Source organism: Epinephelus lanceolatus, chromosome 2 (genome assembly GCF_041903045.1).
Source record: "Epinephelus lanceolatus isolate andai-2023 chromosome 2, ASM4190304v1, whole genome shotgun sequence".
NCBI lineage: Eukaryota > Metazoa > Chordata > Actinopteri > Perciformes > Serranidae > Epinephelus > Epinephelus lanceolatus.
This window is the reverse complement of record NC_135735.1, coordinates 23,198,223-23,310,957: the sequence shown is the minus strand read 5'-3', so window position 1 is coordinate 23,310,957 and position 112,735 is coordinate 23,198,223. Positions and strand designations below refer to the sequence as shown.

Below are 112,735 nucleotides of genomic sequence, written 5' to 3'. Positions count from 1 at the left end.
CATCATTGCATACCTGTATATGACAAAAATATCAAAGGAAATAAGAAATTATTTATTCAATTGAATAGTTACATATACATAAAAAAGGCTGCACCTGGGGTCCTGTCTGGTGTGATAGACGCCTGCTTCTATTGATCTTGTACTAAGTGCTTGTTCCTGTGCTGTTATGATTAGTGCTTCTATGCTGTCTTTCAGTCCAGCCTTTTCCAGCCACTGGTAGCACTTCTTGATGTACAGGGGCTCGTCCTTCCATCATGGTTCATCCTCCTCTTCTGCGTTCATTGGGTTTCTGCTGCCTGGGGTATTCACTTAGCAGCTTATCTTTGGGGGCCATCTTCCTGATGTCTTCCTGGATCTTGGTTCTTTCAACCTGGACAGTGTCTCTGATCCTCACCAGTCCTCCATCGCCCTCATTCCACTTAGTGGAACAGGGTGCTGGACTTGAGATGAAACCCTCCATGCATTGAAAGAAGCTTCCTTGTCTTGATATCAGTGGCCTCTATCTCCTCCTTTGGCCAGGTTATTACACCAGGGGTATCTGATGACTGGCTGGGCGTATGTGTTGATGGCTCGGACCTTGTTCTTTCTGTTCAGGTGACTTTTCAGGACCTGTCTTACTCTGTGTAGGTATTTGTCTGTGGATGACTTCTTTGCAGCCTCATAATGGTTCCCCAAGGTATTTGTAGCTGTCCTGAACATCTGCAGTGCTGCCTTCTGGTAGCTCAACCCCCTTAGTTCTGATTGTCCTCCGTCCCTTGGATGCCATCCGACCACACTTAAATGGTCCGAATGACATTCTGATGTCATTGCTGTAGATCCTGGTGAGGCGGATCAGCGAGTTGATGTCTCGCTCATTCCTGGCATACAGCTCAATGTCATCCATGTAGAGGAGGTGATTGATGGTTGCTCCACTTCGGGACCGGTATCCGTAGCCACTCTTTGTGATGATCCGGCTGAGGGGGACCAGGCCTATGCAGAACAGTAGCAGGGACAGTGCATCCCCTTGGTATATGCCGCACTTGATGGTTACTTGTGCAGTTGCCCCCAGAGTCATTTTCCACAGACCCACTGAGTTCCTGATGAAGGTTTTCATTGTCCTATTAATGTTGTACATTTCTAAGCATTCCAGTATCCATGTGTGGCACTGAGTCGTAGGCTTTCTTGTAGTCAATCCAGGCAGTGCACAGGTTGCTCTGCCTGGTCTTGTAGTTTTGGGTTACTGCTCAATCAACCAGTAGCTGGTGCTTGGCTTCCCTGATATTACTACCAGTGCAACTGTCTCTACTTACGCCCCTGGTAAGTAGTATATTTGTGGTCCTATGCATAGGTAGGTTTTAGTAAGAATATGGTTATTAAAGTGACTTAGGTTAAACTACATTTTGCCAACAGGTAAGTGCAAGTATAAGATAAAAAGACAGTAATAGGTTCATTGGTAGGTTAAAGATTTGTAACATCAGAAATGTGGACTTTCACACCAAAGAGCTTGACTCATTTAACAAAAAAGAAATTGAAATCTACTGTTCCAGACACAGCATGACTCCATATAAAAAAGTATGAGGTATTAAAGACAGTGAGGTGAATACTTTCTGCCGACACGACAGCTCACCAAAATAGAAAACCATTACAAAAACATAGGGTGCAAAGCTCAGGTCTTAGGTTATGGAGTGTAGCTGTGTGACTGTAATAATTATGGGTAATATCTAGCCCAAATCTAAAGAGGCCTCGCAATGCTCACAGTAGCCTGGCTGTGAAAGTGCTGCCAGATAGCCGACTGTTTATTTTCGCAGTTGAAGCTCTGACCTCAAAGCCACCTCTCAGCCTTTATCTAACCCCCCAGAGAGACGGATTTCACAGATATTGTAAATGTATGACCGGGGTTGTGACCCTTTAATCTGGCATATTCCCAGAAATGTCCCCTCACTCATAAATTATAAACAGGAGGGTGAGTGGAATATGTAACTCCCTGCCAACACTAATCTATCTCCATCTCATTATCACAGTCACAGTAAAACATGCAGATGGCTTCCAGAGTACCTTTGAAATCACTGCAACATATCAGCCGAGGTTAAAAGAAACCGTGTCCCTGCCAACGGTCTGCCGTCTTCATGATGTCATTGTCAATTTAGAGGTACTGACAGAGCAAATTCCTATCAGTTTCACGCTGTGCAAGATATCACACGAGGCATCTGAGGAATTCTAATTAGAGCCTGGAGCTGTGAAGCCGGACACAGCAGGAGCTCCAGACTGGAGTCCCTTCACTTTGGGACACGACCACCTCTGAGTGGCAATCCTCAAGAGAACACTTACTGAACATCTACCATCATGCCACTTGTGTGGTCCTCAAACAGTTTTCATCCAAACTTCTCCCTTCAAACTGTTACTTCTATATGTTTATGTATGTATGTCTATATAGGGAGTGAGCAAAACATATGGAGCTAGAAAATTTAAAGTAAGTTTTGGAATAATTTCTATTATTTATTTGTTTTTATTTTATTTTATTTTCATATTTTCATATTTTATTTTTAATATTTTTATATCTTAAGTACTATTGTTAAACACTGAAGCACGATGCACATTCTATTTTTTATTTAATGTACATTTTCATTTCAGTTTTATTGCTTTATATTTACGTACTTCAGTTTCATACTCTTGTTCTTACTTATTATAATTCTGTGTTCTTTATATTGGAGTGACAGCAACAAATCACAATATCCCCTCGGGAATCAGTTAAGTGATTCTGATTCTGAAAAAATAAAATCTGGCATTGAAAAGGAAACACTGGTACTGAATCCACTAAAAAATACATTTTTATTACCTAAATTATAGTTTTATTTTTTGTATCATTCAATCCCCAGATGTTTTCATTCAATTTTAACAGGTTAACATGATGTATATTCACAACAGGTACCATTATTTTTTGCATTCGGATGTGTTTTTAAGCAGCAATCTCATTTTTTCTTCGTGTCACTCTTTCATCAGTGTCAGGTTTTTTTTCATGCTGACAGTTTTATCACACCCTTTTTTCAGTTTCAACTTCCTGTCACTGTTTTTGGCGTGGAGGGGTGGGGGCAAGGACAGCGTGATGTACACAGAATCTGCATAGTCATTTTTAGACTTCTGTGCAAGGGAAGGTGTGATAAATAAAAAAGTTTGGTATCTGTATAAAATTCTGTTTATTGCCAGCAAGAACAAAGAACTGGTACAAATCTGAGTCTCCAAGCCTTAAACACTGGATGGACATAATCAAGGAGATCTTTATAATGGAAAAGATGACTTTTTCTCTGAGTTCTTGAGCAGAAATATTCCTCAGAAACGGGAGACATGAACTGTCTTTATTTCAGATAAAACTGGATGCAGCTTCACAGTGGACAGTAAAGCGACATTTAGCACTTTGACTCATGAATACTTGGCTGTTGTGCCCCTACACAGTGCTCTCTATGGTGTTCATGTTTTGTCTAAACATCTAAAAAATAAAATAAATGAAATAATAAGAATGTTTAATGCCAGTTTTATTTTTCAGTGGAACCTATTCAGTGCTAATGTTTCCTTTTTTAAATGCCAAATGTTATTTTCGATGCCAAAACTTACTGTCACTGCTCTAGCCGGCAAAAAGTCTTATTTACTTCATCTCCAGTTCCCTTATTAAAAGTGTTGGTCTTATTAGATGTTTTAAAATGTCTGTTGTTAATTGATGTTCTAGTTACTTCATCAAAATTTCATGTCACGCCACACATGAATCAATTAAAAGCTTTAACAGGAAGTTAGGTAGAAAGTACAGGAAGTGAATAATAGATTTTAACAAGCCCTGGCCCAAAGTCAGTGTAGAATTACATCTAATCTAACAATATTGTTAGAAAACAAATAAATCATTGGGGTGACACATTTGTATTGTCTTTATTTTAAAAATAATGATGTGACTTAGTGTCCAAAGTGTGTCCAAAACTAAACTATAGGATAATAAATGATGAATAAAGCATGGAGCAAAGTTCTCTCAATACATATGTTTATTGAAAATTAAACAGGACAAGGAAAGAACATTACTTAGATGTAGTTTTCAGACAGAGGTGATGTAAAAAAAAAGAAAGAAAGAAAGAAAGAAAGAAAGAAAAAAAACGGCACAGAAGCAACTGACCATATAGAGTTCTTAATCTGCTATGATGTAAAGACTGCAAAATGGATGATAAAAGAGAACAGCAGGTGACTTTTACAAAGTCAGAAGGATCAGCCAGAGTTGTCTCAGACATTTGACTTTTTCTGGGAGAGATTGATCTTGTCGCCGAGACTCAAGGCCATCCCCTGTGAAATGAAGAGGGAGGATTTATTGTAACAGATTTTAAACATACAGATCAGAGCATAAAGCATTTAGTGCAAGATCACATGTAATGGTTTATGTCATATATTCCTTTCCAAGATTATCCTTCCAAGAAATTAATTTCCTGCGCTGCACAAGTTATGAGAAAATAAATTCAGCCAAGCCATAACTTTCCAGATGCACGGGGACTCATGGTGAAGCAGCTGTGACTCACCTGACTTTTGGCTCTAATGCGTATGTGTCCGTTGACAGGGGCGTCAGGCCCCAGGTGGATGGGCTTTTCGATGCTGACATTAGCCAGGGCATCTTCTCCAAAGATAGAACGAGCGTAAAGGTTGGCGGCCATGAAACCACAGAAGCCAGACAGTGCCTGGATTTCAAAGACAAAAGAGAGAGAGTTGAGAATATTGCATAACAACAACATATTCATCTGATATGATGGGTTTGGTGATACATTAGTGACATTTATAATCAGACCACTACAAAGGCCACTTAAGCCCCGTTGCCACCAAACATTTTTGGTATGGTACCTTTGGAACCAAGAGTAACCCTTCAGACATGGTACCTAGACCCTGGCGTTTCCACCGCAAACAGTTCTCTTAAATGTGGGTGGGGTTGTTGTCACTCACTGCTCTGTCCAGCACTCACTGTATTTACCGGTGACAGAGAGAAGTCTGTGCCTCCTTTATCGTCCACAGAACGACACTTCACGATGACATTTTCAGAACAAAATAGAACAAACTGCAGTGAGAGTCTCTCTCCATGAGGTATTAAAAAATAGCAGGTTTGTGCATTAAGTCCTTCTCAGGCAATCTCAGGAGTTTAGTTTTGCCGTAGCCCACAGGAACGACGCTCCACGGCGCTTTATTTTTTTTCTCCAAATGAGGATTAGAATATATGCAGTTCACATAATCCAGTCGAAATAAATATATATAAACAACTGAAGATCCACTCATTACTTAAAGTGTATGTCATATAAAAACTAGAGTGACGGTCAAAGTTGTCACATCACAAATTTAAGATGTGTTGATGGATTCACCTTGTCAGCCAATGCATTGATTACAAGTAAACGTTCCACCTAAAAAGTTGCCGGCAGTCGGCCCAGTGAATTAAGTTATTTTTCTCTCCGACTCCAGCCACTGCAAGAGGCAGCAAACCATGCTTTCATTTTATAGCTTCAGTCTACTAATGAAACCCTCCACAATGTGAACATTGGTTACATAAGTCTCAAAACCAGCCACAACCCTGAGCAGAGTGACCGTCCTCTACTGACCAATCAACAGACTGCAGTGTTCACAGCTCCACCTTTTAGTACCAGATCTGTGAGCTAGGTACCCCAACAGAGGGGGGGGGACCAAAAATGGGGACCGTATCTAACGGTTTCATTGGTACCATCAACAACTTTTCACAGTGGAAACGGGGGAGGAAAAAAGTGCACCAAACTGAAATGAACCGTACTGCTCAATGGAAACGGGGCTTTAGAATTCTTCTCATTATGCACCAAAAGTGGCACCTATTTCATTTGTTTTTGCTCTTTCTCTTTGCTCCGCTGCATTTGTCTCATACCAACCTTTTCTGGGGTCAGACACTTCATGTTGGTGGACTTGAGGATATGTTGAAGGTATTCGTTGAGATCAGTAATGTTGGTGTTCACTGTCACCTACGACAAAGAAAGGCTGCTTAGGGAACATCTTCAATATTAACACTTTTTAATTTTCCTAAATATTGTAATTGGCCTGTTGAATGTAAAGCAATGTTTTCCCTTAAAAAAAGGACGTACAAAAAAATACACAACAACAAACCTTATAAACATGTCAGACTCATGATAAGTAATTTCTGTGAAGCCAGTTCGTTTGAACGCAAAGCTTACCTTGTTTTCCCACTCAAACTCTGCCCACATCTGTCTGAACTCTGCATCGGTGCAGGAAGCTGGCTGGATGTAGTCCATGATGTCGATGTGGATGTCGCTGAGGACGACGCAGTTTCTGTCGCTGGCAGCTCCCGACACATCATAGACTGGAATACAAGAATCAAACATCCCCACAAATAAGAAAACACTCTCTGGCTACAGAAAGAGACAAAGCATGATGCTGAATCATGACGCACAGACACAACATGCTTACCAATGTTGCCAAATATGATGCCATTCTCAGTAGAAGCCACCTTCACATTGGCCTTGATGTTAGCAAAATCGTGAGGAGCCAGAGTTAGAGGTGAAGGCTTCTCAACCAACTTGAGATCACCTGTGGGATGGATACATTTAGTGAGCTGCATACATAACACAACACAGCAACAAACCTGCACATCTGTCCAGTGAGGTGGGAAATAAACAAGACTAACCTAAAGTGGCCAGTTCAAGGGTGCAGTTCTGGAGGGTATCACTGGTTTGGTTGACCACCAGCACGTCCAACACAATGTCATACTGGTTGACATGAACATAGGCTTCCGCATATACTGGGTCTGAGAAGCCTGTCAGCTGGGTCACCTAGAGTGGACAAAAATCAATTACATTTAAAAATCAATTATTATACAAATAAAAACAAATACTTCCTCACAGTTAGCAATTAAGACTTTTTGTTTTCATTAAATTTTTAACAAGGTTTTTACAGCAGAGCATGTGCACGACAAGGACTTCAGCAGCAGTGGGATGAAAAAGAAAATAATGACTCGCAGCTATGTCCTTGCATGATAAACAGCCAAATAAAATCTAATTTAAATAAAATAATGCTACAACTAAACAGCAGACTATTTGTAAAATCAAAACACAAACAGGAACAACTGATCTCTTTCCTGCTGTGCAACCGAAAACAGCATCTCCCTCTGAGGCAAATGTCACACTGATGTCTTCAAACGTTTATGCATCATAAGTGCAACAATAATTGGGCAAGTTTTCAAAACAGAAGAATCAATCTAATCTCCAAGCACAGATGACACAGCCGAAATTAATCATCTCCCGCAGAAGTGTTCCAGTTGTGTTGTGTGATAAGATTTCCGCAGGGCTTGTGATGTACCTTGTTGAGTTTTGAAGCGAGAGGATCAGCGGCCTCCTTCCTCTGAGTGTTGCCCATAGCAGCCAGCAGACTGAGCTGGAACTGGTCCTCCTTAGAAGTCATTTCGTTTTTGGCTGTCAGCTGCATGAAGGAGATGGGGTCGTCTGCCTGCACTGTTACGTTACGTTTCTCGGACTCTTTCTGTGGTCAGAATAGGAAACACATATGGTTACGACAGAAGCAACACATCATAAATACCTACAACAGTAAGTCAAGATGTAAAACAAATGGGTAACAGAGATAGCAAATAAACTCAAGTCACAAAACTGCAGTGACGAAGCCCCTGTCCCACATTTATTAATGTTGCATAGAAGGCCATATGTTCTTAAAAACAACACCTTATTTGCTTATAAACATAATCACATTCCACAAACATTAATGCGCTGTTTCAATACTGTGCTGGGTTGAAAAATATCTAATTAGCACAAAACATGTGTTCACTTCCTGCACCCGTGCTGATGCTTCAGCTGTGCCCATCTGTCAGGAGGTTAAATATTGAGTTCAGCCCTGTGAGACAACGATCATTACCTTCTGTGACAGCTTCTCTTCTTCCAGCCTGACAGTCAGCATATGTGACAGGGATCTGCGGCACTCCTTGTTGAAAATGTCATTCATAAGTGGCGAGCACTCTGACAGGACCTTGAGGCACAGCGAGATGCGGTCCACATCATCGTCTGTAATTGGCTTCTTGGGCAGAGAGGACTTGCCCAGGTGCAGCACAGTGACCATGATCAGCATGGCCTCTGCAACAAAGGACTGAGGGGACAGGAAGGCGGCGGGGATTAGAGGAACACGCGTTCTGATGATTTAATGACTTAATGATTTTTTACAAAGGTGTTGTCTGTCGGGGGAAGTGAAGCGAGGACGACTTACATTTTGTTTCTTTTTGTCTTGAACAATAGCAACATAGCGCAAGGCCACTTTGGTCAATGTGGTGGCCAGGGAAGCTGCCACATAGAAGTCTCCGTCCATCAGGAAGCCTCTGAGTGGAGGTCTAGAACAACAAAGCCGGTGTTTATTGTGTAAGCTGGGTTGAACAAACTCCGTAAAATCAATGGAATATTACAGGCAATTAACCATATCCCCACACAATGTGTAATTTTACCTGTCCTCTTCTTTCTTCGAAGGCCTGGAGGAGCTGAGGGCGCTCTGTGTCACGTAGGTGCCCATCTCTGTCACCAGCTTCTGCGCTGGAGCTGCACTCACTTCATCCTCTGGTTTCACCTCTCCCGTCTCTTTCTTTATCTCATTTTCTACAATCGGGATCTGTCCATGCAAGAGGCAGATGTCAGACATTCATGACGATTTCAAGTAAGTTGGGACTGTCTGGTAAACTTGTGTTACATTAAATTCAGAAACTAATGAACAAACATACCTCTCCCAGGGACCTGCGCACTTCTGTCATCACACTCTGGATGTCTTCCTTGGTGCTGCAGTATTCTCCCAAGATCCACAGTGCTCCTCTGTAGATCCTGAAATGAGGTGAGAAAGGTCATGAGCATTCACAGTGTTACATACTCGTGTATTAATATACAACCCAGTCCTCATGATGACAAACAGTTGACAAATGTCACTGGAGAGAAAAATCTGGACATGACTATCAGACCAGAATGACCAAAATCACACCATTTTCATTCCTCATGTAAGGTAGGAGTGTTTTAAATCAAAACATATTCACTGCATAATGACGTACAGATGTTACATATCCCTGGTTTGCAGACATGTACAATGCCAACATTTACTCTAGCAATTAATGATATACTTCTATAATAATGATTCATTTTACTTTCTTTTTAGGACCATTAAGGGAGAGACAAAAACCAAGACAATGTACAATCTTCCTCTCAGTATGCTTATTAAGCCTTACTTGACAGTTTTGATGGCGTGAAAGACTTCCAGCATCTTCTCGATGATGAGGGGTCTCAAGTTGTCAAACCTCTGAATTGCCTCCCGAACAAACTCCAGCACATCAGCAGCAGCTGCCTCATTAGTGTCACTTAGGAATTCCATCAGCTGTATATCACATCAACACAAAGAAAAGTCTTACTGCACCATTATCACATATATAACAGTATAACCCAGTGGTGGCTATATAAACCACCACTATAAAATATAACAAATTTCCAGAGCATGTTTTTTATTTCGATGGGAAACTCACCACAGGTATGACATTGGCCGCCATGTCAGGGAAGCGCACGCTGCACGAGTGGAGAGTGCGCACCAACAGCTGCCTGTACTTATCGGTGTCTTCATGTTCCGTTACGTTGTTTGTCTTGATCACTTCTTTCTTCAAAACAATCACCAACTGGAAAACAAACAGACGTCACTATATCTGCAGTACATTCCCTTTTTTCTCTGTGTCCATGCTTGGACATAAAAACCACAATAACATGGAAATAATGTGCACACCACTGACCTCTTCTACATTGCGAGATGAAACAAGGTCCAGAGCCAGCTGCAAGGTCTTCTTTCTGACTTCCAGGTCAGGAGTGCTGAGAACACGCAGGATGTCCATCACAAGGTCCTGGATAAGAAAAAAAAATCATTGGTGACAACTGAACTAAGTCTAATAAAGATGAAGCACTGTAGTGCAGCAAACTGGTGGTGTCTCACAATAAAACTATATTTGCCAGAAGGGTGAAACCTTTTAAATTTTAGTAAATGTTCTCTTTAACAAGACTCTTTTGAGATAAAGGACTCTGGTCTTTGCGATTAAGTGCAGAAAAATCTGTCATAATTCAGCGTACCTGGAGCACACGCTCATGAGTGGGATGCTCCTTCAGTTCAATCAGACGATCAAGAACAATCAGCTTCACATTGTTGTCGCTCTCCTTGATTATCAAATCAATGTAGCACTGGGCAGCAGCCTGAAGTCCAACAGAGCACAGAACACATAAGAAACCGTACAAAACCAAAGACATTACTGCTACTGGGTCACATGTAGTGCACCATCAGTATCGTATATACAATATGTAACATAGACAAGACCACTGAGAACACCTTAGTGATGTACCTTAATGGCTGTGGGAGCACTGGACAGGGTTACGAGGGTGCCAGCAGCCTCATACTTCACAGCTGGACTGGAGGACTGGAGCAGGTTGTAGATGCAACGGATGAACCGGGCGCGCTCAGAGGGGTTAGCATGGCAAACCTAACAGACAGGAAACAAAAACAGCAAGAGTTCAGACATTAATGCAGCTCTTCTTGTGGCATACTATTGTGCAACTACGCATAAATTAGACTAATAAAGGCCTTGACTCACTTTGTAAATCAGCTCCACAATGACCAGCTGAAGAATGTCTCCAAATGTGTGAACTTGGTCAATACATGTGCTGAGATAATCCAGAGCTCGATCCTGTGAGATGTGAATATATAAGTTAGGCCTGGCAGATAGATATGGTAGGTCTGATAACACACAACAGTAGAAACAGTAAGAAAAGCACAAAATGCGACTGACCTGATCGGCATGGATCAGCATCATGAAAGCATTTCTCTTACAGCTGGCATCTTTCTCATTGACAAGAAAATCATGGATCAGCTCTGGAGCATCTGGGATGAGATGTTCAAAGTTCCTAAAAAGAATAAATATCATCAGCTGCTGTTCACAAATAAACTGAGTACAGAATATCTATATGTGGAAAAATATTCAGCAGTTTGTACCTATAGATGGTGTAAATGGCCAGGACAGCATTGCGGCGCACATAACTGTGGCGGTGCTCCAGGCAGGCCCGGATTGCTGGCATGAGAGGCTCAAGCAGCTCAGACTCCTTCAGCTTGCACAGGAAGCGCAGAGTGGAGCCACGGATGAACTCGTTGGGATGCTGCAGGTCCTGAAATTGAAAAAGGATGTCACATGATTTTTAAAAATATCAAAAAACAAAGCATACAACATATTCTAGCCACGTTACTATTTCAATAGTCATACTAAGCTGTCCACATGTTTTCAGATCACCCAAGATGCACGTTTATACCAGGTGAAAAGGGTTCATAGATAAAGTAAGTACAGGTGGAGACGATGTGGATTCGGATTCAGATGTTTAAGATCTCATATGCCCAACTCATTTTGTTTTCACACAGTTACCGTTATGAACATTATTTTCCCTGCTGTTACACTGATCTATACTGATACATACACACAGATCGTGCCGATGAATCTTACCTTCCTGTAGGCGTCACAGACCAGGATCATCTCCTGAAGCAGCTTGCCATCTGGGGTTGTTTTGGGAACAATCTCCCAGAATACCAGCAGCAGCTTTTTGATGGTGTGGTCTTGAAGTGGCAGCACAAAGCGGATTATGGTCATCAGCAGTCCTGGCAACTTCTCGCCATTCAGGATCATGATAATGACCTTCTTCAGGGCTTCAGTCTTTGCCTTGATCTCCCCCTTTTCTGTAGAAAAATCATTATTATTATTATTACTAACACGAATGTGATTAGCATGGCGTCAAGCTTTGTGATTTTTACAGATCTTCACCCTTAACCTCTCTGAAAGAACTGGTCAAATTGTTTGTTTTTACTGAGGATATTAAATGATTTTTGATGAGCAATTGTTCTTCTCAGTCATTCGTCAAGTAAAACCAACACTGGTTAAAGCTTTTCTGGACAGCTCACACACATTATTGTCAACTGTTTTCACAGGAACAATTTTTCTACTGAAGAAATAAGCCCTATAAAACTGCTTACAGTGAGGTGTGTGGATTATCCAGAATAACCAGAACATTGTTTCAGAAATGAAATGTTTTGCTTTTCATTCTCTAAAGTATTTTTTTCAGTGCTGTGAGTACCACAAATCAAATTCCAATCACCTGCCTTGTATTGAGGTGGAGACAGAAATGTTAGAAATGAATATCTCCCCTCCGCATGTTTTATTAAAGTTTAGTAATAGAGCTTTGCAAATAAACATGAAGAATAGTTACCCAGATCAGTTTTAAGGCTGACTTCCGAGGGGGGCTCTGAGTCAGATGAGACATTGATGAGAGTGTAACAAACATTCTCTGCAGCCGTCATTTTGCTGCTGGGCTTGTGTCCTTTTAGAAGAAACCTAATGAATGTCGCTCACTGGATCACACCTGCGAGAAACAGAAGAGCAACGTATTTAGTAAATGGTGGGGAAGACATTTACACAGACGCATAAGTATAAATGCAGCAAATGTGGGATATAACTATGAAGATATGAAGACGTCCATAGACTGGACATAATCTGTATAAACAAAAGACACAAACAAGATAAATCTACTGTACAGCAACACTGCAGAGTTGTATTTCTTTTAATTTGCAGCAGGTGCAGCATGGCAAACTGTCATAAAATGGGACCAGACAATTCCTCTTATGAGCATTTTAAACCAAGAAGTCTTACTTTGACTGTCAAAAATACAACTAATTGAGTTTAAAGACCCTGGCTTACCAAATTCCTCACTTCTTATTTACTGGAACTAAACTGCAGGTTAACAGCACATTAGCTCATTGTTTATTTAGTACTGTCGCCTCACAGAATAGAGGCCCTTCTGGTGTCTCTCTACAGACATGAATAACAGATGAATTGGAAACTCTAAGTAGTTGTGAATGTATTATGTTGGTGTTGGCCCTGCCACAGACTTGCGACCTGTTATGGGTGATTCTCTGCCTCTGACAGAAGACATGCTGGGATGTGCTTTAGCTCCTACATAACGTTGGCCAGGAAAAGTAGATCAAGGAACCTGATAGACAGGAGCTACAAAATGTTGTGAGTCATTATTGTTGCCTATAAAGTGATTACTGAAAGTGATGAGGCTTTGTTTGAGAGGTGACTATGTACATCCCTGTAAGACTCTTTCAGAAAAACATCAGTAACAGGTGACCCCCATCATCCAATATAAAGCCTAAAACACAATGGCTTATCTCAGGCCTGATAAGAGATGGTCCTTGGAGTCCACCTCCCATCACAAACATTAAGAAGAATTTGAGAAACTTTTCATTAAGAAACCAAATGTTACTATGTGAGAAATGCTGGCATGTCCTCAAAACATAATACGTATCCATAGTATAGTATAGTATATTTAAGAAAATGTGACAGTGCTATAGAGTAACTTGTTCTTTGAATAAAAGAATACATGATGACTACAACACAACAGTACGTGTTGTTTGTGTTTTAACACATTTTTTGCACTAAATAGCAGCATCTGATCATAAAACTTAATTTAAATGTGATAAAAATGTCGAGTTTAAAATAAATTTTATCATTTAATTAGTTCATAGACTCACATTTTTTTTCTAAAATAGTCTTCAAACAATAGTCAGGTGTCCATATACATTGAAACAGGTTTTGTCTGCTGTAATAATTCCTGCTTTTCACACTGGCCAATACATGATGAATACATGATTATTAACGGGGGCAAAAAATCTATATAAATAAAATATAACTACATAACATTTATATGAGGCTTCAGCAGTTTGCATTAGTCAAATCAAGTGCATACTTCAAAGTTACAGTCTCTACAGAACAGTATTTCCTCTTTCTTGTGCCCAGATAGTGTTCCCAAGTTGATCTGTGGTGAAGAAAATGTAATCTGTAACTGTGGAAGGTACTCTAGATTTGCCAAACTCAGACTGCTCAGATTCACTTAACTTTTGCACTGAACTGGGACAGTGAACTTTGTCCCAGCATCACACTGGAAGTGCAGTCAGAAGGAGCCTCTTATTAGCCAGTATGACCAGGAGGAATGATTACTAGGGGTGTAAATCACCAGCTTCATCACGATACGATATTATATCGATTTGTTTGGATGACGATACGATGTTTGCCGATATCACAAAGTCTGTCACGATATGATTTTGATTCGATTCGATTCGATTCAGGAGCCCGCAATCGATATGACGCGATATCATATGCTCATCTAACACAATCGTTTACATCAGCTCACAAAAACAACTAGAATATGATTTGACCATTTTATTTCTGAGCTCTGTTTGTTGTTTGAGCGGAGGCGCGCTTGCCCAGAAATGGTGACACAGACGTGCTATGTAAATTTCAAAATAAATGTGTATCTTTAAGATGACGATATAGATCGATGTTTTCATTTTGCATCGATATAATCGGATCGTTAATCAATGAATCGATGTATCGTTACACCCCTAATGACTACACCAAGAAAATACTGTTACAATGTACATATGGGCACCTGATTGTTGTCTTAAACAGAGCTGAACATTTGGGAACCTATCCTGTAAACTTAAGTTTTCTTTACACTGCATATTAATATACTGCTTTAATACCACAGTTAAACCTTTTTTAAAAAAAAAAAAAAAAAAAAGTATTTAGTAGTATGAACACTTATTAATGCAAAAATCTATTAATATATCATTTTACGCCTTTGCTCATGAATGCTATATGTTGCATTGCACAATTGGATCATATCTGCATTTGTGTTGCATCAATAAAGCCTTGTTATTAGATAAAACTTAAAGCTGTCTGCCTTAAAGCGTTAGTATGAATGACTTCTCAAATGTAATCTGGCAAGTAAGCATGTTATCTGTCTTATTTTGGTAGCAGTCACCACCATACCATCAAATGACTGAAAATACCAGCAGAACAGTAGATTATCTGAATGCTGCATTTTCCTGTGCGGCCAAACAATACAGACAAGTCTGTGTGATGCTCTTGGAAGTATTAAAACAATCTCAGTTGGATATGGTAAAATAAAAAATACCCAAATATAAAGTTGTGAGGAGAAATATGGTACATGGGCACTTGCTTTTCTTGACTGAGATGTCATAGCGTTTCACGGCTTTAATTATAAGAACAAAATGGGGAGCATCATTACTGCAGAGCTGCCTTTAAATAGATATATTTAAGGTAATAGGTCGGTACTTATAAGTAGGTCGTGTTTACAAGGTTGAGATAACTTTTTAACATCTTCTGCTGCATTTTTCTGTAAAAACTGTACTGCTGCAATCACAAAAACACAAACAAGAGCTGTCATTGTGACAAGAAAGTATCTCAAGGTACAATGTTAGGATAGCTTATTAGAGCTCAAGTCCAGTAAGTGTGACACGCAGCGTTAACCCCCTCATACAACACTGCAGCTACAGTTGAACCGCTAATGGCGTTACCTGTGTCAACACCAACAGCTGTGTAGCAAAACCTCAATAAAACACACATATTAGTTAGTTAGTCGACTATTCAGTTGGTTATACTAGGTTAATATGAATATGGTTACTACTAACTAGCGAACGTTAGCTAGCGCCAGCTTAGCTTCTGCTCAGGCTAGCAATGAAATGGAGGACAGTAACGTTAGCTAGCTGTGTTAACAGTTACTACGGGTCAGGAAATAGAGCGTCACTCGTGTTGGTTAAAACTAATTCACATTACCTACCGAACTGCACGACTATTATCCTCCGAAATGGCCGTCTATATCCAGTTTTGGATTATTACATCTGTAAAAATCCTCAGGAACTCCCTTCGGCGAGCTGTCTCTAGCTCTCCACTACTTCCTAGTGACGTGGAAGATCATTTTCTGAGCCACATCACTGCTACCGTGCGCCGGAAGGTCCAAACGCGAGAGCATAAATCCCAAGCAAGAGATGACAGGCAAGCTTTCAATTCAAAAAGAGACACGAGAAACTATTATTACGGCTATTATTGTTATATTGGGTACTTTAAATTTGTATTTTGTTGTAAGAGGCAAATGTGAAGCTCGTATGCCATTTGAGGATCTCAGTCAAATTTATGAGATTCAGTTCTCTGGATTCTGAGTCCCCAAAAGATAAAGTGGAAAAGAAAGAAAGAACATCTGGGCAGCTGTGTTAGAAGATAGATGGTTTCAAAGACTTTTTTTCAATAAAGCTGATTAAAACTAAGTAAACATTGCAGTGATCTGAGCACTTAACAGCTTTTACTTCACAGCCATTTAATTTTTAGAAAATCAATGAAAAATGATCATTGCAGCAGTTATGTAGGATATTTATTTATTTATTTAACAGTTCAAGAAAGGGCAAAAGATGTGTTAAAAAGACTGTGTAGCTAATAAATACAATGTTAGACATAATCATGTATTGTCAAGTATTCAGTCTCAGTTTTAAGTTTTCCTCAGCTTTCATTTCTAAGTTTAGTGCATTGGTGTAAATGTAGACACTGCAGACAGTGCGGTTGCACGGGGGCCCGTGAGGTGGGGCACCTATAGAGAAAGAGTGGGCCCTCTAACAGTGTGTTGAATGGAGGACGGGCCCTAATGGTTGACAGTCACCTTGAAAAAATACATGTGTTCAAAGAAGAATTCTCATTAAATTAAAAACAGTGCCATTTGCTATATATGCCTTTGAAAAAGGCTAAACCATCTTCATTATGTTTATTTTTTCTTTACTTTTGTAAAATAGTCAATCGCATCTACAACAACATAATATGCTTGTTCTATTACTATAAATCAATTATTCTATAAAACAACTGTTCTATAACTATAAATGAACAATTCAAATTGTTAAATTAATAATTTCTTATTTTCCTTGGTATTTTAGTTATGTACAGACATACAAAGATGATTGCTGGGTAATATGTATGTTGATGTTATTCAATGTCAAGTCTCTGACCATGTGACAACACAATATGTGCATAAAAGCATGCACAGGGATCCATCATAACTGCCTTGCGCCACTGGTTTGGTGTATTGGTTTATTAGGCTTGTCTGGTACAGTCTTCTTGAGACATGACCATTTTATCACACACAAATAATTTAAAATGTAATAATCCTGTCTTTTTTAAATAAATAAATAAATAATAAATACACATTGCTGGACAAAAATTGAATTACTTTAGTGCTTCAACAAAATAGTTCAGCAGATTTTAATGGTAAACAGCACCCTCCAGTGGAAGCTTAGACTTCGTGTCACAGTGGACACAGACTTAAATGAACTGTAGTCTGAAAGTCAGTGTCTTAAAATTTTTCATCCAGTCACTATCTTCCACTCTTTACTTACCAATAAACAGTCATACAACAACCCATAGCCAAAGGCCCCAAAGCAAACAGCATCAATATAAATGAAATATTTCATTTCCAGAATTTCAAGTTTCCAAACTGCACAGAAACAATGTTTTGATGATTATATTTTTCATGTAAAATCTCAATAAGTTCATAAGTCATTAATCTGGCAAAAATCAATTTATCACATTACTAAGTATTGTCTGTGCAAGAAGAAACAACACTGGCCATGTTCTTAATAATGAAATGATATGTTCTGTATTATGTTGGTGAAAATTCCCAGTCATCTAGGTCATGGTAATCCTAAATGCTATATCGTAGGCAACTGGACTTGCTTGAGTTTCTTGAAGATGTTTCATCTCTCATCCAAGACGCTTCTTCAGTTCATGAACTGAAGGCAGGTCATTGGAGAACCATTGAGTTATATGTCTGTCGCTACACAAACAATATTCATTGGCAGATTAAATTAATAATTAGGTTTGGTGTCTTCAAGAAAATTGTTCAGTTGTATACATTATACAAACCAACTAAATGCTTGCACAGTATTGTGCGGCTGCAGACACCACAATGGAGTACAATCACTCTCACACTGATTAACACCCATTTCCATCTGAGTGTTTACACAGGCAAACATATTTAAATGGAAGTTTTCATGATAAGAAGGGTTTATGGTTCCAGTCAAGAGCAAAGTACTTGTTTATATTACAGAGCCTTGTCGGCCAAAGAACAATGGTTACACATGTGCTTCTACCTACTCTATTGAAAATGTTTATTACAGGATTCTGATTTAACTTAGTTAAAAGATCCTGTTCTGTGCGCGTGGTTTTTTTCAGAACAGGAAGATCATATTGTACCACATCGTTCAGATTAGCTGAACATAAAGACATAAATAAATAAAATGGCATTGATGGACAAAGTCATAGAATGATAGCCAATTAAAAGTTGCCATGGTAACATGCAGGATTTAAACATTGGTTTTTGGCCAATATGTCTCCAAACATTAACATTACTGTCATAATCTACTGGTCATGGAACTTAAGTAGAAGAAAAAGACACTCATAGTTACACATGTTTATTTAGTGTTTAACGGCAGCATTGTTCGCCCCACTGACAAACAGAACTGAACTAAGAGTAAACACTGACTGGGAGTATTAACATTTCAAACGATAATGACATTAAATGTTTGCTTTTCAGAGACATGTCAGGTGACATCGCTTCATACAGCCTACAGTCTATGTGACACACATATAGTGACGTGGACTCATTTCAGTCTTATCTTAGACACATCTAAGCTAGCTTTTAATGAATTCAAATAGGCCTACCATCTGTCAGAGGATGTGCAATCCATGTGGTACACTCACAGTGTTATTTATGACCCGAGACAAGCCCAAGTTCAGCAAAGTGAAAGACTTGTCTGTCTTGTCTGTCTATGTCTGTGTTGTGGTGTGTTTCTGTGGAATGGATGCAGGATTTGCTGTTTTCTTGTGGGGGAGGTTGTTGTCATTTGATGTTATATGCATTCACAAGGTTTACCATAAATGCAATGCGCTGTATTAATAAGCCTGCCTTGCGTTTCCATAGACCTTTTTCACGGCAGACATTTTGACCTGTCATGGCAGCAGAGACACATGTAAGTTATTACATAAACGATAGTTCTATTCTCCTGTAGGTCAGCATGCACAATGCAAGGGCTCTGGAATGGGCAAAACTAAATGCTGTGCAGTCATTGTTAGTATGTCCTGCTGTGACAGGTCAAAATTTGTTCTGTTAAAAAGGTCTGTGGCAGCTCTAAGATCAGTCTGTAATGACCTCACTCAGTTTCTTTTCTGCTTATGTATCTTGTTGAAGTTGATATGACTGGACAATAAAAATAACATTACGTAAATTAAGGAGGGGCTTTTCATTTTAGGGCAAGAACTTGTTAAATTTGGCAGCTCTCACAGATCAATAGGGGATGTCAGGTAATTGGGACATTAGGTAGAATGTGACAATAAGGGTTTTACATCTTGGGCTCTTTAAATATAAGCAGCCAGTCACCCTATATGTATTTGCATTGTTAATACAAATGTGCTAGCAAAGAGTCAAAAATCCACTGGTCCCAGAACTTCTAATGTAAGCCATGTGGCATGTCCAGGGTATAATACAAAAAATGGTTCTAGGATGTTGCATTTTATTAAATGAGTGACTTATGATCAAAATATTTTCACAATAGTGAAATTAGTTGTATTTAGCTATGGGAAAGGGTTTTGAGTGACTAGTGAAATCATCGGGGTAAAATGAGACAAAAAAATTAAGCTCACATGAGACATTTTTCTGAAGTGAAACTAGCATATTTTTAGGCTACCAGGTGCAACAAACCAAGGATTATGTGATTGTGTGCCATCCTGCAATATTACAGATATTCATATTTGTGTCACTTAAAAAATATTGAAGATGATGCAGTGAGTCCATGTTAGCCACAATAGTCCTGAATTCACCATCATTAATACACAAATGCAAACACACATAGACGGCCATTGTAGACAATGTGGCACCAAGGAAAGAGGCAACTAAAAAACAGGAAAAGAAAGCAAGGCAAAAAGTTAGATAAACGTTTTTAACGAATATCCACAGGTTACATGAATGATATAATAAATCAATGACTGAACTGATAAATAGATTTAGCCATTTAAAAAACCAAACATGACTGTTCCATTTTACCTGAACATGTCAATGGAGTGAGGTTTTTGATGTGTTTAAAGTTCAAAAGTTTCTAAAATATTTTTACTTAGCAACATATTTTCTTTGTAGAAATATAGCCTAGCAGAGCTATAACAAGTTCTAAAAGTAACATTTAAGGTAGTATTCAGAGTTTTAGATGATTGTCTTGCTACCAAAAAGTGTCTCAAATCACCCACATTTATCTTCATTCATATCCAACATTTTATCTTCAATCAAGTCTGTCATACTGACAGTACTATGTTTAGGATGTAAACAAGCTAACATTAGCTTTAGTTTGTGGACAGCCTTCATGTATTTAGCTAGCTACAGCATCCAGTGAGGCTTTTTTATGTCAGTCAAGAACAGTAGCTTTGACTGTGTATCACTTATCTCGCAAAAGATGTTAGACGACATATATTTATGGATATAAGCCGGCATTTGAAGCCGGTGTTGTTGTGTTATTCTGATCAGTTTAATCGTCAATCGTCCTATCAGGCTGAAGGCAGGCGAAGCAAACGATCCCAGAGCAACATGATGCAGCGACACACAGTGGCGCAGCAAGGCCTTGCCACATAAATAAAATAAAATAAAATAAAATAAAATAAAATAAAATAAAATAAAATAAAATAAAATAAAATTAAATTAAATTAAATTAAATTAAATAATAAAAACACGGAAAATATTACTTTAATAATTTAAATTAATTTGTGGTGGAAGAAGTATTTAAATACCTTACTTAGTAAAATACTAATACCACAGTGAAAATACTCCACTACAAGTACAAGTCCTGCATTCAAAACCTTACTTAAATAAAAGCATGTAATCATAACAAGCATGTCCTTAAGGTGGCCTTTTAAAGGGAAAGGTACTCATTCTACTCTTAAATGTTTCCTATCAGCGTTTTATAATACAAAGTTTTAGGATTAATACTGCTACATTAGTGTGTATGTTACATTTAACAGGTGTGCCCCGACCTATATGTTTAACCTTGTGCTAATTTTACTCCTTTATATACTGTAGTACTGCATCTACAGCAATATGAGTTAGTGTACTGTCCTGTGAGAACCACACAACAGGTCAACTTTTCATGAGCTTAGAAAAACAGCCCTGTTTTCAGCTTTTTGATGTTACATTTTCCAGTTAATAAAAGGTTTGTAATATAAAGGTTTATAAATAATTTATTTGTCTAACAATTCTACAATTTTCTCCACTCATTTCCATTTAGTTGAGGAAAAAAAATGCAAATGAAAAATCACCAAATTTTAGAGATGTATGGTTTTTACTGGACAGCAGGGGTTTACAAGTTGTATTCTGGAAAGGACAAAAGCTGTCAGCTGTCAAAAGCTGTAATGTTTACATGTTTGTAGTGGAGTAGAATTGTTAAAAACATTTACATTTGTACTTAAGTAAAGTACTTGAGTAAATTATTTACCATAAAACTTTAATTAAAAGCCTATAGTCCCAATTAAATGCCCAGCCCTTTTACCCGCCTGGTGTAGCTACACATTTTGACAAATAAACACCTGTCTCAATTAGACACCTGCTCTGGATGCCAAGCAGTTCATTTGTTTTATAGACGTTCTTTGGATGTAAACAAACGACTTGATTGTATTTCCCATCTTTGCTGATTAATAGTTTTGTGTGAAAGGAATTAAAGGCCTGTCCCATATAGACACCTATCCCAAATATAGGCATGTTGATTTCAGTGGTTTAAACAAATAATAGCCCGGGCTACTAATTGAAGTTTTACGGTAGTTAAATTCCACCATTGCCGATAATTCAACTATGGCCAAGCCTAACTATCAGCCCTGTGCTTCATAGGTGAGAAACTGAGTCATGGGAAGTATTCATAACTAATTGCACCCTTGTTAGCTATTTGCACATTTTTTACAACATCTGCCTCATTTCTCACTGTGTTGTGTATAATTGCTCTTCTTCTTTTTTCCTTTTTGTACCACTTATTTTTGTATTATTATTATTTTTATTTTTTATTATTATTGTTTTATTGTTTTATATCATTATATTATCTATCATTTTCTATCTATCTATCTGTCTATCTATCTATCTATCTATCTATCTATCTATCTAATTCTACTTGTGGGAAGTAAGAGAGATAAGTAAGTAAGTAAGAGATAAGATAAGATACACCTTTATTGATCCCACAACTGAGAAATTCCAGTGTTACAGCAGTCAAGGGTAAAGAGTCAAATTAAAGATTTCAATATTTAAAAAACTTAAAAACAAACAAACTAGGCATGCAGAAAAAAGTACAAAAAATACAAGAAACAGCAATAAATAATAATAATAATAATAATAATAACAATGAGCAGTGGATCAAAAGTGAGCAATGGATTAAAGTGAACATATTTAGTGCAAGTGAATATTGAATGTGCAAATAAACAACAACATGGGGGACAACAATGCTTATTGTGTAGACATGTGATATGCTGCATATCTTGCATTTTCTGCCACAGTGGACATGGGAATAATGAAATAAACAAGATTTAAATATTGTGCATTAAATGTTTGCTTCACCAAATCTTTATTTCGTGAATTCACAGCACGGTGGGGATGGGCTGTAATAAGACAAGAACAAATGATGTTGAAATAAAGTCTGGATCACTTGGTTAAATTAACTCATTTATTTATCTAGACAAAGTGATATTGAAAGTTTTCCACATGAAATCAGGTCTAAATACACATGATATATTTCAAATTAATAATAAAGACTGCTCTGCAAATAAGGAATGCACCTCTAACTATTACATTTGGGCCTACACGGTGGGAAGGTAAAACTGTTATGGGGATGTAAAGTAACCTTCAGTTTCAGTGATGTTTTTTTTTTTTTTTTTAAATGGGAGTTTTATTTAAAGTTTGGTTATTAGCTGTAACCTCAGAGTATATCGATCATGTTGTATCAATGATGCAGCCCAGCAGGATTGGCTCAGCGCTCCCCATCACAGAGCCCTGCGGTGTGAGTTGTGTCCTGTAGGCGGCGACAGAGAGCCCCTTTTCTGTAAAAACAACATCTCACCTTCTTTCTTTAGTCCAAGTGCTGGAGCACGTTTGAGTGACCATGGAGTGCATTTGCTGTCATGTAGTTCAGCGTTAATACGGCGTGAATATCAGAAGAGGGGGGACTTTCGCGTGGATACGAGGGCGCCACAGTCGAGCCATGGCTGCACGCGAGGAAGGAGAGGTTCTGCACAGTAAAATAAGGCACCACGACGGAGCTGGAAGTGTAAACAGCTCAGAGGGCTTCAGGAACGGCTATGTGAAGAGCTGCGTCACCCCTCTCAAACAGGACCATCAGAGGGGATTTTTGTTTAACGTGTGCAGGTTTTGCAACGAAGACATTCTCAATTCAAAGTTGCTGAAGGTGTCTGCCCTCTACGTCGGCGCGTTTGTGATCTTCGCGGTTTCTTTCCTCATTTCTAGGAGCTTGCAAAGTGACTCGCTGTGGGATTTGCGGACTTTTTTGTCGGGCTTCTCCCAGTCCATCAGTCCTTTATTCAGCATAGGATGTGCTTTCTTCTTTCTAACGTTTTACCTGCGGAGGAAAAAGAAGGAGAGCAGCAAATGTTGGCTCGTGTCACTGCCAGCATCGTGTTACCTCGGGGATTTTTTGGTTTTGCGGTTTTTGCAATGGGGAGAGGACCAGCACCAGATGCAAATGGTGGGCAGGTTGTTATTCGTGCTGGGATGTGTGGGTCTGCTCACCCTGATCCCCACTCTCAAACTCAAACACAGTGTTCTCATACTGGTTTTCGCCAGCGTTGTGTGGCTGGTGTCTTTCACAAGTTTGAGCGGTGTGCCTGCTCTGCTCAGACCGCTCCTCGCCTGCCTCGCCGGGGTGTCGGGCTCCCTGTTGGGGCTCTGCTTTGACCGTTACTACCCGTCGAGGGAAGCGCCGAATGGGATTTCCACCGCGGAGGAAAAGGTCCCCGTGATCAGACCTAGGAGACGGTCCAGTTGTGTTTCACTGGGGGAGACGTCGACCAGCTATTATGGCAGTTGTAAAATGCCTCGCAGACCGTCGTTACCTTGTATATCCAGAGAGCAGGTAGGTGTGTGGGCCCCCCCCCTTGCAGGACCACGGTCTGTTGTTATTGTTCAAAAGTAGGCCCACTGATCATCCACAGCTGCACATGTGCATCACAGGAGGCGAAAGCACACAAAACAAACTACAAACCATCAGAAAAATCCCTCATAGTGCAAAAAAAAGCAGTTAAATTGTCACTATAAATGATTAATATGCAATAAATACATGCACACGTTAATAAAGAAAACATTGTGATGTGAATGACTGATCCAGGCTATTGCACACCACATTATATATTGCAGTGTTATTATGCAGGCCTGCATGTGTTGCACTTGCACACATCAAGGAAAAGCTTTGCCCCAATTTGCATTCAATTATAATCATAGCATTTCAGCCACTTATATAAAAAAGTGTGTTTATAGCCTTTAACAATAGAATAAAAGTCCTTTATTCTCATTGTACCACTGCAATTCAATTATTTGAAGCTACATCTGTACACAGTGCAAGATAAAAGGTACAAACAGGTGACAACCCTGACAAATATCTTAATAAATTTGAATAAAATAAATAATAGTATTCAGATCCCTTACTAAAGTAAAATGTTGTCAAGAATACTCCACTACAAGCATTCAAAACCTTACTTAACTAAAAGTATGTGATTATAGTAAGCAAAATGCTGTTAAAGTAGCATATCAAAAGGACAAGTGCTCATTCTGCACTTAAATGGTCCCTATCAGTAATGTTTTTGGATTAATATTGCTGCATTAGTGTGTATGTTGCATTTTACAGCTGTAGCTTTATGTTTGAGGTTGTGCTAATTTTACACCTTTGTACACTGTTGGGTGGTTTCATCTTTGTGCTTCTCACATGATACTACACTAACATTAGCAATAAATAAGAATGCAATAAATACTAATCAATAATAAGAGGCATATGTTAATGTTTGTAATGTCAGCAAGACTGGGAATGAAAAGTAGGACAGCTTTGAAGGTGTTGGAGTTGTGATGGCTCCTGTACCATTTACTTGATAAATAAATATCAACATCAGCATGCTATTGTGCCTAAAACACTTTCCATCCATGTTTATCTACAGTTTATAGTGAATAAATCCATTTAAAAGTTAAAACGGCAGATGATAAATGCCATTTGTGTGTCCATCTGCATCATGCTGTAACAACAACAACATAACCAGCTGCACAGCCAGTGATGTGGTCCACAGTCCCATCTGACTGTAGCAGTCAAAAAAACAAAATGACTGTGAGCGCAGGCAGGAATTATTCAGTGTGTACAGTCCACATTAAGCGTGTGTTTCGTCTTCTTTTTTGTTTGCTTGTATACACAAGCCTGCACAAGCTGCATAAAACCAGTCTATTTACATACAGTAGCGAACAGGTCCACTGCACAAAGTGATGCTCCTTCTCTGCTTTGCATTAGTTTTGGAAAACAATGCACCCACAGTGTATGGACTCGGAGTGGTATCCATTCTATATGAAGACTATCATGTTGCAGACAGTATGTTGTGGACAAAACAGCTGACGCAAGCTGACGCCTTAACTCGTGTGTGGACAAATGCTAGCGTTATTGTCAGTACTTAAAAACAAAACATGCGGTTCTTACATGGATGCCAAGCCGTCAGCTCACACACATTGTTTTTGTGTCCTTCAAGCTTTGTCAGAAATGATAAGAGAACTAAAAATGTATGTCCAGTTTGTCTCAGTTGTGCTATTTCCAGCAGTTGTTTTTCCACTTCATTGTGTTTTAGGCTATTAGCAGATTAGCAGTCACATTGAGTTAGGCCTTAAACAGCGCATGAAAACTAAAACAGAAAAACAGGTTGGATCATTCGAGACCTTGTATAAACACCACGCACCATCTCACCTTTTGCTTTAACCTATGACACACAGAAACATTAGATCTCTGAATGCACTTAATTTTTACTGATAAATAAAAAGGCGCAAATCTATATATACATTTGTTTTTGTTTAAGTTAGGTTGTGATGGGGGTCAGCTCCTACTAGTTTTGTCATGATACTGGAATTTCTAACTTTGATAAAATACCTTGAAAAATATCAGTATTCACTGCCATTTTTGACACCACAGGGAAAATTTACCTTCAGGGCATAAAATAGATTTGGTTTTTTTTTAAATTAAAAGGTTAATATGACAAGGCTGGCGCGTGGCAATAACTGTAGTAAACATTATCAATAAGAGGTAGAGCGAAAAAGCGCAGTGTGTTGATAATGTGGAAAATGAGAGTTGAAACTTTTTCAAATATTCCGAATAAATATGTATTGATAAATCGATATTTTTGACACTAGCTTCAACATTTGCCAACCTTTTCATTTGGACGAGAAAGATACTGATTTTAACATAAAAGTAGGTGCTTTTGAAACTCTAAAATATGTTGCTTTAACATTATTTGCAGAAAATGTGATTTTTGTGATTTAAATACATTATATAAATATATAAAAGGATATATGACAAAAGATATAAGCATAAATTGAAAAAAAATATAAGGTACGTGGAAATATATACTAGTAAAATTCTTAATCAGAGTATTCCCATTTCACATCTATATTTTGAACTTATATAGTTATAGGTGTTATATTTGACTCCATTGACATCCATTGTATTATTTCAGTGTTGACATATTCAGGGACTGGATTTCCAAAATTTGAAACTGACTGATGTCTTGAGTAAAACTGAGCAGCAGGTGTTACACGTGAAGCACTACACCTTATCATTTATTAGTTAGAAAGTTAAAACAGGACGTTATTTTTGTTTCTTATTGAACAAACCATTTATTTTTACTTGGTAGTCATTTTTTAAATTGCGCCATTAATCGTCTGATTCAGTCAACCTGTCGTTTTTCCTCCCCCACATCCCCAAACTAATCTTAAACCTCTTTTTTATAGTGTAAAAACTGCATATATAAATTGTAGACAGAAATTTGGAAAATGTCTGAAAACAAAAACTTGGATTTGGCATCCTCTCTGCCAGAAAACTTTATGTCAAAGTTGTGAATATTGGGCGAGTGTGTCTGTCTGTAGGTGTTAGCCCTTTGATGCAGCTTACTGGCAACCTGTCTGAGGTGTTGTGCCCACTGTGTGATGACCTACAATATTATCTGCACCAAGATTTTACTTTCCTGGATTTGATCACTAGGAAATATAATCAGTGAAGAAGAAGTTTAAACTGAGCTTTAGAAATAATCTTTTGTGATACAGGGTAATGTCTCTGTATCAATAAGACAGTTTCTGCGTCAGAGGCACGGAGGCAGACCTCGAAAGGAGTCACTCAGGGTTCACTGGTGATGTCACACATGTTCTCCATCTTCACACATATTTTGTACACCAGTCACACCCCCTTCCCCCCCTCTGTTGTCTGAGAGCTGTATAGGTTTTGTTTTGGTGTTTGCTATAACACGTGGTTTTATATACACCATCTTATCATCACCTTGGAAAAATGTTTGTGTCGAGTTTTGACGTCATGTTGGTGAACGTGTGAATAATTGAATGAATTGAAACTAAGTAAACTATTAAGAAAAAGTCGCTTTTATAGCAAAACTTGAAATCACTGTCACAATGATCGGATCATCCTCCGCTTTTTGGTAATTATCATGTTATTATCACCGTGGCTGTGGAACATGTCAGGTGCCAGTTCGACACACACCAAACAAATTTACTGTCAACAGTTTAACCTGTGTGCCTGATTCGTAAAACTGGGCTGTCTATGCTGTCAAGAAACAAATACTTTTGAAATTAGTACTACATGACCAGAGAAAACAGGGAAACAGGGCTGTGGTTGCTTTTGTTTAAGAGATAGAAGACCTACAACTACCAGCATGCACTGCTCCACACTGAAACACTCCTGTTGTTCGATGACGTAAAGCAGGGTTGGCTGTTTTTCCACAGGAAACAATATGGCCACTGGCTGGTAATAAACAATCTTGAATTACAGTTAAACGTTGAGCTAAAATATGTCTCTGAAATGTTGAAATAGGCCACACAGTAACAGAATCTTTGTCCATATTTGATCAGCACTGCTGATTGGCGACGCAGATGGTGAGGTGGAAGCCTGATTGTAGAAACTGTTGAATATTTTTGTTCGTATGTCCATTTTTAGTATGGATCATATGCACTGTTTTATAAATGAGACCCCAGGGCTCTGGTAAGATACTACCTTCACTGTTATAATACAAAGCCTGATTAAAAATCGGCAAAATATCCCTTTAACGTCCCAGTGAAACGGAAGTTAGAGCGTCTTTAGCCCCTGTACTGTGAGATATTTCCCAGTAAAACAGAGTATTTGAGCAGTGAACAGTTACAAGAGGTATTTAAATCAAGTCCTTCACATTTGGTCGGGATCCTCAAAAGTGGGCAGGCTTAGTGCAGTACAGCAGAGCAAACTGAAGGCTCCATACACACCTCTCTTACCGTTAGATCAGGAGACGCCTGAGGGAGAGATGAATGAATTAGACCTCCGCTTCATTATTTCAAAAATGAAAACAAAGTTTTTGCCCACTGATGTCCATACACACATAGCTTCATGTCTCTCGATACTGCTCTGTTAGCGACTACAACCCACAAACAGTAAGATGCAGTTTTATGTGACCGGCGTGGCTAGCTAGTCGCCTAAAGTCTCATTTCATTGGATGAACTTTGTGTAAACACCCCTGTGTGCAGGATGAGTCATCAAACGTGAAAGTGTTTCAACTGGTTTTACAGACAGAGTGAAGACAGGGATGTAAAAATACTCTGATACTGATTTCTTAACACATATGTGGCATATGACGAGATAAATGATCAATTAACAGGGCCAGTATTTTTCATTTAATGTGGACTGTAAATCATATAGATTATGTATTACACTGCAGTTAACCACAGCAGAGTTGTTCCTGGCTCAAAATGAGGCGCAGGTGGTACCATCCTGATCATGTTCACACGTGCATGTGTGCCTTCAACTGGCCCTAAGCAAACTCTTTTTTACAAGCAGCGCGTTTGAGGGAGTTCTGATAATTGTATGATTGAAGAAAATGACAAAGCATAACACTAAAGCATACTTTATTTTTAGAAAATTCTTGTGATAGTGCTGCATCTCATCAGTAACATGAATTATTACTTTTTAACTGCCTGTAATAATCAGATAATGTCCGCATTGTTTCACCTGCCCTGATGATTCTCCTCCTCCTCGCAAACTCGCCTTGTAAAGTAACCGCTGTTTCTACGAGTCATATCTGCGAAGATGAAAACATTATACTGATGGGATGTAATGTTAATTTACTGAACCTTTTTAAGAGACTAGACCTGCTTGGATGCAAAAAAAACAGAACAATACTCACCTGTTTGAACAGCCACAAAATACCAGACACACTCCTGCTGTAGGGAAACCAGACTAGGTTGAAACCTGGTATGTGGCTTGACTAAGCAGTCAATCTGCTAAACTTTCAGAATATTAAATGTTCATCTGCAATTATAATGGTCCCAGTAATATTTGTTCCTGAAGTGTACTCAAGTAGCACAGGCCTGTAACATGACATGGTCGACAAGAGACTGAAAACATAACGACAAATACTGATACGCTGAATGTCTTGGAAAACATTTTGGGTCTGCTGGCAAAATAATGTTACACAAATCACAAATATTTTGAGATTTAGCTTCAAATTTTTGTAATTTTTTACTCAATTTTTTTAGTGCACTAGTTGAAAATGTGTATGAAACCTAATACGAATTCACGCTTGTTTTCCTTTGGTGGAAAGGACGTTATCAGAGGGATCACTGTGGTACGAACTCATTTTGAAAGTGCGATGGCCACTGGGGAAACACCAATACTCAACCAGCCAGCCAATGGTGTAATTTCATCACTTAATCAGTCAGTCAGTGACAGACTTTCATGTTTACCACGCTTGTCCCCACTTTGCTGTGGGCCAGCCAGAAACAGACAGCTCTTTTACTCCGTCTTTGGCAGTTTTGGCAGCACAGTGCTGTTCATGATACAGCATTGCTACATTGGCAGAATGTCGCAAACGCAGTTGCAAGTGACAGAAATCCACTAAGTACATACTTGAGTGCATACTGTTTTCCAGGAAGACTTCCATAAGAGTTTTGTCAAGAGCTGGAAGCGGCACAATGATGGAGGTGGCCATCTTGTAATTCTTTATGCAGAAAAATCCCCATGCGCCTCTCCTTTCCTACTGTGGTAAATGACCATGGCAGTACACTGAGGTGTCCTGATATGAAACATAATTGAAATGCCAGTTGACACTTTACATTGTAAAGTTCTTTGCCACAACTTTACCTAACAATTTTTAGGGCTGTACCCAGCCCAGCTTTGTGTTTTTGTTTTCCATATAAAGTTTTAAAGTTTGAATTGGGCTCAGCATGAGGTTCAGTGTGACAGCGGGATACATGTAGTATAGTAAACAAGCTAACTGTGCTAGTGATGGATCGGAAATGTGCCACAAGATTTTTTGCTGACACTAGATATCAAACAAAAGCCAGAGACTATGTCGTATTAAGTATCTGTGAGCTGTAGATGCACCACTTCCAAGCAGAAGAGAGAAGATAATGTTATCTCGGAGCCTTACGGCGCAAAGTTTCTCCTCCTCTGTGCTGCTGCTTCACATCTGCAGCTGTCTGTACAAAAGAGTAGTGCGAAAGTCAAGAGTGCTCACTCCGCAGCAAAATCTTGGGACCAAAACGTTCCCAGAGGGACACTGCACAGCAACCTGACTAGCAAAAAAAAATTAAAAAAATGACTCGACTTGAAGCAGTCTCTGACTGATGATTCCAATCTCCCACTTTGAAGGGACAGCCCCTTTAATTTTATATATTATGACCACTGTTAATGCAAGTTCCTGAAAATTAGGATTTATTTAGTTACAACTACTAGTTACTTCTCTCAAAAGTAATTGGATTACTTTACAAATTACTGCAAGTTAACAGTTTCTAGGGAAAATAATGTGTTATTTTTAAAAATCTGCTTCAGGTCTCTTATAAAGGAAAACATGGTGTTTTAGTGCTGCTGTGGCACAGTGTAAGACAAGTCAGATGTTATCTATGATTGCATGCATTATCACTATGATGAAAAGGAAGTAGTTGGAAGATAAAACAAAAATAGATATGATTTAATCGGTGTATTTATTGTAGCCCTGACAGGCCTTCAAATCGAGCAACACAAGTTAGTTTTTGATAGTGTTTTGGGTAAAATGAAATTGCAATCGTTTCTTGGACATTTCACAGAAAATTTTTATCACAAAAGGCCTAATGAAATAAATGCTAAAAGTTATTTACAAAAACACAAATGTACGAACAGTAATTCAAATCCTGCATATAGACTACAACTCATGACTATAGGCCTAATTTGTCCTTGATCGCAACACAGGAGAAATAATGTCCATATTTCCAGGAAAGCAAGCTCCGATTACCTGAACTATCAGCCATTGTGTTCAGTGACAGTCTAATGCTGATTGATTAATTGATTGATTGATTGATGCCATTTATTGCGCCGTTGTAAGGTCGGGTGACAGTCCATTGATGCGCTGGTCGACCGATGGGCCCTGTGGTGTTCTGAATAATGTTATTAATAACTTACAGAAACACTGCATGCAATAGTCCACCTAAGAGCTTGTTTTGCGCCACCCAAACACACACACACACACACACACACACACACACACAAGATGAAGAGACTGAACTGGTATTAACTACAGCAGAAGTTAGATCAACTAGGAAAAAAATCTGCGGAATAGGCTGCGTTTGTTGGCTCATCAAGACAAATATAGTAACAAGCCCATTTAAATTTCAGTAATTGTACTTGAGTTATTTATTCAAAGTAATTAGTTACACGTCTAGTTACCACCACAAGTAGTGGAGTTACAGTATGCATTAATCCCAACACTGATTATGATAGTTCTTTAACACTTACACAACGGAAGACATTTGCAGTAATGACGATTTCATACTACTCTATGGTAAAATTTTTTTTAAATCATTGACAAAAGCAAAATTGTGTTGAGTTTGTTGACTCTATCAAATGTTTGAACTGTGTGATGTGTTCTTCACAAACACTCTGTTAACGTAGGTGCACACTTTTTGCAAATCACCATCATGAATATTCAAATTCATAGTGCTGCTTTGGACTATGTGCCCCGTGACCTGAGAGACAGCAGGGCGAGAGCTGTGCCACCAGACACCTGAGGTTGTATATGCCGAGCTTGTCGTTTGTCATGTACATGAGGGAATTAAAGAGCTGCCACAGTGCTTGTAAGAAGCTGCAATAGCTGAGATACTTGCACCTAAAAATACAAAAATCTCAATAGTTTGTAGCCTGTCCTTTTTTTTCTGTTTAGTAAATCCATTTTGTGAGTTCAAATTGGGGACACAGGTTTGATTTTATTTTTTATTTTATTTATTTATTTTTTTAGATATTCAAGGTCTCTGTTGTTTTGTCACAAATATTTCTTCACCAACTTGAAGTAACTGCTCACAGAAAGCTTTTAAAGGGCCACCTAAAGGTAGTATCTGGTATTACAACACCAGAAATTAATTATTAGTTGTTAATTGTGTATTACTACAGGGTTCACTGCGTGGACAGAGCGATAAAGTAAAACACAGCATAGGGCTCAGCATCTCTCCTATGTTTCAACAAAGACTGCTGCTGTTGGTGTAGTTCAAGGTAAACCAAGGATTTTTTTGGCCACTAGTGGCACTGTAGAGCAACACTGTGATGAGCAAGTTTTTGTATTGTTTCCTCTGTGTTCTAACCACAGTCTATGTAATAAAGATGGATGACATGACAGCTCCCCAAAAGTGAAGTCAAAACATCTTGATCGCCCCCTCAGCGGATGGGATATTAGTCAAAGTAAAAAATCAAATTATATGTCAAATAATTTTTTCCTAAAGGTGTTTTCTGTCATTTTAGGTAGTTCTAGTACAGATGTATGTTCAAGCGTTCATTTTTCTTCTAAGTTTTGTTTGACTTAGTTATTTGATGCTAACAAAAAGGGACGGCTACACGTCATGATCAACAACTGTGTGTGCTTGTCAGTGTGCTTGCAATCTATGGTACTGCTTGCAGTTGGTTGGATGGGTGTATGAGCAGGAACATTACCAGTGCAAGATGGCAGCGGCCGTGTCCGGGATATTTTGGCTTCATTTTTGTACAGTGGGAGGAAGTGGAAAAGCTTTGTCCATCTTTATATACAGTCATTTGCTCTAACCTCATGCTCCTGAGGCTGCAATTGCATGCCAAAAATATCTGTTGAACCAGTGAGTCCCACTGGTGGGTCCTGGTCCTGGTCCAAAAGTGGGGTGGCGGGTCCATCCTGAATGGGCCGCAAGTGACTCTCAAACGTGCCAAGTTTGTAAAAAACACACTTTATGTCTAAGTACAATGAATTTCCGGCATACAGCTTTTATTTTGAAGTGCTGTTTCCTGCCGTAGAGTGAATAAATAACAGACAGCTACTTGAGAGAGACAGCAAACTAGCTCGAAGACATGTCTGCTGACTGTATTAAACAGTGTGGACCTTGAACAGATGAGTGGCCGGATCAGTTGGGGACCACTGTGCTAAACAAATTTAGCCCCTTCTTTGAATGTTTTTAGAACATTTGTGTTGCTAGCTTGGCTCGAGAAGAAGATCTTAAAGTTCTAAAACTAAACATCCTCCTTAAACTAAATGACAGAAAAACATACAGAGTTTAATATGTAATGGTACTGACAAGCACATATTTGGATCTACCAGGAATTTTTTCCTCCGGCCCATTAAAGCTTCCATAGCCAGTTTTCTTTTTCAGCAGGTTACTACAGTTTTTGATTACCTGTATAATGCCAAGAGCTCATGTTTACAAATGAGTGTTGCATGTTAAATGAGTACCAACACACTGTACAGAAACATTGATCACCGCATTGAAATTCAGCCATCTGATGGCACAGATTTCCCCAGATACTAGTCTGTAAACAGTTTCAACACATTGATACCAGTCATCCTTTAAATATTTAACACCAAGATGATGTCACTATGACACTGTTAGAGTCGCATATACAACTTGAGCAAATATTTCTTATTACTTACAGTTATCTTTTTTTAAAGGTCCAGTGTGAAGGATTTAGTGGCCTCTAGTGGTGATGTTGAATATTATACAGTAGTTATCCCTAAATCCTGCATTCTGAACCTCTAAATAATGTATTAATGGGGACAAGCTTATAGAATTATTTGTGGCGTGACCACTGTGGCATGGTCAAACAGTAGGTCATAAAATATTTTCTTTGACGCCCTGTCAACTTGGCTTTAATTTGACTTTTTTTTTTATTTTACAACACCAAACTTTGGGCCAAATTCACAAAAGGATTGCGTGGCTTTTGTGGCTGCTAAACCGGTAAAAATGGAGCAAACAGAAACCGTCTAATTCACAAAGCACGCGCAGAGGGTGAAATGCTCCACTAACTGCGCTGCCAAGCAGATTGCGTCTCGGTGCTCCGGTGTTATTTGCACGTATTTAAATGAGGTAATATGCATATATTTGGCTGAAAAATTGTCCCTTTCTATGCAAATGAGCCTCATTGATAATAACGTCTAATTCACTAACACCAGCGCTAATAGCCACACGCAGTTTGAGTGAAGTAAATAATGTCTTTAGAAAGCTGGTGCAAACTGGGCGCTTCTCTATGGAAGCCTCTCGCCTAGACTTTCCAGTGATCGTGGCAGCAGTGATCGTCTCTTAAATCAGTCTGTAAATAATATTTTGACATTATTATTATAATCATTATTACTTTAATGGCATCCGAAGATATTGATGTGTTGTACAGGTGACAGTCTGTGGTCGTTCTCAAAACGCACTTCTGTCACGCGCTTCAAAAGCAACTTTCAATAATTTATTTTACGAAACAGGGAAAACAAACGTGAACAAAAACGGTTCCATAATTCATATTAAATTCAAAAGATAATGAAAAAACAGCTACAAGTGAGAGGGAATAGTGATAAAGTGGTCAAACTTGGTCAAATCCACAGCCTCAGCCCATCCGACTCTGTTAGACTGACTCACCAGCAGACATCACTTCATGAGGGTATACAGTATTCAGTACTTTGCCAAACACTTACCATGTCATGCCATGTGGCTAATTGTAGTCAGGGGCAAATCAGGGGCAAACGGCACTTAGCTGCCAAACTTTGTGGGCGTGTTTGCGCTGGTATATCATTAGCGCAATATCCTTTGTGAATAGGACGTTAAGACGGAGCAAACTGCGGGTGCAAGTGAAGTGCAATTCAAGGTGCTATCAGCGGCCGCAGTTCATTCTTTATGAATTCGGCCCTTTGTTGTTTGCTTACTGTAACGAGAATTATACTGTTAGCACATGAACAATGAGGCAACAACCAAACAAAAATGAGAATGAGTGCTGATTTACAGACACACTCATTTTTATGTCATGTTATGGTCACATTATGAGTCAAAACATTGCTCAAGTTTTCTTAAAGGTCAACTTCTCAGTTCACGCATGCAGTGTTGTGTTAGAGTTCGGCGACGTTCTCTGTGACTGAGCACATCTTTTCATTGGAGGTGCGATCCTTAAATGTGTCAGACTGACAAGGAATGAAAACCCTTCATAGTTGCTTCCATCTTAGAGTCTTCTCTGTTATGCACACAGTGTTTAGACTGCTCACTGGAAATCATGGAACAGGACAAAGGTTTCTGTCTGTGTGAAGTTGCAAACATGACAATCATGGACACCATAAACACCGTAAATCTTTTATGCAGTGTTGAAGATTGTCTTATTTAGCCTGTTGCAGCTTCAGTTGATATTCAATTATGCTCCGATAATTTCAAGTCTTTGTGTTTTGGCACAGCAACTTAAAACCTCTTGCACAACCAAAACTTTATGGGTTGACTGCATGTGCCAGGGGTTAAGCTCACTGAATCCTGGATTTACTGCATTAACAGTGTCCCTCTGTTGTGCTTGAATCTTCTACAAAAGGAGACCTAAATACGTCAGTGAATCCTGTAATTGTGTCTTGCACTTTGAGACTGTGTCGTTGTCACAGCGGTCACACGCTGAGACCCAGAATTTGCGAGTGAGGAATAATCTCTGCTGCATATTTGGGTGTGGGTCCTATTTCAAATCCAAAATCCAAAACAAAATGATTTTATCATCCAACCTGAATGGCAGCCTGTTCTCTCCCAAATTTATGTCAGCATGTGTCCCTTAGACCTCGTAGGGTTTTTTTTAGATGAAGTAGATAAAGTGGAGATAATATTTTTTAAGTAGGATTATTGTATTTGGGCTTTCATGGCAGAAATCTAAAAGCTCTACTTCATGAGTAAGACCTTAGAAGCAGTGCTGGCAGCGCAATGTACAATTCAGCGTGAAGGCCCCTTTTTTGTGTGGTTACCACTCCACGGGGGCAGGCAGGGGTAAATAATACACTTAACTAACCCCCCATCCAGACAAGAACAGAGAAGCAGGCTGCAGAGAGAAAAGGTTGCGAGGGAGAGCAGTGAAAACGCAGAGCAGCTCTCAGCTGTCACGTTCGCTTGCTGTAAAGCCATGTGGAATGATATAACATTGACGTCACAACCCAGTGACGTACCACAGGGTGATTGCAAAGAAGAAAAAAAAAATGCCAAGTCTTATTAATCGCCCTGTAGAATATAGTGTCTGTCTCCAGCAGTGATGAGAAAGGGAGAAATTGTGCGTCTTCAGACGGTGTGCAATAGAAAGAGTCTTTAGGAGGACGAAGTTGCCACGGAGAAACCACTCAGCTCATTCATGCAGAAATCCCTACAAAGCTGGAGGCTTTTTAAATATTTCAAAATAACATGTATTTTCCTGTTTTGTAATTTTGTTGCTGAATGTGTGCAGCAGTTTAAGGCTGACACTATTAGCACAGCGGTGTAAGCGTATTAAACTAGTTATGTAATGTTTACTTGATTGAACAAATCCCCCTTCATCACTATTAGAGAAATACTAAGTAATTGCTGTCAAATCTAATAGTAGATTTGTGGTTTGAAAAAATAATAATAGAGTTATTTTTTTATCAGTGGCCTTATAAGGAAAAAAATCCAAATTATATTATGCCCAACATTTGCATCCTCAGCCTCTTTATGTGTAGTGTCAGTGGAGATTAAAGGCTCTGTGCATTTAGTAAAAACCATCTCCTTTACCTTTTGGTTTACTGTTATCAAAACTAAATCACTGTCTGAACAAGGTGTGTTAAAATTCAAGGTGTGTGCTGAAATAAACGGTTTTATTTCCACTATATAGTAAATCCTTCACATGCTGGTTATGGCATATACAAATATCTTGCTTTAAACAATTAAACATATAAAGGATAATCAAATTAAAGCTTGCTGGGCCACCCTGGACCTCTTACATGCTCAGAATGTGTCATCCACATTTAGTGAACACTACAAATTTTGCATTGTTGCTCAGATTCTTTATGCACTTATTTAAAAATATACACATGATTAATTAAGCGCGACATAATTTTTAGTGTGTACATTTTATATAACGTTAGTTGGAATAGAGAAAATGTGCATTACCTTTTAAAAAAGGCCATTAAATGTTATCTGCAATTAAAGGTTATGCTTGTGTATGGGTTTGTAAGGAAACTTAAATCTTGATACTATCAGTGTTGTGAACAATTTCTCTCAGCCCAAATAAAACAGCTTGAAAGCATTAAGTCTTATGTGGCACATGCAGTTTAATCCATGATACAGGTTGTATACAAGTTTGAAAATATGGTTATCTGTGAATACTATTTGAGCTAATTATTATAAATGAATTGCATTTGATGAAATGTGAAGCCGAGCTGTTGTTTGACTGAAGGAGAGTGACGTGTCAAGTTAGCCTCTGCGTTTAGGAGCTTGTGTAACGGTTGCGATATCAAGACCAAGATGTCCTAATTCATTGCTTAGCAACTCTCCATTGATGCCACAGGTAGCTTTGATAGTAGGTAAACATTTTCTGAATGTCAAATCAAGGGCTGAATCAGCATTTATGAATCTTGCCTAAATGTGTAATGGAGCTTTACAGGTGTTTGAAATGTATATAATTGTATTGTTGCTGGAAATTGTGCTGATTTTAGTTGATTTAGTTTGTTGTTGTTTGATCTGAATTGGCTGCTGTGGAATATATATATTTATTTTTTATCCTCCTTTCTCTAACGTCAGGACTAGTTTGCATAGCTGCTTTTAATTTCTCATCGGCAGCAGCGGGACCGGCAGAAAGGGTTAAGTCGAGCGAGGTACTGTGTGTTTGGCTGACTGCAGAGTGAAACAGGATGCAGCGGCTGCATTGTCAGCCTGCTGGTGTGAGTGCAAACAGATGAGGAAATGCTGGAGCGGGTACTCCAAAACTCGGGTTACCCTGGAAACGGTTTGCGTCATGATCACCAGCAATTAGCTTGCAGCTCTTTAGTTTTCATGATAGGTCTACCAGAGCTTAGCCTAATGACTCTGGTGTCTGAAGAGTCACCATCAAAAGAGGGCTGACAGAATATTCACGGACTGTTTGATTTTTGGGTCTTTCCTTTAACGTTATTGTTATTATTTGAGGACACAGTTAGGGTTACGGCTTGTTTGATGCTCTGTTTTGTGCTGCGTAAAGAGCTGTGCAGCGTGTCCCCTCTTTCTTATTTTTCTCTAATGAGCCTTGATGTGATGTCCTGACCTCGTCTATCTGCTTGTATTATTGTCTGCACAAAGCTTATCCGTGGCTGAGTTTGCGTATTGTTTAGGCCCAGAATGCTGGACTGGAGAGGGGGGGTTGCTGACGACTGCCATCAACCAAGTTTGGGCTAATTAAACCTACAACTATTGTTTGCACTACATGAAAATACAGATAAATAATGACAAAATGTTCCCCCATGCTGCTGGCTTCATTTGCAATCAAGCTTTTTAGTGTTTTTTTTTTTCTGCACAGCTCGTCTCAAAGGATTTCTGATTACACCACAAGGTTCCCAACAATGCAAACATTTCAGGTGGCTGAGCTTTTAAGTTCAGGATGAGGTTGTTGAACCTTGCATGTGTTGACTGTTTGTTCAGTCCAGTCAGTGACGGGGTAGAGTAGAGGCGAGGAGAGCTCGGATAGGTCTGGTTAAATTAGACTGTTGTGACATAGATGGTGCGAGCCCATGCGTAAATTGTTGCTGTGGGAATTTAAGCACGAGGTGAGGGATGTTGTAAATGTGCATTTTATTTAGGCGAGTACATACCATAGGTTTTACTGACTGTTAATCGCCTCCAGATGACTTTATTGATATAACATCATATTTTCCTTCAATATTCTTAAAGCTTTACGTGATGATTTGAAGAGATGGTCAGAAAATAGCCTTTTGTGGCACTGGAAATGTTCACAATTCTCATTTTTGCATTGCATTCTCTTTTAAACATTACACAGCATTATCACCAAAACTGAGCTCACTTTCTCCCGCTACTTTTCTCCCCCCTCATTTTTATTCTCTCTCTACGTCTGTCTCTCATTCTCTCTGAATTTCTTTCTGTCTTTCTCTGTGCGCCTCTTTTGAAAACGGTGTCAGCACTGCTGCTTTTACACCAAAAGGCTGTTGCTAAGTGACGGTTGACGTCAGCCGCAGCTACAGAGGAGGGCTTGTGTGTGTGTTTAGCAGCTGAGGGCAGATCCCACTGAAAAGGGCAAAACTGAGAAGCACTATTAGTCACTGCAATGAAAAACCCGAACTTCAACCAACAGGATCGCCATTTCCAATAACTGTGCACAATTTATTTGGGGTGACTTATGGTAAAAGTAAATCTTTCAAAGTGGAATGGTGAGGTTTAGGCAAAAAAAAAAAAAAAAAAATTGGAGAAACTGCTCCCGGCCAATCCCCACCCCCTTTTCTTCACTTTTTCTTTAGTCTGTCGCTGTCTCCTTTTCTTTCTCACTTTAACCCCCGTCCGCCCCTCCCCCAACACGCAAGCACACACACACACACACAGGCTCAAATGCCAGACCCCCCCTCCCCTTCCCCTCACATAATGTAAGTGAGATTTTGTAGATAGATTTTGTGTCTGACGAAAGTCTCTGACTCTGAGCTTCAGTGTGATATCTCCCCCATCCGGCCAAGGTTGCTCTTGATCTGCTCGCCATTGTTCAGTGTAATCAATTCCCAGGGACCAGTATCATCCCCCCCTCCCCCAATGCCTCTCTCTCTCTCCGATGACAGCACACGAAATGTGACCTGTTAGAGTGGACCAAACAAAAAGCTTGTCTACATTTCACTTTGAAATAACAGCACGCTTCCTCTGCTCAGTTAAATTGTTTTAACTCATCACTTTGCAAGAATTCAGCATCTTTCTTTTGTGATAACTGTTTCGTCTGTAAAGCAACAACACCGCTCGACACACACACAGCAGATAGTGTCCTTGTTTTCTATGTGAGAGAAGTTAAAGAGCGATGACGCAGTAATTTGCCAGGCTATATACAGTAGAAGACGTCGGCTGTATCTGTGCTCTGAAGAGTGTGATGTAAGTTATTATGGCCGATGCAGGCTGCTGCTGGAGATAAACCATCGCTGGCAGAGACTGGGAGGGTCTATGGGCAGAGATAGGTGGTCGCAGCAGTCATATGGAGCCCACTGATGGCAGAGGGAGCGAGCGGAGGGCACGGGGTTTTAATCGCACACCCCCTCTGCAGCTGATGCACACTGTGCCGTTCAGATACAGTCCGAGCTGTGGCCCGCCCCAAACTGTTGTTGCTCCCTGGTAAGGCCTTGACATGATGGGCTCATGAGAATATTTAAAGAGTGATGTTAAGGGATGGAGGCCTGATGGGCAGCAGGTTAGTGGCCAAAGAGACTTCCCTTCAAATAGGAGACGAGGTCATGCCAGTGTAACGCTGTACTGATTAATTCATAGCTTTGTTTATTTTGTAAGTATATTCATTATGTTTGGACCTTATTTATATATACTCAGCTCTAGACAAAGCCTACACTAATATTATTAATATTGTACTATTTGTAGAATTTATTGAAGCAAGAAGGATGCAGTCATTCCCAAAATTCACAACATACTTTTATCTGATGAAATATTCTGCTTCAGCCCATATTTGTTGGCATTTAGCCTTTCAAAAATAACATTTTCATTGTGATAACAATAACAGTCTGCTCTCTAGCTTGCCGCACGTGCAGGGAGGCACACACCTGTATTGACGGGGCCATCCAGCAGTGATCTAACAGCGCCAAAAATAACAAATATATACTCACAATAATTAAAATTAATTTAGGCTCTTGCATTATTATAGCAATTTTTGAAGTTGCGATTATTTTAAAAATTTAGTTTGATTTTTTATTTAATTTTCAAATATGATGACAGAAATTTTAATCTTTATTCGATAGTCTCAATAGAAGCTTCAAATGTTAAAAAAAAAATATTTTTTTTGTTACAGCCCTGCACTAATGAAACTTTTAAAAGTGTTATTTATCAAGACGCTGAATCCTAATCAACTTCCTGGCACACCTGGTGCTATGGAGTGACACAAGATTACACTGTGTTCATGTATTCATACACTATAAAAGCTTTCAAAAGTTGTCTCTTCCTTTTCCTTATTTATTCTGCAATGCGCCAGAATGGCTGCTGTAGTTTGACCCTCCTTTGTCCTTATGTGTCCCGACCCTGCATCAAAGGATCAACTGGATCAACAGTGGACCTGATGCCACATATCAACAGCAGGCACCCTGGCATAGAACCACAGACACGGGGCATTAGGCACCGGGTGCTCGGCTGCACTCAGCAGTAGTTGGCGGGGGGGGGGGGGTAGGCATGGATTAAAGATGCAGCATTTGCGTCATAAGGTGAGCTCTACCGGCCATAGTGGTCATATAGAAAGGTTTGTGTTACTGTTGCTAAGTGATTAAAAAAAACGCGCATGCTTTCGGTTTGGCTGGACAAGTGGCAGAAACAGGGTTAAAGCAAATTAAAAATAAAAGATGCATTTGACATTTTTGTAAGCTAGCTGGTTGGTTTCCTTCACAAAAAAAGACTAATACAAATGTTACTAAGACTAGCTAAATCACCAACTTTATGCCAAATATTTACGTAATTTATGCCATTTTTTCACTCTTCTGTCAAACAAAATAAGTGGTTGTATGCAGTTATAGTTGTATTGCAAGTATTTGAGCTGAAAGAAGTACAAATGCACAAATGTAAAGGAATACTGATACAGTAAAGCCAGACTCAGAGGCAGTAATGACACCAAATAGCACGCAACAGATAGAAATAATTTATGGTCATGTGCAGTTATGGCTGCACAATATTTAAAAAAGAAATTAAACAAATGAATAAATAATTTTGCAGCTATTTGGACTGATTGCGATATGAGTCGCAATTTTAGTGGGAATGTAAATTTTTGCATTGTGATTATTTTCTGACATCTGTGCCAAACAAGCATGTTCCCTTGCATCTGAAATATGATTTGTAGTCCGGCGCATCTCTGTTGCACCACAGTGCTTTATTTATAAGATGTTGTGATGCATTTTGCCTTCACCAAAAAATTCCATCTCCTCGATTTAGATATTGAACTCAGCCATATTGCTATTTCGATTAACTGTGCAGCCCTATATGCAGTTAAAAATGCTTTGCCTGCTGACACAGCCACGTTAGGGAACAGAGACCAAATAATCTGCAGTGTGCTTAAAAGAACACTGACAATCATCATATATTTCACCTGTTAATAAGAAGTGCTCCATCAAATGCACCAGGCACGGGGTAAAGCATCAGTATCGTAACTATTCTGCTTAAATTCCTTGTCAAAGAAAAGATTGCTGAAGCTACAACACTAACTGTGCAACCCTACCTAAGGGTTAAAAGTATCATAGAGGTAGTCTGTTCAGCTATGTATACAGTGGAGATCATTGATCATGTTTTGGACACATTAATAGGTGGTTCATGCAGATAGTGCAGTAAGTTAACTGTTTGCATGTCATGGAGCGAAACAAGCTAAAGGTCACATTTGGGCAACGCTGCTCTCCAAAACAAACTGCAGTGAAATGTTTTGTTGATAGTATAAATCATGATACTGTCCAGTGTGTCCGATGCATCATGACAGTAACTTATATGATGTAAATACCCACATGCAGATTGTTATCTCACAAAGTGGAATGAGATCTGAGACAAATATATTGTGTTACATGTCTCTTGAGGATCTGTCATAATGGAATTTACATTTTCTAGCTCTCCTTTTACTTTATTCTTCCACTTGACCATCACCATTTTGCTCTGTGGCCAATATTCTGACAGAAGTCTTGCCCTTTTTGAATGGGAGTGCTCTTTTTCAGTAATGCCGCACCCTCTTTATACCTAGAAATTTAAAGTTCTGTCCAAAAAAATAATGATTGTATACTACACAAACCTCGGTTAAGTGGGTACATGTAGGCCTCACCTTTGCTCTCTTTAACTCTGTTTAGTAAACTTACCTCAGGGTTTGTTTGTGTGACTCTGACTCATCTGACAGTCGGCCAGTGTTCCAGTATTTATGCCATGTGGCATCTGTCTCAGGTGATGTAGGCAGAGCTTGCCGAGCTCTGAGTTTATACTTACAGATGTAAAATGCTGATCTCTGGTGGTTCCAGCATTATGTTCTGACCCGCACTCTGTCAGCGCTGCCTGCTGAGTCTGCTCCTTCGTAAGATGGGATATCGAGGGAAAGAGTAACTGAAGACCCCCTGTCACTGTGAGAGCAGCCTCTCCTGCCTGAAGTGTAGATTTGTCACTTAAAAAGAATGCACTTACATATTAGTCAACTTTATTATATTTCTCCCTGCCTTTGTTTGTTAGATTAGTTTTTAGCAGTCGTTTAGGATGCATTTTGTTCACTTAGTTTTAATGGGCAGTGCTGGCTCAGGGATTTCTGTTTGTTGAAGGCATAAATAGCAGAAGATAAGGATCTACAAATGAATAAGATATCCTGTGCTCAGTTGTTGAAATTGGAGTCATGTGACGGTTGCATCCTGGGATGAAGGTCACCCCCAACCAGCCTCCCTGGGATGCCTCTGTGCTAATTGGCAGAAATATCTATTCAATTCAAATAGTGATGATGAAATTATTTTTAAATCAGAAAGGAAAGTGTGTTTCTTTGTGTCTCTATTTTCTGTGATTTTATGTTATAGAGTGTCTGTACTTCTTAAAATCTTCTGGTCTTCCTTACTTTGCTCCTTTGATTCATAAAAATTGGTGACAGTCTCACTTAATTATTTGAGCGCTACACGTCAGGGAAACACCAAACCATCCACCTCTTTACCAAGCCAGGCTGGATTATTCTTGTGAAACATCAATGTATTGCTCTCAGATGTTACAACAAAAGACAGGGATAATGTCCCTGATGAGTTACAGTGTTGCAAACTATGGGGTTGCTGTGTGCCCACACATTGTAGTAGAGAGTATTCAGTTGTCCGTTGTCTGACCATACCAAGGGAAGTGCCTTGTTGCACACCTGTGGGTAATTGCCTCACGCTGAAGATGAGCGCTTTGCCTGAAACATCTGTGTCGTATAGAATGACAGTACTGGAGTATGGCCATTGACATTCAATCATTCAGAAATACTCAGAATATCCAGAAATGTATGAAAAATTAATTTTCAGAATTATTTGAATAGAGATCTATGAGAAAACAAACAAACATAGCATGAAAAGGCAGACCCAGTGGTTTTAAGGGTGCTTTCAGACCTAGAGTTGTCTTGCTTTGGTCCGAATCAGGGACTGATTTCGTTACAAAGTTGCATAATTGCCGAGAGTTGGTTCGTGTTCTCACGGCAGCATTTACAAGCAGACCAGATCAAATGCCTTGCCCAAGAAAGCTGCTCTTGATTGGTCAGAATTTCCATGCGGGAAAAATCCAGGAAGTAAACAAAAGGTTGAAGAAGAGTACACTTGCAAGATAAAGGCAACACGTTCTAATGTCACAATGGAGGGACAACTACATGGGTATGAAAATGGTGCAGCTCCAACTAGAAAACAATGTTTTGATGCATTGGATGTGCTGAATGTGCATATTAAGGCAGTACAGGAGGAGGTGCACATTCATAATCCTCCAGGACTGTAACATGCTCATGTTTAACCCAAACAATGCGTAATGCGACTGCAGTTGATTGGACTGAGGTCAGAACAGGTTCTTACCACAAATGAACCGCACCAGAGTTCATGTGTAACCAGACTGAGACCACCTCTTCAAGAAGGTCTCGGTCCGGTTGTTTTGGTGCACACCTGAGTGCAATTTCTGTGTTCACACCTGCCTAGACTCACAAGTCAGTCTTTAGACGCTTTGCTTAACTAAAGAGTGATGTCTTTCTCCCTGATTTTGTGTTTAGATGGGTGGATACAATTTCAGAGTTTAAAAAAACTCCCTACGTTGCAGAACCAATAGTAAATCCGCAGGGTGGTCCTTCGGTGGCTCGCTGAACTCTTGTGCTCATAAACATAGTCCGACTGCGTTAAAAGTTTTAAACAAAGTCGCTGTAAGTCCTTTATTCCCACAATCTTGTGGACTGAGCACATGTTTGATACAACGGAGTTAAATCTCTCGGCATCCATTTTCAAGCTCTCTGTGTGTTTGTTTCCTTGCGGACGAGAAAAGGGGGAGCGCACATTTCAGGGAGGGCGTGTCCTTTTAAAAAATGCAAGAGGCGTTGCTTTGTTGCCGGCCGTTTTCTCCGGTGTGTTAAACACACTTTAGAAAGGAGTGTCCCCAGACTATCAGAAGGCGGAGATCTCTCATTGTCTGGTGGCGAGACTAACACCTGCCCAAACGAACCACACTTAAGGGGCAAACAAACTTGAGTTTGATTGAACTGCACCAAACAGGGCAGGTGTTAAAGCACCCTTAAAGACAGACTTTAAAGCTGCATTCTTGGCTTTCTGGCCACTAAAGGACAGAAAATATCCAACACCAGCTTACAGACACACACAGCTTCAAAATAATATGGTCTCATAATGGTTAATATATTGACAAATAGTTGCCTACTTACACACCCAGCAGATTAAGAGCAACATCATCATCTTATTTGGGTCATGTTTCTGCCATCTGATGAGTGTCAGTCCGAAATTCACTTTCCTTTTATCTTTGATTTGGTCTCCACCAACTCCTGAGTAGAATGTTTGTTTATTCAGGTCACCACTTGTTTTACTTTCTTCAACAGCTAGTCGCTTACTTTGCCTGTCTGCTGGTGGGCAGGTAACGTTCAGCAGTTTTAGTCACAGCTTTTTGGCTGTAAAAAGTTTTCTGCTGCTGCCAGAAATGGGGAATTGATGAGATCGGTGAACTGTACGGGCCGAACCGCACAGTAAATACGCAGTTGTCCGGGCCCTGAAACACCAAGGCAGCAGTCAACCTATGGCCAATTTTGGGCAGTTGATGAGCCTCTGTCGCCCTAGTTTTTGCAGTGTGTCATGCACCATTGGCACTAGCTGGCTTGTTTTTCGCCATTTGTTTGCAGAGCAAAGTCAAGAGGGCAAGAGATTGAAACAAACTTCTTATGTTTGATGAGATGTTTTTAGCCATTGAGCTCTTTAGCACAAACCGTTTCTATTTTTTTTTTGTGTTATTGTTCGCTAGCGCACAGTAAATATACTTTGTACTTTCGACATTGGGTGTTGTTAATATAAGTGGCAAACTAGCATCTTGAATCCGTCCTGTCGGTCTTCTGGTTTCTCCTTTTAAATAATCAATACAAACTACTGTCGCCTTCTGCTATGGGAAGTTATTTTCTCTTATGCAGGTGCAGAACATACGTGCTAGCTGGCTGTTGACTATTGTCTTCACGGTGTGCTCAGTGCAACTTTATAGCCGAGACACAGACAATGATTTGTTGTGTCTGGGCTTTAACACCACCACATTGTCCTAAAAAAGGTTATGAGGCTCCATAGAGTTGCAGAGCTTAGTAATAATTCTCTCTAGGCTTGTGTGTTAGTATATTGATTTACAGCTACGTATTTTATGGTCTTATATCACTCAGCAAAGTTTCTGTAGGCAATTGCACCTTGTAAAAACAACATCCAGCCACAATTACCGGACAACAAAACCCTTTGTAGCTGTGAGGCATTTTGAAAAGTACATGCAGGACCCCTGTATGATGCTGACCTTTACCTCTGTGATCCAACCCAGGCCTTCACACCACCATCAGGAGAGCAGGAAAGGACAGGCTGCAACATGCCCTTTGTTGCTATGGAGCTCACAAACACACTCTCACTATGAATTTGCCTAGAAGAGTGTAATGAATTTGGTAAAATGACCCTCACACTGAATAACCATAAGTTGTTTGAGTGTGTTCTCAAATAACTTTAACAACAAGTAGACTGACAGATGTTGAGGCGATCCAGAGTGGCCTGTTCCGTATTGATTTTGACCTTTAACTTGACAAGTGTACAACTATAAGCTTCTTAGGCTTTTTGCTTTTTTTTTTTTTTTTAAATTCACCCCCCTGTCACCTCAGCCCTAACAGCAGCTTTGAGAATGTGATCCGAAAAGTGGAAATAAGAAGCCGCCTACAGCCAGCATCGGCCACTTGCTTGTAAATGATTTACTTAACACATAATTTCTGTTGTGGCGTCTCTTCTCGCTGTTCTTCTTGTCTGTCTCGCTCTCCCTACTTCCCTGTTAACTCCTCCCGCTGCTCGGCTCTGATGGATGGCGTTTGTGTTCACATGCTTGTTATTGGCCAGAGCTCCAGGGCTCAGGCGTTAGGTTGTGTTTATGAGAGGAGCCTGCACTGATTCCATGATAAAACCAGATGTTCCCTTACAAGGCTTCGAGCCTCCCTCATCTAGCTCTCATGTCCATATCAGGTATAACCTTCCTGTTGTACTCAGGCCTCTCAGCCTCCAAACTATAGCTGGGTCTTGGACTCCACAGTGGTCAAAAAAGGTTGCGTGTGAAGGACATACATGACATGTTTGCACTTTGATAGCGAGAAACAGAGTTGGAATATACTGAGAATATTTGTTTTCACCCAGCAGAAAAGAAACATTACAATGAATTACTAACTAAAGACGGCAAAAAAAAAAAAAACAGCACAGTTTGTGTGTTTTTCTGTGACTTAGCGATTTATTAATTTACACTGATACTTAAACAAGGAAAGTATAGCTTAGTCTCACAGTTGAAATCAGAGCCACAGAGTGTGGGGCGTTTTTGCTTGATAAATGACTTAACCAATCAGTCAATTTTCAGAATTGTTGCCCATTAATTTACTCTTAATCCACTAATCACATCAGCACTGATTCATATAGGAATGAATAGCTTCATGTGTAGCCTGTCTGCATGTTCAAAATGTCCCTGCCTGTCTTTTACAATGAAGGCTCAGTACAACTTGTGGTGCAGCTGCCATGACCGGTTAGCACACTAAAACTTTCCAAACCGGGACGTGATGTGTTGCTGTGTTATCAGATCTGAGCCATGTTAACCTACGAAAGGCCTATCAGATGCCAAAACACCAGACGTGAGGTTGATAATACCATGAGAAAGAATTTTACAACTCCAGAAGTTATCACAATGGCATCATTTAATCTCATGTCAGGTTCTGACAATTGTGACGTACGTGCTCGAACTATGCTGCTCACATCACAAAGTAATCTACCTGGAATGCGCACTTGCACTTATTTGATTTGCCAGTTAAGTGTGTTGCTGTATGACGCTGTTTTACATTGTTGTAAGAGTTGAGCCAGGTTCAACGTCTTTTACCGGGCTACGCTGTGTGTCTGTGCCAGAACCCAGAACCGCCTCATTGAAATTAATGAGGAGGTTGGTGTTTCAGACGCCGCGCTATTGTTGCTCTGAACAAGGTTTTAGAGGTTTAAGCATTTGGGGAGAAAACAAATGTCGATCAGATCAACACAACATCCCATGTGCCTCCAATTTATTGAGTACTTGAGTGCTAATTTCTTTTCTCCACAGCTTTAGTGGGCATTAAAATCTGTGTTTCATACCTCTGAACAGAAACATATTTAAAACGTGTAAAAAACAAACAAATATTTTAACACCTCCATGTGTGCAGGATGTCGGAGACAGTAAAGCCGTCTGGTCCAGAGCTGCCTGGGCACTGTTTTAACAGAAAACACTGGCACTGACATCTCCTTTGTCTCTCATTTTTGGATAATTCTATCTTCAAACAGCTTGTTAGAAACCCAAATTTGTAGAGGGAAATACAGGTGTAAGTAAAGGGAAACAAAACAGAGAGGCTGGTCAGAGATGGTTACTCTTTGCACCCTCATAAACAGCTGGTTTAATGTTTTTTGATGATATTTGAAGCCCTCATCAGGCTCCGACTGTACGCTCTGTGCGTGACAAGGTCAATGGTCCTTTTAATAATTACATGTGTTAACACTGGGTGAACCTGATATATTTATATGAACCTGCAGATCAGCAAATCAATGTCAGCAGAAAGGACTTTGAGAAGTACTATTCAGAGTATTTACACTCGGGCTCTCTGCCACCACTCTCCAAAGGTCATACATGCCTATATTCTTGCCAATCTCTTGTGATAGCGATGAATTGCTGTGTTCCAGGTCAACAGAAAACTTAAGCTCAGATAAAATGTAACCTGCATACACAGCCTGCACTGCGGACTGCGTGCGACTATTTATAGGGGCATGATTTACTGAATGGTTTCCAGTAAATGTGGGGCTCAAGTCATGCATAGATTAAGTCTCTTTATGTGGAGTATGTTTTGTTGTGTAAAACGGATTTGAAGTTCAGTTTCAGGCCGGTCTGTTTGCAGTCACTAGCTTGAGTTAAACAGGTGTAATTTATTGCTTGAATCACTTTTAACAAGCTGGATTCTGTTAATGAATACATATTTGTGTGCAGTGTAGAGTGTATTGGGTCTTAACTGACCACCTGCAGTATATCTGACCAGCAGATGAGCTGTGAATGAGCGTCACAGTTCAAAAACTACGTCCAAACAAATCCTCAGTAACTGCAGCCTATCATCTGACAGATTATAACATTATATGTTTTAGATTTTTTTGTCATTTTTTATTTACTACCGTAGATGGCACACACTGGGGTTAGACGAAAAAGAAAAGATGCATGTTGTCAGTAAGATCCAAACACAGCTTCATCTGTTTTTCTTTTTATGGTTTTGGAGGTCTTAAAAACTCTACACATGGTGTGCAGACTTTATTTTGCCAGCACTGGTAGCTGCTTACTGAGTTTGGGTGTTGAGTACAATCAAAAAGTTACGGGTCGTTTGATCATAAAACACACCATTGTGGGAAAAAGTTCATCACTGATGTACTAGGAGTTGACTTTATTCACATTGTGGCGTTGGCATTGACTCACACTTTGTCTGTGTGAGTCAATGCTGACAGTTAAACATAAGAGATTTTTGTCTTTTGTGAAAATACAAATTTCTTGTCTCTACAAGACACCGTGTCATTCACCTCATTATCTAAAGTTCTCTGAAATCACGAGGGTGTAACAGCAGACTCAACACATTATTGTCCTTTTATCAATCAGTATGACAATAACTTTACATATTTAAAGTAAAAATACTCTGCTGTGGTTAATATTATGTTTAGTATGTTTTCCCGCATAACAAAAAAACTCTGAAAAGGGGCTGGAGTTAGATCTACTCTTTCTCATTGAGAAATTCTGAATCTGACCTTTGGTCAGTCCAAAACTGCTGCTTGTGGTAGGTTTTGCTTTCTGTGTTCTCCAGCATTGGCACAGTGCTAAAACCAAGTGTGGAAATCAGGCCCCCAGGCTTTTAATTTTTGTAGTGGCCAAACAGTTGAATTACAACTTCTGGGTCTGTCCCATGATGCCATTAGGCCCAGAAAGATTTTTTTCCCATGGACTTGCATTGTGAAAGAGACGTCTGTAAATCAGTGGATTAAGTATTTTTAAGAATCACAACCCCCACAATATGCTTCGTTTCAATATCGGGATTTGATCCATTCGGTCCAGTAACCCTCACCTGTGGTCATGAGCTCTGGGTAGTGGTCGAAAGAATGAGATTGCGGCCACAAGCGGCTGAAATGAGTTTCCTCCATGGGGTGGCTGGGCTCAGCCTTAGAGATAGGGTAAGGAGCTTGGACAAATCCAGAGGGAGCTTGGAGTAGAGCCGCTGCTCCTTCGCGTCGAAAGGGGTCAGTTGAGGTGGTTCAGGCATTTGATCAGGATGCCCCTCCCGTTGGAGGAATTACATATCTCATCTAGCCTGGGAACGCCTTGAGGTCCCCCAGAAGGAGCTGGAAGGCATTGCTGGGGAGAGGGATGTCTAGGGTGCTTTGCTTGGCCTGCTGCCCCTGCGACCCAGCCCTGGATAAGGGGATGAAAATGGATGGATGGCTGGTCCAGTAATATTTTGGAAACTTAGAGGAGCAGCATGATTAAATCATTTTACGTCCACTCAAGTTAGTGAAGTGCTAAACTGAAAGTTAGCTGCTTGGGCGACAGAAGTTCGCCACTTGGTCTGTGAAAGTCTGTAGTGCACCTGCTCTATACGCCCAACAATGTGGAAGACTAGTGCTTGGTTGACTGGTGAAAGAGTAGCATGCATCAAGATTGAGTGTTAGCATTAGAGGAAATGTCAGAGTGGTTCAGCCGTACATGTTTGAGCCTTAGTCAGACCCAGACTCAACTAGGAGGCTGTTGTGCAAAATAGATGACTAGCAGATGTCACATTGGTAAGTGTAGTTAGCATCTTGTATTTGTTCATGTGTTGTATAGCATCTTGTATTTGTGCAGTGGTTGTAAAACATACAGTAATATCTGCTATGATGTTCCAGTGTGTTCACTTTGTTGCATATATATCAGTGGTCTAATCAAAGGTTGCAGAAAAATACATTCTGTCTGGCTGAGGTTTTTGTATTACATGTAATAAGTACCTCGGCCCTGGAATTTTCAGGTTTCTTTTCTGGTATTTGCATATTAGGCAGCGACTGGCTTTCATATTTGGGACATACCCTTCTGTAGCTTGCCTGATTTGAATCTCAGATTTTAGGGAAGTGCAGAGCCGTTGCCCTCCCTCAGTAGAGGGATGTGAAAACACCTCTCTAGTGACAAACTTTGGACATTTTTATTATTATTATTATTATTATTATTATTATTGCTGTATAATTCTGTCAGTAACATTCTTACAATCCTGATATATTTTTTCCTTAAAACAAATAATGTCAGGAGTTAAAGAAAATGTTTAGAAACAAACAGGACGACTTATAATGAATATTAAACATGTTTACCATCAGTAAGTTTAAGAATTGATTAGATTTCTCACACATTTCTCACATTGTGTGTTTTTTAATTAAATATAATTAAATTAGAATAAATTAGAAAAAAATTAGAATAGATAATGTCCTAATAAAAATGAACATGTCTGTGCAGCATGTTTGTCAGTGCAGACTTATTTGCACCTGACTGATTTTATCTGCCATTTTTGTGGCTTCTTTTCGACATGAAGCTCGGCAGACACCAAGCAGCTGCTGCCCCATTTCCTTAAAAAAGGCTCCATCATGACCTCTTTGGCTTTCCTCCCACCGGTGTACATGTATGAGGCTCTGCGCTCTCTGTTGTAACTTTTTTTGGGGACTGTGACTGATTCCATTTCTGTTTTCAGTTTTTACTTTACAGTTGAGACTTAGTGTGAAGCAGTGCAAATCTGAAACCTGGCATTGACAAAGCTGGCAGGGCGTTGTGACCCAGCTGTCAAAAAACGTAACGTTTTTCTTCTTCTCTGAACAATGAATTGATTTTTTATCAAAATAAATTAAGATTGTAAGCTCTGATAAAATGGTTTGATAATACAGCCAAGTGGCATTTACTTAATAGTGCTATATGGTTGCACACATAGAATTAACTAACTGACTCAGTAATGTTGGTTACACACCATTATCTACCTAAACTTTGCTGACATTTGCTGACATTTGCATTGAGGGGTGTCACTGGTTAACTGATAACTGGTTATCCACTGAGAATATTTTTGACAGGGTATGCATGTCGGTCTATAGGTTAATATTATTACTCTTCAGTTTAGTAGTAGTACTTGCACTCTACTGTATCACGACTAAAGCTAATAAAGTATTCACGCTACAGTGGTTAGCTAGCCTTGGCCGCTCTGCACTGCAAACCACCCATGTTGGATGGGATCTAGCTAGCTACCGCTTGTTTGGCTGTAACTGCTGGTAAAACGGTAATCCTGCCACCATGGCTTGGGAATGCCGTTATCAGCTCCTCTGGTGGAATAAGCAACACTACTAGCTCGCTAACCAGTGAAGACTGGAGGGTGGCCAGTGGGCATCATGTTTCTGCATGCTAACGCGGCTAGCCACCTGTCTGTCAACAAAGCCAACAAGGCAAGACAGTTACAACCCCGAACGTTAAGGTTTAACCAGCTTTAAATGGATAGTGCTTTGAAATGTGGCGCTAACAAAGCTAATAAGGTATTCATGCTACAGTGGTTAGCTAGCCTTAGCCGCTCTGCACTGTGAACCACCCATATTGGATGAGAGCTAGCTGGCAGCACCGCTCATTCTGTGAAAACTGCTGGTAACACGGTAATCCTGCCACCATGGTTTGGGATAATGTTATCAGCTCTTATTGCCGAATTAAAGGCACTGCTATCAAGCTAACCAGTGAAAACTAGAGGTTGGCTAGTTGGCATCATGCGTCTGTAATTTAATGCAGCTAGCCACCTGTCTGTCAACAATGTAGCCAACAAGGCAAGACATTTACAACCCAAAACATTAAGGTTTACCTGGCTTTGAATAGAAAGCACTTTGAAATGCGGTGTGAAAGTTCATTGAGTCAATGAAATGCCGGAGTATAAAGAAAGTGACTCTCTTTCATGTCATGTTGTTTTCAAAATTAAATTAGTTACCAGTTAATGGCTGTTGGACTTTCGAAAGCGAAATGAACTGAAACTGACATCATTATTTGCTACCCTAAGTTGCTAGTCATACCACACCATGTAAGCACGTAGCAGCAAAACCACTGAATGTATTTAATTGACAAAGGGTGTCTTTATTTTGCTTATAATTATAACTTTTCATTTGTTTGGGAAATACTGGGCTTTTTCTTCTTTCAAAAGTCAAACAGTCTTGCTTTAACTTGCAGGTTGGTACTGGCGAGCCCTGAATCATCTTCATTCACTACCAGCACACCTTAATTGATTTCATGCAGAGAAAGTTTTTCAAAATGCAGTGGTGATACATTCTTCTCCTGCGTGTGCATCTGTAAACTCATTGTTAATAAGAGTGCTTTGCTGACAGACATCCAGGTCGGTCCAGGATGGGCTCAAGAATCCTTTTAGTCATCATCTGCGTTGATAACCATCTTGCAGTGCGTGACGTCCCGAACTTTTGTTGTGGCAGGGGTTTTTTCTTCCTTTAACAATGCTTTCCTTTTACACAGCTTTAACAGAAGGTGCTGACAATCTTATTGCTTAATCTTGTTGCCTGCTCCACGTGATGATCTCTTAAAGCATTTTTTACAACACAATGCACCACACTAAAGATAAAACACTGTATTATGGTAACTGCCTATTCATGCTTAGAATCTCAAGTGAACACAATAGGTTAAGTAAAATGAATAGATGAGGATAAAAGGCTCACTTCTTGTGCGTCACACTGACTTGAATATATTGGGAAATGCAGATATTCTCAAGCTCTGTGTTACTGCCAGCACAAAACTTCCTGTGGACTTTAAGTAAATATAGATGAACACCATCTGATGCTAAATTGATCCAAGATCAAATGAGAGATGCTGTAAATCTCACACTGTGCAAGGTCTGCTGGGACCCTTAAGTATCTCCCGAGGCTTTCGCTTGAAACGAGGACACACCTGCAGCCTCAGAGCAGCCTGAGGGATGTCTAGTCTTGCTGTCCCTTCCTGAGCACTCCAAATTAAGAATTTCAATTCTGCAAATATCCAGAAAGTCTTAAATAAAAGACCATAAACAAATGCTTTCTATTTGAAAAGGTTATATTGCACAACGGCCACCATCCATTCAAGTGTACCCAAAAAGTGCAGTCAGGCCTAGCGTACCCAAGGAGGCTAAAAGAGCACATCTAAAGAGAACCTGAGCATCATCCAGTTATTTATTTTAGCGCCATCTGCTTAAACCGTCTAATATCGCAGCTCCAATTACATTGTACATGTTTCATACCACGTAGCTCCCATGAGGTCAAAGACCCAGCCTTCATTTAATAGCCTTGTGGACACCAGCCATGACTGCCATGCTCGATGTCTGATAAAAAACCACATCCCTTCCATGTCCCATGGACTCGTCCAGTCTTGTGGCCTTGATGAAATAACAGTATTGGGAAGGAGCACCATCCAACTTGGTTTAGCACAAAGAATTTTATTTTTTATTCCCCAAATGTCTCATGGTGCTCAGTTGCAACTCTTCATCTCAGTTTTTCTATCAGCCTTGTTCTGCTCCATCTGCTTTTTTCTGGAGACACAGCAGGCTGACCAAATTCACAACAACCAGGAAGCAGACAGAGACTGCTATCTTCCTCTCTTCAAAGAAATTAGTGGGTGTCTATAGGCCATGCACTGTATGTCTCCTGACTCATGTAAACAAAACGCCATAGTAAAACCACATGCTGTGCCCCAGAGATAGAAGATGAGAGAGCTGTGTGGGCTACTCGTTCTGCTGCAGCAAACTCCGACCTTTGACGTAAACCAGACGGGCTGAGGTCTGGTTGGTTGTCTCCGCCAGGCGTAAGCCTGCAGGGAGTTTTGTATTTGGTTGTGTGTGAATGTGTGCATTGTGTATGTACATACTACTGGACCAATCAGCCTAATAATATTTTGTGTGCACATTTATGACTGTATGCTCAAGGATCTCTCGTTTCAATTGTTGAAAAACCTCTTTTAATGACAGCTGACTCCTCACTTCTCTTACCCAGCCAGTAGGGGCCGCAAGTTTTTTGGTTAGGCTCAAAAAGACTAGCCTTACCGAGTCTGTTGAAGGCACATTTGGCCTTGTGGCTCAGAAATTGAAAAGTTTGGTTTCATGTTGAACTGGAGTATCTGCATATTAATCCCATTCCAGCTACGTTATAATCCACTTAAATTAGGCACAATTTCAGATACCGTTATTGTTTATCTTCGCCACCATCTTGAGCTCAAGGAAGCAGGGAGGGACAATTCCACTGGGCTCCGCTGTGCCACGTGCATTGTTTAGAGTGGCCGCAATCAGCTCCAGCAGCCACGTAGCAGCCAGAACCCCACCGCCTCTTAACTATCCAACTACTGAGAAATTATTATGTACATTTACACAGCACAGGAGACCCTGAACACAGATCATCTTCCACTAAAATTACAACACTTGACCACAAAATGCTTGTTGGAATGTACTAAACATCACAAACTGATGATATCTTGAGTAGGTGGTACAGCGGAGTCAAAGATGTCCCATGTGAAACACAGTTCCATACAATCCATACTTGTGAACACTTGTGATTTCTTACACTTGAGGCCATTGGGTGCAAATATGAAAAAGCGTCTGTAACTCAAGACGGAAAGTAGAATTGATGTAGCATAATCCTCAGAGAACAACAACTATGGCTGTCTGCAGAGAGACAAAGGCTGGGGAGGATTAGGAAAGTTGTTTCACTGTATCTCGCATTGTGACAAAGGTCAGGCCTACGACCTCCATGTGGGTGTGTCGACTGTGTGGATGAATGCATGGAGATGTACAGTTCTCAGAGCTTACTGTATTGTATTGTACTGTATTACAAGACAGCAGTCATAGAATAGAGTAGGAAGTCTTTATTGTCCTTGTACAAAGAATATACAACGCGATTAGGAGCGCTACATCTGATCAGGTGCCAACTAATCACTTAAACAACCAAGTAAAAAACAGACACATAATCATTCATGAAATCAGAAACAAATAGTGTAAAAAATAAAAAATAAAAATATTAGTTGTTAAGTTGACAGGTTGATGATGAGAATACCGTCCTGAAATGATAGAGCAGTCATGTTATATACCAGCAAATTAGGTAAAAAAAAAAACATTTTAGGTGTTCAACTTTTAGGATGATTTGATGAAACATTTGAATAACGTGTGTGCGACATATCAGTAAGGACACCGGGTTGAGCGAAATATTGAAAGTTTTAACTGCTGTGCTCATCTGTTGTCCTGTTTCATGTAGTTTCAACACTCTTTTCAGATGGCAGTATCTAAAATGTAATCTAAAGTATACAAAAAAATACCCGGATCCAAACAACTTTGTTGATTTATAGTAGCATTCCCCCTGTGCCGGGGTCATGTGCCATTAATTCAGTGTTGTTACCTTGTTATCGTCCTGTAGCACATGAGAACATGGTGTCGAGTAACCTAATGCCACACAGACACTGCACTCTTGTTGGATCGTTGCCTGGCTAGTAACCTGTACTACAATGTGCTTTAGATCAGTTTATCTTCAGTGTTACCTGCCATGTGACACTGAAGATAAACTGATCTAAAGCACATTGTAGTACAGGTTACTACAATGTGCTTTAGATCAGTTTATCTTCAGTGTCACATGGCAGGTAATACTTGGAGCAGGTGATTCTGTTGTATAGGACGTGGAGGTAGCTTGTATGGGTTGATCTTGAGAATGAGCTTTAAAGGTCCTGTATTTTAAAATATCTGATTTTCATGTGTTTTTTTTATCATAAAGCAGGTATAGGTGCTATAGAAATACTGTGAATGCATCAAAAGGCTCAGTCCACAGAGAAATGCACACAGTCTGTATCAGGGGCGTCATGCAACCCCAAAATGTGAGGGGGCACAGTGGATTGGGTTCGTGCGCTATGCGCGCGCACAAATTTTTTTGGGGGATGCCCTCAAATCACTTATTTTGGGCCCCTGCTGCACAACGCCTTGAGGTTGGATAGGGCCCAAACTCAAAGCCGACCCCCCCGTCCACACACACACACACACACACACACACACACTTAATGCATCTACACCTTGCCATGTAAACTATTTTGTGTAAGGAGGAAAGGAATTTTTCTCAAACAAACCCTAGCAGCTAGGAAAATATTGCAAACATAGCTAAGCTTATTGTATTGCATAAAATATTTGGCTACACACTAACGTTAATACACACAAACGTGAACCCAGGCCGGTTCCCACTACTGACAGCAAAACGTAACGTGACGTAGATAACGATAGCCATTGTTATTGGCAACGGCGTGCCAAGGCAATAAAAAAGGACACAATCATACACACTCACCCATCTTGTTAGGTGGCCTAACGTTGAAACACAGATAGACCAAAATAAATCCCGTCCCAAGTTTTTCTGATACTTCCATGGATACTCCCTAGGCTACTAGTAGCTGATTAGTCAGGCAAACGTTACAGTCCAGACATTATAGGCTAACGAGGGGGGGATCGTACTCTTTTGCGTCTATTTCCGGAACGGAAAATAAGAGCGATGTAATTCTTTTTTTAATGAAAGCAGGACACTTAAGCCTTTACATCGATCCCATCGGTGTGTTTATAGCTTACCCGGAAGCCTAGATGTCAAGCCGGTAAGATCGGCTGCCCAATGGGAGACCCGGGTGGCTAAAATCCAATGGGAAAGCTGTGAGCGGTCACATGATCGGCCAAAGATCGTTTATTATCAAGATGGTTGCTCTGTTGCCGTGTGTGATCACTACTAACAGGAAATCTCCCCTAAATCCTAATAAATAATGTGTAAATTACCATTTATGTATTTTATGCAAGTTACGGCCACTAAATGGGCCTGAGATGAAGGAGATTATTTAGAATACATTTCACTCAATATGACCACTGATCATAGCTAGATGATAAAATAATAAGTAAGGTAAAGTAAGTAAAATAAAATTGGTTGGAAAAAAAAAAAAATCATCCCTCAAATCTGAGGGGGCACGTGCCCCCTCGGTTTCTATTGACGTGACGTGTCTGGTCTGTATTGAGAAACCTTTGTGTTTAAATGAGCCAGCAGGACTTCCCTGAAGTTGTGATGTCACATCTATACAGTATAAAAGTAGAAAGGGCTGCTACAGTGCTGTTTCAGTCATTCCCCAGCTGTGATGACAGTGAAGAGACGCTGGGAGATGTGGAAGACCCAGAAACACCGGCCAATCTGAACAGAATAGCCTAAGCACATGGTCTGTGAGCATTTATACTTGTGTGGTGGTCTGTATTTGTCACTCTGCCGTACACCTCCAAACTCCTAGTTGGTGGTGGGGTTTCTGTGAAGTGCTGTAAAGTTTAGTTGATTGAAAACACACCCAAAACACACATTAAGCATGGCTTAATAGCAACAGTTACAAACACAAGTACACAAATCGGCTTTATTATAACTCGTAAGACTCAGACAAAACACGTGTCTTTTGCTGGACACATTTTCCCCAGAAATACAACATGCTAATGTTTTTAGCACGAGCCTGTGGCATTTTACATTGTATAAATCAGCTGAGCGGCTAGCGGACATTTCCTCTAGTCCTATGAAGCCAGGGACAACAGGAATATTTAACAAAGGTAACGTTAAGAAATTCGGCTCTGTTACAACTCACAAGGTTCTGTGACAAAACCACTGTCTTATACTTGTCACGTTTTATAAAGAAATATAACATGCTAATGTTATTAGCACAAGCCTATGGCATTTTACATTGCATAAATTAGCTTCGTGGCTAGTAGACATTTCCTCTGCTCATATGAAGCCAGGGACAACAGCAATATTTAGCAAAGGTAACGGTACAAAATTTCAGCTCACAGGCTCCACTGACAAAACAACTGTCCTATACTAAACACGTTTTCCAAAGACATACAACATGCTAACGTTATTACCTCAAGCCTATGGCATTTTACATTGTAGAAATTAGCCTGGCGACCAGTGGCGATTTCCTCTACTCATATGAAGCCAGGATAAATCACACACAAGACTTAAAATGCTATTTTCTCGAGCCTTTATTGTCTTCACAATCTATTGTTCCTTATCTATGAGATGAAAGTAAATAAAAGCTTCCAAGAGGTCTGCGTCACCGCGACATGTAGTTACATTTGCATTATGCTACGGTGTCCATTGGATTCAGAAGTATAAATCCCGCTTTAAAGAGACAGCCGCTAAAACAGAGCGTTTCAGACAGAGAGTGTACACAGGTATATTCAGGCAAACAGTATGAAAAATATGAAGTGTTTTTTAAACATTAAAATGTGTAAACATGTTGTAGTAGAAACCCAAAATACGTGTGTGTAGCTGAAAATGAGCATGACATGGGATCTTTAAAGCCTTAATAGGTGGTCAGTTTTACTTGATAACTACGTTTATCTAAATTAGATTATGCTTTAGGTAAAAATTTATAACAGAAGACAAAAAGGCATCATTGTTCAATATGATAATAAACCCCAACGTTCCTCTTTGGACAGGCAGGAAGTCACAAAACTCCTTTCAAATTCTGGCAATTTAAGTTCCACCCTGCCAGAAGCAAACATTGTACAGAATCTACTCTTAAATGTTATGGTATTCTTATAAACTTGAATATAAGAAGCATCGAACTTGCTGTGAGTGCTGCATCTACTTCTGATTGTTCACAGTATGTTTTTCAGTGGCAATTCTATGGTGCCCCTAAAGAAGCGTCAGGCCACTAGTGTTTGTTTACATGTAGAGCAGAGGATATAGACAAATGTGGCAGATGAGCCCCTGAAGTGTCCTAAAAATGCAGCGTGACGTGACGTTAATTCCGAAGCCTGTTTCATGCTCTTCATTAGCCTGGGTGTCTCCCTGTTGAGCACACTCTGGCTTCTATAAATACCCATTAAGTTTTCCACAGTGAAATTCTTGGGTGCCATTTAAAGAATGCGTCTTTGCGAGGTGAAATAAACACGTCATGTACTTTAGGGTTTCGTTTGTGTAGCTCCACCCCTCCAAGCTTGAGATAAGAAACTTAGAAGGCAGTGGTTCACACTCTGGAAGTGGTGAGGGGCTTTTCAGGGGGCATTTGGCAACACAAAATGAAATGAACATCAAAATGAAAAAGACTGCAACAGCTAATAAACATCATTGTTATGGAAAATGCCAAGAGCTAATAATGAAAATGTCTCCTTTAACAGATGTAATAGTAGCAAACAGTGTATTTGAAGCTGTTCCTCAGACCAGACTAACAAGACCTGTAACTGTTAACTTGTTCATGCTTTGGATGATTGGAATTTTTAAACCATTTCCAAGAAGACCTCTCATTAGCTAGTTTTTCCTTTTCCCCCACTTGATTGGTGACAAACAGGACAATATCTTATCATACTTATGGACTTAAAAATACTCTACATGACATCAATAGACTCTGGCTTTGCAGGGCAGACGCTGAACAACACCAGTCCAGTGAAGTGGTAGATGAGTGTGAAAGAGAGGGATGACATTTTGCACGAGCTCCTTTCCCTAGTCAAAGAATTTTCCATGGTCCTGCCAGGTTGCCCTGACAACACTGGTGACAGCCACAGGCGGACTAGCCATCTGGAGTACCGTGAGTTTTCCCGTTGGCCCTGTTGACCTGTAGGCTGGTGGCGAGCCAAGCAGCACAGATGCAAAAAGATTTTTACAAGTCTTTGGTCCTGTAGATTGTCTGGCTGGTTACACTGAGAGGAAGTACTTCATCTGTGCAGACCTCTCACAGGCAACTGCTTAGTCACTTACACTTTTGTCATCGAGCAACTTCAGTGTGATACATTCTTTAAAGCACTCATCAGAGAGTAACAGATTGCATTGAGCATTAATGGTGACTTTGTAAAGCAACTGACCAAAAATGTGGGGGGTAAAAAAGGTATATTGAGACAGTGTTCAATCTTTGTCACACATAGAGCAATTCATAATATATCAGTTAGAAAATCAATCTATCTAATGCAGTGTTGCTATCATGCCAGCTACATTTTAAGTACTTCTCTGATATTTTTATTTATGATTTTTATATTTTTTTCATAACTTTTATTTTATTTTAATTACAAAAATCTGTCCATTTCTCTTGTTGTTGATTTTGTCAAGATAAGTTTTTAATGCCATTTAAATCCTACAAAAATTAAAATAAATCTTGAGAAATTCTATAAATCAAATTATGTGAAAATATAAAAAATTAAAACTATGCTGATGTTAGTGTTGCTTTTGAATTGACTCATAAAAGATTTCTCATTCATTCATTCATTCATTCATTCATCTTCTAATCGCTTCATCCTCTTGAGGGTCGCGGGGGGGCTGGAGCCTATCCCAGCTGACATTGGGCGAGAGGCAGGGTACACCCTGGACAGGTCGCCAGACTATCGCAGGGCTGACACATAGAGACAAACGACCATTCACGCTTACATTCACACCTACGGACAATTTAGAGTTATCAATTAACCTAGTCCCCAATCTGCATGTCTTTGGACTGTGGGAGGAAGCCGGAGTGCCCGGAGAGAACCCACGCTGACACGGGGAGAACATGCAAACTCCACACAGAAGGGCTCCCACACCCGGGATCGGACCGGCAACCCTCTTGCTGTGAGGCGACAGTGCTAACCACCACACCACCGTGCCGCATAAAGATTTCTCCCACGTTAAAAAAATTAAGCCAAAATATTCAGGATTTACAGCTGCTGCCATCTTGCCCTCATGATGTTTTTTGAAACCAGAGTCTGCATAGTAGCGTACAGGGATTGGTCCCACCCAACTAAATCGTGAGTCGATCATGACGTCAAGCCCCCTTTTTTATAGCATCAAATAACTAATTGTAACCAAACCTATTAGGAAAAAAAGAACTCTTGCACTTGCATAGCACATTTAAAAATAATTGCAGTTGACCAAAGTGCTGTGCAAAATAAATTAATGACATACAAATAAATAGCAATATGAAATGTACACAAATATGAAACAGAAAAACACCAGTAACTAAGAACTATTACATACATAAAAAAGATTATAAAATACTAAAATATTAAACAACCAAAGGCCATTGAACACATGTATGTTTTAAGATTTGTCTTAAAAGTGAGAGTGGAAGGTTATTCCAAAGCTTTGGAGCAGCTACTGCAAAGGCATTATCTCTCTTACCCACCAGCCTTAAAGGCGGGCCAGTTAAAAGACATTGTTTTGAGGATCTAAGAGGTCGGGAGTTGGAGTAGGGGCAGAGAAGTTCAGCAATATACTGACTACTTACTTTAAGATTTTAGTTTGGCTCATGTCCCATCCGCTAACATGGAGGGGGCGGAGTTTATGACCTATACTGCAGCCAGACACCAGGGGGGGATTGAGGCTTCGCTTTTGGGGAGCTGTCATGTCCAACTTCACATACAGTTGTTGGTTTGTACGGAGCGTCTAGCGCTGTTAAATTTTTCTGTGCCCACTTTGCTCAGAGACATTATGTGGCCAAAAAATAAGCTGTCTTATGTCCTCATTGCAAGTCAAGCCATAATTTATAAGGGGCACTAGCCATGAACCCAGGACACATTAGCTTCTTGTGTGGGTTGAGCTCTAGTGATGCTGCTAAATGTCAAAGATTGGCCTGTTGAACGCTGCTCGTGGGCTTACAAACACTGTTTGACCCAAAATCTCACACTCTGTCCATTTACACAAAAAGTACCTTTTAGTTGTGCTTCCTGTCCTTGTTTGCACAAGGCACATTTTGCATTTGCATTTGCACTTTTGTCAGAGCTCCCTCATCACTCTGAAGATATCTTACACCACTTCTTTTTAATAGGGGTTGTTAAACTGAATTTGTCAGTAACTTCCTCATTGTTGGTAAACAGGGTTAATGTAAGTTCACAGTTGCACTCATTTTCTTTCCTTGTATTCTTAAAATGCCTTACAGAGATAGTTGAATTTAATGTTCTGTTAATATTTAACACAAAATGCATTTTGTAGATATATGAAAATGCTGCATCTCTAGTGTATTTTACAGTGTATATATATATACATAATATATTTTCTCATGTGTCAGTTTTGTGTGTTGGAAAGTGTGTGTTTGAGTGTAGGAAACATCTTTGTAGTGAGTCAGTCTGGGTCAAAAGTTCAGAGACTGTTTTTTTAATCCCAGTCTGCTCCTTCCTTCAGTCGCCTCAGCTGCTGGCCTACTGTCAGCTAACCTGCCAGAGCTTTGGCACTCTGCTACAGGCCCAGCCATATCCTGGCAGTTCAAGCTATGTCCGAGCAATAGGAGACACACACACTGAGAGACACAGACACACACACACACACACACACAGAGCTCTCATCTGGTCAGCTCCCTTTCCTGAACAGGCTTAAAAGAATCAAGCCACCCTGTGCTTTCTTTTCCTCTCTCCGTATCATCTTTTCTTCCCATGCGTGTCTTGACAGCCAGAGCCCAGTCCTCATTATCGGTGTGTGCATGTGCAGAGCGCTGCTGACGCTGTGTGTGTGTCGCCGCAGACTGACGTCAGCAGTACCCTGCTTCTCTCCATACAAATGCCTGCCTGCCATTGATACCTTTCCTCTGCCCCCCACAGTCTTATTAGCATGTTTTTATCAGTTCTAGCACCTCTCACAGCACAGAGCCGAGCTAATATGACACGCAGGTGTAACAAACTGATGGTCTAATAGCTCGCACAGGTTTATTGACTCCTGTTAGGAAATATTTACGACTTGTCTCATGTTGAATAACTGTGTGTGTGTGTGTGTGTGAAGGGTTATTTTGATGTGTGCTGTGTTTCCCCTGTGTGTTTGTGAGCATGTTTGATTGTGTCTGTTTTCTCCGTGTGGGTCTCTCCCTGTTTGCATTGTATCTGTACATTCATGAAGGTATAAATACAGTGCAGTTATTTCCCTTTTGGAAATACCTGCACCATAAATAATCTTGTTGTGTTACTCGGAATGGCAGATAGGCTGAATATGGACAATTGTACAAGTCCCAAACCCTGTCTGTGACTGTGTGTTTAAAAGCTAGCCAAAATAAAAAGCAGTGAAATATGAGTTGTACAAACAAACGTTTACAAAGTAGGCAGTCTGGTGTTGTTGTGATTTTGATGTGTAATTACCATTTGCACCAATGTCCCTGCAAAATCAGACTTTTGAATTCTTCATTTTAAAAAGTAGTTTTGGTTTATATAAGGGCTGGCGGATGTGTCAATTTTACCTGAAGTATCACAACTTGTTTCATATGAGATGTTTAAAATGACTTTATCAAACATAAATTGTCACTCTGTTTTGTTTTTGTTTTTGTTTTTTTGCCACCGTGACAAACATGATAGTGTGTGAGGCGAGGTGAATTTCTGTATCTGCAGGGCTCCAGACCACAACTATTAAGTCACATTTTGTAACCATGGAGCACCAATGCCACTTGCAAATATTATTAGTATATGAATTGGAGAGCTGTTAGTTTGTTTCCTGCTCACAGTGAATAAATCCTCATGTTTAACCATGTGGCTGTTACTGTTTAACATCCCGCTAACTGCTAACAGCTAACAGCTAAATGTTGACCGGAAGCTACAAGTTCACAGCAAAAACATTAACACCTCCGGCCCGAGATGAGCAAAAGCAACAGTGGCTCTGCTTTGATTTATGTTTTATAACAATACTTTATGTAACTTTGTCATAACAGTGATTTATTTAGCTTTATTTTAACAATACTTAATTTGCCCTAACTATAGCAGTGCTTCATTTAACTTTATTGTAACAGTACTTTGACTTGATGATAACAGTGCTTTATTTAACTTTATTATAACAGTACTTAATTAAACTTTACTAACAGTGCTTTATTTAACTTTATTTTAATACTTTATTTAAATTTATTTTAACAGTGCTTTACTGTATTTTAACAGTACTTTATTTAACTTTATTTTAACAGTGCTTTACTTAACTTTACTACAGCAGTGCTTTATTTACCTTTGTTTTAACAGTACTTTGTGTAACTTAAGTGTAACAGTACTTTGACTTGAACAGTGCTTTATTTAACTTTATTTTAACAGCATTTTATTTAATTGAACTGTAACGGTAGTTTATTTAGTATTCGAGCATCTTGTAGTCTATAGTAGTTCAGAGGAGATTTTAAATTTCGAAATGTATATCCTGTATTGTGTTGTAGCCTAAAAATATTGCAGTATTATTCATAGGCTATTTTACCTAGTCCTAGCTTATAGCATGATTTACTGACATTTATATTTTTCTCTCTTTCTCAGGGTCCCCAACCCTAAAGCTAGTGGTGGAGGATGTACATCAGTAAAAGTCACACAATGCAAAAATACTCAGTTACAAATTGTTACAAGTTAATAGTTGTTAATATTAATAGTACATTTTTTATACTTTACCTTGGCAAAGGTAGATTTTTTTATATATTAGACTATTATTTCAAATAGATTATCATTTTAATGCCTTGTAATGGTAATTTTATCTATGTTACATGCTCTTGGGTAGCTATGCATCATGTTTTTCTAAGATGGTCACATGATTCATACGTATATGCACTTGTATACAAGTAAAAACTACAATATATCCCTATTGAAATGTTGAGTTGAAGTATAAAGTAGCATAAAAAAAGAAAATCTCAGACTGCAAAGTGCCTGTGCCTCAGCGTACTTTATGTTTCACAATTACACCGCAATGCTTCAGAGGTGAGAAATAACAAGATGTGTTTTGCAGTGTGCCTGTGTGTCTCTGTGTGTGTGTGTGTGCGTGTGTCTTCATGTGTACAGGTGTCTTAAGTGTCAGCAGCTGAGTTGTGTGTCTCCGTCTCCATGTCTGCCCCTATGTCATGTTTTCATAACATCACTAAAGAAAATGTCTCTTGTTCATTGAAAGATTTTAATCTCGTCACTCGCAGGAGGCCCTCACTGTACGTTGTGGCTTGGCACACGCTGTGATGGTGGTGACAGTGGTAGCACCTATTCAGCCAGATTTTCCTGTTTCTGTGCTGTGCGAGAGGTGGAGAGGACATCCATGTTTTTGTGCATTGTGCACAGGTTATGCAAAGGCATATGGAAATGGTGTGATGCAGATGGACTGTACACACACAGCGCTATATTGTGTGACACACTTAAGACCTCTGAGTGTGTCACTGTGTGTGTGATCGATAGGGTGAATAGAATAAGAAGCGAAACATATTTAGGTTGAGTTAAATGGAGGCCTGCATTTGGGTCCGCATTTCTGTCTGTGCTTCTCTGTCCTTAACTCTCTATCCCCTCCTTAATGGCATCCTCTCCTTCAGCTTTTACCCATCTCCCTGTCTGTTTCAGCCCTTCTGCGTCTCTCCGTAAACAAGCAGAAGGCCAACAACTCTGTCCTCCGGCCGTCTCCCGCCATCGCGTTGCCATGGTGTATGGAGCATTGTTTGCTGGCCTCTATGTCGGGTTGCCATGGCAGGGCTTATTTGCCATATTAAATGTTTGGCAGCATTGTACAGATGCTGATGACAAACACCCAACATCCCACTTTGATCAGTGAAACAGTCGCTGATTAGAGGAGATGGGATGAGGCCACTGATCTATTTAACAACCTTAGTTATAGCTGTTCATGCATTGTGCATGGATCACTTGCAGGAAGGAACATGTCTGTGTAACATGAATAATACTGCAGAAAGCTGTAAAAAAAAAAAAAAAAAAAAAAAACTTGAATTACATTTAAACCTATGCTCTAAGACTCAACCTTTTCATTATGTGACCCATTTTATATCATTGAGTAAACCGAAGACCCCTGACTAAGTGATATATTTGATGGATTTTTAATATTATATTCAGTGTAGCTTGTGTTCAGGTCTTCACTGTGTCACCTCATCCTGTGAGATTTTACAGGTTCAATTTTATACAGTACAGGCCAAAAGTTTGGACACACCTTCTCATTCAATGCGTTTTCTTTATTTTCATGACTATTTACATTGTAGATTCTCACTGAAGGCATCAAAACTATGAATGAACACATGTGGAGTTATGTACTTAACAAAAAAAGGTGAAATAACTGAAAACATGTTTTATATTCTAGTTTCTTCAAAATAGCCACCCTTTGCTCTGATTACTGCTTTGCACACTCTTGGCATTCTCTCCATGAGCTTCAAGAGGTAGTCACCTGAAATGGTTTTCCAACAGTCTTGAAGGAGTTCCCAGAGGTGTTTAGCACTTGTTGGCCCCTTTGCCTTCACTCTGCGGTCCAGCTCACCCCAAACCAACTCGATTGGGTTCAGGTCCGGTGACTGTGGAGGCCAGGTCATCTGCCGCAGCACTCCATCACTCTCCTTCTTGGTCAAATAGCCCTTACACAGCCTGGAGGTGTGTTTGGGGTCATTGTCCTGTTGAAAAATAAATGATCGTCCAACTAAACGCAAACCGGATGGGATGGCATGTCGCTGCAGGATGCTGTGGTAGCCATGCTGGTTCAGTGTGCCTTCAATTTTGAATAAATCCCCAACAGTGTCACCAGCAAAACACCCCCACACCATCACACCTCCTCCTCCATGCTTCACAGTGGGAACCAAGCATGTGGAATCCATCCGTTCACCTTTTCTGCGTCTCACAAAGACACGGCGGTTGGAACCAAAGATCTCAAATTTGGACTCATCAGACCAAAGCACTGATTTCCACTGGTCTAATGTCCATTCCTTGTGTTTCTTGGCCCAAACGAATCTCTTCTGCTTGTTGCATCTCCTTAGCAGTGGTTTCCTAGCAGCTATTTGACCATGAAGGCCTGATTGGCGCAGTCTCCTCTTAACAGTTGTTCTAGAGATGGGTCTGCTGCTAGAACTCTGTGTGGCATTCATCTGGTCTCTGATCTGAGCTGCTGTTAACTTGCGATTTCTGAGGCTGGTGACTCGGATGAACTTATCCTCAGAAGCAGAGGTGACTCTTGGTCTTCCTTTCCTGGGTCGGTCCTCATGTGTGCCAGTTTCGTTGTAGCGCTTGATGGTTTTTGCGACTCCACTTGGGGACACATTTAAAGTTTTTGCAATTTTCCGGACTGACTGACCTTCATTTCTTAAAGTAATGATGGCCACTGGTTTTTCTTTAGTTAGCTGATTGGTTCTTGCCATAATATGAATTTTAACAGTTGTCCAATAGGGTTGTCGGCTGTGTATTAACCTGACTTCTGCACAACACAACTGATGGTCCCAACCCCATTGATAAAGCAAGAAATTCCACTAATTAACCCTGATAAGGCACACCTGTGAAGTGGAAACCATTTGAGGTGACTACCTCTTGAAGCTCATGGAGAGAATGCCAAGAGTGTGCAAAGCAGTAATCAGAGCAAAGGGTGGCTATTTTGAAGAAACTAGAATATAAAACATGTTTTCAGTTATTTCACCTTTTTTTGTTAAGTACATAACTCCACATGTGTTCATTCATAGTTTTGATGCCTTCAGTGAGAATCTACAATGTAAATAGTCATGAAAATAAAGAAAACGCATTGAATGAGAAGGTGTGTCCAAACTTTTGGCCTGTACTGTATCTTGAATAATAATCTAAGCTTCAAGTAATTTCAATTTTCTTCACAGAAATGACCAAAATGCGTATTTAATTTTAAAAAACAATGTGTTCGTACAACTAAGAACAAACCAAGTACAACTAAGAGGAATCTTACACAAATATAAATCAATTTAAAAACTACTCAAAAAATATGTTTTTGGCAGGTATATAGATGAGCAAGGGTTGTGTTAGTGGAGTGCATATTGATTTTGCAATGCTGGGTGGTACATGGACCGTAAATAAACTGGGTTTATTACTTATTTATTTAATTGGGTGGTGAATAGACTGGGGATAGTTGAATATTAGTTGTAATAAATTTGGGAATTTGTTTAAATGATACATGAGTTAAAAGACGAAATGTAAGAAAGGGGTAGAGACATAAAGGTTTTACTTCTACCTACTCCTTTTTGGACACTTATCTTTGTCTTCTTTGTTTTTTATGATGTTCTTTTCATTTTTGGTGCGAAATAAAGTCATTCATTCATATCTATATCTGTATATATATGTATATTTATAAGCCTCGTGATCCCTGAGAGTACCCCCAGGTTGGGGACCAGTGCCCTGAAATAATGTGGATTTAGTCATTTTACTAAATAATAATATAGTATAATGTCTTAAATTTCTGATATTAATCTGTTGTATAATCTGTGACGTGCTGTGATTATTCCTGACATCATGATGACTGGCTCAGATGTGACAGAGGAGGAGAAATGTGTTTACATGTTAAGCTGAGGCTGCTGCTGTTTGTGGAGGTGCTTTTCAAAATGAGGCCTAATCCTCAGTGTCTCTCCCCCTTGTGGTGTGGGGGTGAGACTGCAGGTGGGCTGCTCACAAGAAATGTTCACTGATCTGTTGGATTTCACACAGAAACTTGGTATATTTCTACGCATGAAAACATGAAGGTGGACCTGAAATCACGTCCTGTTGTCGCTGCATAATTTGGAGTCAGATTCTCTTCAAATAGTAGCAGATGTTTTCAGTTGTTATGCTGTGAAAAGTAAAAGATTTGAGTGCTTTAGCTGAAATGCATGTTAGTAAAATTGGTGAATGTGCAACAGTATAATTTGACTGTGTAAACAGTCTAAAGTTAGCTGCTCTCTCGACTATATTTCTGTATTTACACTTAACACTTATTTCAGGTCCAGCAACTTAGTGTTACACAACCTGCTGCAGCTTTGACTGTAATGTGTGAGAGCTCCTGTTTGGTTACCGACAGATAGCGTGGAAATGCTGCCGATTGACGTAGTTGGAGCCGGATAAGATCTCACAGCTCCATTGTAGACGCACCACGGTGGTTTTAGTGGTTAGCTTTTCTTCTTTTGCTTTCAGTGAAAGGCCTCCGTCTGCTGTCGCGCAGGCAGCGTGCGTTAGCATACCTGTAGTGGAAAGTGCATCGTGTGGTGCAGGAAATCCTTAATGTAAACTGTTACTACACTGTGTGTTTAGATAACGGGCAGAATAGACGAGCTGGAGCTCTGTCGCTCCGTTGCTGACCTGCCAGTGCCCTCACACTGAAGTCATAAAGCACAATGTGGAGTATAAGTCAAAGCCTGTGCTCTTCCTGTGTGTATACACCTCATATTCTCTATGGCACAAACACATACAATGATGACATTTGACTGACAGTTTGTGTGTCTCTCTTTTGTTTTTCAGATGATTCTGTGGGACTGGGATCTGAAACACTGGTACAAACCACAGTATCAGGTCAGTACATGTGCATGGTTCATCCAGGTAACTCACAGGTGTATTCAGGCCCACCTGCAGAAGCTGTCCCCTCTGGGACATGCAGCTCTTTCGCTTACATTTTTTTGGTGAGGCAAAATCCACATTGTGTAAAACCTGGCATACAGTGACCTTGGCATTGTTGGCATGCCACATTTTATCTTACACAGACATTCTTTGTCTTGTTTGAACTATTTGCGTAATCTGTCAAAGAATTTAGCTCCCACAGACACAGAATCATTATTTGTTCCTGATAGACGGAGCCGAGCCAGCAGGGACATTTTCCCTTATGAGAACTGCCCTAAGGTGCTACACAACCTATTCTGTGCCACACTGCTCTTACATTTTATTTAACTTGTGATATAAACATAGCACTCTGGATATATAGTGAATTTTCCTCCCACTTTACTGTAGTTCAGGGGTGCTCAAAGTTTTGATGACTGAGTGCATATTTAGGGAGCCAGCATATGATTGAGGGCCACACAAAAAAAGTTCAGTCGCAAGCCGTCCACCAAAATCGCCAACATTAGCTAACAGCACTAGCATTGATAAAAGAACCTAATTCCTGTGACACTCATGGCCGCTCTTATGGCAACAGTGCTGTAGTTGTTCTCACTGTTTTTGTTCCTGCCGCAACACCATTAACCAAAACATCCTTTTGAGTTAGCACCATTTTTATTGTGTCCGCTAGGGGGGTGCCATATCATCTTGTTCACGATAACACTGGTACAATTTTTAATATCATATGTAAAATTCATAGGGTGATACTCGCAATATTTTGACTTGTTGACATTGATGTCATACTGTTACCTACGGCAACAACAAGCATGGCTGAAAGCGAAATTATTCCAGACTCTGCGGTGGTTCCAGAAAGAGGAGCAGCTTCAGCAGTGTGTAATAAACTATGGCGTCCTGAAAGTTTTATGACCAGCCCCGGACGTCTCAGACTCTTTTAGCGAGATACCGCTCAGAGGGAACTCATTCAGTGGCTCCTCCAGCAGCAGCACAGCGTAGGAGGCAACTAGTCAACACTGTCTCAGACCATAAGCGGAAACTAGGGCTCTTTTATATATATCACATTTTAACAAAACTGTACCACAAACATTTTGAAAACAACACTACTGCAGTGTATTTGCTGCCCTCTTCTCTAATCTGTGTGATGTGTGTGTGTGTGTGTGTGTGTGTGTGTGTGTGTGTGTGTTTGTGTGCGCGCGCATGCGTATGGCAGGGCGCTGTGAGCGGCAACGGCGTGGATCTTTCAGTCATCAACGAGGCCAGGAACCTGGTGTCAGACCTGCTGATGGACTCGTCTCTGTCGCCACACACCATCTCAGCCCTGCGCAGCATCTCGAGCCTGATGGGGACATTTTCAGGCTCGTGCCGCCCCAGGGTTAACCCCTTCACCCCCTTCCCAGGTTTCTACCCCTGCGACGAGGTGGAGGACTCTGTAGAGAGGAGCGACAGGAAAAGCATTAAGGTGGGCAGAAGCGTTACCACTGCACCAACATAGTGTGAACATGTATCCAGATGAGCAACAGGCCAGTCTTGGTACTGAAGAAGCCCTGATATGACAACGTAACACACAGCAGCAGTTTCTCATACCGTGAGAAATAATTTTACAGCTTTGCAAAGTTGTCAGAGCGTCATCATTTTATTTTGATGATCACAAGTTAGATAACAGATATAGGCCATTCGCATACTTGACCGCATAGTGTGTTGCCAGATAATGTTGCCCTGCCTTGTGGTAAAGTTGAGTCAGTTTAAACATATTGCCCAAACCAGCCTTCTGTTGGCTTCGTCATCTTTAGACGCTGTGCTCGTGTCTGTCTGAACGTGGGCCGAGTTCACAAACGCTCCTATCTGTTTGGTGTGATCATGTTTATGTAACCTGGCCAGCATCATCAGTCTGTGTATAAAACACGTATCTATACTGGAGACTTCCTTTTCCACATCAGGGTCTGAGCAGCAGAAACAGCCTCCCCACCCCTCAGCCGAGGCGGAGCTCCACCTCCTCCTCCTCGTGCTCCACACTCCCTCCTCTCGACGCCGTCTCTTTACGCTGGGAGCGCAACAACGGCAAGAGACCCCACCCTGACCTCAGCTTGACCAGGTATCAACACAAACACGCCTCACCACCTTCCAGAAACACACACACCGACTTCAGAACTGCTCACACACGTCATCTGGGCTGTACCCTGATTCTGCCCGGCTTTGGGTTAGATTAATGGCGAGTCCTGCACGGTGTGAATAATGTGACTGTAGTGGAGCTGTGATCGTCCTCAGGTGGCTCAGCCAGCACCTGTGCACTCTGAAATAAAGGGTGATTTTTATTTTTATTTTTTGTCAGCCTGAAAAAAGTTATGAATGGGTCTCAAGGAATCATCTTCATTATTAAAACAGAAATAGTGCACTTCAGAGAAGCCAGGTCAGCTGTGTTTTATACATCTGTGTTCAGAGGACCAGGTGAGAAATGTAGATCACAAACCAGATTTGATTTAAAACTGTGAATGTTTTTTCTCAGAGTTTACTTTTACATCCCGTGTTTCAGTGTTACTGTAAGTGCCAGAGTGGAACGTTGGTTGTACTACAATCATTCAATATATGTCGGATTAGTTACGCTAAACTATCACAAAGGTATTCTGGGCTTTGTAAATATGTCACTCTCTTATTATTACTTGTCATCTTTGTCCAAACTGCAACCTACAAACAAAACAACAAACACAGCCGCTTGCAGGTTTGGTTTGCAGCCTTTGTTGTGGTTTGAAGATGTTTGTGTGAGACTGAGAAGCTCAAAGTTAGCGAGCTAACCCACAAACTCTGCTATTATCAACTGAGAAACAAAGAGAATGCAGATACATTTACATTTTATTAATTAAAAACGATAGAAAATGTTCATACATGTAAAACGGATATTGTCCCAAATGCCGAAACCGACTGTGCCTCGGAGTTTGATTTGTAGCACTCTTTCACCCACAAGCAAGAAACTGTGAGAACTTGTGATCAATCGCTTTCTCTCATTGCATGCACCCGTGAGTCCTGTGTGAGTTTCAGCTTGCACAGAGAAACCAAAAGCAGGAGTTGTTAACACGTCATAGTGTCTGGATTCGTATTGTCTCGTCTCGTCTATGACTAAAAGCAAAGAAAGATCTGCATTTAAAACATTTAAGGAATGAGTATAAGCGGACTATAGTAATGGCACCCACTGTTTACATGCACTTAAGTGACTGTAAACAAATTCATCACGCAGAGATCAATTTTCTCCAACAATAAACTTGGTGTGGACAGTGGTGTGTAGTGTGTATATGTCTCCACATGATGGCAGTAGAGACCAGCTATGTATGATGGCAGCTGCGCTTCTTTGAGTTTAAGATGATCAGATTCTTTTTGTTACAGAGTGCTAGATGACTGACTTGACAGAGGATAGTTCTTTGTGCACATGATGAGGCAAAACACCTGACGACTATGTTCTGTGCTCCAGCTCAGGTCTGTCTAATGGGCCCAATCCAAACCTGCTCACGATTCCCAAGCAGAGGTCTTCCTCTGTCACCCTCACCTACCATGCAGGGCCCAGGAGAACCGGTGAGGCTTCACCACAAAACCTCCCACTGACACTACATGTGAGTTCATAGCTCAAGTTCTGACTGAATCTCATGCCTCTCGTTTTTTCCCTTTGTCCTCTCCAGGCGCATCTCCGAGCCTCAGCCCAGTCACCTCACCAAGCCACAGTCCTCTGCCAATAGGTATGGGTTCTTCATCGTCCCTCGTCACTCGATCACCTGTGGAGTTCCCAGACACGGCTGACTTCCTGACAAAGCCGAGTGTCAGTCTGAACCTGCACAAGCCCTTGGGCTACACCCTCAGCTCGCCAGATTTCCAGCAGGCCTTCCGTAGCTCCACCTTGCCTCTCTGCACCAGGTGAGACCTGCAGCACTGAAGTGTTACGTTACTGTGTCTTTCATGTTTGCAATTATAACAAAAGATATACTGCAGCTGGTCATATCTGTGATTGTCGTGTCTGTGCATTCAAGCTGTGGTCGTCAGATGCTCAAGGGAGGTTCCAGCGGTGACACAGGGGACTCCTATCAGCCATTTACAAGTGAGGCTCAACGTGGCCGATCAGGTAGGTACATTAAGGTGTTCTAGTTAACACCACCTAAACAGAAACCAAATCAAGACCAAGACCAGACTGGTATGAGTCCCACACTGCATGACACACATATGATAAAATGTGGGACATGCAAACCATGGGCATTCTTCAGAGTGATCTGAAAGATCTACATTCCCAAAATACCCACAAAACAAATGAAAATTCCTCCTCATTCACCTCTTTCATTGCCGTACTGTAAACATACATGTGTAAGTGCACCATGAGAAATGTCTAGATAAAATAATCAAAGGGTAGAGCAGTGGTGAATTTTTTTGTGTGGGAATTTTCCTTTGTTTTCTGTGAGCATACAAATACAAACAAACACTATAAGGAGCTGAATACAACCATCTTTATTTAACGCCCTTCTTTTGCACAGGCAGTTTAGTCATATCCATGAAGTTATGGTCTTAAGATAAAGTCCTTTCTGTCTGAGGCTGAGACAAGATTGAATAATGCGGTTGAGTCCGAGACGATCTTGATACAACACTACAACGCTGATTTAATGCACATTATATGGTGTAATGGGGTGGTGGCAGACCAGTCAGACAGTGTTTGAGATTGAAAGATAAACACTTCTGTAAGCAGTTTAGGGGGTTAATGCTGCCCTCTGCTGGACTCCAAATATAATGCAAGTTGATGCACACGTGAAAGAATGAACACTTCACATTGTTTCACAAATTTTCCCTGTTATATTCCAAGTAAGGGTTGTATTTAGAAAATTAAAATTTGTGAATGTCAATTTTGTTGAACACCTAGACTTCTAGTTTTGAAATAAACTTTGTTTTCTCAATGGTCACCTACAATCACTATGGACCATACATTTTACTTGTTACCTGTTTTAGGCAAATCAGTTTTATTTTCATAAATTAAATTTTCTTTTCATCTCGACAGTATATTGAAAAATATTTTTAAAAATTATTCGAATTCACTTTAAAATTCAGATACCTGAAAGTAACCTAATAATGCAAAGTAAAAAATAAAGTGTTGACATGTAGTGTCTGTGTGTGGCTCTCCGTTCACTGTGCTCTGTGTTCGCAGCAGGTGAAGCGCTGGAGTTCACAGGAGAGCCTCTGATCAGGGAGGAGAGCGTGGAGGTGGATGTGTCTGGGGACGGGAGGCCAGACGTTGCAGGGAACCAGGTGCAGATGGAGGAGGAGAAGGAGAAGAAGTCGAGCACAGACCAGCAGACTCAGGAATCAGAGGTGTGCTCAGTCAAGGAGCCTTGACCTGATTCTGGGTTCAGGGTTTTTACATAGGGACATACTTTACCTAGTGTTGCTTTGTGATTAAGCATGTACGGATTCAGGTTTTCGCCAATTTTGTCAATGGAAAATCATACCTGTGCTAATCTCTGTGACAATTTCTGATTGTCTCCAGGGTGAGCAGGAGTTCAGAATAGATCCTATGCTGGAGGACCATGAGGCTCTCATGGAGAGGATGAACACCTGGAACTTCCAGATCTTTGACCTGGTGGACAAAACAGGAGGGAAGAACGGGAGGATACTCAGCTATGTTAGTACAACACGCACATAACCAATCATCTCCTGTAGTAGTATGTTTTAGTTCGTCGTGCTGCCCACACCTAATGAATCTATTGAGAAAAAAAAACTGTAATTTCAAGTGGGATGTAATGATTATTGCAGCCTTCATGGCCTGTTAGCAGCACTTACAGCCATTTAGTCTAAATCAAACATGCCCAAGTCTGACTGTGTTAAGTATTTTTAAAGATATACTGTGAAGAATTTTCTTGAAAAACAATGTGTAGACTCATACAAAAGTAATCACTCTCAATCATCATTTCTGAGCCACTAGAAGTGTGTTTCTGTAACCCTGGTTTGTGTCTCCTCAGGTGACGTACACCCTTTTCCAGGATACGTGTCTGTTTGAAATTTTCAAGATCCCTGTGAGGGAGTTCATGTCATACTTCTGTGCTCTGGAAAGTGGCTACAGGGACATTCCCTGTGAGTATTACACACACATTCATATATATACTTTTTAATGTGTTGTCCCAGCATGTGTATGTGATATTACAAATGAGTGCTAATGTATTGTACATGGTAAAATAGACTGATCTAAACTACTGTGCTTCCAGATCATAACAGGGTCCATGCTACTGATGTGCTCCACGCTGTCTGGTACCTGACCACTCGACCAATCCCTGGGTTCCAGCAGATTCACAGCGAGCATGTGACAGGAAGTGACACAGGTAAACATGAGTGGGCGCATAAACTCATCAGTCGTAGATGGTTGTTACAGTTTGTGGGGTTATAATCCGGCTGTAAAATTGTCATTTTAGGATGAATGCATGATTACATTATGTAATCTCTGATGTGTGTTACAGATGTCAGCCAGTGTCGCACATTTTGAGTTGTCTGAGGCCTGCTCACAGGAACTGTCTTGTCTGATCGTATCAATGGATAGTTTCTAAAAAATAAAACCTTCTAAACGTGGCTGGCGTGTTGCTTTCACACCTGCCCTGTTTGGTTTAGTTCAGTCGCACTCAAGTTAGTTTGCCCCCCAAGTGCAGTTGTTTGGGCAGGTGCTTCTTTAAGGAATCTCAGACAGACCATTATTTGGCGCACTCTGATATCAGAAATACAGTGATAATTCTGATGGATTTTGTTGTGGCTTTTAGTAGTTTCCTCTTTTATAGGATGTGGCCTACAGTCTACAGCACGCAGATGGTTTGGTTCAAAACGCAGAAATTCCCAGGCTCGTCTCTGCTGATGATATTTTAGCTCCATTAGAAATTACCTGAGGCTTATCCACTGACGTCCAACACTGAGGCTGCCAGAACAGCTGTCATTTGATAAGAGGGGTCAGAGAGAAGGGGATGAGGAAATGGCAGTGAAAGGAAATTGGGTAGAGCAGAGAACAGAGCAGGGTCTGTGTGCGTAGATTCACCAGTTTTGCATTCATTAGGTTTTGCTGATTTTACAATGACTGTGTGGATGTGCATCTTATTTTTCATCACTGTGACCTCCACTGACATGCATCTTGTTTGTTGTCATGTTCCAGATTCCGACAGCGGGATCTCTCCAGGCAGGATAGCCTACGCCTCCTCCAAAAGCTCCTCCATTTCAGATGACAGCTATGGCTGCTTGGCCTGGAACATACCTGCCCTGGAGCTCATGGCCCTTTATGTAGCAGCTGCAATGCACGATTATGACCATCCCGGTCGCACAAATGCCTTTCTAGTAGCCACTAATGCAGCTCAGGTACACTTGCAGCTTTTATTGGTACTTTGAAGTGTTGTAGATTGAATTGACAAACTTGTTTTAGCTCAGTGGAACACGTAAACACGCTGGTGTTTACAGAAACAGAGGATCACATGTTCAAAATATGGGTTTATGCAAAATGACATTTCACCACAACTGTTGTTGCTGTGTCAGACCACACAGCATTGACGCAAGTAAGTAAATGAGTGAGATTAACTTCCTCTCACACAATCTGGCACTGTTCCTGTGACCCCTGCCAAACAGCATGTACACCCAGTAGGGTGATGACACCCAGCATGTACACCCAGTAGGGTGATGACACCATGAACATTGGTCCTGCTCTGTACATTGGGGCAATCCTGGTCTAAATATATCACACACTGGTTGATATCAACGTCTCTGTCACACTTGTACATTACATACATGCGTATTTTCCAAGCTGTACATACAACTACACAACTACACACAGTGTTTCCATGGATAATAATAAAGTACTATAACATTATGGATCCTGCATTTGCTGCAGTGTCAGCATTTATCCCTTTGTCTGTACTTTCCCCTCTAGTACAGTGAGAGACATTGTTTGCAACAGGTTTGCAACTTGCCCTCTAACAGGAAGACAAATATCAAGGGCACATGTCACCGCTGATGTCTTGTCCCCGAGACAAGCCCTGTGTACAAACACAAAATCACATGGCTGTCTCTCGGCAGCAGCGTCAAAGTCTCTCAGAGTGGCTCCTGGTGGATGCTGCGTGGAAAACTGCCACTCAACACAAATAGTCTTGAACGCACATGCACTGAGGCACACAAAATAGACTGCCTGCATATCCTGTGCTTTTTCTTTGAATCATTACGTAATCTTTTTTTTTTTTTTTTTTTCACGTGCCTCTGTGTCACTTTGGCTGCCTCATGTTGCATTTGCGGAATTAGAAACATTTCACTTGAACTGATCGTTTGTCTTCCTGTGACATGAGTATCCTACAGAAACCCTATGTTTCCAGTTTTCCAGTTAATGTTTAACTTCACAGTCAACATTTCCCTCAGATGAATTTTCCCTCCATACGTCATAATGCAAAGCCAAGCTACACACGGTATAACTGATGCTGAGTATAAGGTTTCTGCTCAGTCGAGGCAAATATACAAGATTAACACAAAGTTAAATGATCTCTACAAACTGTGTCTCAAGTGGAAATCATACACAAGATAAACTCCACACCACATGGCCAGTTAATCCTATTGTGCTCTCTCACTGTGGTCAGTCGAGTAAATGAGGGGTGAAAAGGTTAACTGCGTGCCCCAGTTCAAATATTGTATTTTCTCAACATGACCAGTGATAGCGATGGGACTGTCTGGCTTTTGTAAAAGTCCCTGGAAATTGGGTTAAGCGAAAAGAGAGGAAAACCCTGAACCTATTGATTGCTAATGATGTTGACAGTTGTCTGTTAAAAGGATCTTTTAAGCCTTTCGTGGTATCTAATGTCCCCGTAACTGCTTTTAACCTGCCTCTCCCCTCAGCTATACTCGCACTTGAGCCCTGTTGCATTTCTACTTTCATAACCAAATACCCTCATGTCCTTTTTATCTCATTTTATTGAGTGCTTGCTATTTTTAAAGCCATTACAAATTGTGTAATACGTATGCAGACGTGTTATGTAAGCAAATTTATTACTGACATTTTAGAGGAAATTGTAGGAATCTTCTGAGCGTGTCATCTTTCCCCCCCCTCTCACCACTTGGCTCTTCCTTCCTGTGTGGTGTAGGCGGTGCTGTACAATGACAGGTCGGTGCTGGAGAACCACCACGCTGCGTCTGCCTGGAGCCTCTACCTGTCCAGGCCCGAGTTCAACTTCCTGGTCAACCTGGATCACGTGGAGTTCAAGCGTTTTCGCTTCCTCGTCATCGAGGCTATACTGGCCACAGACCTCAAGAAGCACTTTGACTTCCTGGCTGAGTTCAATTCCAAGGTCTGAGATGGAGAGATCTGAACAGATTACTGAGTTATATGATCAGAATAGATGATTATTGATTGATTGATCCTCTCATTTCTGGCAAAATATTGATTGACGCTGAATATATTTAACTTTGTGGACCTTGACCTAATGACTAAGGAGCAGTTGGGAACCACTTCCTTTTAAGTTGAGCAGAATGCTGGATAATGTGTGCAGGATAAACTAGTCGTGATAAGTCATCCACCTTTGTTTGTTAACAGGTGAATGATGTGAACAGTCCAGGAATTGATTGGACCAATGAGAACGACAGACTGCTGGTGTGCCAAGTGTGTATCAAGCTGGCAGACATCAACGGGCCGGCCAAAGTCCGTGACCTGCACCTCAAGTGGACAGAAGGCATCGTCAATGAGTTTTATGAGCAGGTACGGACTGCATACTAATGCTGCAGAGTGTGTTCAGTAAACAGACCCTTTCATTCTGTCTTAGGAATTTATTTTTTTAAATTCAAGTTAAAAAAAAAAAAAACAACCACTAACGTAATTCCCACTACAGAGGCCTTCAGAGGGAACCCATGACAAATTTATATCAAAACATCAAGGTTACACATCCAATAAACAAGGACATACATGAAAAAAAGAAACCTTAAGGGAAAGAAAAAGGGACAAAAAAGCAGAGATTAATAAATTTAGTGAGCTCTAATAATCCTTCTATAGTATATCCCAGAGATGCAAACTTAAAATAAGGTATATCAGTTAAAGGCACGCTAAGCACCGTTGGGCATGACTTTTGTTTACGTTCAACAATATTATCAAACGCAACGTAGCTAGCTCGTAGCTCGCTCCAACCCTGGATTTACACACCTGTTCAAGGTATAGTGCACCCAACATGAAAAGTCACCCATTATCTACTCACCCATATGCCGATGGAGGCTCAGGTAAAGTTTTATAGTCCTCACAACACTTGCTGAGAGCCAAGGGGAGAGGAGGTAGCAACACAACTCCACCTAATGGCGCCCCAGATTCGTCCAAAACGTCCAAAAACACACATAATAACGTCCAAAAACATATAATTGAAACCACAAAATATCTCCATACTGCTCGTCCGTAGTGATCCAAGTGTCCTGAAGCCCTGACATAAAAAGTTGTTTGGAAAAACGTCATTTGAACTCTGTTTTTAGCCTCATTGTAGCCTGTAGCTCTAACTGCCTCTCTGTGCACCGCGTTCACGTGTGCGCGCTTGCGCGAGACCGTGAGACATGGGCACCGCGTTCATGTGTGTGTGCTTGCTTTCACTGGTCTCGCACTGGCTGGTTGGTGCAGCCTGGACCCAAATGTTTTTGTTGCCATTTGCGGAGGAGCCCTGGGCATATTCAGAGGACATGTAGCTAGCGGATCATGAGGAGATGTTTGCTGTATGTGACAAAAACTTTCCAAGCTTATGAAGACTTAGAGAGCCTTTAAAAGACTGGGAAAAAGTCTTTTAAGGGGGATCTGTTATGCTCATTTAGAGGTCTATATGTGTATTTTGGGCTTCTACTAGCACATGTTTATATGCTTTAAGGATTTAGCACCTGTCTCTTTAAGCCCCTCTCCTGAAAAAGCCCAGTCTGCTCTGATTGGTTAGTGTTTCTGAGTCTTCCCTGTTTTGGTGTCTCTGCACTGTTATTATAGTACAGTTGGGGAATAAATGTAACAGTGAAAAGCAGCACTTTCTACTGTCAGAAATCACCAATAAAAGCCTCTAAACACAACAAGACATGTTTCAGCAGGATTGTGATCTGAAATCAGGGAGAAAATAAAAACATCAGCAACCAAGATTACAGGTTTCCTCGGCATCAGTGTGTAGCTACATGTAGCAGTGTAGGCTACATAATGTAAACTATTGCAGTAGTGTGCCTGGAGCAGATGAGTTTATGAAGAAATCTGTTACGAGCTACGAGTATTCAGAATAGTCACACCTGAGGTTTTTTCTCACAGGGATTACTTTTACATAAGTTTACCTCATTATTTGAAACTTTGGCCACGTTTAATATGAAAATCCAACATTGTAACATAATATATGTGACAGAAAACAAGGAAAAGTAGAATATTTAAAATCTGAGGACAGTCCAGTCTTTATTTTCCTGCACAGGAAATATGGCTCTCTTCATGATAAAAGAAATAAATTGGTCATAAAGTGTGACATCAGTAGCATTCTGCTCCCTCTGCTATTGTATCAAGGCTTGTCCCCAAAGACCTGTGTCCCTGAGATGTTTTTAAACATAATCTTTGTTGTTAATCTGCAGGGTGATGAGGAGGCGAGTTTGGGATTACCCATCAGCCCCTTCATGGACCGCTCCTCTCCGCAGCTGGCAAAGCTTCAGGAGTCCTTCATCACTCATATTGTAGGACCACTTTGTAACTCCTATGACGCTGCTGGCCTACTTCCTGGCTACTGGATTAATGAAGAGGGATCAGATGAAGACGAAGACGAGGGCCAGGTCGACACAGACACAGATGAAGATGAGGATGATGAGCTAGAAGATGAGCTGGCACCAAGTAAGACACCAGCAGCACCGTCAAGTTTAAACGATAAAAGTTAGCCATACTAGATTCTCTGAAACATTTCTTTGTGTTTTCGTCTTCGCAGAAAGGAGGAAGAGCCGCCGCAGGTTGTTCTGCAGCATCATGCAGCACCTGACGGAGAACCACAAGGTGTGGAAGAAGACCATCGAGGAGGAGGACAAGAGCAAAGAGCTCGGCATGCAGCAGCAGCCCGACGGCCTCCTCCCCAGCCTGCCAGCCAGCCTGCCCACCTCCCCGTCGGACGACATCCAGGTCATCCAGGAAGAGGAGGAGGGGGAGGAGCGTCAGTAGCAGGAGGATGAAGGAAAGAGCAGAGATGCGTGTAAAAGAAGAGGAGAGGCAGTGCGAAGACGCGAGTCCCTCAACCAACTGCCTTTCACCAACACAAACAGACATGAGAAACACAGACAAATGCACATAATACACACTTTGCTCCCTCTCTCTCTGACACACACACACACACACATTGAAAGATTCACTGTGCAGACACTCAGATGCTTAAGCAGTCAAATTGTTTTTGGAGAAACAAAAAGGCCTTACTACTGTGAGCGGATCCTTGCTGCAACGGTGGGAGCCCAACTCCTATGCACTTTCACCCCATGGAGAGTCGAGTGCACCCAGACTTGGTTAAAAAAAAAACGGTGCAACAGAAGAAGAAGAAGAGTGCGGACTGGGGGTCCAGCATTAACTTGCCCTCCATGGTGACCCGGCTGTGATGCTGCCTTGAATGCAAAAGCGCTTACACCTCCCTTAGGTACAAAACAATTCCTGTCTATTTAAAAAGAAAAAAAAAGTTAAGGTAGAGGAAAAATAATGAAGCAAGTGACATCATGAAGCGATCGATACCCTTTACCAAAGTGAACAGTTCAAACACGGAAAAGACAAGAGACTGAGACTGTTTCAGCCTCAATGTCAGGTATATTTTTGAATTATATATATACATATATATATCAAATGTGCCTGTCTGAACCTTTACTGAGTCCATATTGGCCCAGAGCCTCGGCTTGTGTAGTTCTCTCTCCTTGCTGGCGACACGAAACACTGTATCAGACTCAGTCACAGAGACATTATATTGAGATGTTGACTGATTAATAGCATTATATCTGCATCATGTTTGATGCTTTTACTCATGTGCACCACCCGTCTTTTTTTTTTTCTTTGTTTTTTTGGATTCTTTAACTCTCCTTGCTTCATTTTGTCTGAGTGTGTGAATATTTTTGGCGGGAATGTGATAAGAGAGAATGAGTAGGGAGAAAGAGAGCACATTTTTAATTATTTTAGTATGTTATTTGTGTGTATGTTTGTGTGTCCTTTCAGCAATGGCTGGTTTCTAATCAGTGAAATGTCCTCTGGTGTTTTAACGTTGAGATCAGGAGTGTTGTTTCGATGAATGGATTCTTCATTTTCCTTTTAGCAAGTATTTTCTTTTTTAAAGGTTACTCAGGATTCACGCAAAGTTGAATAATTATTTTGCAAGAATTTATGTCATTGATATGAAACACACAAATCTGGGTGACTGAAGCAGTTTGTAATCTCTTTAATGAACAACTTGACTACAGACAAATTCAAGCAATTGAAATCCTCTGCTTCGGAGGAGCATACAGTATATGCTGTCTCTCTGCGATTCATACACTGTTTGCATAACCTTTTTACGACCTCACTGGAGAAAAAGCTTATCTTGATTGTCAGCAGACTGCAAACGACACAGTTTTGCAGCTCTGCAACAGTACATTAGGTAATATCTTTTTTAAAATTCAATGTTCAATCTTTGTTTTTAAACAAACAGTACAACGTCTGCTCATCTGTGTTTCAGTCAGCGGGCAAACACTGATGTTTAGACACATTTAAAGCTCACCCAACTCTCTTTTTCCTCATTTTTTTGTTTTGTTTTTGCCAAACCCATAACTTGGCCAGTGTGTAAAGAAGGGATCCAGGGTTCATTTCACTTTGGTTTTGTTCATGACGTGCCACGAGGCAGGTTAAAAAAAACTACTAGTTTTCTATTTTTGTCTCTAAGAACTCTTGGCATTCCACTAGAATAAGACGTTTTATGAAAGGGAAGGCACAGTTGTTGCCTGTAGCTCCTTTATCACCTTATTAAATCATAATCTCTGGAGAAAATGTTAAGTAAGCAGTGTAAATCAAGATAGTAATATTTAAAGACAAAAAAAAAATAGATAAAAGTGTGCACATTTTAATACCAAACAAGTGTTTAGCCGCTGTACAAAAGAGTATGTGCATATAAATATATATTTTTTAAATAATCAAATGAATGCATCTGTTTTCTACACGCAGCTGACATATTGTACATTGAGATCCTGTAATAACCATTGTGTTTCCAGAGTTTTTATCTACTTCTATTTACAGATGTGGAACTGTGGGGTTTGGTGTTTTTGATTTTTTTTTTTTTTTTTTTTTTTTTTTTTGGGTCACTTGGTTTCAGCCTCTCCCTGTTCTGTATCATAACCACTCTTGTATTCTTCACCATCTCTCTCTCTGTCGACCCAACTAGTGCCAAACTTTACCTACATACAGTAGTTTTGTGGGCTGTGATTCGCTGATCGGCACAATCTCTCTGGGCTCCAGTACTGTTCATGCAAGAGAAACACCTCGAGTCAAATGTTCCACGCGGGCTCAAAGTGGCAGTGACAGTGGCAGGAGTCAGAGTCGGACTCAGGTCAGAGCCATACACATTCTGACAACTCTGTCGTCTGGTTTTTGTTTTGTTTTTTCGATCACATGGACCCGTGCTGGATCATAAAGCCTCGGTAGCTCCTGACCCGACATGTTCCGGCTCATTAAGTTGTAAAAGTTTGTTGGCTTCTCACTGTGCAGTCTTTCAAACCACAGTGTCCTCTGATGATTGTGCCATAAATACATCTATGAATGGTTGTTACCCTTATGTAGCATCAATATATGTACGTTTGTCTAATGTAACCATTCACCCTTATCTACATTCTGGGGGCAACTGATTTTTGTTGTTATTTATAGCTGTCATAAAACACCATCCCTAAAGTATCACAGGTTCTCATTGATTTTTATTGGTGTGTGTGTCTGTGTGAACTTTAAATGTACTATATACACCGATCAGCCAAAACATTAAAACCACTGACAGGTGATGTGAACAGCATTGATGGTATTGTTACAGTGCAATGTTCTGTTGGGAGACCTTGGGTTCTGTGGGTTCTAGCAGTGGACCCCCCAGCAGGACAGTGCACCATGCCACACCACTAAAACTGATCAGCAATGACCTGAGGAATGTGACAAAGAGCTCAAGTAGTCAACCTGGCCTCCAAATACCCCAGATCCCAATCTGATCAAACATCTGTGGCATGTACTTGTACCCCACCTCACAACCCACAGGACTCAAAAGACCTGATGGTAACGCCCCGATGACAGGTGCCAAAGGACACCCTCCACAGGTCCTGTGTCCATGCCTTGACAGGTCAGAGCCAGGTCCGGTCCAAGAAGGACCCACTGTGGATCAGGGGTACCTCTTGGGTACCAGCACGTCCCTCAAATGTTCAATCAGGTTGGGATCTGGGGTATTTGGAGGCAAAGTCGATGCCTTGAGCTCTTTCGGGAGGCGGAGCATGTCAAGTAGCATCCACATGAATGCCAGGACCAAAGGTTTCCCAGCAGAACATTGCACTGTAGCAAGATGATGAATGTTATTTACTTAACCGGCCAGTGGTTTTAATGTTTTGGCTGATTGGTGTATATATCACTGCTTTCTTTTTGTGTTCGTGCCACCCCAAACAACCTAAGAAGAATAACATTAAAGACCCAAAACCAGGGATACTCAGAATGCAGAATGCAGAAGGCCACTTATGCAAAATGACAGGAGGCCAGAACCAAACAAAACAATTGATTAGTATATAAAACCTTTTGACATGTGATGGCCTCACAAGCCTTTGCCAAATGGCAAATCCAGTAGCAGCAAGCAGGGGTCTTGGATTTGAGGACATTCATGGTTTAGCCCGGACTGATGTCGGGAGATCTGGGGAATCCTCCACTAGCACCTTATTTTTTTTTTATTTTTTTTTTTTATATAAACAAGCTCTGCTTTGATGCTTTTTTAATGTACTATGGCACCTTATTTACAGTCAAAGTACAAGAAAAAAATCTCAGTGTGAATCAATATATCTTTACTGTGAATTTGAAAAATGGTCAGTGGGCCACCCAGCACCCTATCATGGGTCAGGTTTGGCCCACAGGCCATAAGTTCACTGCCCTTAACACACAAAATGTACCTTAACACAGGTGTTTCCTCTTACAAGCCTGATGACACCTCCCATTAGGACAGTGCGGGTGTGGAGAAACTGTCAAGGTTGCACTTGATATAATGGGATGCCATATATTGGCATGATACCCTGGATAACTCCATCCACCTTAACCTGAGCAGAGATGTACTCAGCCATATGAATGAATTATTATAGCTGCTATAATAAATGTTTTTACACTAAAGGTCCAGTGTGTAAGATTTAGTGGCATCTAGCTGTGAGGTTGCACAACTGAAACTTCTCCCATGTGCCAAGTGTGTAGGAGAACTATGGTAGCTGACATGAAAACATAAATGGCACCATCTGGAGACTTTGGCTTGTCTGTTCTGGGCTACTGTAGAAACAGCATGGCGGAATCCATTGAAGAGGACCTGCTCCATGTGTTGATATAAATGGCTCATTCTACGGTGATGAAAACACAACACTGTTATTCTCAGGTGATTATTATTATTAATTGATTATTAATACAGTTCCCCTTGGAGCATCTTTAGCATTTTGGTCATCAGTGTCACTTTGGGTTGAAGCAGGAGTCTGTTTTGGTGAAGTTCTTAAAACATAGAGTGTACTGCCTCCCCAACATCAGACAGCAGACAGACAAACACAGTTATGAACAAAGTGGAGTATTTAGCAGCTAAAGAGCCAGAGACTGGTTGCACAAAACACCTCAAATTATCTCTTCAAGTATGACACTTAGGGCAGAATTCCTCCTTAGCTGAGGGACTTATTTAAGGACGTTGCACAGATTCCCTTAATATTATAATTACAATTACAATTTATTTATTTAAGGTAGGGACAGTACATATTAATAAACATAGTACAGTAGTACATGTAAATATGCCAGATTGTAGCCCATGGCTAATTTCCATCTGTCGTCCCTATGTTTCCTTAGTTAAGGAATAACAATAAGGCATCTACTGCATTCAAAGAGATTATTTGCTTGGGTTTATTTGGTTTATTTGTGATTGTGGGAGGAAACCTGAGATGAAAATTAATTCAGTCAAATCCACAGTGTAAAATCAAAAGCAAATCCATTGGCTTCCCCTAGTTGCAGAACTTTAGTAGAACCCAGTTGCCTTACTTTAGTTGCTGAAGACTTTTGTGCAATGGTTTAGGGATTCCTTAAGTATAAGACTAAGAAAAGGAGAAAGCCTTGAATACTTATGTGAACATGTAAAGAAAGGTTTAAGGGTGTTTTGTGCAACTAATGTTATTTTGAGGAAAATCCTAACTTAAGGTGTTTTGGGTAGCTGGTCCCAGATATTCCCCTCAGGTTAATTGGTGAACTGAGATAAAATGAGAGTGATTATCAAACTTCACCAGGTCACCTTAAACATGACTCCAAATGGATGCTGTTTTCTGTGTCGCCCCAATGTGTGAATAGGCCACTATTTGTTAACACCATGGCCATATCATGGTTATTCTATGTCAGTGTGCTTACAGCTTGTTGCTCTGCCCCCATGTGGACACAAAAAGAAGATAAAGCACATCATGTATTGAATTCCCATTGCACTTCCCAGTGCAAAGGTGGGGGAGGTAAACTCAGAACATGAGTGACACAGCTGATTTTTACCTTTCTGAGCACACAGGTTTTACAGCTTGTGATAACTAACGTTTGGTGTCCTGAGACTTGGGACACAGAATCAAAAAGCTGTATCCTATTGGAATTATTCTGCAAGTACTGAATGAGACATTCTGGGTACAAATGTGTGGAAGTAATAAATATGACATCTTTACACATTTCAGAGTTCAGGTTTAGTGATTCAGCAGCAGCTAAAAGATGACAGGGCAAGTTTTAAATATAAGAAATACTTTATGAATACACAAAAAAACTCATATCACCAGTATTGCAAAAAAGGACAAACTTTAACCTTAAACATAAAAGCAGTACTGTGTTAGTACTGATAAGCACCATTTATCAGAAATCAGTGTTGCATTTGTCTTCTGAGAGACACATTTTCCACAAAGCGCTATCCCTGGAGGAGGCGGCAGAGTCAGTCCAGATGATGTAAATCTTGGCCCACATCCAGCTCCAACACAGAGCGTCCAGGACCTTCTTGGAAAGCCCTATTTCGCCCCACACGTCCAAATTAGTGTCGTCATTTGTCTGACCTGAAGCTGTCCTGAGTAGGCAGGGCTCTGAACCACCATAGCTATACTTCCTATCAATCATTGACGTAGACGTAACCCATCCCACCGCACCAAGGTTCACAGACATTTCATTTTCTGGGCTCCGCGCAACTCTGAACTACTGAGAACTAAATCAATAGCACCCGAGTGTTCCCAGAATGTCCTTTCAGCACCAAGTCTTTGACACCTCCCCTGCTGCATAAAAGTATTGTGCAAACATGCATATTGCTCAGTAAAAGTAAACGAGAGTAACTGAATAAACTGGAACACGTGTCCATATGCAGAGAGCTTCTTTCGTCACTTAAAGTCCTTTGGAAAAACTATGACGCTACAATCAAGAGTGATGCACTCTTATGCACCTGTATCATGTGATTGCATTGCTGTGCAAAATAGTAAAATTCTGGCTTGAACACTTGAACAAGCTGTAATAAATTCCTGCTCCCCTACTTGTGATAAGGAGTGTCTCCAAAGCAGGGACTTCTCTGTTGCCTGCGGAGAGCACAGATGGAGTACGGTTTGGGCTGTAAGGTCATGCCCAGTTTGGGAGTGACGGTGGGAACGGCTCCTGGGGGGAACTGAAGATGAAACCTCTGTAGCAAAGTGGTGAAAAAGAGGAACATCTCCATCCTGGCCAGCTGCTCGCCCAGGCAGCAGCGCCTCCCTGAAAAGAAAAAAGAAAAAAATATTTAATTTAGACTCTCTCGTACACACACAGGGACAACATCTGGCTGATTCATTCAAGTCGTCAGAAACAAAAAAAGGCTACAGATAAGGAAAAACGGGTTTAACTGAGGATTCTGAGAGCTCTTCTGTATGCTCTGTGGAAATGTCCTGTGATTGATAGTTTATGAGAACAGGGACTTCAGCAAAATGAAAATCATATGCTACAGCTGAAGCACACACATTTATCATCTAATTTGCACACACACTTGTTTTGAATTTAAGGATATTATGGATGCTACCACCAACGTGACCAGTAAACTGAGATCAAAATGGATTATGTGGAAAATTAAAATGTTACTTCTCCTTAAAATCCAAAGATTGCTTTGTTTTCTATGTAAATATGATGTATGTATGCAGATAATCTAAAGGGGTTAGTTGTTGGTACTAGGTGTTGGTTGAGTTTTCTGTTTGTGTTGATGGCTTGGCAGCATCTGACTATGTAATTACGTGCCAGTTTCACTAATCTAAGAACCCAAAGCAATCAAGTCAATTCTCTAGATTTTTAAGTTTGATATATGTCTCACAGCCACAATTATTTTCATTAAGTACGTTAAACGTAAAGAGACTAACCCAGGGAGAATGGCAGGAAAGCCTCACGCCTCACAAAGTTGCCATTGCTGTCCAGAAACCTCTGTGGTGAGAACACCCCCGGGTCGATCCAGTACTTCTCATCGAAGTGCACAGAGTAGAGGTTCGTGATCACCATGGTGCCTTTGGGAATCGTGTAACCCTTGACTTTTGCGTCCTGGGAGGTGGCACGGAAAATACCAAGTGGGACAATGTTGCAGAAGCGAAGGACTTCGTGCAGGACAGCCTCCACATATGGCATCTTCTGTTTGTCCTCCAGAGTGGGAGCTCTCCCGTTGTACAGCACGCTGTCGATCTCCCTGTGCACCCTCTCTTTGTAGGGAAAAAACAGACACCATCATGCATTTATTCATGCAGAACACTATATAATCATTAAATTTAGAGCATCAGATCTCACATAAGAAGAAAAATGTTCTCATACTGTGATGATGCTTTGACTATAACTGACCTTGTATGTTTGGGTAGAGAGCCATGTACAGCATGGCCCAGCGCAGTGTGTTAGTTGTGGTTTCTGTGCCGGCAATGATGAGCTCTCCCACTGAGTAGATGAGGTTCTCGTAGGAAAAAGAGGAGCTGGGGGAGCCCACGTTCTGCTCTAACTCATCCAAATAGGCATCCACATAGTGGCGAGGTGCCTGTGGCACCCTGCCCTGTGAGAAACCCTTTATCACCTGCAGTAAGAAGTCGTACACCTCAGCAGCATTGTGGAACAGCTTCTGGTGTTTCCCAAAGGGCACATACTCAATCCAGGGGAAGGCGTTGTAGAGGAGGGCCCAGCCGCTCACTGCTAACTCCACATTCTCACTGAATATTTCGATCATGTGCTGGAAGTTACGGTCGTCGTAAGTGAAACGCTGTCCAAAGATGATGAGGTTGGTGATGTTGGACACAGCGTTGGTCACCAGGTGTTTGGGGTTGAAGGGCTTTCCCTTGTGCTCATCTATGGCATCCACAAAGAACATGCACTCCTCTGAGATCTTCCTCTCAAACAGCCTCTGTCCACTGCCAAAGTAACGGAAAGAGTTGCAAGCCAGTTTCCGGTGTTCCATCCAGCCTTTGCCATATTTACAATTGAGGAGTCCTTTGGAAAACACAAGAGTTTTATCATTTATCAAGTCAAGTTCAGTTATTCAGCAACTGTTGCATGCTTTACAATCTTGTAATTAATCATCTTACCACCCATTTTGGTCATTTTCTTGAATAAAGGCAGCGATGGACGATCAGCAAACACCTCGCTCTGATGGTAAAGGCACTCCCTGACACAGTCATATCCGTTTAAGACCACCGTCAAGATGCCTCCCAGATCGAGACTGAAGATCTGCATGGTACAAATTACAACATGAGCACTGAACTGTGCAATTTTTTTGCACACACATTCATGCACATGAATGCCTGTCAAGGAATGTGAGCTTTATACCACAATTGAAGGCATGCTGAAACATTTTGCTTCTCTTAATAGGCAATAGTCTCCAAAATGTGCTTTCATGCAGAAAACTGAGGATGAGTTGAACTTGATTGCTTGAGTGAATGACCCTCTTTTAAGGTTATCTCTCATTTTACAGGCACATCAAGCTCTGCACAACTTTAAAAAGCAAAATGTGCCACCAAAAGCAAGTCTGTATTTTTTTGGCAGGAGGCTTTAACTTTGGGGAGCCCAGATGCTGCAGACAGCCAAATGTTAGGGCGAGCCTCTTTTGTTCCTTTCATAACTCGTTCCCAGTGTGCGCGCGCGCGCGTGTGTGCGTGCATGTGCATGTGTGTGTCATGTAAGTGTGAAACCTCTTTCATAAGTTCATGCACTGCACAGTTTGCAGTGCACTCAATTAAAAAGCTGCAGTTTATATGAAAAAAAAAAGCGTTGCAGGCTGAGCCCGAGTCATTTACCTGTCCATGAACTTCGCTCTGCTTCTTGAGGAAGACGTGCGGCTCGGTGGCCAGAGACATGATGTTTCCTATCACAGGGATGGGAGAAGGACCAGGAGGAAAGCCTGGGGGTCGTCTCTGCTTGACGAGCTGGCGAACCAGCAGGAAGGCGAGGAGGGCGAAAGCCAAGCAGCCCACACCGAGCAGAGCCTGCGCGCAGGACACCGGCACCAGAGACGGCGATTTAATTGAAACCATCTTTCCCACACAAAAAAAGTCTCTCTCTCACTGCTAACCCACTTCTGCTGACTTCGGCTTCTCCTCAGAGGAACTGAAGCACATATGTATCATCTTGCACATTTTCTATCCCCCGCCTCTAAGGCTAAGATTGGCCAGAAAAAAAGAGTTAACTGTGTGTGAACTTTGTTCTGCTCTTGATCAATAACCCGGATCATTTTTTTTGGTGCTTATTGGGTGGAGATTTTTGGCTGCTTTTAATGAAGCTACAGAGGGGGCAACACACCAAACTCACAAAGTCTCTGCACTTCATCAAAACCCATTATTAAAGTTGTAAAAACGCCGAGACATGAAAGTTGTTGGCTGAAACAAACGTGCAGAGCAGCTCTTACATGCATAAATAACACTTGCACGAGAAGTAGCCTAATTGACATCAGAAAATTATATAGGCCTAAGTATGATTTCAATATATCATATTACAGAAGGGGAAGCTGGGGGTGTATTAAACAGATGGACACAGAGCAACCAATTGTTTCAAGGAAAACAGACAAAACATGCTCACACAGTCTGGAAGCAGCTTTCTCAGTAGGGAGGCGAGAGGAACATGCTGCTGCTGCAGCTCCACAACAGGTTTGGAGAATTTTGAAATGAGTGAAATGTGCTTCTAGGACCCTAAAAATAATCTTTACCCCCCCAAAGACTTGGAATTACAGGACAGTTAAAATTAAAGTAGATAGGGTAATGTTTAAGATCTCCAGTGTGGGGTTCAGCTGTTTAAGCAAAGCAAAAGCACTCACATGCAATGATAAAAAAGATGCTTAGTCAAAATAAATATAATTCTCATGATGAAAGCAATCAAGGTTTGTTGGTATTTTTTTACTGGATTGATATATAAAAAATGGAAAAGAAACAAAGTATTGGAAGGTTTAAGAGGGTCAGTGAGATGGCTAATTAACTTAGTTAAATCTTCTTTTTTTTACACTAAGTAGCAATGACTAAAGTGTCAAATGTAATTTCTGCTGAGTGTGTTCAATCTCAATCGTGGTCAAAGTGACTACTGCAGCTGCAGGTTAGGTTATCTTTTAGATAAACTGTCTAAGCTAATTTTCAGAACTGGTGAGCTAAAGATAAACCAGATAAGCACACAAACCAAAGGTGGTGGGAGCCAGTCTGCGGGGAGGCAGACTGACTGCTGATAAGGTCACAGGCAGTCAGAGCAAGTGTCGCACGGGGTCACTGCCCAGGTGAGCAGAGCCTCCCTGATAACCCGACTCCACCCACCGTGGTTCTGCAGAAGAGGCTAGAGGAGCCTGTCAGCAGAATTGTCACAATGTAGGAGATCACTTCAGACTAATACAGCGATCTGCAACATGTGACTTAAAACACGTGTGGGCCAGGGGCATAAGGCGGCATAAAGTTAGAGGGACAATAGTTGAAAAATGTCCCCTTCCCTATTTCCTACCCTCCTACTTCTGTCCCACACCTATCCTCAACTTGACCTTTATTTTAATCTCAATTACACACCTGTAAAGTTTTGTGACTGCATCTTGCAGGGTTGTGACGCTTTTGTGTTGGCAAAACCTGCACATTCATGTATTTTTCGTAACCACTTATCCTATTGGGGGTTGTGGGGGGCTGGAGCCTATTCCAGCTGTCATTGGACGAGAGGCGGAATACACCCTGGAAAGGTCGCCGGACTATCACAGGGCTGACACATAGAGACAGACAACCATTCACGCTCTCGTTCACACCTATCAATTAACCTTGTCTTTGGACTGTGGGAGGAAGTCGGGTACCCAGAGAAAACCCACACTGACACAGGGAGAACATGCAAACTCTGCACAGGGTTAGAGCCAGGAACCCTCTTGCTGTGAGGTGACAATGCTAACCACTGCATCAGCGTGCCGACCACTGATAGACAGACAGACATATTAACACCTGGCAAAAAAACAGCTTCTGTTGTAGATTCCGCTACAGTTGGTGTCACCAGGACCACATTTTGCCATGACGACACACACAGACCCATGAAGTGAAAACAATACTATACAACGTTGCAACGTTTTTTCAGCTGGTAATTATTGTATTCCTGAATTAATTGACAGTTTCTAAGTGATCCAACAAACACTGGGAGAAAAAAAACGTATCTTGAATAGGGCTGTGTATTGGCTAGAATTTTGGCAATACAATACGTATCATGATAAAGGGGTTACGATTCAATATATCGTGATATATTATGATATTGTAAGCAAGGTGATAAATTGTGATTTTCAAAAAAATGTAATTCTAGGAAAACTTTTATAGTATAAAGAACACTCAAGCATAAGCATAAAGTGAGTAAAACTTTTTCAGACAATCAGAACAGTGGAATCAGCATTTCTATTTATCACAGTACCTGTAACATCCAACATCATAGCACTACATTTTGTGCAGTCTAAGCAAATGAATTAACCTCTGCCTATATCATTAACAAAATATAAGTGCTTGAAGGATCATTGAAGGGTTTAAACATAACACAAAATGAACCACTGCCACAAACAGCTTTTCTTTTTCAATATATGCAGATGATTTAAGACAAGGAAGTATTGACAATTTAACAGAAGCAGAATGAAAATGTGATTATAAGTTAGTGAGCACAACAATTTCATAGTCTATTTTTGTTTTCTGTATCATTCTCACTGCACGTTCGCCCACTTTCTTGTCTTGTTACATTTTTTTCCTATTATTCCTTGACATCAGTTTCACCCCTTCTTAAAGAAACTGGCCTGTTGCCAATCCTGCCCAATTTAATTCATACTGACAAAAACTGTCTGATGTCAATTACTGCATGTGCATGTGCTCATGGATCAGAGCACTGGTTTCCACTGTGAGCCAAACAATATTTTAGAAGAACATTGTAACTGTAATGCCTTGGCATTTTTACAAGTTTAATAGAGGGTTTGATGAACTACAGTGTGAGTGTGTGACTTTTATGGTGCGCTGCCCCCTAATTTCTGTTATTACTTGACATCTCATTCAACTCCTTATATAAATGGGCCCGCTGCCAATCCTGCCCATGCAGCTTTAATTCATACCAACAACTTTTGGAAAAAACAACATGGAAATGGAGTGAACACACACATTACTGAAAAATTAATCGAACCCCAAATCAGCAAAAATATATAAAAATATACTCACAAAATGATCAAACAAATCTTGGAGAGGGATGCATCAAATGCAGGAAGATAGTTTTTAAAAATCCAATCCATTCACTGAGGTAACTGAGGAGTAAACTTGTGTAACTCTGTTTTGTTATGAAGCAAATAAACTTTGCCCCAGTAAGCTGCTCGGTTTCCTTCACCCAAACACCTAAAGGTTAGGTCATGCACTAAGTTTAGAGGTCAAAGGTTAAGGCAGGCACAACATTCCAAACTTGCATAGTTGTGTGAGATTTTTTTCAAGCTTAGTGGCTAAAACCTGAAGTCAGCACAAGACTGTGTGTGGATGTTTTAAAAATGAGTGTAGATTCTTAAGACTGCAGGACAGTATTGAGGTTGTAGCCAAATAAAAACATGACTGTTAAAAAACACATCTACCAATTTTTAACATGATCCTTTTAACTCACTCTACAATTATTTATTCATTCATTTATTTTTTGCCTTAACAGTTTTCCTTTATGGTGTAGACGGAAGTGGAGAATGGACAGAGCTTACAGGGGGTAACACAGGTAAATCTCATTTCATTAATGGGGTTTTAAACTATAAACTATTTGCACTTTTGTAAAACCATGCTCCTCACTTTGCTGTGTGATCACTTCATCATGACTGGCTTCTCATTAGACATGAAGTTGTTTATCCAGCCGTTCCTTCCTGCTGAGGCAGCTGGTAAGCTTTTTTTTTTTTTTTTTTTTTCTGAGATGCCTCAAATGGCCTCTACAGACCTCTCCCAATCATTCAGATTTGTTAGGGCTACCTAATGAGGACATTCTTGGAAATTACTTCATTGCTTCCTGCCAGCTCCACAGACTCAAAAGCTATCCTGGAAGTGTTAAACACATCTGTCAGATTTAATCAAATAAACATCTTTTCACTGTCAGTGGCTGGATTAAAGGGGACCAATTCTGCTTTTCCTCATTTTTTGTCATGTGTATAATGTTACATTAACTATGTTTACATGCACATTAATATGACAATATGCAGAATTTGATACAGTCATGTAAACATCATATTCCAGTGGATAATACAAATTAGGCCTTTTTCCGAATGTAGCATTTTTGTGATGAAGACATGGGATTTGACGGTATTATTCGGGTTTTAGGAGCATTGTTAGGATGCATATACAGCACATTCAGAATACGCATCTCAGTTGGGGCTTCTTGCTTGTCGACACTCAGCTCTTTGCGTTGTACAAACCACCAGTTTGCAGAGCTGGGGTAGAGATGCATGCCCAGAAGAAAAGCCCACATATCTGAATAGAAGGAGAAACACACCTACTTTTAGACATTAGGAAAGACTTGGATACAGGTTGGTACGCACAAAGAGGAGCGCCAGCAGCCATAATCCCATACGCACTGTGCATACATTTAAAAAAAAAAAAAAAAAAAAGATTTATCTTCATATCATGAAAATAAAATTGTGATGAATGTGCCTGAGATGCACTTTTTGGCTGTGTCCGCTTACTATGATGCAAATACATTTGGATGCCAATGATTGGTGCATGGGTCAAGGGCCGGAGGTCAGTGTATGATAAACATTTCTGGTGCTAAATTGTGATGCTAGCAATACTGTGTTACTTATCTTGTGTGTTAGCAAACAAAAGTAGTTCGAAATGAGCAAACGAAAACAGCTGAGCATTTTTCAGGCTTTTGAAATGAGAAAGCGAACATGACTCAGCAGCAAAGATTATGTAGAGAGCAGCAGTTTGTGCACCAAGTCTGCTAATGTTACTGCTGCTAGCATTAACGTTACAACGTTAAAAGGCAAAGGCGAGGATCTAGGTGTGCTGCCGCCTGGCATCGCAGCATCTCAGGGACCTGTATCTCAGCGTCAGCAGCAATGCTGGTTTTGTACAGACCATGGTGGTGAAGAGTGAGCTGAGCAAAGCTTTCAGTTTACCAGCTGATCTATGTTCCAGCCCTCACCCATAGCCGAACTTTGGGTGTGTCTGAATGAATGAAAAATCGTGGATACAATCAGCTCTGGAGGGTATCTGGGCTCACCCTTAGAGACAGGGTCAAAAGTTCAGACATCTGGAGGGAGCTTGGATTAGAGCCACTGCTTCTTTGTGACGAAAAGAGCCAGTTTATGTGGTTTCGGCATCTAATCAGAATCCTCCTGGGCACCTCCTTTGGTGGTTTTCCTGGAATGTCCAACTGGTAGGAGAACCCGGGGACAGATCCAGAACATGCTGGACAAGTCATGTAGCTTGGAAACGCCTCAAGATAATCCCATTAGGAGCCAGAAAATGTTGGATAAGTGACATAAAATGGATTGAATGGATGGAAATGTAGGATCCTGAGTTTTTGGAGCTTGACCTACAGGGACTGAAAGTCAGGATATCTTGGCCTCTGTTGCATCTATTTTTACCATTCTTCTTTTAACGCCAGTTGCAAGTAAAACAAATACCCCCAAAAATAAGGTATTTTATCACACTGATGCAAAGATCCAAAGTGTTTTTATTTCACAATGACCTATGCCAAAAGTATTAAAGAAATAGCTACTGCCATAGAAAGGGTATGGACTGTCCTACGGTGTACAGTATATACTATCATATCCCCAACCTGACAGTATCCTGGGGTTAATTTAATCCTGTCCTGATCAATGTATGCAGTTACCGCATGTGTGGTACAACAGCATCTGTCTTTACATTATAAAGCCATTTGCAGAGAGTTCTTCCTGCTTTGCTATACTATGGGGCATGTGCGGCATGTTCAGTTGGGTGGGTCCCTTGACTACTGCGGCTGTACAGTAAATTATTTACCATCCGGATGACTGGAATTATCAAGTGCATGGGGAAAATCTAATTTCCAACCTTCCCTGGTAATACTAATGCTGTCCAGAACCTCTTCTTTCCAACAACATAATGGCAGAGGCAGGAAGATCAAGAGGTCTTCTAATCCCTCTGCAACTACTGGCCAGGTGTTTAAATGTTAGGTTAGATTTGGTCAACTTTTTAATGGAGAGCAACAGGTGTAAGTCTCTTTGCTAATGGATACTTCACTTCATGTTTATAATTCCATGAGGCTCAACTGTAACTTAACGTTCTGTTGGAAGTGCAGAAAGTGATCAGTAAACCTTTTTTAGGTACTTCACATCCATTAGAGGTCACTTTTTTCTCATCATTCCCCTCTACTGTCATTTTTACTGTATTGTTTTAACACTATGTGGTGAGGCCAACATGTTTCGACCACCGCAGGCCTTCGTCAGGGTGTGGGTAGTGCCTGGATAGCCTTCCTGTCAATCCTGTTGTGTCCCATTCTCCACAAGCTTTAGATCTACGTTTGTATATACAGATTCAATCAATCATCTCTCTCTTCCAAGAATCCTTGTGTTTTTGTTACCTTAGAATAAGCCCTTTATAGCTCCATACAGAGCGGGTCCTCTTCCATGGAGTCCACCATGTTGTTCTACAGTATCCCAGGACAGACAAATCAAACACTGGCTCTAATATGGCTGTTCGTGTTTTCACATTGGCCACCATAGTTCTCTTACACGCTTGGCACACAGGAGAAGTTTCAGTTCTGTGACTGCATCACTAGATGCCAATAATCCTTCATACTGAACTTTTAACTAACTGGACGTTCGCCTGCTTTCTCCATTCTTTTGATACCAGTGTAGATTCAGAGGTCATCCAGCTGCCAGCACCACCCTATGACAATTATTCTGTTCTCACTCTTACAGCACTTAAATGCTTGCTCCTTTAGGACCGGACCAGATTACTCATCCCCAGAACAACTATCCTATTTGTGTCTATGAACCACTGCCTCTGTCAGGATTGCAGGGTTTTAGAACCTGTGTCCTCATATCGTGGAAAAGATGCAATTCTGTCTTACAACCTTCATGTCAAAAGCTACAGGAGTGCAAATGGAGCCACATTTCCAGTTCTATACATTTTTGGTTCCACATGAATCTGTTACGTTGTGGTGAGTTGAGTGTCCATGCTACGGTATTCATGCAGAGAGGGTAGCACAGTGCGATGTTGGTACTCATTTTTATGTGAAACTGCACTATGTCTCTGCCTGCTTAGACTTATCCCTTCCCAACACATTAAGTTTTACAAAAAGAGGACGTTATCTCCTAATACAAATTCTCTAGGTTTCACTTCCATTTTTATTAAGGATCTGTCCACAGTCTTGGACAAGGAGCATTTTTTTAAAACTCTAGCTGACCTGGTAATTGCCTGTAATGTCAAGACTTATTCAAGGTCCCCTCTGCAGGTGCTAATGGCCTCTGTTCAGTCAGCTTGCCCTTTCAGATTCAACACGCGCTTGAAGCCTCAGAAGGGGGAAAAAACTTTGCACAGGACTGATGTACATTTCACCTTACAATGATCCATTCAAACTCTTAAATTTCCACAATCCTCACGTGCTAACTTTAATATTTAATATATGACTGTGGGGTCAGTCAGGCTGATTATCGACTCTTGCTGCCTATTCCAATAATGCAAGGTGTTGATATGAGAGAGCTGTGCGGGAAACTGTCTTTTTATTCTCAGCCAATAACGGTGCTGCTTCTTTTTGAGAGAGGAGACATTCACACTGACTCAGCTGAGACTGTCACTGATGAGCACTGCACTGAGCATAATGCTGTCCTCTCTGTCATGAATGCTCTCCTGTGTTGCAATTAATTTTCCAGGCCAATTCATGGCTAACATTAGGGAATGTGAACAGTGTGAGATAATTGCATTCTTGACAATACACTTTTCCCCTTGGAATGTAATTTCTCTGCCTCAGCTCCCTGGTCAGAGCAGGCGGCAGTGAATAAAGGCCTGCGAGCAGATTGATTGCTAAACAGTGTGGAGAGTATTTACTTTTACACAGACTGGTGTAGAGAGGCTGTTGACTTGTTAAAGGTGGCACTTGTCATGGAAGAAGAGACATCAAGACAATAATAACTGTGTGTGTATTAGCTGGGAACTCTTGCTCGAAAGTCTTTAGTCCTCCATGAGCAGTTTCTGGCATCATGTGGAGCTGTTGAGGACTAATTTAGTGCCTCTGGTATAGAGCCTGCAGGTCTGCTCAATAGTACTAAAAGGCTCATTCACACTAATGAGTTTCCTTGTGATGCAAAAACCAACTGGGAGGCAGGGTGCTTTATGACACATCATCCAATATTGTTACATAAGGGGAATTACAAGATGGCCTGAGACCAAGTGGCCAGTAATTAGCTCGGAGAAACCGGACGGACACTACTTAATTCTGTGGGAAAGTTTAGTTTGTCCAAGGACACCTCACTGCGATGCTATTCCCAAACAAGAAAGGCATTATTTTATCCAACCGTATATAATAAGCAGGATGAAAATGGTTCTTTAGGTTAAGTCAGGGATAAAACTTCTTGCAGAAGCATAGGAAGATCAAATCTACTTTGTATTCTGTACACTTCAGAAATTGCCACCAATTGACCTTTTGCTAAGCCCCACCCCTTTATGATGGTCTGACAAGCTGTGGGAGTAAGCATGGAGCCCACACTGTAACTAACTGCACTCCCTGAAGAAATATTATCACATAGTAGTGATTCCAGAGAGAAGCAGACAGAGGGGTCTACAGACTGAAGGATATATCCAGGATGTCAAACTGACTCAGCAGCAACAACAGGTTAAAAAGACAAAGATAGTTAGAAGCTAAAGCCGAACTATAGGCTACAGATCACAGTGTAAAAGTGAACCACCACATTACTGCTGATCGCCACACAAGACAATGAATATAAAGGGAAACTTTGCTGATATCAAACCAGCTGTGCGGCATCGCAGTGTGTGCAGATGAATGGTTTTTGGCTTCGCCCAATCCGCCACTGGATAGGCAGATATCTCCAGGGGAAGTCAAACAACTTTCATCTGCGCACAATGCGATGACCCACAGCTGGATGAATATCAGCAAACTTTCCTTGCTTCCCTTCACTGGTTCCTATACAACAGGCTTGGTCTTTTTTTCATTCAGTAGGCTATATCTTCAGTAGCTAGCTAGCTAACCCTACACTTTTTGGGATCTGATTTTGGTTTTGGAACAGGAAAGAATAACATACAGTACAGGCCAAAAGTTTGGACACACCTTCTCATTCAATGCGTTTTCTTTATTTTCATGACTATTTACATTGTAGATTCTCACTGAAGGCATCAAAACTATGAATGAACACATGTGGAGTTATGTACTTAACAAAAAAAGGTGAAATAACTGAAAATATGTTTTATATTCTAGTTTCTTCAAAATAGCCACCCTTTGCTCTGATTACTGCTTTGCACACTCTTGGCATTCTCTCCATGAGCTTCAAGAGGTAGTCACCTGAAATGGTTTTCCAACAGTCTTGAAGGAGTTCCCAGAGGTGTTTAGCACTTGTTGGCCCCTTTGCCTTCACTCTGCGGTCCAGCTCACCCCAAACCATCTCGATTGGGTTCAGGTCCGGTGACTGTGGAGGCCAGGTCATCTGCCGCAGCACTCCATCACTCTCCTTCTTGGTCAAATAGCCCTTACACAGCCTGGAGGTGTGTTTGGGGTCATTGTCCTGTTGAAAAATAAATGATCGTCCAACTAAACGCAAACCGGATGGGATGGCATGTCGCTGCAGGATGCTGTGGTAGCCATGCTGGTTCAGTGTGCCTTCAATTTTGAATAAATCCCCAACAGTGTCACCAGCAAAACACCCCCACACCATCACACCTCCTCCTCCATGCTTCACAGTGGGAACCAAGCATGTGGAATCCATCCGTTCACCTTTTCTGCGTCTCACAAAGACACGGCGGTTGGAACCAAAGATCTCAAATTTGGACTCATCAGACCAAAGCACAGATTTCCACTGGTCTAATGTCCATTCCTTGTGTTTCTTGGCCCAAACAAATCTCTTCTACTTGTTGCCTCTCCTTAGCAGTGGTTTCCTAGCAGCTATTTGACCATGAAGGCCTGATTCGCGCAGTCTCCTCTTAACAGTTGTTCTAGAGATGGGTCTGCTGCTAGAACTCTGTGTGGGATTCATCTGGTCTCTGATCTGAGCTGCTGTTAACTTGCGATTTCTGAGGCTGGTGACTCGGATGAACTTATCCTCAGAAGCAGAGGTGACTCTTGGTCTTCCTTTCCTGGGTCGGTCCTCATGTGTGCCAGTTTCGTTGTAGCGCTTGATGGTTTTTGCGACTCCACTTGGGGACACATTTAAAGTTTTTGCAATTTTCCGGACTGACTGACCTTCATTTCTTAAAGTAATGATGGCCACTGGTTTTTCTTTAGTTAGCTGATTGGTTCTTGCCATAATATGAATTTTAACAGTTGTCCAATAGGGCTGTCGGCTGTGTATTAACCTGACTTCTGCACAACACAACTGATGGTCCCAACCCCATTGATAAAGCAAGAAATTCCATTAATTAACCCTGATAAGGCACACCTGTGAAGTGGAAACCATTTCAGGTGACTACCTCTTGAAGCTCATGGAGAGAATGCCAAGAGTGTGCAAAGCAGTAATCAGAGCAAAGGGTGGCTATTTTGAAGAAACTAGAATATAAAACATGTTTTCAGTTATTTCACCTTTTTTTGTTAAGTACATAACTCCACATGTGTTCATTCATAGTTTTGATGCCTTCAGTGAGAATCTACAATGTAAATAGTCATGAAAATAAAGAAAACGCATTGAATGAGAAGGTGTGTCCAAACTTTTGGCCTGTACTGTATATCATTTTTCCAACCTCTTCAGGTAACGAGTATCATTAATACATGACGTGCCCTAGGCACAACATTTAGCTCCAAATCCACAAAACCAGCCTGAAAATGAAGGAAATCTTAAATGATTGGATTAGAGTCAATGGAACACATCTGTGTTGTTGTTGGACCCTGGTCTGAGCCGGCCTGATGCTACGTTATGATTGGCCAGCCTGTGTCTGGGGGCGGGACTTAAAATTACTTAAAAATTACTTTAAAAATTACTAAATTACAATTTTGATTACACTTAAAATTGTTCCTCAGTGTTTAGTGAGGCAGTATTATATAGAAACGTGAGGGAGCAGCAGGGTACAACTGGACCTGATGGCATACTGACGAACATATTTTATAGTAACACTATTGTTGATTCAGTTCTGGATTATTTGAGGCTGTTGTTTTGTGTTATTAAGCAACTTTCTGTGAAGTGTCTCTTGTAGTAACAGCTGTTTGTCCATGACAAACTTTGTCTGTACTTGGCCTTTGACCCTGTTCCTCTTACCACACTAAAAATGCAACGTGAGTGAGTGACTACAACAAAGGCTGTCAATTTTTTCCCCCCTTTTTGTTAGTTTAACACATTGCTATCTGGTAATATGTACTGAAATATGACTCACTTGTATCTTTGTAAATGTAATGAAATCTTGTGGTACTGCCAATTTTTTGTCCACTCTTTATGGGTGAAAGTAGGTACTGCACACCTTTGGAAGCCATGTCTCTCATTGGCCTTAGCCCTGGTCATCCTAACTACTTAAAGATGAAATCACACCACATTAAAAATCATATTGAAATATTTTAATAACAGAGGCACTGGTGAATTATGTTTAAAGGTATACTATGCAGGACTGTTGATAACCATTTGTAAACACGCTCATCAGTGCATGTGAAAGTAAAAGCCAACCCCAGATTCCCCTCTCATTTGGCTGTGGTCGCTACCTTTATATAAACTCCCCACCTCACCTGAGAGCAGTGGGTTACATGCCCTTAAAGGTCCCGAACACAGAAAATAAGAAAAAAATAAGAATATACCACAGACTGTATAAAATAATGGATGTAGCTACTATGAAGTCACCTATTGGTTTGCGGCCTCTCGTTCTAAAGCCACAAGTTTGGCATTTCAGCTGTTGCCATCTTGGTTTGTGGAGCCAGAAGTGACCATATATGGATGAGAGGGTGAAGCTGTGGAGCCAGGAGTGGATCTGACTCACAGACTGTAGTGACTCCTCACAGATAGCCTGTCAGTCAAAGTGGCCCATCCTTAATAATGTGTAACTTTAACCCTTAATAAAATTCAAACAGGTGAGTTATACAAAAATGCATCCACTGTACATTTGTCATGAAGGGGGAAATTAACTATAGAGACCAAAACCATTTTTGAACCAGGCTGTAAATGTATTTATTTCTGCTGTAAATTTGGGCATTTCAACATGCAGTTGTGTGGGAACTGACTGGCTTCTGGAGCCAGCCTCAAGTGGCCATCACAGCTTCCTTTTACAGCGCCGGAGGTTGCCGCTTGGAACATACAGGCAGAAGGAGAGTCTCTGCAGATACAGACATCGCCACACACTTCTAGTGGGTCATAACTGATGATTGAGAGTTTATTTCTGTATGAGTCTATACATTGTTTTTTAGGAAAGCCTACCAAGCAGTATACCCACCTCATCGTCTACCACTACACGATGAGGTGGGTATACTGCTTGGTAGGTGGGAAGGGTACCAGGGAGAAAGTGGGTATACTATCCTATATTTTCAAATGGCTTTTTGGCTGATAGGTGGGTATACTATTAAGTGCCAGAAAAAGAGGTGGGTGTACCCCATATACCTGCGTATACCCTCCACTTCACTGCTGCATAGTGCATCTTTAAATTTTCTCACCATTATAATTATACACACTGTATGTATCAGGGGATTTACAGTCGGCTGGTCCACATGCACATAGCATATTAGTCCTCAAGAACAAGAGACACTGACTATAACAGTGAGATTTTCCTTTCTCAATGGTTTCCTACTCACCCTGCTTAAAGAATGACAACTACAAATGACTGGACTGATTCAAATACCTGGCAGCATTTTGTGAATTAACCACAGTAATGACTATACATTGATGTCATTTGTGTACAAGCTCTTCCATTGGCTTGCTGTAAGTGACGTAGGACTTCTGATTGGCCAACAGTTTGAGGTAAAACATTTGACTGGCCAATAGACTATGATCAAGTGCTCACTCACTTAATATAGGAACCTTCGGGGAACATATATAAAAACCCTGCACTGTGGGGAGTGCTCAGCAGATTCACAAGTGAGGCTGTCATTTAATTCTCCATCACCAGAAGATCTATCATCTTACAGTGAGTATAGATAAAAGACTGCTTTAGCTAAGTTAATTGTGCAAATTATACTGTTGATGTTAAATAGCAGATATGATAATATGTTTCTGGGAGAAGGTGGGAACTGAGTGGACTGGATAGCCACTTGTACTGGTGGATACTGGTTGCTATAAGAAGGGAGCTGCAGCTATTTCAGCTAATGGACAGAGCTGCTGGCAAAGCTTCCAGTGTCACTATATCACTAATAACTCTTCTATCTGCCTCTGCAACTTCAGCTGCTCTAACAGTGAGGGAGTCACAGAGAGAGGATTCATATGCCTGTGAATGTATGCAGTAGATGAGAAATCCTGTACTAAACAAAACACGTTTAATGGAGTGAAATGTTGCAGACACAGATCACACAAAATCCTTTAAAAAACTTCTCTTTGCAACAATTTTCTTTACCTTGTTTGGTATTGTATGTGTTTTCCACAGGGAATCAGAATAATGCTGAAACTCTGGTCTCTCCTTTTTGCCTCTGCGCTGATCATCTGTCAGATGTACATCTCACAGGCAGCTCCTTCCAGGTGAGAGCTGTGGCGTTATTCCTAAAAGTGTACAAAAAAATGCTTTGTAAAAACATTGTCACTGTGTCTGATATCTTTTGATATGTTTAAGGATATTTCTGCAGAATAATTTCCTTGTTTATCACAGCTAATCAAATCGTTTTTATAAATTGAATTTCCTCAAAATTCTTAAGATCAGTTTGCATGCTTATATATATTAAAAATGCCATTTAACTTTGTGTTTTAAAAAGAACAACTGTTGTATTTATGTGGACGAGTTACACAGCTTTTAAACCAGCACTGATGTGGAACCAGAACCACAGAGATCTGTCTAATTAAATGTGCATTTTCAGAAGTAGTAAGATGGAGTCAGATGGAGTCACACTATCCAATGATGACGCCCAGAGGTTACTCAGAGCTATTAAGGAGTTCATGCAGATAACTTCAGATGAGCAAGACCAACAAACAGCTGATGGAAACAGGTATACTTTTTTAATATTTTTATGTATCATCATAGTATAGTTCACCTTGTCTATAATAAATAATCAATTTATTTACCTAAACCGCCACCAGTTCAGCACCATATAACACTTTTATTTATGAGCAGCTCCGACTTGTTGGTGTTTAGTAATTATTAAGGTATTTAGTGAACTTATTGTAACATCTGCTCTCTGTCATAATCCCACAATGCATGGACTGCACTTATTCATTCATTCATTCATCCATCTATTTATTCAGTATTGAATGATGTGCCTGCAAGACAGTGTCCTTGGTCAGAAAACTGAGGAGTGCATGATATCATGACATCACAGAACATGAGAGAACATGCATGATAGACGTTGCTACAGAGAATTAAATTGAACAATAGCATGACAACTTAATTATAATAACTTTGTATGCCTGTTGGATATGTTAGCATGCATTTGAAGCATTCATTTAACGCATGACATTTTAGAAAAACATCATGCATGTAGTTATTAACATTTATCTGCATGCCACGGTTACTGTAAGCCTGTTTCTGCATGTTTGTCTCCGTCTCCAACAGCTTGGATAGACCCATGTCTAAGCGCTGCACCGGCTTAAGCACGTGTGTGCTGGGCAAACTCTCCCAGGACATTCACAAACTACAAACCTATCCCCGCACCGACGTGGGAGCAGGGACGCCCGGCAAGAAGCGAAGTCTATCTGAGCAATTTGAAAGCTACATCAACTCATACAACTGAAACTCTCCCTTTCTAGCCCATCCCGTCTGTCTGAGTTAACTTTTGCTTGTTCACCTGGCTCTCTTCACTCACAAGACTGCTGATGCATGTGGATCCTATCTTCCTGACTAACTTCACAGAAACGTCCTTGCTTTAATTTCCCCCCTGGCAGACTTTAGATATTAATAGAGACTTGAAAACTTAGTTAGTTATAGAAGTGATGTTACTTTGACAGTTCTGTACAATACAATAAAATACAGACACAACTTAAAAACCTTTCTGATGTGATTTTTCACTTCATAGTGACGATGTTTCTAGTTTAATAACTTCATCTTCTACATGAAAGCTGTTTTTTATTTGAGATTGAAAACATACAATACTCACTGAATTAATAAATAAAAGGAGAAAAGGGTAAGCATGACTGTACACACACCATTATTGCAATATTTTCCTCTACGTACTTCCATGGTGATTAATTTGTTGCTGATGAAGCTACATCATACTGTTTAATGTCTATCATGAAGACTTCTGACCTAATCTTAAGTATAATAATAAATTGTGTTCACTTTCTTCTCCATTGTTAAAAGTAACACAACAGCACAGAAGCGGGCATGCAACACAGCCACCTGTGTAACCCACCGTCTGGCTGACTTCCTGAGTCGGTCAGGAGGACTGGGACACAGCAACTTCGTTCCCACCAATGTGGGTGCCCAGGCGTTTGGCAGACGGAAGCGGCACGGCCCTGTGTGAGCACACAAGCAGATACATGGTATGTTAGCGCTCACTGAAGCTTACTCTGTAAGTACAGGAGAGCCAAACAGACTTACAGTCAGTAAAAAGGCCTCTTACTTGAATTCTTTTAAACACAAAATATACTTGGATTTTAGATTTTTGGTGTTACATAAGTGCATGGTAGTCTTTTACACACTTTTACACATCCATCAAAGGAAACTTTAAAACATACTATTGTCAAATCGGTGTGAAATAAAGCCAAATGTTGCACAAAAAAATATTCTGAATATGAATCTTTTTAGAAGTTGAACTAATTTCTCTGTTTTCTATCCTCTCTTTGGCTCTCTAGGACCAAGTGCCTCCTTTGAGTGACAAAACTCCATCATCATCTACCTGCCATCACCTGGAAACAAGAGCATAAAGTATTCACCAAAAACATGGACTGATCTCTCGCTGTCAGAATACCACCACAAAGTTATCACTGTTAATCTGTACTTAAAACAGAGAAATAACTAGCATTGGTGTCATCGTCATCATGGAAAGGTAACTGAGAAGATATTATCTTTTGCTAAGAGGGATGAGAAAGGATTTCCTCTCTGTCTTGGCTTGTGACTGTATCTGCAGTATACAGTGTGTTGAACTGGAAGTCTCATACCGAACGTCTACTCTACCAACAAAACCTTCAACAACTGTGGCTGTCTTGTGCCTTGATGTAAAACATGTCATTAGATTTCATTATAGTGCACAATGCAAGTGTGAAAAATGTACTTATGATTCTGAATATTGTAATAATTGTGAAATGAAAGCAGGAATAAATTGTATTTTAGCTACATTAGGCTTTCGTGTCTTATTGTGCTTTTGTTTGACCGGGTGATATGAGCTGTAAACCACACTGAGATTTCCAGCAGCACTATCTATTCATTTCAGGTTCACGTAATGTGGTATGAAAAACAAAGCAACATCAAACCATACATGACATTCACATTTTCATGGAATTAGAGAGGACATACTGAATTCCCTACAAATACATAATTGGACCATCTTGAAAGAATATTTCTGAAATAAAAACATTTTTGTTAATTGATATTTTTTGTTACAAGATACAATGATGTGCATATCACAGACATTTGAACCCATGTGTTTTATTTTTCTACACCTAGCTCATTTTGCCCTCCAGTGGTTATAATATGTTACTGTCACTGGATATGGAGCCTCTCAAGAATAAATGCCTTAAATGAGGGCAATGTTTAGCTTCTCATGCAGCATCACATTACTATATATGTTCTTGCAACGTTTTTATGTTGTTTCATACCATTGGAAATGGTTCAGTGCCGTTTCTAGAGCTTCTTACTGACAAAAGTAGAAGGGCTGTGTGTTATTTTACGAAAATTCCATACTAGAAGACTCAACAATCATGCACCATGGAACAATACTGCAACCTTAACCATACTATCTTTGGGCATCTTGGCAGGAAGTTGCTTAAGGTAAATGCAAATTTATACTATGATACTGATATAAATGTTGTGATATAGTAATTTTTTTAAAGATTAATTTTCTGGCCTTTTATGCCTCTATCAGATAGGACAGACCAGCAGTGAAAGGGGGAGACAGAGAGGGGTTGACATTCAGCAAAGGGCAATGAGCTTGAAGGGAACCCACGGCCTCTGCAGCAAGGACAGTATCTTTGTACACGGGACACATGCTCTACCCACTGGCGTATTGGACACCCTGTAATACAGGATTTTTTATGGGTATATCCAGATGGGGAGGTGTGTTTTTTGCAAATCCACCAAACTGAATATGAATCTTTGCATATTTTTGTAAAATTATTTAAAAAATGTTATTATAGCTATAATCCAGGCCTACTCAATAACATTTCCAACAACTCTGTCTAATACACCAAGAGAGATGTGATAAAATCTCTGATAGCTGACAAATGTATGTCATCTCAACATAATGCTGAATTTAGCAGCTGACTTCAGTAACATTAGTAATATAAAGTGGTAGTAAAATAAATGACATTAGGCATTAATTTTATGTTATAAAAGAGGTAGCCTACAGTATATCAATAACACATTCTCAGCCTAGATTACTCAACATATAATACATGGTATCCTGCTGAATTTAATTTATAAAGGGCATTTATCTAATGTAGGTTGACAATACAGTCAGACAGGGAGAGACAGAAATCATGTACTTACGGTGAGTGACAAAACTGTCATTCTAGGTGTCTTTTTGTTCCGCAAATTCTGATTTGGTACTTCTCTGCTCTTCAAACTCTTTTGGTTTTAATATTTCTTACGTCACCCCAAGTTAGAGCAGTGGGTGCATGAAAATATGGGAAAAACCCTGTCCTGTATTGATTCAGTAAGAGGCAGTGCATTTTATTCTGTAATACAGTGGTATCATATTGCTCTTTGTCGGTAGGTGATGGAAGATGTACCACTGATGACAAGCACAATCCCCTTTTGTTCTGGGGGTATATTCAACACAGTTGCTGAAGCAGCAAATTTAGCTTAGTCTGGTTGTTAGTAATGAAACAGATGCAGACAGTACCAGCAACAAGTTCTGGAGCCAGGCAGGGACATTTTAGAAAATGCTAATTTAACATTAGTCAAATATTTGTTTAAAAAAGAAAAAGAAAAAGTATTTGATAAAGTGAAGGCAAATTACTTTCAAAAAAGATCCACCACTTTCCAAGTCTTCAAACCTCAAACCCAACCAACAGTTACTCAAGTGATGTCACTTAAGGCTATTTATCAGATTTCACACAGTGCTTTCTGGAGCCCAATAAAGCTTTATGCCATTTTTTCCACATATGCAGTACACCGGAGTAGCTTACCTGTAAACAGGTGTGGTAGTGAAAAATAGCGGAGCTCCCCTTTAACTGTAACCGAGGCTTGATTGGATAAGGGGGCGGGACGTTGGCTCTGTGTTGCCCCAATTAGGAAAGATCAGGCCCAGCGAGTGCTTTCCTCTATTGTGTTACCCAGGCAGTCTGTGGCAAAGAAAATAACTTAATTGGTGATACAGTGGTCACACTTATTTTTTGTTTTTACAGTGGTAATAAATTAGAAATGGCTCAGTGGACAAAAATGCAACCAAATCCCCCGAAATTGTCGTGAATAGCAAAGAAACAACGGTACACCAACGCCTGACGCTTTAAACCGACAGGGAGTACCTTAGCATGCCGCTATCACCGGACAGCTAAGCTAGCTAGTTGCTATGCTAATGCTAGCTAAGTTGGCAGTTTGTCTACAGAGAGACAAAGTTCATTTCCTTGGACAAGGAAAAAAGAGGCTTGCCGTGGTTTTCAGCGATGACAGCTATGGACACAAAGTTTGCCTAACCTTAACAGTTATAAAGTTATCAATAATGAACTTACAACGGCTGCGAGGAATGGCGCACTTTTACCGGAGCAACGGCAAACTGCGTGGAGACATAGAGGAGCGCAGAGGTTACTATGGAGACGCCGGAGAAGGTGCAGGACAGTCTGACCACAGCTCAAGAGTTCACCTGACCTGAGGAAGTGGTGCTTCAACTCAAAGTAAGTAACCTTATTTGTTTATTTGTTTTAGACATTGCTTTGCTATAAAACATGTTGTTATTGCTGGTTTGTTAGCTTGGCCCTATATGTGGCGTTTGTAACGTCTTGGCATTGTTTATCAACGTTGATGGACAGGCTAAACTTTAAAGGTGTGTTTTATGATGTTGAGCTCATGAGGCTAATGGCTGACTGTGGAGGGTCATCAGCTCATCCTGTTTACCTGAGCCTCTTCCTTCAACTGGGATCGCATTGGTATTTCCCATTTTGCACTTCCAACAATCAGTGCATTGCTGATGTTGCTGGTTGTTAAGTAAAATCGTGCATTGTCACATTCTCTAATGCAAGGAGGGGATGGTACCTGTGCTAAGTAGCCTACAAATACACACACACGAGCCACTTTAATAGGTACACAATTGCGCGTTAAGACATATAGCTAATCAGCCAATAATGTGGCAGCAACCTCAATGAATTTAGTCATGTAGACATGGTCAAGACGACCTGCTGAAGTTCAAACTGAGCATCACAATGGGGAAGTAGGGTGATTTAAGAGACACTGAACGGCATGGTTGTTGGTGCCAGATGGGCTGGTCTGAGTATTTCAGAAACTGCTGATCTACTGGGATTTTTTAATGCACAACCATCTCTAGGGTTTACAGAGGATGGTTTGGAAAAAAGAAAATATCCAGCGAGTGACAGTTCTCTGGGTGAAA

The 112,735-nt window shown here is 40.5% G+C and overlaps 4 protein-coding genes and 1 long non-coding RNA gene across 9 annotated transcripts; 2 read left to right on the top strand and 3 right to left on the bottom strand.

The window, feature by feature from the left end:
* Window positions 1–3,986: 3,986 nt before the first annotated feature.
* copb1 (COPI coat complex subunit beta 1) lies at window positions 3,987–15,850 on the bottom strand. Its single transcript, XM_033630143.1, has 22 exons — window positions 15,714–15,850; window positions 12,279–12,431; window positions 11,522–11,751; window positions 11,023–11,192; window positions 10,820–10,934; window positions 10,625–10,717; window positions 10,376–10,513; window positions 10,110–10,229; window positions 9,779–9,886; window positions 9,521–9,667; window positions 9,230–9,375; window positions 8,738–8,834; window positions 8,468–8,628; window positions 8,236–8,356; window positions 7,891–8,118; window positions 7,324–7,503; window positions 6,653–6,797; window positions 6,436–6,555; window positions 6,183–6,328; window positions 5,883–5,972; window positions 4,527–4,682; window positions 3,987–4,296 (listed from the first exon to the last, which is right to left on the bottom strand). The coding sequence occupies exons 2-22, from the start codon at window positions 12,367–12,369 to the stop codon at window positions 4,237–4,239; spliced, it is 2,862 nt and encodes a 953-aa protein (XP_033486034.1). The 5' UTR covers window positions 12,370–12,431; window positions 15,714–15,850; the 3' UTR covers window positions 3,987–4,236.
* A 7,170-nt stretch (window positions 15,851–23,020) lies between these two features.
* pde3b (phosphodiesterase 3B) lies at window positions 23,021–83,633 on the top strand. 2 transcript variants are annotated; one of them, XM_033628900.2, is made up of 16 exons: window positions 23,021–24,075; window positions 71,038–71,088; window positions 72,335–72,583; window positions 73,062–73,216; window positions 74,585–74,685; window positions 74,790–75,021; window positions 75,135–75,226; window positions 76,295–76,455; window positions 76,631–76,765; window positions 77,103–77,214; window positions 77,346–77,459; window positions 78,272–78,471; window positions 80,232–80,435; window positions 80,681–80,842; window positions 82,705–82,957; window positions 83,049–83,633. In XM_033628900.2, exons 1-16 carry the CDS (start codon window positions 23,188–23,190, stop codon window positions 83,273–83,275), a joined length of 3,336 nt encoding a protein of 1,111 aa, XP_033484791.1. In that variant the 5' UTR covers window positions 23,021–23,187; the 3' UTR covers window positions 83,276–83,633. The 2 variants fall into 2 exon arrangements, with proteins under 2 accessions (XP_033484791.1, XP_033484790.1); XM_033628899.2 differs by having other exon boundaries at window positions 76,292–76,455.
* Window positions 83,634–86,182: 2,549 nt separating this feature from the next.
* On the bottom strand, window positions 86,183–96,053 carry cyp2r1 (cytochrome P450, family 2, subfamily R, polypeptide 1). Of its 3 annotated transcripts, XM_033628436.2 has the most exons (6): window positions 95,980–96,053; window positions 92,590–92,778; window positions 91,882–92,023; window positions 91,154–91,786; window positions 90,688–91,017; window positions 86,183–90,055 (listed from the first exon to the last, which is right to left on the bottom strand). In XM_033628436.2, exons 2-6 carry the CDS (start codon window positions 92,647–92,649, stop codon window positions 89,838–89,840), a joined length of 1,383 nt encoding a protein of 460 aa, XP_033484327.1. In that variant the 5' UTR covers window positions 92,650–92,778; window positions 95,980–96,053; the 3' UTR covers window positions 86,183–89,837. The 3 variants fall into 3 exon arrangements, with proteins under 3 accessions (XP_033484327.1, XP_033484326.1, XP_078031564.1); XM_033628435.2 differs by lacking the exon at window positions 95,980–96,053 and having other exon boundaries at window positions 92,590–92,970; XM_078175438.1 differs by lacking the exons at window positions 92,590–92,778; window positions 95,980–96,053 and adding an exon at window positions 92,123–92,319.
* Window positions 96,054–105,061: 9,008 nt separating this feature from the next.
* LOC117258660 (uncharacterized) lies at window positions 105,062–111,912 on the bottom strand. Its single transcript, XR_004501776.1, has 5 exons — window positions 111,864–111,912; window positions 111,321–111,476; window positions 108,386–108,488; window positions 106,444–106,586; window positions 105,062–105,216 (listed from the first exon to the last, which is right to left on the bottom strand). It is a non-coding gene; the product is annotated as an uncharacterized LOC117258660 (long non-coding RNA).
* calca (calcitonin/calcitonin-related polypeptide, alpha) lies at window positions 105,978–108,022 on the top strand. 2 transcript variants are annotated; one of them, XM_033629729.2, is made up of 4 exons: window positions 105,978–106,020; window positions 106,474–106,565; window positions 106,901–107,026; window positions 107,590–108,022. In XM_033629729.2, the coding sequence occupies exons 2-4, from the start codon at window positions 106,486–106,488 to the stop codon at window positions 107,765–107,767; spliced, it is 384 nt and encodes a 127-aa protein (XP_033485620.1). In that variant the 5' UTR covers window positions 105,978–106,020; window positions 106,474–106,485; the 3' UTR covers window positions 107,768–108,022. The 2 variants fall into 2 exon arrangements, with proteins under 2 accessions (XP_033485620.1, XP_033485619.1); XM_033629728.2 differs by having other exon boundaries at window positions 106,898–107,026.
* Window positions 111,913–112,735: the final 823 nt, after the last annotated feature.

Coding starts and splice junctions, on each gene's coding strand:
- copb1 (XM_033630143.1), bottom strand. CDS start 12,369: ATGACGGCTGCAGAGAATGTTTGTTACACTCTCATCAATGTCTCATCT. Junction 10,935..11,022: donor GCCATTTACACCATCTATAG/GTACAAACTGCT, acceptor TATTCTTTTTAG/GAACTTTGAACATCTCATCC. Junction 9,376..9,520: donor CGGCCAATGTCATACCTGTG/GTGAGTTTCCCA, acceptor TGTGATATACAG/CTGATGGAATTCCTAAGTGA.
- pde3b (XM_033628899.2), top strand. CDS start 23,188: ATGGCTGCACGCGAGGAAGGAGAGGTTCTGCACAGTAAAATAAGGCAC. Junction 76,766..77,102: donor ACGGGAGGATACTCAGCTAT/GTTAGTACAACA, acceptor GTGTCTCCTCAG/GTGACGTACACCCTTTTCCA. Junction 80,843..82,704: donor TCAATGAGTTTTATGAGCAG/GTACGGACTGCA, acceptor GTTAATCTGCAG/GGTGATGAGGAGGCGAGTTT.
- cyp2r1 (XM_033628435.2), bottom strand. CDS start 92,826: ATGGTTTCAATTAAATCGCCGTCTCTGGTGCCGGTGTCCTGCGCGCAG. Junction 92,024..92,589: donor AGAGCGAAGTTCATGGACAG/GTAAATGACTCG, acceptor TGTACCATGCAG/ATCTTCAGTCTCGATCTGGG. Junction 90,056..90,687: donor TTTCCTGCCATTCTCCCTGG/GTTAGTCTCTTT, acceptor TTTTCTTTTCAG/GGAGGCGCTGCTGCCTGGGC.
- calca (XM_033629728.2), top strand. CDS start 106,486: ATGCTGAAACTCTGGTCTCTCCTTTTTGCCTCTGCGCTGATCATCTGT. Junction 106,566..106,897: donor TCACAGGCAGCTCCTTCCAG/GTGAGAGCTGTG, acceptor GTGCATTTTCAG/AAGTAGTAAGATGGAGTCAG. Junction 107,027..107,589: donor CAAACAGCTGATGGAAACAG/GTATACTTTTTT, acceptor CGTCTCCAACAG/CTTGGATAGACCCATGTCTA.